Source organism: Schistocerca serialis, chromosome 1 (assembly GCF_023864345.2).
Source record: "Schistocerca serialis cubense isolate TAMUIC-IGC-003099 chromosome 1, iqSchSeri2.2, whole genome shotgun sequence".
Lineage (NCBI taxonomy): Eukaryota > Metazoa > Arthropoda > Insecta > Orthoptera > Acrididae > Schistocerca > Schistocerca serialis.
This window is the reverse complement of record NC_064638.1, coordinates 1,269,423,102-1,269,567,280: the sequence shown is the minus strand read 5'-3', so window position 1 is coordinate 1,269,567,280 and position 144,179 is coordinate 1,269,423,102. Positions and strand designations below refer to the sequence as shown.

The 144,179-nt window shown below is 40.9% G+C and overlaps 2 protein-coding genes across 2 annotated transcripts; one reads left to right on the top strand and one right to left on the bottom strand.

Annotated features, from left to right (window-relative positions):
- The first annotated feature begins 40,381 nt into the window (after positions 1 to 40,381).
- LOC126419437 (alpha-(1,3)-fucosyltransferase 10-like) lies at positions 40,382 to 98,140 on the top strand. The gene is made up of 7 exons (XM_050086628.1): positions 40,382 to 40,877; positions 40,956 to 41,034; positions 45,828 to 45,955; positions 53,138 to 53,360; positions 80,464 to 80,647; positions 86,007 to 86,181; positions 97,642 to 98,140. The coding sequence occupies exons 1-7, from the start codon at positions 40,794 to 40,796 to the stop codon at positions 98,131 to 98,133; spliced, it is 1,365 nt and encodes a 454-aa protein (XP_049942585.1). The 5' UTR covers positions 40,382 to 40,793; the 3' UTR covers positions 98,134 to 98,140.
- An 18,051-nt stretch (positions 98,141 to 116,191) lies between these two features.
- Positions 116,192 to 118,810, bottom strand: LOC126459890 (28S ribosomal protein S2, mitochondrial). The gene is made up of 2 exons (XM_050095889.1): positions 118,719 to 118,810; positions 116,192 to 117,474 (listed from the first exon to the last, which is right to left on the bottom strand). The coding sequence occupies exons 1-2, from the start codon at positions 118,750 to 118,752 to the stop codon at positions 116,762 to 116,764; spliced, it is 747 nt and encodes a 248-aa protein (XP_049951846.1). The 5' UTR covers positions 118,753 to 118,810; the 3' UTR covers positions 116,192 to 116,761.
- Between the last annotated feature and the right edge of the window lie 25,369 nt (positions 118,811 to 144,179).

Sequence of the window (144,179 nt, the reverse complement as noted above, 5' to 3'; positions counted from 1 at the left end):
ATTTCGGACAAGGATCATATCGGCTCCGAGATTAACCATCTGACGACGGTATTTATAAAAAATGGTTATTCTGTTCGTGATATCAGATCTACTCTGGCGAAGAAACCAAGAAAGGACGCTGTTCGAACAGATCAAGAGGACCAACACATCGCGCGGCTACCATTCTGCGGTGCAACGACCAGCAAGATCGGCAGAGTCCTGAGCCGGCAGGGAATCAGACCAGTCTTCCGGCCACCCAGGAAGATTAAGGAAATGCTGCGACCCGTGAAAGATAATCTTGGCCTGAGAGTACCGGGAATTTACAGCATTCCTTGCGAGTGTGGAAAAAGTTATGTGGGCCAGTCTATAAGAACTGTTGCCGATCGCTGTGTGGAACATCAGCGTCACCTGAAATACAGGTATCTAGAAAAATCAGCGGTGGCTGAGCACAGTTTGTTAAATAAACATAAGATTTTATTCGATGAAACAAGACTACTTGCTCACGCTTCAAACTATTGGGACTCTGTCATCAGGGAAGCAGTTGAAATTAGACTCTGTGAAAATAATTTCAACAGAGATTCCGGTTATGCACTCAGCAATGCATGAAAGCGCGCAATTGATATAGAGAGAGCACAGAGGGAGACTTCTTACATTCCTCGCAGTTCTCCGCCTGTTGCGATGGATGGCGCTGCAAGCAACGCTGGATAAAGCGCGCAAACAAAATCTATGGATATAGAGGCTGCCACCTCAGTAGGCATCGGTTTCACCGTGACGTCATCCAGCCAATGAGAAGCCGTCCACTGCTTATAAAAGCGGAAGCCTCACCGGTCCACGACAGTCAGTTTTACCCCTGACGAAGATGACGGAGGTAGTCATCGAAAGCTTGGGATTTTATCCAAATTTGACGCGGCAAGTAAACCGAGAACTTTTTATGCAAGGACTCCGCCGCGAAAGACTTCGTAGTCATATTAGTTTCCTCTACGGAGAGGATGTAGCGCGCAGCGTTCGTTGGCTGGAGAAGCTGCGCTTGAAACAGTCACAGCTGCTGAGTAATCTGGCTTTTCTACAACGGTGTCGTGACAAGGAGGTTGTACCAAATTTCGCAGTTGTCAAACATCACATCCGAACTGCTGCAGTGAATAGAATTTTGCGAAAGACAAGTCATGCGATCGTCAGGGAGAGGATACATCATACGAGGTATGAACTTGATGTCAACGCTCGGTCTTTATATAGTTGCCATCTGTTTTTGTCTGCAGTTTTGTCACCGTGGGACTGGGAATGGGTAGACACGACCTTGGCTGCACATCAGCGAGCGAATTTAAGCAAGACTACAGCAAAACAGGCTGATAAATTTGTGCGCCTAAGCCGGGGAAAAGGAACTTCTGGGTCCAGCGACGCACATCGCACTGTTATCAACATCTCCGACAAGGAAATTGACGACGCCACCATCTCGGTTCTCAGTAAGGGACTGAACTTTTCTCCAGCTCCACAAAAGCTACCAGTGGCCGAGATTATCAGTGGAGTAGAACAAGCGGTTCGGCACCTTCCCGAAGAGGCAGCAGATGAGGTAAGGCTTGCAACTAGTCGGATTTTAGCAACAGCCGAGCCTCCTAAGCCCAATGTGAGCAGAGTGGAGAAACTGGCATTGAAATCGTTGGGGAAGGATGAAGAGTTAGTTGTACTACCAGCCGACAAAGGGAATGCCACAGTTATCCTCAATGCTACCGATTATCATAAGAAAGTGGCCATATTATTGGAAGATGCCACGTACCGTATTCTTAAACGGGATCCCACAGCAGCACTTAGTAGGAAGACAGGGGAGCTACTGAAGAACTCTGGCCTCCCAGAAGAACTAGTCAAGAATCTACGACCAAGAGCACCAAGGCCACCCAGGTTATATGGTCTACCCAAAGTCCATAAGGATGGGGTTCCGTTGAGACCTATTGTTAGTGCTATTGGGTCTCCTACATATCGGTTGGCAAAATACTTAACCAAATTATTAGCACCTATAGTCGGCCACTGTAGCCATCATATTACTAACTCAAAAATGTTTGTTGACATTATAAAGCAGATGAGGATAGGTCCGAATGACATCATGATCAGCCTAGATGTGGTCTCTTTGTTTACAAAGGTTCCAGTGGAAGATACGTTAAAAATGTTGGCTGCTCATTTCTCTCCTGAAATACTGAAGTTATTTCGACACACTTTGACGACCACCTATTTTTTGTATGGTGGAAAATATTATGAAATGATTGACGGAACAGCCATGGGTTCGCCACTGTCACCAGCCATAGCTAACTTCTTCATGGAGGATTTCGAAGAACGAGCGTTGAACAGTGCTCCCTTACGTCCATCCTGCTTCTTCAGGTATGTTGATGATACATTTTTAATCTGGCCACATGGCAATGAGGCACTGCAGCAGTTTGTTGAACATTTGAATGGCATACATCAGAACATAAGATTTACAGTGGAGGTGGAGAAGGATGGAAAGTTACCCTTCTTAGATGTACTGGTGGAGCGAAAATCAGATGGACGTCTCGGACATTCTGTGCACAGAAAACCGACACATACAGATTTATATCTAAACGCGCGTAGTTTTCACCACCCAGCTCAGAAGAGAGCTATGCTGAACACCTTGGTACACAGAGCAAGGACTATTTCGGACAAGGATCATATCGGCTCCGAGATTAACCATCTGACGACGGTATTTATAAAAAATGGTTATTCTGTTCGTGATATCAGATCTACTCTGGCGAAGAAACCAAGAAAGGACGCTGTTCGAACAGATCAAGAGGACCAACACATCGCGCGGCTACCATTCTGCGGTGCAACGACCAGCAAGATCGGCAGAGTCCTGAGCCGGCAGGGAATCAGACCAGTCTTCCGGCCACCCAGGAAGATTAAGGAAATGCTGCGACCCGTGAAAGATAATCTTGGCCTGAGAGTACCGGGAATTTACAGCATTCCTTGCGAGTGTGGAAAAAGTTATGTGGGCCAGTCTATAAGAACTGTTGCCGATCGCTGTGTGGAACATCAGCGTCACCTGAAATACAGGTATCTAGAAAAATCAGCGGTGGCTGAGCACAGTTTGTTAAATAAACATAAGATTTTATTCGATGAAACAAGACTACTTGCTCACGCTTCAAACTATTGGGACTCTGTCATCAGGGAAGCAGTTGAAATTAGACTCTGTGAAAATAATTTCAACAGAGATTCCGGTTATGCACTCAGCAATGCATGAAAGCGCGCAATTGATATAGAGAGAGCACAGAGGGAGACTTCTTACATTCCTCGCAGTTCTCCGCCTGTTGCGATGGATGGCGCTGCAAGCAACGCTGGATAAAGCGCGCAAACAAAATCTATGGATATAGAGGCTGCCACCTCAGTAGGCATCGGTTTCACCGTGACGTCATCCAGCCAATGAGAAGCCGTCCACTGCTTATAAAAGCGGAAGCCTCACCGGTCCACGACAGTCAGTTTTACCCCTGACGAAGATGACGGAGGTAGTCATCGAAAGCTTGGGATTTTATCCAAATTTGACGCGGCAAGTAAACCGAGAACTTTTTATGCAAGGACTCCGCCGCGAAAGACTTCGTAGTCATATTAGTTTCCTCTACGGAGAGGATGTAGCGCGCAGCGTTCGTTGGCTGGAGAAGCTGCGCTTGAAACAGTCACAGCTGCTGAGTAATCTGGCTTTTCTACAACGGTGTCGTGACAAGGAGGTTGTACCAAATTTCGCAGTTGTCAAACATCACATCCGAACTGCTGCAGTGAATAGAATTTTGCGAAAGACAAGTCATGCGATCGTCAGGGAGAGGATACATCATACGAGGTATGAACTTGATGTCAACGCTCGGTCTTTATATAGTTGCCATCTGTTTTTGTCTGCAGTTTTGTCACCGTGGGACTGGGAATGGGTAGACACGACCTTGGCTGCACATCAGCGAGCGAATTTAAGCAAGACTACAGCAAAACAGGCTGATAAATTTGTGCGCCTAAGCCGGGGAAAAGGAACTTCTGGGTCCAGCGACGCACATCGCACTGTTATCAACATCTCCGACAAGGAAATTGACGACGCCACCATCTCGGTTCTCAGTAAGGGACTGAACTTTTCTCCAGCTCCACAAAAGCTACCAGTGGCCGAGATTATCAGTGGAGTAGAACAAGCGGTTCGGCACCTTCCCGAAGAGGCAGCAGATGAGGTAAGGCTTGCAACTAGTCGGATTTTAGCAACAGCCGAGCCTCCTAAGCCCAATGTGAGCAGAGTGGAGAAACTGGCATTGAAATCGTTGGGGAAGGATGAAGAGTTAGTTGTACTACCAGCCGACAAAGGGAATGCCACAGTTATCCTCAATGCTACCGATTATCATAAGAAAGTGGCCATATTATTGGAAGATGCCACGTACCGTATTCTTAAACGGGATCCCACAGCAGCACTTAGTAGGAAGACAGGGGAGCTACTGAAGAACTCTGGCCTCCCAGAAGAACTAGTCAAGAATCTACGACCAAGAGCACCAAGGCCACCCAGGTTATATGGTCTACCCAAAGTCCATAAGGATGGGGTTCCGTTGAGACCTATTGTTAGTGCTATTGGGTCTCCTACATATCGGTTGGCAAAATACTTAACCAAATTATTAGCACCTATAGTCGGCCACTGTAGCCATCATATTACTAACTCAAAAATGTTTGTTGACATTATAAAGCAGATGAGGATAGGTCCGAATGACATCATGATCAGCCTAGATGTGGTCTCTTTGTTTACAAAGGTTCCAGTGGAAGATACGTTAAAAATGTTGGCTGCTCATTTCTCTCCTGAAATACTGAAGTTATTTCGACACACTTTGACGACCACCTATTTTTTGTATGGTGGAAAATATTATGAAATGATTGACGGAACAGCCATGGGTTCGCCACTGTCACCAGCCATAGCTAACTTCTTCATGGAGGATTTCGAAGAACGAGCGTTGAACAGTGCTCCCTTACGTCCATCCTGCTTCTTCAGGTATGTTGATGATACATTTTTAATCTGGCCACATGGCAATGAGGCACTGCAGCAGTTTGTTGAACATTTGAATGGCATACATCAGAACATAAGATTTACAGTGGAGGTGGAGAAGGATGGAAAGTTACCCTTCTTAGATGTACTGGTGGAGCGAAAATCAGATGGACGTCTCGGACATTCTGTGCACAGAAAACCGACACATACAGATTTATATCTAAACGCGCGTAGTTTTCACCACCCAGCTCAGAAGAGAGCTATGCTGAACACCTTGGTACACAGAGCAAGGACTATTTCGGACAAGGATCATATCGGCTCCGAGATTAACCATCTGACGACGGTATTTATAAAAAATGGTTATTCTGTTCGTGATATCAGATCTACTCTGGCGAAGAAACCAAGAAAGGACGCTGTTCGAACAGATCAAGAGGACCAACACATCGCGCGGCTACCATTCTGCGGTGCAACGACCAGCAAGATCGGCAGAGTCCTGAGCCGGCAGGGAATCAGACCAGTCTTCCGGCCACCCAGGAAGATTAAGGAAATGCTGCGACCCGTGAAAGATAATCTTGGCCTGAGAGTACCGGGAATTTACAGCATTCCTTGCGAGTGTGGAAAAAGTTATGTGGGCCAGTCTATAAGAACTGTTGCCGATCGCTGTGTGGAACATCAGCGTCACCTGAAATACAGGTATCTAGAAAAATCAGCGGTGGCTGAGCACAGTTTGTTAAATAAACATAAGATTTTATTCGATGAAACAAGACTACTTGCTCACGCTTCAAACTATTGGGACTCTGTCATCAGGGAAGCAGTTGAAATTAGACTCTGTGAAAATAATTTCAACAGAGATTCCGGTTATGCACTCAGCAATGCATGGAAGCGCGCAATTGATATAGAAAGAGCACAGAGGGAGACTTCTTACATTCCTCGCAGTTCTCCGCCTGTTGCGATGGATGGCGCTGCAAGCAACGCTGGATAAAGCGCGCAAACAAAATCTATGGATATAGAGGCTGCCACCTCAGTAGGCATCGGTTTCACCGTGACGTCATCCAGCCAATGAGAAGCCGTCCACTGCTTATAAAAGCGGAAGCCTCACCGGTCCACGACAGTCAGTTTTACCCCTGACGAAGATGACGGAGGTAGTCATCGAAAGCTTGGGATTTTATCCAAATTTGACGCGGCAAGTAAACCGAGAACTTTTTATGCAAGTGTTGCTTGTTGTTAGCGCTGAAAACTCTATGCAAACGCCACTGCTATCGGTCATTAGGGGAAGGCCATGGGCCACTGCATTGTCTTTGACAAGAGATAATGCCTGAAATTTGGTATTGTCAGCACTCTCAATATTGTTGATCTTGGAATATTGAATTACCTAATTATTTCTGAAATGAAATGTCCCATGTATCTAGCTCTAACTACCATTCCACATTTAGAGCCTGTTAATATCTGTTGTGTGATTTGAACATTTCTCGGGTATCCAACCGGGTAGCGTCGTAATTTCTCCACAATATTTTGGCAGACGTACACGCTGCCATCTTCAGGTGGTTCCTGGCGAATGCTGTGGTGTTCCTCTTGGCGCCCTATGTATACTAGCCATTACCCCCTCCACCGTTCCTCTCCTGGTGTCTTTGGTGCGGGCGGTGCGGCGGCTACTGGAGGTGGTGGGGGAAGCAGTGCCTGGGTCTGAACTGGGGTCTGCAGTCTCCCTGCTGCCACCGTCGGGGGCGGTCCTCGATCTCTGGGACCCCATCTTTCTTTCCAGGCTGAGTGCAGGGTTCCAAGCCTGACTTAAGTTGAAGGCCACTGTCTTTATTAATTAGATCGTCCTGTAGTCAGATTTTGATGGCCTCTTTAGTAACGCAGTCCCAGAAGTAGGAGTATTGACGGAGTATTTTTGTTTTTTCATAGTCCATAGTATGGCCAATCTTTATAGAACAGTCAGCCATGGCTGATTTAGTGGCCTGGAGTAATTCGGTATGGCACTTATATTCTACAGTGCGGACTGTCTCCCCAATGTCTGATTTTCTGCACGGACAGGGAATTTGATTAACGCCTGGTTTTTGATGGCCTAGGTCATCTTTCACTGAACCCAGTAGAGTCAAGGTTTTTGCAGGGGGTTGGAATACACATTTCACATTGTGTTTCCCCAGGATTCTACCGATTTTTCTTAAGGTGTTTCTGACAAACAGAATGCACGCCAATGACTTGTGTTCTTCTGTTTCTTCTTCTTGTTCTTTTGGCACAGTCTGTCTGAGTGCGTGTCTTATTTACTTCTGGTTGTACCCATTTTTCCAAAATGTTGTCTCGAGGTGCTGCAGTTCTGCTGGAAGGCTCTCCTGATCACTGATCGATCGTGCCCTGTGAACAAATGTGCGCAAAACGCCTTCACGCTGGGAGTTGTGGTGGCAACTGAAGGCACAAATTTGGGTACAAATCAGTGCGTGTAGGTGTTCTGTATACACTGTGTCCCAGCTTGCCGTCAGGTTTCCGTTTCACCAGGACATCAAGAAATGGTAGGGCACCATCCTGCTCCACCTCCATCATGAACTGTATGTTGGGGTGCAGCGAGTTGAGGTGTTCAAGAAATTCATTTAAGCTGTCCCGTCCATGTGGCCAAACAACAAACATGTCATCCAAGTAGCAGAAGAAACAAGTTGGTTTTTGTTTGGCTTGTTCTAGTGCCTTCTCCTCGAAATTCTCCATAAAAAAGTTGGCTACAACCAGTGAAAGCGGGCATTCCATGGCGACACCATCTGTCTGTTCATAATAATTTCCATCGAACAGGAAGTATGTTGAGGTAAGCATGAACTCGAAGAGTCTTGTTAGGTTGTTGTCGAATTTCTTGCTTATCAGATCGATGGAGTCTTTCAGTGGTACCCTAGTGAAGTGGGATACTACATTGAAGCTCACTAACAAGTCACTATCCTGGAGCCGAACTTCTTGTATACATTGCACAAAGTGGATGAAATTGCGGATGTGGTGTTCGCATTTTCCCACAAATGGACTAAGGAGACCCATCAGGTGTTGGGCCAGTTCATAGGTTGCTGCTCCTATGTTGCTGACTATTGGACACATAGGTGTCCCTTCCTTGTGGACCTTTGATAGCCCATACAGTCATGGCGGTGCAGCCAGTCGCGGTCGAAGTTTCTTGACAGTTTTTCCATCAAAGGTACTGCGAAAAAGTTCAATGGTTCTTCTTTGAAGGCAACTTGTCGGGTCTCCTTCTATCCTTCTGTACGCTGCATCATCAAGAAGTTCATACATTTTTCTCTTATATTCTGAGTGCAAGAGCAGTACTGTAGCATTGCCTTTGTCAGCAGGCAAGACCACCAAGGATCGGTGTGTAACTCACGGATGGCCGCTCTCTCCTCCTTTGAGATGTTCTGTTTCAGTGGTGTGGCCCTGGTGAGTAGCACGGCATGTTTCACAACGTATTTCTTCTGCTTCATTGGCTGGCAGAGTGTAGGTGGCTTGCTCCACACTGCTTATAATGTCCACAATCGGCAGAGATGTCGGGGTCGGGGCAAAGTTGAGTTCTTTCTCAAGCACCAACATTGCTGTGTCATTGATTGTTCTTCCTGTAAGGTTGATGACAGTACGCTTAGGTAGTTCTTGTGTAGTCTTCTGTCATGCTACAAGGCATTCAGACTTCGATGTCTGGTTACTTGTAGCTTTTCTTCGTATGCCGTCTGCTTGTGTTCAGGTGGCAGTGTCAGCCCATTCCCATGATATGGGAGATGGAACTGAAGATATCCTGAGGAGTACATCTAGCAGTTTCTTTGAAGTGTCATGCGGGCAGTGTTGAGTATAGTGAATTCTCTTTCTTACCAGCGCTAAGCTGGCTCATCTCATGATGCGCCTGGCCGCTGCAGTCCTTATGTGGTGAGTTATCTTGGTGAAAGGCGGCATGACAGTGCCGTCTCAGCATCTAAGCAGAAACGCAAGTGAGCACAGCAGTCACTCCTTCTTGTTCCGCAACTTGTCCAGCATCTTCATCTGTTGAAGCATTTCCTACCCGTAGAGGTATTTGATATGCGATCTGAAGTTTTCCCGGCATATTTCCAATTTGAACAGTTCTCGGGGATCCGACTGGGTAGCGTCGTCATTTCTCCACAGTATTTTGGCAGACGTACACGCTGTCAACTTCAGGTGGTTTGTGACAAATGCTGTGCTGTTCCTCTCGGCGCCCTATATATAGTAGCCGTTACCCCCTCCACCATGCTGCGAACACAAGCGCCATACCGAATTACGCCAGGCCACTAAATCAGCCATGGCCGACCAATGTATAAAGATTGGCCATACTATGGACTATGAAAAAACAAAAATACCCTGTCAATCCTCCTACTTCTGGGACTGCGTTACTAAAGAGGCCATCAAAATCTGACTACAGGACGATTTAATTAATAAAGACAGCGGCCTTCAACTTAGTCAGGCTTGGAACCCTGCACTCAGCCTGGAGAGAAAGATGCAGTCCCAGAAATCAAGGACCACCCCTGACGTCGGCAGTAGAGAGACTGCAGTCCCCAGTTCAGACCCAGGCGCCACTTCCCCTACCACCTCCAGTACCAGCCGCGCCGGGCCGCACCGAAGACACCAGGAGAGGAATGGTGGAGGGGGTAATGCCTAGTATATATTGGGTGCCGAGAGGAATAGCACAGCATTCATCAGGAACCACCTGAAGATGGCAGTGTGTACGTCTGCCAAAATATTGTGGAGAAATTTCGACGCTACCTGGTCACATACCCTAGAACTGTTCAAATTGGAAATATGCCGCGAAAACTTCAGATCGCATATCTGTTGTGTGGCTGCAATGACGATGGAAAGCTTTTCACATGAATTGTCTGAGTACAAATGAGAGCTCAAACAAAGCACTGCCCTTTTATATCTTGAGTACACAATAGCACTGCCATCTGTTGATTTGCATATCACTGTCCCATGATTTTGTCACCTCAGTGTATTTGAAAAATACTATGGGGCAAGACAGTGCCCTGGCACTCATGAATGTGTATTTTATTTTGATGTAAATGTTGAAGTGCTGGATATATTTGCCCAAAAGAACTGCTGTGTCAGTACTTTTTTATATTTGTTAAATTCAGTTTTTGATGTCACTATTTAGCTGTACTGACACTGTAATTCACTGTAATAACCACTAATAAACATTTTGTACAGATTTCAACATCTACTTTTCAGTCTCTTTAAAATATCATTTAGATTTTTCCATGTACCCCAAGCACTTGTGATGACAGATGATGTCAGTGTGACTACCATGACCCTGCTATTGATGCCAGTATTGCCAAAGTGCCAATTTGCTAGTATGCTGTTTTATCTCATTTACTGTTTAAAATTTGATAAATGATGCGTATTGATACTAAAAATTTCAGTATGTGTGTACATCAGTAGTTATTGAATTTTGAGCATCACTTCAGTATAGTGTTGAAAATTAGTAATTCTGCTACTACATTTACGTGTGCTATCGTGCTGTGTAATATATGTTTACATGCTGTTATTTCACAGTTTCTGTATTGCGTCATTATTTAACATATATAATCTTTGTAATAACTAGTAATCAAATATTATGCAGAACAGTCTTGACCACATAAAAACACACTTTTATTTTTAAGTGGTCACTGGTTTTGACCCAAAGTGGATCATCTTCAGACCATACTCAGTAATTTAGAGTCCAACAGAGGGAAACATGTAATGTCATTAACATTATGTTAAATATAAATTATACAATGTTACACCCAGTAATGATGTATGGAGCCGATGGCACAGAGCAGGAACTGTTGACACCACCCACTGATGTTGACCACTATGTGATGCTGCCATGGAGTTACATAGCAGAAGCCCTGCCCCTTGCCTGTCACCATACATTATCTTTAGTCAATGATATACAACGTATGTGATACATGTCATACAGCATGAATATGACCTTAATACTACACTAGGCATTATTGTAAGTTATATCTAAGTAATAACCTATATGTTGTGCAGTTAAAATTTTACATAATGTAAATGAGCAGCCAATGCTTAGGCTACTACACTGCCCTCTGAAGGACTTTGTGTGCACCAAAGATATGCTGTAGGATGCTGCTGGTTACCTAGTGATGTGGACACTTTACTGATATTTATCAAGGATGCTACGCTGCTGCCATACTTCATATGGTTTAGCTACCTATGATCTTCTAGTTTGTGTTGGTTGCAAATCATTCTTCGGCACCGACTGCCAAGTCTTCAAACAGATCAAAAAAGTATCTTTCTGTGAAGTCTATTTTTTCACTGAGTAATACTTAATAATCTTTTTTGTGCTGTATGAAAATGTCAATTTCTTCTACTGTATTTAGCAGTAGACCTTTCGGGGCATTGTGTAAAACTTTGAAATTATCTTCAATAGCTCTGTAAGAATGTTTGTTCTGCATTACATGCTGTCCAAAAAAAGGTATTCTGCCATCTGTACCTAATGTGTGTTTGCAAAATTTGCTTGCTGCTTTTAAATTTTTCTACAGGCTGGTCCATTGATAGTGACCAGGCCAAATATCTCACAAAATAAGTGTCAAACGAAAAAACTACAAAGAACGAAACTTGTCTAGCTCGAAGGGGGAAACCAGATGGCACTATGGTTGGTTCGCTAGATGGCACTGCCATAGGTCAAACGGATATCAACTGCATTTTTTAAAATAGGAACCCCCATTTTTATTACATATTCGTGCAGTACATAAAGAAATATGAATGTTTTAGTTGGACCACTTTTTTTGCTTTGTGATAGATGGCACTGTCATAGTCACAAACATATGGCTCACAATTTTAGACAAACAGTTGGTAACAGGTAGGTTTTTTAAATTAAAATACAGAACGTAGGTACATTTGAACATTTTGTTTCGGTTGTTCCAATGTGATACATGTACATTTGTGAACATATCATTTCTGAGAATGCATGCTGTTACAGTGTGATTACCTGTAAATAACACATTAATGCAATAAATGCCTCAAAATGATGTCCGCCAACCTCAGTGCATTTGGCAATACTGCCCAGTAAGCAGGAGACCCAGGTTTGAATCCTGATCCAGCAAACAATTTTCAACTTTCCCCATTGATTTGAATCAATGCTACTCACAGCCAATGTCTGTAATTCCTTTGTGTCTTAACTCATGACTATTTACTTTTCTGCACTATAGCCTTGATTGTGAAAAGCAGGTCACTGAGCATTTTTCTTGCATATCACGGTTCTTCATATAGAGATAGTTTGCACTATGTTCTATTATTCAGACTTGTTTGGTCACACTAGAAGTGTCTGTGCCATCTAACCACTGTGGTTTATTGTGGTACATTGTTGTCATACACTTCTACTAAAATAACAGTGTTGATCCCATTCAAATGCAGAAATCAAATTACAATATGATACGACACTTTATCAATGGGCTGTTTCATTTTGTTTTGACTCCCCTAGCAGTATGCTATGGCATTGGGGCATAAGGATTCCAAAGCATACCACAACTGCAGAGGTGTACTTGCAAACAATAAAAAAATAAATTACATAACTTCATTTTTTTAAAGAGATTATTGAAACTTTGACAACACCTCTTATGTGCCAGATCTATATCTGCTCGCTCTATTAATCCCAAGTCTAACCCATACTTTTTATATGTGTAGCTATGAAGTAGAGATTAACTGAATTCTCTGTTAGAGCTTGGCAGAACATGACAATAACAACAACAATAATGTTCTGCAACTGTTACTTACTTATTCACTAACCAGTTTCCTGCATCATAAGTAAAATCTGATAATGGTATAAGCCAGAAATGGATAGTTAATAAATAAATAAATAACAGTCGCAAAACATTGAGGAAGTGTTTCTTTTTTCATTATTATCAAAATATGAAGGCTGTGGTACATTTTAAATGGCAAACTCTTGAAGTGACAATTTTTAGGGTAAAGTGGAGACAGTCTATATGTACATTAACTAACCAGCTTCTGTTATCCAGTATGGCAGGAAAGGTCATACAAACAAAGGGGTATGATGACAATTTCAGGGAGAGTTTAGCATCTGGAGCCTTTTTCTGGATCACCCAGGCTGAGAAAGGACAAGAAGTTGGAGAGGAACATACTGCACAGTTTTCTTCCAGATCCTGCTTCACAAAAGGGCTCAGTAGCCAAGTGTCTAGTACAAAGAGTCCTGAAATGCATGAGCACATTTGTGCTCTGGACAAGGTAAACATTTCTGACATTTTTTCATAATGAAACTTTCATCTGAATCTGCATGGCAGCAACTCAGTGACAGAATATGCTGATGGAGGTGCAAGAACCCACTCATTCGGAACTGCAGTAGTGTTAGAACTCTTTTTGGTATTTATTTACTTACATTACTTTTTGCATGTAATCACTTGAGGGGCAAGTTCGGGTTAGTTACACCAAACAACCCCCATTTAGCAGTAGTTCATTTATTCACCCAAACACAAGCTAGGCTCACAAAGAACTGACATGGCAGAACAAGCCAAAGATAATCTTAGCTTAGTTCAAAGATGGATGCATCGATGTTGGTGTCAATTTCATTCGTGCCACATAGCCCTGAGGTGGATGCATGGGTGAGATACACCAAACAACACCTTATAATCAGGAGTTAATTTATTTACCTCTTCACACAAGTAAGGCTTACAGAGAAGTGGATGGCGGATCTACACAAAGATAATGTTTTGTTAGGTTCAAAGATGATGCTCAGATCGATACTGGTGTCGATCTCATCGGCACCACATAGCCCCCCCCCCCTTGCACCTCCAGTACAGAGTACTCCTGAGAGGTTGGGGGGGGGGGGTGACTATGGCGTCGGCAGGGGTGGTCTGCGGGAGCTGAACCATGGTCAGCTTGACAGTGTCTTCGGGGAGCTGTGTTGGTAGATGACCTGAAGGAAGGTCCGGCCACCGAACCTGGAAGTCGTTGAAGCTCACCGGGCATCGTACTAGGTGTGCTGGTCGTGTGGCAGTTTGCGGGAGGAACAGAGTGACAACGACAATGTCTCTGGTGGGCGTGGCGAACAAACGAAGCATGTCCGGGTCGACGTCGGGCGAGAGGGAAACACATGGCGGAGGTTGTGTCATGAGCACCGTATGAAGGGAAACATACGACGAACAGTGTGTCATCGCGTAGTATTATAGACATGTCGTTGATTATGTCCGGGGGGACAGGCACAAACACCTCGAGCGCAGGCACGTTTAAGATTGGGGGGGGGGGGGAGGCGTGAGAAACCTCGACAGGGCTAGGCAGGCGATGGGGGGAGGTCGAAGGGACCGGAGAAGGTCCCGGCGGCGAGGGCATGATCATAGGTAAGCTCGACGTGGGGAGCATGTGATCACTCGACGGAGTGGGTGAGACTGGAGTAGGGGGCGAGGTAGGAGAAGAGCTTGATGATTGGAGCTGGAAGTCACTCGACTGAGTGAGTAAGTCCAATGTGGAGGGAGTGGTCGGAGTGTTGTGAGCCACGACAGTGAGTGGTATGGTCATGGCCTGAAGGGGGTTAGAAGCGGGCTCGACATGAGCAGGCTTAAGTCTGTTGAGAGAGACTGTAACAGCTGAATCTTTTATCTGGATGTCATAGATGTTGGCTGAGTGCCAGAGAACTCGGTATGGGCTGGTGTATGGGGGTTAGAGGGGAGCACGGACAGTGTCATCTCAGAGCATGACGTACTCGCAATTGTTCAGAGATTTCGGGATGTGAACCTTAGGGCGGGAATGGCTGGCGGGTGGAGGGATGTGGAGGTTGATTAAGTCTGACATGGTCCATGAAGGAAGGTAAGTCAGACTGAGGGAGAGAAGCGGAAGGGCTCACAAGTTCGCCAGGGAGAACAATGTTCTGGCCGTATACGAACTCGGCTATTGTGCCTTTGAGGTCTTCCTTATAGATCACACGAATGTTGAGTAGCACAAGGGGAAGGGCCTCCGTCCAAAGAGAGTTGTGGCATCGAAGAGCCGTCTTGAAAGTGCGGTGCCAGCCTTCAACTAGCCCATTACTTTGCGGGTGATATGCTGTGGTATGGATGTGCCGGATGCCGCAAATGTTACAAATCTCATTGAACAGGGCTGACTCAAATTGTCTGCCCTGGTCAGTCGTGATGATAGCTGGACATCCGAAATGCAATACCCATTACTCGACGAAAGCTAGAGCAACAGTTTCTACCATGATATTGGGGAGGGGGGACAGCCTCGACCCAGCGAGTTGTTCGGTCGATAGACGAGAGAACATAACGAAAGCCATTAGAGGGGGGGAGAGGGCCAACAATGTCTGTCAATGTGAATATGCTGGAAACGCCCAGGAGGGATCGAAGAAAAGGTGCTGGTTGGGGGGGGGGGGGTTGAAGTGTGCTTGTGTACTTTGCATCGTTGGCACGTGACGCAGGAGCGTGCCTATTGCTGGCAGTCCTTCTTGGCATTTCTCCACACAAAGCACTCCGCTACAAGGCGGGTGGATGCACGAACTCTGGGGTGGGCTAAATTATGCAATGCGGTGAAGACAGCTCGACGGAGCATTGTTGGGATGAGTGGGCGTAACGTGCCCGCGCTGTCGTCGCACTGGATGCCACCAGAAATGCCAGGGAAGGTGGTGCGGATGAAGTGCAGTGAAGAGGTAGAGTCTGAAATCAGGTTTTGTGTGTCCTCGTCAGCGGGTTGGAGGTTAGGAAGGTCAGAGAGGTCTAACAGTGAATGAACGGCGTCGACTCGTGAAAGGAAATTAGCGACTATATTGTCAGCACCCTTTGTGTGTCTGACATCGGTGGTGAACTGAGATGTGAAGTCCATGTATCTGAAACGGCGAGGAGGCGGGCCAGCTGGCGGGTTTGAAATGGCCGCAGCCAGGGGTTTGTGGCCCGTTAAAACATAGAAATGGCGTCCCCCAATGTCAGTCTTAAAATGCTTGATCGCTTCGTAGACCGTGAGCAACTCCCTATCAAACGCGGAATATTTCCGTTGTGCATTGGTGAGCTTGTGCGAGAAGAACTGCAGAGAAATGCCAGGGAAGGTGGTGCGGATGAAGTGTAGTGAAGAGGTAGAGTCTGAAATCAGGTTTTGTGTGTCCTCATCAGCGGGTTGGAGGTTAGGAAGGTCAGAGAGGTCTAACAGTGAATGAACGGCGTCGACTCGTGAAAGGAAATTAGCGACTATATTGTCAGCACCCTTTGTGTGTCTGACATCGGTGGTGAACTGAGATGTGAAGTCCATGTATCTGAAACGGCGAGGAGGCGGGCCAGCTGGCGGGTTTGAAATGGCCACAGCCAGGGGTTTGTGGCCCGTTAAAACATAGAAATGGCGTCCCCCAATGTCAGTCTTAAAATGCTTGATCGCTTCGTAGACCGTGAGCAACTCCCTATCAAACGCGGAATATTTCCGTTGTGCATTGGTGAGCTTGTGCGAGAAGAACTGCAGAGGCGAAGTTTGGCCGTCGACTGTCTGGCTAAGGACAGCGCCAATGGCGGTATCGCTCATGTCTGTGGTGATGAAAAGCTGCGCATTGGGATGAGGATGCGCGATGCTGCAGGCCTCGGCAAGAAGACTTTTGAGGACAGTGAAAAAGTCAGTCATAGCAGGGGTCCATGGAACGGGCTGAGATTCAGAAGTGTGGGTGCCTGCCAAGGCGTCCGTCAGTGGAGCCTGAATCTCCACAGTCTGAGGTAGATGACGGCGATAATAATTAACCGTCCCCAGAAAGCGCTGGAGCACATCGAAAGACACAGGTCTGGGTGGGTTTAGTATTGTTTGTACTTTGTCAGGGGGCGGTGAAATGCCGTTGGCAGAGACCCGAAAACCAAGAAAAGGGACAGCAGGTTGATGTAGCTGCAATTTGTCCTGGTTGGTCTCAATGTCTGCTGTCCATAACAGTTTGCACATGTCGAATGTTGTCCTCGACAGAGGAGCTGAACACAAGAATGTCATCAAGATATGCAAAGCAGAATTTTAGACCGAATAGCACTTCGTTGATGAAGCGTTGCCAGGTCTGGGTTGCGTTTTTTAGCCCGAAGGGCATGAATCTAAACTGAAATAACCCGACTGGGGTGGTGATTGCTGTCTTCTCGATGTCTTCAGGAGCCATGGGGATCTGGTGGTAGGCCCGTTTGCAATCAATGACAGAGAACGTGGTCGCAGCTGCGAGGGAACTGGTAAAATCGGCAATTTTGGGAATGGGGTAGGTGTCCGTAATTGTTCATGCGTTTAGTCGACGGTAGTCTCCGCACATTCGCCAGGACCCGTCTTTCTTGGGTGTCATATGAGTGGGCATAGATCAGCTGCTGGCAGAGGGTTTGATGACGCCAGAGCTTAGAAGTTCAGAAATCTGATTTTTAAGGTCAGAGAGGCGCTCAGGACAAAGTTGACGTGCTTTACTGGAGATTGGGGGACTTGGCGTGAGACGAAGCTTGTGAACCGTGCCGTTGGTGACGATGGAAATGCTGCCAGCGGCATGGGAGGCGGTTTGTTTATAATGTGAGGTGGGCCGGGGGGGGGGGGGGTTGCTTGACAGAGCACAGGGGAAGTGAGTCTTGGACGGATGGTGAAACACGGTGTTCTGCACTAGGTCCGGTGAAAGTTTGTGGTGTCACAAGAAGTCAACGCCTAGTATAGATTTGTCAATTTCGCATACTAAAAAGAGTGAGATGACGTGGGAAGTTGAACCCAAGCATTGTAGTTTAGTTGAATTCACGGCCTGCAGTGAAGTATGATGAGGGTGGATGTTCGATGACGCTAAGGACGTAGGCAGCAGCGAAACATCGGCGCCTGTGTCCACTAGGAAAAGGTATCCTGACGAAATGTCTTTAATGTAAAGTCGTCCGCAATTATCCGGCCGATCCTGGACAGAATGGGGCACTGGGAGGCGCCTGTCATGTTGTGCGCAGGAGGTGGCACCCGGACCTACCTGTGATTGGCGTTTGGGAAGCAGCAGGGTGGTCTGCAGTTCCGTGCCGCCTCACCAAACCGTGTGTGGAAGTAACAGTATGGCTAGTGCGGTTGCATTTCCTGTGGAAAGTTCGTTGCCAGTGGCGGTGGCCGAGGTTCGGGGCTGCAGCAGGTTCGGTTGCAGGAGGGGGTGTGACTGTGGGCAGAGCCGGTGACATCCCAGTTGCTTGTTTACTGCTTCCCGGAGTGAGCGGAAGTCGGTACAGTGCGGCCCCGGCTGCGGGACAAAGAACCTGAACCTGAGACTTGCCAGGTAGGCAGTGCCTGGCGAAATAAAGCAGTGATGCACCATGTAGCTTGTCAGCAATCGTCATTCTTTGCTCGACAGGTTCGGGAGACTTCTGAGCCACAGGAAAGCGGATGTGAGGAGATAGTTTATCTGACCAGATGGTGAGGAGAGCTGTGTCAGAGAGTAGATCGGCACTGACCAGGGCACATAGCTGTCTCCAGAGCTGGGAAGGTTTGTTGTTGCCAAGTTGCTCGACATTGAGCACTTGCCTCAGTTGAGCGTGCAAGCGGACATCGAACTGTCTTTTTTGCTAGAGTGTACCAGGTAGATGAGTCCGGGGCGTCGACCAGGTCAGCAATCAAGTCCTCCTGGTCGTGCAGGTGTGTGATGAGGCACAGAAACATGGTTGACTCGTTGAGTTTGTAATGGTCGAACACTTCGTCCACAATTTTGAACCAGGTTGTAGCTCTGTTAGGATGAAATGGTGGCAGCATCGGTAAGTGTTGTAGAATGTTTGGAAGTACAGACTGAGTTGAGTTCATTGGGGCACTGCCTGAAATGAGCTGTTGTTGCTGTAGTATTCCAGGAGAGTGTGCCTCCAGAGGATGTGGCTACGACAGCTGTTCGGGAGGCAGCGTGAAGGTGATGCGTTGTGGTTGAATGCGATCCGTCATGACGCGGAAGGCCGATGCGGGTGAGACACCGTAATGTGTCGATTGCAGTTGCGGAAGCTCAACATGTTGCGGGTGTGTTCAGATTGAGGTGTCGTGGAAGACCAACGTGGATGAGGCACCGAGATGTGCTGAGAACGGTAGCGGAAGCTCGACTGGAGCCGGCGTGGGGGCGATAGGTGGGAAAAAGTGCAAAGTTTGAGAACGCGTGTTATTCCATGGAAAGCTCGATGTATAATCAGAGACGGGGCCACCTGTGTTGCAGGGAGGCTGTGGAGATGCAGGCTGTCCAGAAGCACAGTGTGGGAAATGATGTCAAACGTGGGACGGAATGTGTGAATGTTCACAGTTCATAGTCACTCCACTCAAAACGGTGTGCGGATAAGGTGAATGTCGTGGCATAAAACACTGAGGCGTAGCAGTGGGACGGAGGTGGAGGTCAGGCACAGATAACAAGTTATTGTTCCTGTTGCAGGCCGAGGTATCGAAGTAGGAAGGCATTTGCTGATGCTGAACTGAGGCAGACACGGGCGTGGTCGGATGCTGAGGAGGTTGACTTGTGAACGAAGCAGTTCCGGCCACGTGGCAGGTATCCGCGCGGTACTGCATGGATTGCGGTGTGGCATATCGTTGTCCTGGCAGTGGTAGGTTGTCCAACGAAGCATTTGCAGAAATCGGCATTGATCCCGCACTGCACGGAGATCCGTAAGAGGTAACTGCACAGTCAATGAGGGCGGGCACATGTGGTGGGAAAAAAGCATTTGATAGCCGGAGTCATGCACACTCCTAACCTCACTTATTGTTGCAGGCTCAAAATATTCGGTGAAATTGGCATAATTGTCGAGTAGGAGGCATCATGTTGCAGTCCTGGTGAGTGTACACCGCCCTCAATATGATGCATGTCGATCACAAATTGCGGCGTTAGGCGTTGGGCCGAAGTCATTGTTCGAATGCTGTGTCGAAGTAATACACGCGAACATAACCAACAAGGAGGCCGCTGCACAGTAAAACGGCGAAAACGGAAGACATTGCAACTCGGGGTCACCAGTGAGGGGGAAGTTCGGGTCGGTTACACCAAACAATACTCCCATTTTACAATAGTTCATTTATTCACCTCCTTACACTAGCAAGGCTTACAGAGAACTAATATAGCGGTCTCGCCCAATAAAATTAGGTGCAACCAAAACAGAGGGGTATCTGTTGAGAGGCCAGACAAACGTGTGGTTCCTGAATAGAGGCAGCAGCCTCTTCAGTAGTTGCAGGGGCAACAGTCTGGATGATTGACTGATATGACCTTGTAACACTAACGAAAACTGCCTTGCTGTGCTGGTACTGCAAATGGCTGAAAGTAAGGGGAAACTACAGACGTAATGTTTCCCGAGGGCATGCAGCTTTTCTGTATGGTTAAATAATGATGGTGTCCTCTTGGGTAAAATATTCTGGAGGTAAAATAGTCCCCCATTTGGATCTCCGGGGTGGAGACTACTCAAAAGGACGTCGTTATCAGGAGAAAGAAAACTGGCATTCTACAGATCAGAGTGTGGAATGTCAGGTCCCTTAATCGAGCAGGTAGGTTAGAAAATTTAAAAATGGAAATGGATAGGTTAAAGTTAGACATAGTGGGAATTAGTGAAGTTCAGTGGCAGGAGGAACAAGATTTTTGGTCAGGTGAATACAGGGTTATAAATACAAAATCAAATAGGGGTAATGCAAGAGTAGGTTTAATAATGAATAAAAAAATAGGAGTGCGGGTAAGCTACTACAAACAGCATAGTGAACGCATTATTGTGGCCAAGATAGACACGAAGCCCATGCCTACTACAGTAGTACAAGATTATATACCAACTAGTTCTGCAGATGATGAAGAAATTGATGCAATTTATGATGAGATAAGAGAAATTATTCAGGTAGTGAAGGGAGATGAAAATTTAATAGTCATGGGGGACTGGAATTCGAGAGTAGGAAAAGGGAGAGAAGGAAACATAGTAGGTGAATATGGATTGGGGGTAAGAAATGAAAGAGGAAGCCGTCTGGTAGAATTTTGCACAGAGCGTAACTTAATCATAGCTAACACTTGGTTCAAGAATCATAAAAGAAGATTGTATACATGGAAGACTCCTGGAGATACTAGAAGGTAGCAGATAGATTATATAATGGTAAGACAGAGATTTAGAAACCAGGTTTTAAATTTTAAGACATTTCCATAGGCAGATGTGGACTCTGACCACAATCTATTGGTTATGAACTGTAGATTAAAACTGAAGAAACTGCAAAAAGGTGGGAATTTGAGGAGATGGGACTTGGATAAACTGACTAAACCAGATGTTGTACAGAGTTTCAGGGAGAGCATAAGGGAACAATTGACAGGAATGGGGGAAAGAAATACAGTGGAAGAAGAATGGGTAGCTTCGAGGGATGAAGTAGTGAAGGCAGCAGAGGATCAAGTAGATAAAAAGATGAGAGCTAGTAGAAATCCTTGGGTAACAGAAGAAATATTGAGTTTAATTGATGAAAGGAGAATATATAAAAATGCAGTAAATGAAGCAGGCAAAAAGGAATACAAACGTCTCAAAAATGAAATCGACAGGACTTGCCTACAGAAAAATTAAAGAGACATTTGGAGATAAGAGAACCACTTGTATGAATATCAAGAGCTCAGATGGAAACCCAGTTCTAAGCAAATAAGGGAAAGCAGAAAGGTGGAAGGAGTATATAGGTGGTCTATACAAGGGCAATGTACTTGAGGACAATACTATGGAAATGGAAGAGGATGTAGATGAAGATGAAATGGGAGATATGACACTGCGTAGAGTTTGATAGAGCACTGAAAGACCTGAGTCGAAACAAGTTCCCGGGAGTAGACAACATTCCATTAGAACTACTGACAGCCTTGGGAGAGCCAGTCCTGACAAAACTCTACCATCTGGTGAGACAGATGTATGAGACAGGCAAAATACCCTCAGACTTCAAGAAGAATATAATAATTCCAATCCCAAAGAAAGCAGGTGTTGACAGATGTGAAAATTACCGAACTATCAGTTTAATAAGTCACAGCTGCAAATACTAACGTGAATTCTTTACAGACGAATGGAAAAACTGATAGAAGCCGACCTCGGGGAAGATCAGTTTGGATTCCGAAGAAATAGAGGAACATGTGAGGCAATACTGACCTTACGACTTATCTTAGGAAAAAGATTAAGGAAAGGCAAACCTACATTTCTAGCATTTGTAGGCTTAGAGAAAGCTTTTGACAATGTTGACTGGAATACTCTCTTTCAAATTCTGAAATGGCAGTTGCCAAATACAAATTTACAATTTGTACAGACACCAGATGGCGGTTATAAGAGTCAAGGGGCATGAAAGGGATGCAGTGGTTGGGTTAGGTAGTGAGACAGGGTTGTAGCATATCCCCAATGTTATTCAACCTATAAATTGAGCAAGCGGTAGAGGAAACAAAGGAAATATTTGGAGTAGGAATTAAAATCCATGGAGAAGAAATAAAACCTCTGAGGTTTGCTGATGACATTGTAATTCTGTTAGAGAGAGCAAAGGACGTGGAAGAGCAGTTAAACAGAATGGACTGTGTCTTGAAAGGAGGACATATGATGAACATCAGCAAAAGCAAAACAAGGATAATGGAATGTAGTCGAATTCAATCAGGTGATGCTGAGGGAATTAGATTAGGAAATGAGACACTTAAAGTAGTAAATAAGTTTTACTATTGGGGAACAAAATAACTGATGATGGTCGAAGTAGAGAGGATATAAAATGTAGACTGGCACTGGCCAGGAAAGCATTTCTGAAGAAGAGAAGTTTGTTAACATCGAGTATAGATTTAAGTGTCAGAAAGTCTTTTCTGAAAGTATTTTTATGGAGTGTAGCCATGTATGGAAGTGAAACGTGGATGATAAATAGTTTGGACAAGAAGAGAATAGAAGCTTTCGAAATGTGGTGCTACAGAAGAATGCTGAAGATCAGATGGGTAGATCACATAACTAATGAGGAGGTATTGAATAGAATTGGGGAGAAGAGGAGTTTGTGCCACAACTTGACAAGAAGTAGGGACCAGATGGTAGGACGTGTTCTGAAGCATCAAGGGATCACAAATTTAGCATTGGAGGGCAGTGTGGAGGGTAAAAATCGTAGATGGAAACCGAGAGATGAATTCACTAAGCAGATTCAGAAGGATGTCGGTTACAGTAAGTACTAGGAGATGAAGAAGCTGGCACAGGATAGAATAGCATGGAGAGCTATATCAAACCAGTCTGAGAACAAAAGAGCACAACAACAACAACAACAATGTGCAATCAGTGTTTAGTAAACTGTCAGAAATAGATCTATCCATGAAAACAATATTATGAAAGGAAAGTTGCTACTCACCATATAGCAGAGATGTTGAGTCGCAGATAGGCAACAAAAGACTGTCGTGAATAAATAAAGCTTTCGGCCATTATGACCTTTGTCAACAATAGATGTACACACACACACACACACACACACACACACACAAGACCCCACTGCTGTCTCAGGCATCTGCCTGGCAGTGTGGTTTCAGTTGCCTGAGACTGCGGTCATGTGTGTGACTTGTGTTTGTGTGTGCGTGTTTCTGTCTGTTGTTGATGAAGGCCTTAATGGCGAAAGCTTTATTTATTTGTGACAGTCTTTTTGTTGTGCCTATCTGTGACTTGGCATTTCTGTTATATGGTGAATAGCAACTTTCCTTTCATATTATTGTTACATTCCATCCTTGATTTTCTATTCATGAAAACTAATTTACAATTAGATGTTGTCTGTTCACTGAGCGTTGGCTAATAAAAGATAAAATTAAAATAACACCAGTTGGAGAATATAACATAGCTAGTTATTCTTGTCAAAATGAAAGTAAAGGAGATAGTACATCTTTCTATGTAAAACGAATGTGAAGTACACATGCCTCACAAAGCACAATATTATGCTAATAGAAAAAAAAGAGTCTGAATTTTCTTTAATTGTCTTGACAGACCCTGACATACTGATACTGAATGTGCATAGATCTCCCACTGAATATATCCAGACTTTCAGTTACTCCCTTGAAGCACTACTAAATAGACCTTATGCACTCAATAAAATTTTGCTAATATATGGAGATTTTAATACTGACTTCATTAAACCTGGCAACAGCAAAACAAGAATTTCTAAATATTATTAATTCATTCCACTTATCCCCAACTGTTGAAACCCCAACCAGGATCAACGAAAACTCAAATCAGCACTCGACCAGGTCTTTATAAATGTAGATACACAATACTACTCAACTGGAATCATTAACATCGGTTACAGTGGCCATGAAGCCCAGATGCTAACAACGAATTTAAACTGCAATAAATAAAGTCCTATAAAAACTACAGCACAAAAGCAGTTTCATTATGAAAACATAAGGGTTTTTAATTATTTTCTAAGGACTATTACTGGTTGGAGACACATGAAAAAGAATGGTGGTAATATGTTTAATTCCTGTTATAAAATGTTATAAAACATTTCTTCACTATCTCTAGAAAAAAAAAAAAAAGCTTAGAACATACTACTCTAAGTCCTACTATACTTTCTACAGTAAAGTAATTCAGCAAGCAAAAAGTTATATAATGATAAATTAATAACAGAATCTAAAAATAAAATTTGAATGATGAGTTGACATCAGAACCAGAAAAAATTGTAAATGCTTCAGTACAATAGCTGAAAACCTAATAAAGAAGAACTGCCATAGAGCCAGTACTCAACACACAACACATGTGGAAAGAATAAAAGCATCAATGTTTCTCCACAAAGCCATAACCACGGAAGTGCTCGCAGTTATAAAAAGACTAAAAAATAAATATTCCAGAGGCAGTGACAACATATCTGATTTTACTGTAAAGAATTGTTGGGAATATATTGACTCCTGTAATTAATACATCCTTTAGTAATGGATTTTTCCCTGACCTCCTAAAGGTTGCTTAAGTTATCCCACTCCACAAAAAGGGACCAGAAAACGATGTACATAATTACAGGCCAGTAGCACAGCTCAGCACATTTTCAAAAATATTTGAGAAAATGTTTTACACCAGATTAAAGTTTTATTAACAGACTCTCCTTAATATCAGAGCACCAGCATGGATTTAGAAAAACTAAAACAACAACCACAGCAGTGTATGAATATCTTAATAAAACCTTAAAATCATTAGATAATAAATAAATTAGTGCTGGTAGCTTTATCTAAAGCTTTCAATGTTACTGACCATGCCACACTCATTAGAAAGTTAGTTATTAAAGGTGTGAGAGGAACTGCATATCAATGGTTAGAATTGTATCTGTCAAACAGAGTGCAAAAGGTTGAAATGAAATTTGAAAAAAAAAAAAAAAAGAATACTAATGTTATTATAGCTGCCAGAATGTACTCATTAGATATGAAAAAAATTAGTTGATTTTCTGTAAGCCAGTGTTCTGAGACAAACAACACACCACTTTTTTTATCTTAGAAAAATTTCCCAACTCTAATAATTTATTCCTAATACTGCAAATGTTAACTTGCATAAGGATAAGTGACCTGCATTTGTTTTGCTTTCTCTCCAAGCAATTAGGAACCTGTTCTTTACAGGAAGGATTTGTACTTTGTGATGACTCTGGAATTAAACTTTTACAATCTTCTGTAAAAAAAGAAGAGACTAGATCCTCCCTTATTGTGTGATTTGTTGAACTCACTGTTTTAACTGTTTCAAGTTTTTTCTCAAGTATTCTGTTAACTTGCTTGCACAAAAGAAAGGTTACCTTTGCAAATTAAACGTAGCCCATGTTTGGTATGCAAAGACTAATCAATATTGGCTGTATCTATAAAGTCACAATTATCATACTGTGAACAGAGGAGCATGATACAGTTGTTTCTTTTGTGTACTTCTCTGTTGACATGACATGCAGCAGGCATTTGTGATGAGGCCACGATAAAATGCACCGATATCACACATCTTGCCCATGTGAAGCTGGACTGTCTCTCTGATGACCAGTAATGAGATCTGACATCCCAGTGACAGTGTTCCATTTGTTGTGTATTAGGAGCTCTCACTCCCCAACACAGTAGCTACCTGTAACTCAGCTGCCCATAAAAGCATAAGGTCAATAGTACTGTTTCTGTCAAAGGTCTTTGTGCCTGTGGATGACACTTATTCCGGCTTAATTATTTATTTATTTTTTTTTTATTTTTTTTTTTTGGAAATTTGTGTTAAGTTCCTATGGGACTAAACTGCTGAGATCATCTGTCTCTAGGCTTACACGCGTGCCTGAGGGAGGACTTGAACCTTCGACGGGGGAGCTGCACGAACCGTGGCAAAGCGCCTCAGACCATGTGTCCAGCTTAATGTAACATACCCTGCAAGTCACAAAGTTCTTGATCCAGTAACAAATCTGGTTAGAAACTTCTTGCAGATTTTCTTTCAGAAGCAATCTGGAAACCAGGAAACGCAAAATCACACTGAACATTGCTGTGAAGTGCACCAGTTGGGTTTTGAATGATTAGCATTTTCTGAATCCACATTAGGTGCCATGTAGAAGGCCATTTTCATTAATATAAGATATTGTATTTGAATACAGGTACATTTCATAATCATGACTCATGTAGAGGTGAATAATACAGAGCATGTGACTGACTTATACTGTCTTTTATTTTAGTACCATCTGATAAAGAAATTTACTGTAAATCATCATTACTGCAGAGATTTCAAGTAGACAGAATGTGGCAACAATACTTTTCACCTTGAAGTAAGTTACGTGCTAAAATAAAGTTTCATGAATGATTAAAACTGAGAGACTGACCACTAATTGGTTGCTGACCTCTATCTTTCACAGTAGAAAGGCTATCAGTTGGACCACTCAGCCTCAGCACATGGCCCAAATCAGAGCTTCAGTTTCCAGTTTCTGGTGGGAGAGCTAACATTTTTGAATTAACACTTGAGTCAGGTCTTTCCGTGTACTTGGATTGCTCAGTATGTGAAGTATTTCCTGCGAAAGGCAAAGCCAAAGGAAATTGAAAAAGTACTGGTGTGGTACACAACTTTAATGTGTCAGGTAGGCTTTTGGGTCTTCTCTACCCTATCTGTTAAGCCCTGTACATAAGGATTCAAAATTGGGGAACATTACTTGCATGAGAATTTTCTTAGTGGTTACCTCATTAGATGTGTTACATTTTCTAAAAAGTCTTCCAAAGAATATCAGACCGGTATTTAACCACTTGTTCACGGTTGGTTCCTTCAGAGAATTGTCTCCGTAAACCTGTTTCAAACACTCAAAAATCTCACGGCCATTCTTGCCTAGCTTTTCAAGAAACTTGATGTTGACGCGCTGTTCCTCAATCAGAGAGAGCTCCATGCTGACGGCAGGTGAAAAGGGTAACTGTCAACAAGCTGCCACACACTCCCACCTTCACGCAGAGTGCTTTGACTCGAACTGAGCTTTGATGGGATTGATTACAGCAGTAGTCCCACCTGGCGGTGACTGCAACTTGTAACATAAAGACATTATTCAACTTTTATACGTATTTTCCGGACAAACCTCGTATGACGCCACAGCTACGGGCGGTGACTCCGTTGACCTGGACAAGCTGACCACGGCCACTGAGGACAAGGCTGTCGACGGTGACGGCGACGAAGAGGAGCAGGACAATGCTGTGGCAGGCACACAGCCACTGCCACAGTTCCCCAGGGAACACCTGTGTGTCATCGAGATGCTCAGCATCAACCACTTTAGGGACCTACACTTATGTGAAGTTAAGCAGTTTCCAGAAGTTCTCGACAAGAATCTCTGCACGTGCAAACCAGTGGCTGTGAAATTCCTGCATCCAAATGCTTTGGAAGTTGTAAGGCTTCGGCTGCAGGAAGAGGCACGTGTGCTGTGGCGACTGTGGCATCCCAACTTGTGCCAGCTGCTGGGTGCCAGTGCACCGCACGACTCGCCCGCCTTCCTGGTGGTGCAGTACTCGCAACTGGGAGACCTCAACCTGTTTCTGTAGGAGCACCTGGCCGACACTGTCACCTTGCCGCCACCCTCTTGTCACGGCCACACCCTCAGTTACGGATGCCTGATATACGTGGCTACTCAAATTGTAGCTGGGTTGAAGTATCTAGAATCTCACAATTTCCGTCACAGAGATTTGGTGGCAAGAAACTGCGTTGTCGGATTGTTCTATCAAATAAAAATTTCTGCCAGTGCGATGTGTAAAAGTATACACACCGGCGATTACTACAAGGTAGAAGAACGGGCACTATTGCCCATAAGATAGATGGCCTAGGAAAGTATTCTGATGGGTAACTTCACTACGAAGAGCGACGTTTGGTCCTTTGCTGTCACACTATGGGAAATACTAACATTTGCTAGAGAGCAAGTGCTGGAAGAGGAACAAATCCAATAGACCAAACTTCCTCTGTGGTGCGTCCTCCGAAGGCGCCTCCACTAGCAACGAGTTGCCTGCCACCACAGCTGAATCGAAAGAGAACTTGTTGAGGAGAATCCATGAGGCGGCAAAGTAGAGCAGCAGATGGAGGAAGAGGTCAACGTGGTGGTGCAGCTTGACCATAATATCATGTGGGTGCTCCATGAGCAGGTCAGCCACGTAAGAGAAGGCCACTGGCTCTGTGGACACATGCTGTTGTTCGGACAATGCCTTCGCATGTGAGAATACCTGCACATCCTTGCTGAAATGGTGTTGGCATGTAGGTGTACCACCGAGAAGTTTCTCATGTGGTCAAACTCGAACAGCATCTGCACTGGACTGCCCTCCATGCTGGGCATGTCACTTCAGACATGTATACCTCAATGTGGTCGGTCCACTGCCTCCACCCCCCCCCCCCCCCCTCCCCATCACAAAACTATAGATACATCTTGTCAGTTACTTCTACGACGGAAAAACCTTGGCTATGAACTGGAAATGAATTGTTAGCATTAAAGACTAATTTTAGAGCTGAAGTTAAAGAAATTATCAATATCTGCCTAGAAGGGCAGTAGTCTAGTTGACTGCATATATCCTCTTTTTGACAGATTAAATTTGAAGTTTTGCTGAAAGAACTATGAAGATTCTGCTCAAGAAATATGTGATGAAGCACTGGTGGAGGAATATGTTGATAGACAGCAATACTCATACCATATCATCAATTTTCTTTCATTTCAAAGGGAGTTTCTATATTGTATCATTAACAACATATCAGTTCAGGACTTAAAAGATCTTCTATCCACGAAACAGAACAATCTCACATATCTGACGTTTACAAGAGAAATAGTTATCAGTAGGGAGGGGGCATGCGTGGGGTCCCAGAAACGTGACCACATCTGGCAGAAAGTCACGTGTTGCAAGGGAACGTAGATGATGCCACAGTGTGGAGGGAGTGAGGTCACCTAAATATTCCTTGTGAATAATGTGGTGAATGATCTTGTCAGAAGATAGCAACCAACGTTAACAAATAATTCATTTGGGGGGGGGGTGGCGGATGTACCACTACGTAACTGATTAAGTCCAAATGGTTGTGTAAATGGCTAGTGAGTCACATGAATTTTGATTCCTCGAAGTGGACACCAGTAGCATGAAAAACAGAGTCCACCAGTGCAAACCAGGTGTACGGTGGTCCTTTACAAATGTAGGCAATTTTGGAAATTTGGCGTGCGTGACATCCAATGACACTGCATTACTTGGGGGTTGACTGCCAGTAACTATTTGTTTGGTAGTGGTAAAAACTGGGGAAGGGGGACGTGGGGCCTCAGAAACTTGACCAGGCAGGCGAGGTTCCTGTCACAGACAGGGTGTCAGGAAATGTTGTGGTGAGGTAGTAGCATCGGCCATATCAATAATTCACTGCTTGGAATTTGTGGTAGGCATGGGAGAGGGTTGCAATTTGGTTGGAAATGTGGCTGGCACTTGTGGCGCGACGGACTCGACCTTGGCCGAGGCAAGACGGCATAGGTCAGCGAACCCATGTTGTACGAAATCAGATGCAGTATATATCGGAGCACGAGGCAAGCTTCATGACACATCACTCTCTGGATCAAAATGTCCATACATGTACAAAAGCACAGTCTGAGGCAATATGGCAGTGGCCGCATGGATCCAATTAACTGTAGCACTAACAGGCACAGCAGAAAAATTATGAAAGTTCGTGTTCGGAAGTTCTGATTGTATGGCTGCAAGCTGTGATGGAATGTGGTTCACTGATAAGTAAGGTGCTTGAATTGCAGCGGGCAAAGGTATCTGGTGTTGGCTGTTGAAAGACCATATGGTGTAGCAAGAAAAAACACAAAAACAGTTTGTTGGCAGGGTCACCAATGTGGAAGTAGGTATGATGGCTTAAATGAATACGCTAAGATTCCACATGTAGAGATAAGTTTGGAAAAAAAAAAAAAAAAAAAAAAAAAAAATGCTATAAAGTGAGAAATCATTAACAAACTGTGACTACTGTGGAGAACTCCTGATTGTGACTGATGTACTGTTTTTAGGGAAAACAAGGTGACAAATGGTTCCACTGTTTGGCGGAAATGGATTTCACTAGCACCAGTAACAAAAATGTTTTGTTTGCAAGAAATTCACTTGAAAATAATAAAAGCAAAGTTATTAGAATTTATCCAAAAGTATTCCTTCCCATGCACATGGCATATAGTTTCACCCATGTGTCTCAATAGCAAGAACAACAAACTGTCATCAGGCATGATTTTATCTTCCATAAAGAGACAATTTCTGGTATGCTACCAGAAATTTGTTTGATTAAGGTTGCATCTTTGATGGTCTTCCGCCAAAACAATTTTTTCACTATATGCTGCAGCGATAAGACCATCTGCATACAGACTGGCTTTGGACAAGAAAGCCTCCCTTATCATCTCTATTTATGATGTAGAGCTATGATCGCCTGGAGTAATAAAGGTTCCTTTTCTACAGCTTCTGGTTTTAGAGACGATAATATTCATAAGGGGGCAGTCTGTGCAAGACGTTATGACAGCCATAATTTTTTATGACCATGTATACGCAGCATTTTTAGCAGTAACTTTTCAGCACTTGGCTTTTAATGTATGAGTGAATCAGAAAATCAGGCAACACCAGAGCCACTTTCAAACTGAAGTGTGGTTCAAATTCAAGTTTATTTAGGGTTCTTACCTCAATTGATAGAAGCAGAATCCTTAAACAGCCACTTTGATGTCCATCTGTCTGTCTTTTAAGATCCCTTTTTCTCAGGAATGGGTAGAGGTATCAAGTTGAAATGTATGTCAAATACTAACTTCTACAGTTCCTCAGCAGTGTAAAAAAAATTAAGCTTCTAAATCAATTCAGGCAAAAGGTACGGCCATTTGTGTCACTTGTGTTAATACTCACAAAATCAAAATTGTTGGTTTTTATGAAAGTATGGTCTGTAAGGCAGAGAAACTGACTTTCTCCTGTGTGTCTTTATTCTCTTCAGTATACTAATCAAACATTTTTCTTGACCTTGAATTATTTATGATGATAAAATTTTTTATCTATGTTGATACGCCTATAGATGGTATTATTTGTAGAGTGCACTTTTTATTGCATTATATGTGAAGATTTCTTCCTGTCCAATTAATTGGCTAGAAGCTATTATTACTCAAAGCTAACCTTCACTACTTAATAGACAACAGAACATGGCAAGTGAAGAAATACTTGATACTTGAGTGTTTACCATTAAGTATCAGTTGCTGAGTAGGTTAATTGACAGGTTAGGAGCTAATGTTTGTTTTGGATCCCATTTGAGGTAATTTTCTTTGAGTTGCTGCATTGTTTCATCCGCAGAAACTCCAAACTGACAGGGTACACAGCTGACAGTTCTTATTAAGATATTTTGGACCCTCATAAGAGCACCATATGTGAGTGTCACATATTACCTTCTCTTCAATAATCATCTGTGTCCTACAAGGAGGAGAGTGTGTGTAGCAGCCAATAAAGCACACATTTCTGACAGTTTTTCCTAGAGAGCAACAGTGAATTGGTGAAGTCCATTCCGTGTTCTCTTCCATCATCATTTACAGTGGGGTTGATATCTGGGTGAGAATGAAGCCAGTGGAAAGACCAATCTTATTCTGCACTGTGGAAACTACTCCTGTGAGAAACAGTTTGCTTCATCAGGATATGGTTTAGACACTACCAGGAACAAACTTTACACTACTTGTAATCGAAGTATACTGGACAGCCCCTGCTGCCACAGATATGCTGCTACAGAGCCATTTGACAAAACTGATACCGTGCAATCTATATATTTGTGGAAGACCACCAGTCACAGAGAAAAATGTTAAAGCCTAAATACAGTTGCCAATTCCTGCAGCCACGCAGCCAACCTGCCTTTGTACCAAGAAGTCCCTTTCACATAAGAACCTTTTAAGACTTGGGAACCAATTGGAAATATTATTTCAATACTAATGTGTTAATAATAATGTTAACTTTAGTTGAAGCATTTCCTGAGTTTAATTCTAGTAAACAGTAACTAAATATTTTCGCTAGCCACATGTAGGTACACAATATTATCAGCTGTTCTTCACCACAGAATAATAAAACTCTGTGCTGCTGCACAGATTCTTCACTAGGATGATGTGTTCCAGAGTTTGGAAAGACATCATTGCATCTACATCTACGTCCATTCTCTGCAGACTACTGTGGTGTGCATGGCAGTAGGTACCCACATTGTACTGTGTTATGATTTCTTTCCATTTCATTCGTATATGGAGTGTAGAAGGATTGTCTGCTTAAATTCCTCTGTGTATGTTGTACTTAATTTAATTTTACCTATACAGTCCCCACAGGACTGATAAATAGGAGGCTTTAGTATATTCCTCGATTCTTCACTTTATACTGGATCTTGAAAAATTGCAGGATAATTGACACTAAACTTTGAGTTTCTGCTACTTCAGGTTTTTCAACACTTCTGTGACACTCTCCTAGACATGAAACAAGCCTGTGAACATTTGCACTGGCCTTCTTTGTGGATGTTCAATATCCCCTGTTAGTCCTATGTGGTATTGGACCTACACATCTGAGCATTATTTTAGGGCAGAACACATGACATTTTTTAAGCTGTCTCCTTTGTAGGCTGACTGCACCTATTACTCATTCACTTTATGATGAGTTATAGGCATGGCTGAAAGGAGATGCTTCAATAGAAGGTGTATAGCTTTGAACCAATATTCACTTGTTTCCAATTGCTACTAACGAACTTAAACCATTTAAAATTCAGTTACATATAACACCTTTGTGACCTCTAATTCTCTGTGTTAGTGTCAGCTTTAGTTTACAAGTAAGTAGACATGATGAACACGTTGACATCCACTAACTACGGGTGACTAGATTGGGTCTGCTGAAAAGGCTGTTAGCACTGAGCTAGACAATTTGAAACAGCTACCAGGTCGTAACTCTACACGAAGTGAAAAGTAATATCCAAATTTACCCACTATCCTATCAATCCTCCCTCCATGAACCATGGACCTTGCCATTGGTGGGGAGGCTTGCGTGCCTCAGCGATACAGATGGCCGTCCCGTAGGTGCAACCACAACGGAGGGGTATCTGTTGAGAGGCTAGACAAATGTGTGGTTCCTGAAGAGGGGCAGCAGCCTTTTCAGTAGTTGCAGGGGCAACAGTCTGGATGATTGACTGATCTGGCCTTGTAACACTAACCAAAACGGCCTTGCTGTGCTGGTACTGGGAACGGCTGAAAGCAATGGGAAACTGCAGCCATAATTTTTCCCGAGGGCATGCAGCTTTACTGTATGGCTAAATGATAATGCCGTCCTCTTGGGTAAAATATTCCAAAGGTAAAATAGTCCCCCATTCGGATCTCCAGGCAGGGACTACTCCGGAAAACGTCGTTATCAGGAGAAACATAACTGGCGTTCTACGGATCGGAGCATGGAATGTCAGATCCCTTAATCAGGCAGGCAGGTTAGAAAATTTAAAAAGGGAAATGGATAGTTTAAAGTTAGATATAGTGGGAATTAGTGAAGTTCGGTGGCAGGAGGAACAAGACTTTTGGTCAGGTGAATACAGGGTTATAAATACAAAATCAAATAGGGGTAATGCAGGAGTAGGTTTAATAATGAATAAAAAATAGGAGTGTGGGTAAGCTACTACAAACAGCATAGTGAACGCATTATTGTGGCCAAGATAGACACGAAGCCCATGCCTACTACATTAGTACAAGTTTATATGCCAACTAGCTATGCAGATGATGAAGAAATTGATGGAATGTATGATGAGGTAAAAGAAATTATTCAGGTAGTGAAGGGAAATGAAAATTTAATAGTCATGGGTGACTGGAATTCGAGAGTAGGAAAAGGGAGAGAAGGAAACATAGTAGGTGAATATGGATTGGGGGGTAAGAAATAAAAGAGGAAGCCATCTGGTAGAATTTTGCACAGAGCATAACTTAATCATAGCTAACACTTGGTTCAAGAATCATAAAAGAAGGTTGTATGCATGGAAGAATCCTGGAGATACTGACAGCTATCAGATAGATTATATAATGGTAAGACAGAGATTTAGGGACCAGGTTTTAAATTGTAAGACATTTCCAGGGGCAGATGTGGACTCTGACCACAATCTATTGGTTATGACCTGTAGATTAAAACTGAAGAAACTGCAAAAAGGTGGGAATTTAAGGAGATGGGACCTGGATAAACTAACTAAACCAGAGGTTGTACAGAGTGTCAGGGAGAGCATAAGGGAACAATTGAAGGGAATGGGGGAATTAAATACAGTAGAAGAAGAATGGGTAGCTCTGAGGGATGAAATAGTGAAGGCAGCAGAGGATCAAGTAGGTAAAAAGACGAGGGCTAGTAGAAATCCTTGGGTAACAGAAGAAATATTGAGTTTAATTGATGAAAGGAGAAAATATAAAAATACAGTAAATGAAGCAGGCAAAAAGGAATACAAACGTCTCAAAAATGAGATCGACAGGAAGTGCAAAATGGCTAAGCAGGGATGGCTGGAGGACAAATGTAAGGATGTGGAGGCTTATCTCACTAGGGGTAAGATAGATACTGCCAACAGGAAAATTAAAGAGACATTTGGAGAAAAGAGAGCCACTTGTATGAATATCAAGAGTTCAGATGGAAACCCAGTTCTAAGCAAAGAAGGGAAAGCAGAAAGGTGGAAGGAGTATATAGAGAGTCTATACAAGGGCGATGTACTTGAGGACAATATTACGGAAATGGAAGAGGATGTAGATGAAGATGAAATGGGAGATACGATACTGCGTGAAGAGTTTGACAGAGCACTGAAAGACCTGAGTCGAAACAAGGCCCCAGGAGTAGACAACATTCCATTAGAACTACTGACGGCCTTGGGAGAGCCAGTCCTAGCAAAACTCTACCATCTGGTGAGCAAGATGTATGAGACAGGTGGAATACCCTCAGACTTCAAGAAGAATATAATAATTCCAATCCCAAAGAAAGCAGGTGTTGACAGATGTGAAAATTACCGAACTATCAGTTTAATAAGTCACAGCTGCAAAATACTAATATGAATTCTTTACAGACGAATGGAAAAACTGGTAGAAGCCGACCTCGGGGCAGATCAGTTTGGATTCCGTAGAAATGTTGGAACACGTGAGGCAATACTGACCTTACCACTTATCTTAGAAGAAAGTTTAAGGAAAGGCAAACCTACGTTCCCAGCATTTGTAGACTTAGAGACAATTTTTGACAATGTTGACTGGAATACTCTCTTTCAAATTCTAAAGGAGGCGGGGGTAAAATACAGGGAGCGAAAGGCTGTTTACAATTTGTACAGAAACCAGATGGCAGTTATAAGAGTCGAGGGGCATGAAACGGAAGCAGTAGTTGGGAAGGGAGTGAGACAGGGTTGTAGCATCTCCCCTATGTTATTCAATCTGTGTATTGAGCAAGCAGTGCAGGAAACAAAAGAAAAATTCGGAGTAGGTATTAAAATCCATGGAGAAGAAATAAAAACTTTAAGGTTTGCCGACGACATTGTAATTCTGTCAGAGACAGCAAAGGACTTGGAAGAGCAGTTGAACGGAATGGACAGGGTCTTGGAAGGGGGATATAAGATGAACATCAACAAAAGAAAAACGAGGATAATGGAATGTAGTCGAATTAAGTCGGGTGATGCTGAGGGAATTAGATTAGGAAATGAGACACTTAAAGTAGTAAAGGAGTTTTGCTATTTGGGGAGCAAAATAACTGATGATGGTCGAAGTAGAGAGGATATAAAATGTAGACTGGCGATGGCAAGGAAAGCGTTTCTGAAGAAGAGAAATTTTTTAACATCGAGTATAGATTTAAATGTCAGGAAGTCGTTTCTGAAAGTATTTGTATGGAGTGTAGCCATGTATGGGAGTGAAACATGGATGATAAATAGTTTAGACAAGAAGAGAATAGAAGCTTTGGAAATGTGGTGCTACAGAAGAATGCTGAAGATTAGATGGGTAGATCACATAATTAGTGAGGAGGTATTGAATAGAATTGGGGAGAAGAGGAGTTTGTGGCACAACTTGACAAGAAGAAGGGACCGGCTGGTAGGACATGTTCTGAGGCATCAAGGGATCACAAATTTAGCATTGGAGGGCAGCATGGAGGGTAAAAATCGTAGAGGGAGACCAAGAAATGAATACACTTAGCAGATTCAGAAGGATGTAGGTTGCAGTAAGTACTGGGAGATGAAGTAGCTTGCACAGGATAGAGTAGCATGGAAAGCTGCACCAAACCAGTCTCAGGAGTGAAGACCACAACAACAACAATCCTATCAATTAACTGAAGTCTACTATCTCCTTAACCTATGGCTGAGCCTTTGTGATCATTCCATTTCATATTGCCACTAATTGTTGCACCAAGTATTTGTATGATTATGTAGCTACAAACATACCTGAACTTACTTACAATGTCAGCATAGGAACAACATTTAGTGAGCTTGATGTCATCATAGTGATGATGGTTAAGAGGAAGAGGAAGATTCCATATTCCTAGATTTCTGGGAGGTGTTTGATACAGTGTTCCACAGTAGACCGTTGACGAAGGTCTGAGCATATGGAATAGCTTTCCGGATATGTGAGTGGCTCAAAGATTTCTTAAGTGATAGAACTCAGTACATTGCCCTCAATGGCAAGCATTCATCAGAGGCAAAGGTGCCCCAAGGAAATGTGACAGGACTGCTCTCGTTCTCTATATACTAAATGGTCTGCCAGAGAGGGTGAGCAGCAGTCTGCAGCTGTTTGGTGATGATGCTGTAGTATACAGGAAAGTACTGTTGTTGAGTGACTGTAGAAGGACACATGATGACTTAGACAGAATTTCTTTTTGGTATAATGAATGATAGCTTGCTCCAAATGTAGAGAAAATGTAAGTTATTGCAGATGAGTAGAAAAAAACAACCCAGTAACGTTAGAATATAATATTAGTTGTTTGGTGCTAGTCAGAGTCACATAGATTAAATGTCTAAGTGTAATAATGTGAAGTGATATGAAATGGAATGAACACACAAGTTTGATAGTAGTAAGGTGGATGGTTGACTTTGGTTAATTGGGAGAATTAACTCATTTATAAAGGGGGTCTGCTTACAACACTTGTATTAAGTACTGCCTGAGTGTTTGGGATCCCCGCCAGGTTGGATTAAAGAAAGACCGCAAAGTGATTCAGACGTGTGCTGCTATTTTTGTTACCAGTAGGTTTCATCAGTATGTATTACAGAAAAGTGTTGTGAACTGACATGGGAATCCCTGGAGAGAAGTGAAACACTATTAAGAAAGTTTAGAACTGGCATTTGTGACTGACTGCAGAATAATTCTACTGCCAACAATGTACATCTCGCATAAAAACCTTGAAGACAATATAAGAGAAATTAGAGCTTGAATGCTTCATTTGTGAGTAGAGCGGGTAAGGGAATAACTAGGACTGTTACAAGACACCCTCTGACATGCACTGTATGGCACCCTGCTGTGTGTGTATATAGATGTAGGTGTAGACTAATTCCAATTATGACTCACTGTTGCTGTAGCCATAGGTACTAAACTTTTGGGTTTTATGAAATGTGTAACTTTACATTTCAGAACTTAAAGCAAAGTGTCAGTCTTGGCACCACTTTGTAATCTTATCAAGATTTAGTTGGATATTTGTACAGCCTTTTCCAGCTAGTACTACATTACACAATCACCTTAAAAACACCTGAGGTTACTATTGTCTGCTAGCTAATTAATATCGACAGAAACAGCAAGGGCCCCAAGACACTTCCCTGAGGTGCACTTTATGTTACTTCTGCATCTGTTGCTTTTTCTCCATCCAAGATAACGTGCTGTGTCCTCCCTATCAAGAAATTTTCAAACAGGTCTCAAATTTCTTTCGATAGCCCACTTGACTGTAGTTTCTTTAATAAATGCTGGTGTAGTTCTGACTCAAATGCTTTTTTGTTAGTCAAGAAGTTCTGCATCCATCTTATTGTCTTGATTCATGGCTTTCGGGATGTCATGTGAGAAGAGTGTAAGATGGGTTTCACATGATCAATGTTTACAGAATGCACACTGTTGTGGAAGAACTAATTCTGTTTGGGGTAAGTCATTATATTTGAGATCAGGATATGTTATAAGATTCTATGACAGATAGACATCAATAATATTGCACATAAAGCAGTTTTGTGGATCAGTTCTGCTACTAATCAAATAGTTGTATGTGGCCTGTGCCTTCTTTACCCAACGAGCACTGTTTTTTATGTGAGGGATCGAGTGTATATTATGATTAACAAAGAGGCTAGTTCAGCCACAAATTGTGGGGGATTTCATTCAATGTTGGTGACTTATTTTGTTTCTTGATGCTTCTTCTTCTTATGTTGCATATCCATTAATGGATGTTTGTGATCACATTTGCCCAATCTTGATCACGTCCCTCACATTTCTTATTCCTGTCCACTGTCTGACATCGTGGAGCCATGGCATCTTCTTCCTACCAATTCCTCTCTTGCCTTCAGTCTTCCCCTCAATTATTAGTTGCACAAAGTGATACCTTTCGTTTCGTGTCACATGACCTAAGTAACCTGTTTCCTTATATGTGATTATTGTTAGCAGTTCTTAGTTTCTTTTTACTATTCTCAAGATCTCTTCATTTGTTTTCCTTGCTGTCCATGGAATTTAAAGGGTTCCTGTCCATGTAATTTAAAGGGTTCTTCAATATAACCACATCTCGAATGCTTCCAACTTGTTCATAGTGTTTACTTTCAGCATCCAGCTTTCCATGCCATACAAAAGCATTTTTCAGCATCCAGCTTTCTGTGCCATACAAAAGCAATGACCATATATAGCTCTTCATGGATCTAATTCTAAGATTAAGCTCAGTGTCAGTGCTTGTAAAAATTTTGTTAAATTTCATGAATGTTCTGTGGGCTTTCTCTGTTTTATATCTGATTTCCATGTTGGATGACCAATTTTCGCATAACCACATCTGTAAGTAGTTGAATCTATTCTCCCTTTCTGTGGGTTAACTCTTATGCATTGGTTCCACATTGTAATATTCGTTTGAATTGTGAGTGACTCATCAATTTTGTCTTTTTGGTGTTGATACTTAGGCCCATATTATTGATGCCACATACACTACTATCTAAATCATACATCTTTGCAGTAGTGTGAAAATGAAACTGTGTCATTACTCCTAGATCTTCTCTTGTAAATAAAGATTTGAAAATGGAGCCCAGCATTTCCACTCTTGCTTTGTTACCCTCAGTTTCGGGTTCCCGTGTCATGACACCAACTTTTGTGCAGCTGTCAGTCCTAATATATGACCAGAATTTCTTTAATTTTTGCGAGATCTTTCAGTTGACAAGTTTCTGTTAACATCTCTCTACAGCCCTGTGCTTTGTTCTGCATCTATTGTGAAGTAGTAGCTGTTTCATTACGCGATTCTTTACCACAGAGACTGTACACCATGTATGGTCTTCCTCCTCAACAACCGTTCCACTAGCTACAAGTCTTGCTATCCAGCGCTTATTCAACCATTCTTGTAAACATGAGTCTCATATAGCCCACAGCTAAATGATTAACGTTCCTCCTAGATACATGTCACTGCAGCCTCCTTATCTAGTTTACGGTACATGTAAATCTTGTTTTCGTTTCCCTTTGTATTTTGTTGATAATCATTGTTTCTGCAACTGTATCGTAGTCACAGGTACTTATTTCAATGTGGACATCTTCAAAGAGGTAAGTGTATTTGCCGCCAATACATCCAATATATTACCGTTATGAGTGGGCTTCCGAGCTATCTGTACAAAATAGTTTTCACAGAAAGTGTTTGCGTAAGTATAGTTTCGCGTGTTGTCTTGTCACACCTGCCACTTCCATCACTGTAATTATCCCAATCCTTTATTGGAAGACTGAAGTCTGTTTTACGTATCATTTCTGTATCTTTGTGCTTGGTTTACTGTTTTCTTCATATCTTTCTACTGATTTCATCGCTACGCTAATGTGTTTTAACAAGCGTCCCAATCCATAACGAACAAGCCAACTGTTCTCCGCAAACTATGCAGACGACAAATGTCACATGTCCTTGTTTTGCAGTGAAAGAGTGAAATGTCTGACGATCTATCCAGTGTAGCCAACAAGTGATCATGAGGATGGGCATTTTATTTTATTAGACAAGTTTTTAAAGAGTTATGTGCAGGAGAAACTACCTTCCTGTTGCTTCCTTGCTGTAGTCTCGTTGTTTGCAGTGGCAATACGCGTATTAAAGGAGAGGCTTGCGACAGCGAACTAGACTCTTTTTTAAGAGGGCGTTGTTTACCAACGTCGTAAACTCAGTTACGAGTCCTTAAGGAAGCAGAAGTTCGAAGCAAACGTGGATATGAATTGTCATATCCTGTTGATAACTTCTAATGGGTTTCTCAGAGAAGATTGTACGTCAGGCCAGTTTAATGTAGACGCACCCTGGAGCTGACAGAAGACATTTGTTAAGCAATGGGCAGTAAATGAAAATAAGGAGCGTTTATCGTTCCAGTAGTTAGTGATGATCCGGTTAAAATACGCTGTGATTTTCTATCTTTGTTGTACAGTACTAATATTTTTAACAGCTTTACAGTTATTCTTGGTGGTGCGTCACCCTACTTAATTCCATGTCGCATTCTGCGCGTAATTTCTTGCAGAGAGTGATCTTGTGGTTTTTGCCTAGGGTTTTCACGACGTGCGGAAGTCCACTGAGAAAGAACATGTTCAATTGGACAACAGCGTACCGAGCATCAGTCTGCATGGTAGGATGTGTTCATGAAATAATAGTATATTCTTTTCTAAACGTCATGCAACTTTCGAATTAAATCCGAGTGCTCCCAAGTCAAAGTCAGCAGCAGAAATAGATAGCAGTCCTGTATGTATTTCCTTTCATTCGCCTTCCAGATGACAGATGTTGCCTCATGACAGTCTTTAGCTCACAACCTAAACACTGTTGTATAATTAGTCAAGTTTCCATTTACATAGAATATGTTTATCTCTTTAATTATATTCTTTCATTGGACAGACAACTGTACATAGATCTGATTACTGAAACATGTTTTCAAATATATCTCGTGAAAATGAATTTTGGTGCAGTTCAAGGAAAAAGAACTGTTAACATCATGATCTGCCTTATCAGATGAGTAACATGAATTATGGATGTATTGATAACAGTTGCTTTTGCAATATAGTGAGGAAAGGTGATGGCAGTTTCACTTAGAATTGATTATTTTTAAGTAAGCTGTTCTTCAAGTCTGTACTAGAGGATTTCCTGCATCACAAACAAAATGGCCAATTCACATTGACAAAGACTTTTAAATTTGTTAAAGCACTACATGCACCATAGTAAATATTCTGCAAACTAGTCTGAAGTGGGTAGCAGAGACTACTTAGCATGGTACCATGTGTTGTTTACATGTAACACACTAAGTGTACTAAACATACAACTAAGCTCCTCGATAGACTTGTTTAATGTTTAGATCAGTTGACTGTATTGGTAATTGTCAAAGAAAAATCATTACCAATTTTATTATTTTATCCATAATGAGCTAAGAACACCATGGTTGTTTTCATAAATATCATTGAAGAGAAAAAAAACTGCAACCGGCCACACCTTTTGGTGGATATTGTAAAGCATAAAAAAACCCGTTTCTCAAGTAAGTAAAGTGTAAAGATCCTATATATAATGTAAAAGCTTTCCTAAACAAGAAAATTGTGGATATTCTGTTATAAGACCAACCAGAATAATGTGGAATTTGTAAAAATAAAGCATTCATCAAAAAGTGTGGCTGATTACTGATTTTTGCAGTTCAGTATTGCCAGTTTGCTGTAAGAATGGAGCATCTAATAAGACAGAGGCCTTTGTTCTTTTTTAATTTCTTGAGAGTTCCAATTCCTAGGTTTGGTAGTAGCTTGTTAAAGATCTTTGCAACAGAATGCCTAACAGTATGCTGAAACCTTCAGGAGGGATGTCCAGTTTCCCCATATAATAAAAGAGCTCTTGTTACAGACCGTTGCCAGTTTACAGTAGCCCATATCTATCTGTAGTAGCCCTATACAGTCTCTGTTGCACAATAGAATTTATTTCAATGACCAGATTCAGATGTTTGAAACTGGATGCTTGACAACTTTTATCAGTTGTTATATTAAAGAAATTCTACTCTGCAAGTGGGACTGTGTAGGCTCCTACTGCATACATTTCTTCTAACTTTCCTACCTCGAAAGAACATTTATTTTTCTTTATACGATTTACTTTAGTTGAAATGCTTGTATCTAGTTTTTTATTTTGTGAATACAAAATGTGTGGAATTTAAAAAATGCATTGAATGAATCAGAATCTTTATTTCCCTTTCAGTATTTTTTCACGCACTTCACTTTGTCGAAGTTAAGTATGAAGTTAAGTTTTATACAAGAATCAGTCACATACAGGGTCACATAAGGAAATAGTTTATTTAGAAACAGAAAGTTTTTTCTTTATCATTTAAGAATAACGTACACAGTAATGACAAGCTTATTGTGTGCTGCTTTGCTGTAAGGCCTGCTCAGACTTTTTTCTTTCTGTAATCAAATTTTTATATTATTCACAAATTGTAACACGTAAACTTTTCACGCTAATTAAGGCCATAGAAGCATGGACTTTTCGGAATGTACTTCCACTACTGCAAGTAGTTCCACCCATCACTTTTACTTCTTAAAAAGTCCACACTTCCATGATCATTGGCACCAGCGCAATGTAGGTTCTTGGGACAGGGTTTCATTCAGTGGTTGCCAACCTCGGTTACCTTCTCTCCATGTGGAGAGTATGTTGTTTACCCTGGGTGGCAGTGTGATGACTTACGGTTGAATGCCTTGTGAAATCTTCGTTGGTCTTCTTGGATATTGCGGCTGCAGTGTCGTCAAAGGTGTGCCAGATTGACTAACTCCTTATCGCTGCTTTGGGATAGAATATCCTTAATATCTGACATCCATTACCTGCTGCGTCTTCATAGTGTGCGGTCCCACAATGTGTGTTCTGGTGTGTCCATATTGTTATAACGTCAAGTTTAACACATATATTTCAGAACGACACAACACATATGTCACAGAGTAAGTTTACAAGCAAGACATGTGTACACGTTAGGATTCGAATGAGCACTGAGTCCCAGTCTAGCGGCCGCTGCTCGGCTGGCCGCTTAGGTGGTGCAGCTGCTGCATGACTGGCAGACAGCGCCACACGTAGAGGACGCGCGTAATTGCGTGGCGGCGCTTTGAATGATCGGCGAGTCACAACACATACTACTGCAGGCGCAGCTATAATTCATCTGGCTTCTGGTTTTGTACAGATATGTGGCATAAGAGCTGTGGTCAGTCAGGTAATGCATTAACCCACTCAAAGGGCTAAGAAATCTCATTTTAAATCTCTCCCTAATATTAGGGAGAAAAATATGCATCTCTCATTGCCTTTTTCAAATTGACCTCAGTTCCAAGCATCCTTCATACCTCCATTTGATTACCTTTCTTTAACCAGTAGAAGGCTCCCTTTTTCCTAACTTCCAAGTCCAATGGTCATATTCCTAGAATTACTAACAAATCAACTATTCTCACTACTGTGGCTGGCTTCACTAACTGCAGTCTGTGAGCCAAAATGCTTGCACCATATCCAAAGACTGTTGCTAATATAGACTGGTGGTATGGTTGTCTTCAAGGGAAGCCGAAATTACCTATTTACAATGGTTATAATTTTATTCATCAGATTTGTACCTTTCCTATCTGCTTCCTGTACATGATGTGCAAAGTTACAATTTTTGTCCAGAAATACCCCAGTATATCTCATTACTGCATTCCTCCTAATTGTTAAATCATTTAGTTTTATGTTAGGGTTTCTTATTAGGTTCTCATTCAGCAGGAGGTATCTGGTTTTGTGAGGTGCTAGTGAAAAGTTAACACTTAGACATCAGCCCTCAAGGTTGTGGAGGGCTGCATTACATTTGTCTTGTGTAATTCTTCTGGGGTTACCACTTCCAATGAACAGCACGTCATCTGCAAATGCCACCAGTCCCCATAGGTTTCCACTTCATATAACTTCTGTAATAAGGGCCCCAGTGCTACATCCCAAAACTTCAGACCACACCCTGACCCCTGCAGACAACATTTCATTATTGTCTTCATTATTTTCTTTCCTGGGCATGTTAAAGCAGCATGTGGTGTGTGGCAACAATCTTTCAGGCAGTTATACAGTGCTTCTGGTCACTCCAAATCCGTAAGGTGACCAAAGAAATACAGCCACCATAGGTTATCGAAAGTGTCAGCAATATCAGTCATCATTGCTGGAGTGTACGTAGAATGAATATCTGTCGCTAGCGAGATCACCTTATTAATTGTGCCTTCAGTTGGCTTGCCTTCTCTAAACCCATACTGGCGAGGGCTCACTGTGTGTAGCAGTCTTTGATCTTGTTGTTATTTGCACAATAGTTTTTCATATCTTGCTGAGAACGTTCAAAAGACAACTGGTCTGTAGGATTTGAGTATAATTTGATCCTTTTCTTGCCTTTTACTAATTATTACCACTTCAGTGTTTTTCCACGAAGCAGGGACCCTTCCTTGCAAGAGAGTAACTATCTAATTGATAATATAAGGTTTGTCTACTTGGGCAGGAATCCTGTCCGGTCCTGGAGATTTTTCTTTTTCAATCTTAAAATTATTTATGTAATTTCTTCTTGTGCAAAGGGGTACACAAGTTTATTGTTTGTACATTCTTCCCGTAACATTTCCCATAACCTACGCTGATCATCTGACTTGCCTTCTTTTCCATCATCGGCAAGTAGCATAGGAATAATAGAGGAAATAGAGAAAATGCAAAGAAAAACAGCACTATTTGTTACAGGTTAATTTAGCAAATGCAACAGCACCACAAAATGCTCGGCCAGTGAAAGTGGGAGGTGCTGCAAGAGAGTTGTGCTGCATCACATTTTGCTTTACGCCAAAGTTCCAATAGCATAAATTTGCAGAAAGGTCGAAAAGTGTATTGCTTCTTATTGTGTGTATCTCGTGGGAATATCATAAAGGTAAAATTAGAGAGATCAGAGCTCACTTAGAGACTTACCAGCAATCGTTCTTCCTGAAAATCGCTCATGACTGGAACAAGAAAAATCTGTTCCTAGTATTTGGAAGTGTTAAGTTTGTTTCTCAGGGTGGAAAGCGGGAGACATTGTGGAAGCTTGAAAGGGAGGAGGTGAGGTGGGGAGGGGTGAGGGGTGAGGGGTGAGGGGTGAGGGTAGGTCACTCAGACCTCCCAGGGTGATAGCGACAACATTTTGAAAATTGAATCACGTAACATCCTTAAGCTACTGCATTCACAGACATTACATGAAAGGGAAAAGAAAGCTTTTGTATGCTATTACCTTTTTTTTTTCCAGATTCATCGCTGTAATACATTAACGAATGAACATGAAGTCAGATTTATTTCTGTTAAGTGTCCTTTTTAATGCTTTTGTTTTTCTTACCTGATTCTAAGTTGACCCCACAGTATAGTGTATTCATACTGTCAATAACTGAGAAGTGCAAATATTAATTTCAGATGTTAAAGATCCGATTGTACTCTGGTGGACACCATTCACCGGAGATTTAGGATCTGTTAAACAGTGTGGAAACAAACGATGCTTCTTCACACAAGACAGGAGGTTTCAGCACCATCCATTAACAAAGGTATATGTTGTTTTGTTTTGACTCATTTATTGGGTTTGTCATCCTTGAAGTTTCTTCATGCTCCGTGTAGTAGTTTCATGTATGTACTGTCTTTGCATTTGTTCATAGCATATTCATACTGAGTATATAAGAACTTTTGTCAAAATTTATGAGTGTATTCATAAGTACTGTTGAACTTGTGTATACAAAGTTAGTTTCTTTATGTCTCACATAATTTTCAGCATAATAAAAGCTGCATCGTTTCTTTCCATGTCAGGTTTGTGTCTCACAATAAACATGCTATCCTATGTTGTAGTACACTATATTGTAGTTGTGCTCACACTTGTCTGCATGATAGAATATGCTGTAAGTTGTCCCTGCCGTATAAAAACACACAGGTTTACTCATTATCAGTAATAAATAATAAACTGAGACATCAGTAGATGAGATTCTTTTATTTTTTGTTCTGTTTCTACAATAAATGTTAGCTGTTCACTGTATTCGTAATTTATGTGTATTATTGAGTTATCTCTCTTATTTAAAAAAAAATTAACGGATGCAGATTAGAATATTAGTGGAGCTCCACCTCTCTCTCAGAATGGAATATGGCATTAAGAACTTCAGAAGGGATTTTGAAAGTTGGATCACATAACATCCCCATGTCATGCCATTCAAGGATACATACACACACACACACAAAAAGAAGAATTAGGTATTGTGCTTCTATTTATTTCATCACAGTAGTTTTTATAACACAGACAGTAGGGATGCTTTTTTAGAATACAGCATAGCAAATTGACCCGTGCAGGTGATTGTGAAACTCTAGGAAATGAAGTTAAAATAAATTACCAGAAAGTTCAGTATATAGCAAATAAAACAAGGCTCTTGGGCGTATACCTAAATGAAACTAAACCACATTTCCTCATAGTGAGTAAATTGGGTTGCAAGGAAAATGAAGCATATGGCTCCAGGCTGAGTAACTACAAACTCATAAATTTGTTCTGTAGAAAAATGCTGAAATTTGGTGCAGTAGGCATTTATAGCACAAATGATACAGCATGTGATAGAGTGAAATGGTTCAACAATCTTGAGTACTGAAATGGTAATTGTGGTTGCAGCTAAGGAAAAACAGCCCGACTATATCATCCCTCTAGAGGTCACCTTGAAGCACCAGTGAAGAATTTGTCGAGAGGACTTACTGGGGGGAAAAAATCAGTGTCTAAAGGAAGTTTTGTTTGTTGGATACATCAATGGAGTCTCATTAAAAACTAGCATTAGTTATTCACATTATGACAACTCACTAAGGTTATAACTATAACCATATAAACTCCAGACCTACAAGAATTAACAATAGATATGCAGACATGAACTGAGCACATTCTCACAGACCATAACAGAGGAGGACATACAGGTAACCACCTGAGAAAACTGCATATCTCATGTAGACCCATCCCCAACATGCCAAAATATGTTTTTCCATTGTTTTTATGACAATTATTATTCTGGTGCTTGCCTATAAAATACAAAATTGGCAAATGAACATGATAGTGTAAAAAATTTATGTAATTGAAACTACACCCATAATTTTGTGACAGTGGTAATTAATTTACCTCCATTAAAAATTGTTATTGTTGTGATCTTCAGTCCTGAGACTGGTTTCATGCAGCTCTCCATGCTACTCTATCCTGTGCAAGCTTCTTCATCTCCCAGTATCTACTGCAACCTACATCCTTCTGAATCTGCTTGGTGTATTCATCTCTTGGTCTCCCTCTACGATTTTTACCCTCCACACTGCCCTCCAATACTAAATTGGTGATCCCTTGATGCCTCAGAACATGTCCTACCAACCGATCCCTTTTTCTGGTCAAGTTGTGCCACAAACTTCTCTTCTCCCCAATCCTATTCAATACTTCCTCATTAGTTACGTGATCTACCCATCTAATCTTCAGCATTCTTCTGTAGCACCACATTTCGAAAGCTTCTATTCTCTTCTTGTCCAAACTATTTATCGTCCATGTTTCACTTCCATACATGGCTACACTCCATACAAATACTTTTAGAAATGACTTCCTGACACTTAAATCTATACTCAATGTTAAAAAATTTCTCTTCTTCAGAAATGCTTTCCTTGCCATTGCCAGTCTACGTTGTATATCTTCTCTACTTCAACCATCATCAGTTATTTTGCTCCCCAAATAGCAAAATTCCTTTACTACTTTAAGTGTCTCATTTCCTAATCTAATTCCCTCAGCATCACTTGACTTAATTCGACTACATTCCATTATCCTCGTTTTGCTTTTGTTGATGTTCATCTTATATCCTCCTTTCAAGACACTATCCATTCCATTCAACTGCTCTTCCAAGTCCTTTGCTGTCTCTGACAGAATTACAATGTCATCGGTGAACCTCAAAGTTTTTATTTCTTCTCCATGGATTTTAATACCTACTCCGAATTTTTCTTTTGTTTCCTTCACTGCTTGCTCAATATACAGATTGGATAACATCAGGGAGAGACTACAAACCTCTCTCACTTCCTTCAACCACTGCTTCCCTTTCATGTCCCTCGACTCTTATAACTGCCATCTGGTTTCTGTACAAATTGTAAATAGCCTTCGCTCCCTGTATTTTACCCCTGCCACCTTCAGAATTTGAAAGAGACTATTCCAGTCAACATTGTCAAAAGCTGTCTCTAAGTCTACAAATGCAAGATACATAGGTTTGCCCTTCCTTAATCTAGCTTCTAAGATAAGTCGTAGGGTCAGTATTGCCTCACGTGTTCCAACATTTCTACGGAATCCAAACTGATCTTACCCGAGGTCGGCTTCTACTAGTTTTTCCATTCGTCTGTAAAGAATTCGCGTTAGTATTTTGCAGCTGTGACTTATTAAACTGATAGTTCAGTAAATTTCACATCTGTCAACACCTGCTTTCTTTGGGATTGGAATTATTATATTCTTCTTGAAGTCTGAGGGTATTTCGCCTGTTTCATACATCTTGCTCACCAGGTGGTAGAGTTTTGTCAGGACTGGCTCTTCCAAGGCTGTCAGTAGTTCCAATGGAATGTTGTCTTTCAGTGCTCTGTCAAACTCTTCACGCAGTATCGTATCTCCCATTTCATCTTCATCTACATCCTCTTCCATTTCCGTAATATTGTCCTCAAGTACATCGCCCTTGTATAGACGCTCTATATACTCCTTCCACCTTTCTGCTTTCCCTTCTTTGCATAGAACTGGGTTTCTATCTGCGCTCTTGATGTTCATACAAGTGGTTCTCTTATCTCCAAATGTCTCTTTAATTTTCCTGTAGGTAGTATCTATCTTACCCCTAGTGATATGCACCTCTACATCCTTACATATGTCCTCTAGCCATCCCTGCTTAGCCATTTTGCACTTCCTATCGATCTAATTTTTGAGACTTTGTATTCCTTTTTGCCTGCTTCATTTACTGGATTTTTATATTTTCTCCTTTCATCAGTTAAATTCAATATTTCTTCTGTTACCCAAGTATTTCTACTAGCCCTTGTCTTTTTACCTACTTGATCCTCTGCTGCCTTCTCTACTTCATCCCTCAAAGCTACCCATTCTTCTTCTACTGTATTTCTTTCCCCCATTCCTGCCATTTGTTCCCTTACGCTCTCCCTGAAACTCTGTACAACCTCTGGTTCTTTCAGTTTATCCAGGTCCCATCTCCTTAAATTCCCACCTTTTTGCAGGATCTTCAGTTTTAATCTACAGGTCATAACCAATAGATTGTGGTCAGGGTCCACATCTGCCCCTGGAAATGTCTTACAATTTATAACCTGGTTCCTAAATCTTTGTCTTACCATTATATAATCTATCTGAAACCTGTCAGTATCTCCAGGCTTCTTCCATGTATACAGCCTTCAATTATGATTCTTGAACCAAGTGTTAGCTATGATTAGGTTATGCTCTGTGCAAAATTCTACCAGGCGGCTTCCTCTTTCATTTCTTAGCCCCAATCCATATTCACCTACTATGTTTCCTTCTCTCCCTTTTCCTACTACCTAATTCCAGTCACCCATGACTATTAAATTTTCGTCACCCTTCACTATCTGAATAATTTCTTTTATTTCATCATACATTTTTTCAATTTCTTCGTCATCTGCATAGCTAGTTGGCATATAAACTTGTACTACTGTAGTAGGTGTGGGCTTCGTATCTATCTTGGCCACAATAATGCATTTACTATGCTGTTTATAGTAGCTTACCCGTATTCCTATTTTCCTGTTCATTATTAAACCTACTCTTGCATTAAAAATACATTTGAAATTATTCAACTTTTTAAAAAGGAAATATTGATGGGTGTAAATCACTTTTTAAGTAGTTGTGACAGCCATTCATAAACAAAATAAAATTATTTATGATTTAATTGATAATACTTTAGGTCACAAACAACCATTGTTATAATTTTAAAACGGTTAAAACAAAATGAAACCTTATTGCGCGTAGGTAGGACTCCACAGACAACAGCTGCATGGCAATCCAGCACACTACTGGCTGGGCTACTTCACTTATCTGCTGCCTAACTATTTATGACCATATATGAGGTGTATATGAGTTATGTTTAAAACTTAAGAGACTTCCCCCCTCCCTCCCTGGATAGTACACTTTAAGATTTACATGAGTGGACACCCTTGAGGCATACTAGTAAACTGCAAAGCCTCATCGCGAACTGAATTTCTGAGATCAGAAGGTTCCCTAGTCAGTCCTTCTAATAATGTCAACACTTCTTTTGCTCTCCCAAATTGTAACTAACTATTGACATTGATGCATATTTCTTCCCGTGTCTCATTCTTTGCTATCCTTATTTCTTCCATTTAATTCTTGTTTTCCTTATAGACTACCCTGGTTTCTTATGATTTATCATTCAGCTACTGCATTCTGCTTTTCTGTCATTGCTGTCTTTATCTCTTTTTGATCACCATTCTGCTTTCCGATTGTGGTTATTTTCCTGTATGTCCAGCTGGCACTAAAACTCCTCTGTGCTTTAATATTGATCTTATATATTCGTAAATTTCTTCAGCACTTCATTCAAATGATTCATCCAATATCCTCCGTATTCTGGTAGCAAATAAAGTTCCTATACATTCATCTTGGAAGTTATTGTTATAATGTTTATTTACATCCTTCCAGTATGCTTCATTTTTATAGCAGCATTATTATTTTTCCTTAGTGTTTTCAACAGACAGAAAGTTTCATTTTTTGTTAAGTATTGGTCAGATTAACATTGGGCTCCTGTATAAGCCCTTCATCAGCCACACTGAAGGTACTTTTTTGTCTAATTACGATGTAGTCTTATTATAGATCTGTTATTTGGTTACCTGCCATTCTATTGCCAAGAATGTTTATGAATATTTTTGTGTTAATGTGTTTTTGGGTTTTAGATCAAATACCTGATAAATTTCAATCAGTTGTTCTCCATCATGATTAGTACTGCTTCTCTGCATTTTCCTGCTATCGTACGAGTCCCTGATTTCTACTCTTGCATTCATGTCTCTCATAATAATTATTTTCTTCCTTCCTGGAATTTTTCCAAATAACATATTTCTCCTGGTCATTTGTACTCTTCATGGATGCATATACTCCAATAATCACATTTTCCCTGGCAAACGGTTTCACTTCAGCAAGAATAGTATTTTTGCTGATAAATTCCCAGTTTGTGATTATTTTCTTCCGTATTTTCTTGTATCATAATGGGTACTCCTGCTCTGGCCTGTACAGCTTTGGATATTGGACTCAAAATGTGTTTGTAACTACCAAAGCATCCATTTTGAATGTGTCAAATTCTACGGGTAACACATTCAGTTTAGCAGAAATATCTTGCACATTTCAACATTCAGATGTCGGTTTCCTTTCTCCATTGTCAGTCTGTCACCCAAAAGTTCTCTTTCTCCAGTCATATTGTTAAGCTTTTTAGAATTTCATTATTTATGTCCTCCAAGCTGGAGGACTGGTTTAATTTATTCTCAAGGTTTTTTTCCTATCACATTTGACGAACCAATCTAAAACTTCAAGGTAACACTGCTAGTTTTGGTCCAGCTAGGGTATTTGTTATCCCTCATACCTACCACATTTGGCAGACATTATCCGTCTGCCACCTCCAGAGGCATCTGCTGGGAGGCTAGCAACTCCACACAGGATAATGTGTAATCAGTTTTTAATAAAAAAAAAAAAAAGAAACTGATAGTATATGATCTTTATTTTTATATAATGTATGCATTTGTTTTTTACTAATAAGTTAATTAGTACAGCCTTGTATCTCAATATATATCTGTGAACGAAAGCCATGACAATGTCTGAAATAAATGAATAAATAAATAAACAAACAAATAAATGCAACATGAATGCAGGTGAGAGTCTTGGCTAATAGTTCAAAAATAGATGGAAAGGTTTGACTCCTATTTTTTCTTTTATTAGTGTTAATATTTGCATTTGTTCCTCCTTAGTTTCTAGTTCAGTGAAGTTTATATTGCATTTAAAAAAAAGTACCCTATTGCTACCTCCAATCCTTAAACTGGATAATATTAGAATATTACTCATTCTTGAAACTGCCCTCTTCAAGCAAACAGCAACCACAGCCACTGGCTGAGGTTTCTGGTTTTCATGACAGAGAAAGTATGTACCATCTTCAAAAGCTCATAATATATATTTAAAAAAGTGAGTTCATTGGTATGCGTGGACACCTTATCTGTAAACATTACCTGCGTAAATTAGCTATGTATCACGCACATTTTTACAGTCTGATGACTCAGTGGTCAAGCCATGGGTCTCTCATTTAGGAGGAGTGAGGTTCAAATCTTTGTCCTGTCATCCAGATTAATGATTTTTTATTTTAATAAATTGTTAATGATCGTTCATTGTTGTATGTAATGCAAAACAGTAATGTCAGACTTTCGAATGCTCACTTGCATGAAGTGTGTCTTAATACAAAGATTGGAGGGCTTTTCCTTTCCCTTCAGGACCTGTACTTCCTGCCTTGGCTTACTGTGTTTCCTATCTTTCCATTTCTCTTAATGAAGCTATTTTTGAAAATTTTTAAACTGGGGGTCTGTCAGTCCTCACTTAGTGATCTCTCTTTCAGCAGCTTGCATCTAGAACATTCTTTTTCTATTCCTGCCATTCCTAGTATTCATTCTTTATTTACTTTAATTTTAATTACTATTTTTGTTGTTTTTTTCTCCAGGCATTTGTTTTCTACGGTTCCCGTTTTGATATGTTTGATCTTCCGTTACCACGTAATTGGGAGAAATACAGTTGGGCTTTATTTCACGAAGAATCTCCAAAAAATATTCCTGCTTTTTCACATTCAAAGGCACTTTCACTATTTAATATTACTGCCACATTTAGCAGGCACAGTCACTTTCCTTTGACTTTTCAGTACTTAAAAGATTTGGATGTCTTGACTGGTAAGTTATAAAGTCATAATTTTCTTGTAAGAATTTGTTATATCTGTAATTGATGTCAGTATTAGATTTTTTAGCTTTGATTGTAAGGAGAAGATAGTTACTGAATGACAAGAATGACTGTAAGGAAAATAAATAATGGAAGGAATAAAGGCAACAACTTACCAAGTAACTGACTGCTGAGCTTCATATATGCACATAAATGAGGCTCCCGTGACCACTTTCAGTTTGAATAAAAACCTTCCATTCTGTATATTATACCAAGGACTTTCCATTACCAAATTTATAAAGAAAATACATTATTGAAATGACATGTTTCTTTCATTAATGTATTGTGTTTCATAGATCCCATCATGAAGAAGAAACTTTAGGTACACTGAGAGAGTCAAGTTTCACATTAACTTAGTGAAGCAGTTTTGAGAAAATGTGTTAATATACATCTACATCAATACTCTGCAAACCACTGTGAGGTGCATGGCCGAGGGTACGTCCCATTGTACCAGTTACTAAGATTTCTTCCCGCCTGTGGGAAAAATGATTGTTTGAATACCTCTATGCATGCAGTAATCCTCATTATCTCGATGTGAACGATACATAGGGGACTGTAGTATATTCCTACAGTCGTCATTTAAAGCTGGTTTCTGACACTTCATTAATAGACTTTCTCGTGATAGTTTACATCTGCCGTGAAGAATCCTGCAGTTCAGCTCCTTCAGTATCTCTGTGACACTCTCCCATGGATTGAACAAACCAGTGACCATTCATGCTGTCCTTCTCTGCATGTGTTCAATATCCCCTGTTAGTCCTATTTGGTATGGGTTCCACACACTTGAGCAATATTCTAGAACCAGTTGAACAAGTGATTTGTAAGCTGATCCTTTGTTGATTGATTGCACTTCTCCAGTGTTCTACCAATAAGCTGGAGTGTACCACCTGCTTTATCCATGACTGAGCCTATGTGATCATTCCATTTTGTATTCCTGCAAAGTGCCACATACAGGCATTTGTATGAGTTGGCTGATACCAGCAGTGTCTCATTGATATTATAGTCATATAATATTATGTTTTTTCATTTTGCTAAGTGCACAATTTTACATTTCTGAACACTTAAAGAAAGTTCCCAATCCTTGCCCCACTTTGAAATGTTATTAGGATCGGGCTGAATATTTATACAGCCACTTTCATTAATGAGTGAATAATCATTAAATGTTTCTAAAATACCAGTGCTTACTCAAGCTAAATCCATAACAGTAAAGTGAACAGGGGTGTTGGTACTTCGAAAAAGGCTGTTGCTTCCTCGATTCTGTTAAGTAGCTGCTTTTTGTCCCCTATTGCTAGCTTAATACCCGCACGGCCACATTGGTTTTCATCATAGAACAACATAGAACAACATAGATCATAATAGAACAACTCTGTTCTATAAGCAGAAGACGCCCTTGTACACAAACAGTGTCACTCCCAGCAAAGCTAACAAAGATCACCAATCTTTGAATCTAGATAACAGTAATTTATAGAGGACATATGTTTTAATTTGTTTTGAATCTATAAAGATTCTCAGTTTTTTGCTTTGTGTCAGATGGGAGTTTGTTGAAGATTTTCAATCAGAATACGGAACAACAATCTCCACCCAGAACAAAGAGATGAAGCCTCCATGGAAATTTATGTGCTTTGTACTGTGGTTGTGTAAATTACAGTGAACTGAAACTGATTCTTTTTATCAGCAAGAAATTTTGACAGTGTTACTAAAACAATTGCACATGACTGGAACTGTCCCATAGGTAACTAAAAAGTTAGTAACAGTGTTTTGAGAAGGAAAGTTGCTACTCACCACATAGCGGAGCTGCTGAGTCACAGGTAGGCAGTTGTGCCTGTCTGCGACTCAGAATCTGCGCTATATGGCGAGCAGCAACTTTCCTTCTCATAACATTGTTACCTTCCATCCTGGATTTTCCATTGTTTGAAAAAAGTTAGTAGGCTTGAGACTTACCAAAATTCTGAGTTTTTGTAATGTATTTTCTCACTTATATGATTTTAGAACACTCAAAAGCTATTTGCTATTTTTGATGTCTCCGCTAATGCGTTCTTTGATTTGTTCCCCATCACTGATGATTATCAGTTCAAGGATTGGAAACTCCTGTGAGCTGCATGACAAGTAGCACTGTTCATGATAAAGCTGTGTGATGAGCAGTGTATTATAAACAGGCCTCTGTTGTTAAAGGTGTAGGTGACTATTTTCTTTGAAAAATATCAGTGTAAAAATAAATGTTAAGATGCCAATATGAGACAAGTAGAAGTTATTTAATATAACAGAGGAAACAGCAGCCTATTTCAAATTAGTGTCACTACCCCTAATTTAGTAAGATACATTTAGCTGAATTGTGCACAGATAGTATACCAGTCTGTACAGGAAATCTTATTGTTAACAGTGTGTATAGATTTAGTTTCTATGAGTTGTTTGCTTTTGTTTATGTGTACCTTGACTCATTCCATATCCCAGAAGGGTCTCTTCCGTGATAGAATGTACAGAACATGAGTGAGTGAATGAACAAATTAATCAGTTTATCTATCTATCTCATTACTACCATTATCTGCAGAATATAAGTCAGTGAGAGATTGTAGCCAGAAATTGATATATGCTGTTTGTAGTGAAGTACAGAACAATAATATCAATGCGAACTGTTTAGAGATGCTGAATCTGCAGTGTGATGTATATTTTGTGACAACTGAAACTTTGTGTGTGGCCAGGACTCAAACCTTGATGTCCTACATTCTACAAGCAGTCATGTTAACTATTAGGGTATCTGAGATCATATAACCTAATTGTTAAGGCAACTGCTTGTGAAAAACAGGCAATCTGAGTTTGAGTTTGTTTGGTGTACATTTTCAGTTGTGACAACATATTCAGTGTATCTGAATGTTTTACAATGATTAATTTCGGCATTACATCTTGTTTGATTTCATAACCATCAAACAGTTCATAAAATTTCAGTGCAATTTGTTTCACAAAATAAGATCCTTTTGAATTCTTAATCGTGTAACTGGATCATAAAATATAGCGGAAATGCTGAGTCACGATAGGCACACCAAAAAGATTCACACAATTTAAGCTTTCGGCCATTAAGGCCTTTGTCAGCAGTAGACAGAAACACACACACACACACACACACACACACACACACACACACACACTCACTCACTCACTCATGATGCAAGTGCAACTTGCACGCACATCTGCAGTGTCAGAGAGCTGAAACTACACTGCGAGCAGCAGCACCAGTGCATGATGGGAGTGGCGACTGGGCGGGGGGGGGGGGGGGGGGGGGGGGGGTAAGGAGGAGGCTGGGGCGGGGAGGAGGAGGGATAGTATGGTGGGAGTGGCGGATAGTGAAGTGTTGCAGTTTAGACAGAGGGTAGGAGAGAAGGTGTGGAGGGGGGAAGGGGTAAGTAGCGGAAAGGAGAGAAATAATAAATAAAAAAAAAAAAGAAATTAAAAGACTGGGTGTGGCGGTGAAATGACGGGTGTGTAGTGCTGGAATGGGAACTGAGAGGGGGCTGGTTGGGTGAGGACAGTGACTAATGAAGGCTGAGGCCAGGAGGGTTATGGGAACGTAGGATGTATTGCAGGGAAAGTTCCCACCTGCACAATTCAGAAAAGCTGGTGTTGGTGGGAAGGACCCACATGGCACAGGATGTGAAGCAGTCATTGAGATGAGGGGTATCGTGTTTGGCAGCGTGTTCAGCTACAGGGTGGTCCACTTGTTTTTTGTCCACAGTTTGTCGGTGGCCGTTCATGCAGACAGACAGCTTGTTGGTTGTCATGCCTACATAGAATGCAGCACAGTGGTTGCAGCTTAGCTTTTAGATCACATGACTGGTTTCACAGGTAGCACTGCCTTTGATGTAATAGGTAATGTTAGTGACCGGACTGGAGTAGGTGGTGGTAGGAGGATGTATGGGGCAGGTCTTGCATCTAGGTCTATTACAGGGGTATGAGCCGTGAGGTAAGGGATTGGGACCAGGGGTTGTGTAAGGATGGACGAGTATATTTTGTAGGTTTGGTGGACGGTGGAATACCACGGTAGGAGGGGTGGGACTGCGGTTCTTTCTGCGGATGTAAGGTTAGTATGTATGTTGAGGGATTTGGGGAATGATGATGAGGCAAGGTTCGAGGATAAGAAATTCTCGAAAGTTAACAGGGGGTGGTTTGGAGCCAATAGGGGTGGATCACGGTTTTATGGAGGAGTGAACTGAGTTAGGTAATGTTGGTCTTTGGTTGAGTCTGATTGGTCGGGTTGGTGGCGAAAAAGTGTTTCCACTAAAGGGCCCGGGAGAAGGAGAGAAGAACTGCTGTCCACCATCTAAAAACTGATTCCGATCTTATAATCCTACCTGCAGACAAAGGCCCCACCACTGTAGTTTTGAACCACAAGGATTACGTAGCAGAAGGACTCAGTCAGCTGTCAGATATTTCTACCTACAAACCATGCCACAGTGATCCCATTCCAGCAATCCAGCAGGATCTCCAGTCACTACTCAAATCCTTAGGTCCATCCTAGAACCTCTCCCCAGAGTCCATCTCTCTACTTACCCCTACCACTCCCCGACTCCCACCTTCTACATGCTTCCTAAAGTCCATAAACCCAACCACCCAGGACGTCCCATTGTGGCCGGTTACTGTGTGCCCCCACTGAGAGAATCTCTGCTCTCATAGACCAACACCTTCAACGTATTACCCGGAACCTATCCTCTTATATAAAAGATACCAAGCATTTCCTCGACTGACTCTCCACAGTTCCTCTCCCTTTACCAGTCGGTGCCCTGCTCGTCACTATTGATGCCACCTCCCTGTACACTGACATTCCTAATGCCCATGGCCTTACTGCTATCGAGCACTACCTTTCCAGACGCCCTATGGGTTCCAAACCAACAACCTCCTTCCTAGTCTCCATGACCAACTATATCCTCACCCACAATTACGTCTCCTTTGAAGGCATTACCTACAACCGTAGTACGGCTATGGGCACCCGCATGGCACCATCCTACGCTAACCTATTCATGGGCCATGTAGAGGAATGCTTCCTAAAACCCCAGAATCCTAAACCCCTCACCTGGTTCAGGTTCATTGGTGACATCTTTGCTATCTGGAGCCGGCCGGAGTGGCCGAGTGGTTAAAGGCGCTACAGTCTGGAACCGCACGACCACTACGGTCGCAGGTTCGAATCCTGCCTCGGGCATGGATGTGTGTGATGTCCTTAGGTTAGTTAGGTTTAAGTAGTTCTAAGTTCTAGGGGACTTATGACCACAGCAGTTGAGTCCCATAGTGCTCAGAGCCAATTGCTATCTGGATTGAAGGTGAGGAGACCTTATTCATATTCCTCCAGAACCTCAACTACTTCTCCTCCATTTGCTATACCTGGTCCTACTCAACCCAACAAGACACCTTCCTAGATGTTGACCTCCACCTCAGAGATGACTACATCAGTACCTCCGTCCAATTCAAACCTACTAACCACCAGCAATACCTCCACTTCGACAGCTGCCACCCGTTTCATACCAAGAAGTCCCTTCCGTACAGCCTAGCCACCTGAGGTCACTGCATCTGCAGTGACGTGCAGTCCCTCTCTAAATATACCGAGCATCTCACTGAAGCCTTCACTGGCCGTAATTATCCTCCCATCCTTGTACAAAAACAAATCTCCCGTGCTTTATCTTTCCAGTCTCCCACCACCTCCCAAAGTCCCACAGTCCGGCCGCAGAGGAGCATTCCCCTCGTAACTCAGTACCATCCGGGACTGGAGCAACTGAATTACATTCTCCGCCAGGGTTTCAATTACCTCTCATCGTGCCCTAAAATGAGAAATGTCCTACCCACTATCCTTCCCACCCCTCCTATCTTGGTACTCCGCCGTCCACCGAACCTACAAAATATACTCATACATCCTCACACAACCCCTGCTCCCAATCCCTTACCTCATGGCTCATACCCCTGTAATAGACCTAGATGCAAGACCTGTCCCATACATCCTCTTACCACCACCTACTCCAGTCCAGTCAAAGGCAGGGCTACCTCTGAAACCAGTCATGTGATCTACAAGCTAAAGTGCAACCAATGTGCTGCATTCTATGTACACATGACAACCAACAAGCTGAAGCTTCCTGGCAGATTAAAACTGTGTGCCCGACCGAGACCTGAACTCGGGACCTTTGCCTTTCGGGGGCAAGTGCTCTACCATCTGAGCTACCGAAGCACGACTCACGCCAGGTCCTCACAGCTTTACTTCTGCCAGTATCTCATCTCCAACTTTCCAAACTTTACAGAAGCTCTCCTGCGAAACTTGCAGAACTAGCACTCCTGAAAGAAAGGATATTGCGGAGACATGGCTTAGCCACAGCCTGGGGGATGTTTCCAGAATGAGATTTTCACTCTGCAGCAGAGTGTGCGCTGATATGAAACTTCCTGGCAGATTAAAACTGTGTGCCCGACCGAGACTCTAACTCTGGACCTTTGCCTTTCGCTGTGAGGACCGGGCGTGAGTCGTGCTTCGGTACCTCAGATAGTAGAGCACTTGCCCACGAAAGGCAAAGGTCCCGAGTTCGAGTCTCGGTCGGGCACACAGTTTTAATCTGCCAGGAAGTTTCATATCAGCGCATACTCCGCTGCAGAGTGAAAATTTCATTCTGGAACCAATAAGCTGTCTGTCCGCGTGAACGGCCACCTACAAACTGTAGACAAAAAACAAGTGGACCACCCTGTAACTGAACACACTGCCAAACATGATACCCCTCATCTCAATGACTGCTTCACAGCCTGTGCCATGTGGATCCTTCCCACCAACACCAGCTTTTATGAATTGCGCAGGTGGGAACTTTCCCTGCAATACATCCTACGTTCCCATAACCCTCCTGGCCTCAATCTTAATTAGTCACTGTCCTCACCCATCCAGCCCCCTACCTGTTTCCATTCCAGCACTACACAGCTGTCATTTCAATGCCACATCCAGTCTTTTAATTTCTTTTTTTTTTTTTTTTTTATTTCTCTCCTTTCCGCTACTTACTCTCTCCCCCTCCGCACCTTCTCTCCTACCTTCTGTCTAAACTGCAACACTTCACTATCCGCCACTCCCACCATACTATCCCTCCCCCTCCCCGCCCCAGCCTCCTCCTTACCCCCACCCTGTCACCACTCCCATCATGCACTGGTGCTGCTGCTCACAGTGTAGTTTCAGCTCTCTGAGACTGCAGATGTGTGTGCAATTTGCGCTCTTGCGTGTGTGCGTGCGTGCGTGTGTGTGTGTGTGTGTGTGTGTGTGTGTGTGTGTGTGTGTACTGCTGACAGAGGCCTTAATGACCAAAAGCTATGATTGTGCGAATTTGTTTTTATTTTATTGTGCCTATCACGACTCAGAATCTCCGCTATATGGTGAGTAGCAACTTTCCTTCTCTCGTATTGAGTGGCCACAAAATTATTTAGCAACCATACTGTTGTTGCTGCAAATGTTTCTGAACCACATTCTGTATCAGTTCGTTATTTATCTTCTCTACACATCTGGTCTTCAGCATTCTTTTGTGGCACCACATTTCTGTTTATTGTGCATGTTTTAGTTGTGTCAAAGCTTATAGCCGAGACAAATATTTTTAGAAAAGTCCTCTGAGCACTTAAATTTAAATTATATGATAAAATAATTCTCTTCTTCAAAATTACTTTTCTTGTCATTGCCCTTGTACATTTTCTATCATCTTTACTTCAGATAGTGTCAGTTCTTTTGCTGTTCAAGTAGAAAAACTCCCATATTACATTTAGGGTCTCATTTCCTAGCATAATTTTCTCAGTATCACCCAACTGAATTTGTCTACATTCCATTATCCTCATCTTTATTTTGTTGATATTTGTCTTTAGCCACTTTTCAAGACATTAACCATTCCATTTAACTGTTCTTCCAAGTCCTTTGCCATCTCTGACAGTATTACAGTGTCATTAGCAAAATGCCTATTATTTCATCTCCTTGAGCTTTAGTTCCCTTTACCAGTTCCTTTTCAGTTCCATTTTTCACTTCCTCAATGAACGGACTGAATAATGTGGAGGATACACTACAGCACTGTCTCACTCCTTTCTCATCTGGTGCTTCTCTTTTATGTCCTTAGTCTCTTATGACTGCAATCTAATTTTTTACAAATTGTAGACAATCTTTCAGTCCCAGAATTTTATTCCTGCTGCCTGCAGAATTTTAGAGAAATTTATTCCAGCCAACATTGTCAAATTTTTTTCTTGAAATCCACAAATTTGTTCCTTCATTCATTTATTTATTTTACAGTTTTAAACATGGCTGTTATTCAGCAACCAATTATTTGTTTCAACATAGCCATCTGGTTGTGAATTACCATTTGTTACACTGACCTAGGTTTAGACACCTACTAAGGGTGTATTCAGCAGTCATAGTTGAAAATTTATTTATTTATTTATATATTTTTTAAGATTAGTCATAGGGTCAATATTGCCTCATATACCCCTGTGTTTCTCTGGGACACAAACTGATCTTATCCAAGTCCAGGGATGACCAGTCTTTCCATTGTCCTGTAGCAATTTCTGATAATATTTTACATTAAACTGATGGTTCAGTAATATTCACACTTGTCAGTGCCTGACTTCATTGTAACTGGAACTGGATTATTACCCCCCCCCCCCCCCTCCCCCCAGAAGACATCACACCAATACCATTTAACACCAGCTCTGACTTTGATAATGTCCTCAGTTCACAATTCAGTGGAGAAGAGAGTTCATAAGTTTCTTCCTTTACACTGTATTCAGCTGAAGTCACTCATTGATGATCAGAACCCACAAGAATTACCAAATTGCAGGGATGTCAATTACTATGTTTCATCTGCTGTTCCAAATATTCCTGGACATTTTCTGTGGGATTAAGAATGGGTGTTTTAGTGGACATTTGAGGTACGATAAGGTGCCATAGTATTTGTCAAGCAAGGAACGTATGCACGCAGCCCTGTGAATGTGCTGTTATCATTGTGGAAGACAGGGCTGTCCTCGACATGCACGTGTGTAATATTTCCATAAGCATTGTATAGAAAGGTCTACACTATACAGCAGGTTTCATTTGAAGTAGGCTTCCAAATGATCTGAAAAAATTGAATGATAAACCCCATTTATTCATATCCAGGTTGAAATGCGTCCTTGTGGCACACTCCTCCTCTGTACAGAAGTTCCTCACAGCAGTTGAAAACTTTTCTCTGTAATGTGTTATTTATTCATGTACTTTCTCTCATTTCTTTTGTTTAGAGAATTTCTAGTCAGCATTCTGTAAACTGTGTAGTGACTCATTCCATTATCATGGTCCCGTGGAACCTGACAGATAAATAAACAAACAGCTTACTCATCATGGTGACTGAGAATGTTCAAATCCTCGTTCATGTTCATAGGAACCTGAATGAGTTGGCCCTAGTCATGCCACAATAAAAAAATCACAGAACCACCTCCAGCCTCATCTTAACTCTCCACATTGTCTTGGGTTGTCAGTGCACTTGATGCCTTGCAGCATTTGGAAAAAAGCAAAATCATGACTTGTGGGACCACACTACACACCTCCAGTCAGCTACTGCCCAGTTTCTGTATTGTTTGGCCCATTGTGTCGCTGTGAGCAGTGGCTTTTTGTGAGGTCCTCGGCTCAAAATAATCATAGACTCCAGTCCCCTCCTCAGTGTTTGCTCGGAAACTGATTGAGATGGGTATTTCTGAAGTTTACTGACTGCAGCAATTGCTATTGGGTTTGAAATCAGTTGTCATTGGCGAGGCATGACACTCACCTATGGTCTGGGTCAGATGGATCTTTTTACGACCACTGTTCTTGCACTGTGTTATGTTGTTGCGAGTGGTGTCCATAGCTTCTAGATTTGATAGGCTGTGTTAATATACCAACATACTGAGCAACTTTGTTCATGGTGTAGTTACGGGCATATCAGAACAAGGTAGCTCCTTTTTGTTATGTCTCAACTTTAACTCACCTCACTTCTGATTTTGTGCTACCGATACCCTTTTACTGCCATGACTTAACTCAGCAGTGGAGGGTCAAATCACTATCTGGTATTAGTTGTATACACCATCTACAGTGCTCCATGTCTATCCTCTTGCTATTGTTTCCCCTCCCTTGGGGAACATGTCTGGAATGTTTTTAGGAATGTGTTCTGCATTTTCAGTACCCAGCATCAGAACAGTCTCTCAACTTTTTTCGTTCCTTTTTTCTTTCTTTATTCCCCTTATCCTATTCTTCCTCCACTTTGGCCTTTGAGGTTCCTCTTCTTCTTCTTCTTCTTCTTCTTCTTCTTACTCCCTGTGTGCTCCTAAAGGCTGGCTCATGTGTATGACATGTAACATGAGCCTGGGTAACAAGTAATTCCCAGCCCCAGGTCAACTGATAGGATTCGCACGTACCCCCTGGTACAGGCCATGCCCAGGGAGGGGTGATTTCCTGAGCTGCTACCTTCCCAAATTGCCAATTTGTCCCTGTGTCAGGTGTTTAGGAGGTATAACCTGAGGTGCGAACAATCACCTAAGGCGTATGTGTCCCCTGTGAGGAGGGGGGGGGGGGGTGCTAGTTGGAAAGAGTGTGTCATCAGACACGCTGGCGATCATGGGGATTTTCTTGCAATGAGACAGTCGTCTTCTTCACAGGCAACACTTACTAAACGTAAACAGAATGAATCTCACAATTCGAAGACCTTCCCATCTGCACCAAGGTTTCTCGTGATTTCATGTAATGAAGGAGGTCAGTCCTTCGCTACAGTAAATCCATTTATTATTCAGAAAGGAGTGGATGCAGTTGCCGAGTTCCCGGCCCTGTGAATTCCTGCTATCGTTTAAGCAGTGGCAGTTTGCTTTTGGAGCCTACTTCTGATTCTTAAGCACAACTACTACTTACTGCTTTGCTCCTCCATAACTATCCTGATTGTGTTGACCCTGTTTGTGTTGAGGCCCATTGAACACTGAATTCTTGCCATGGTGTGACTTACACTAGGCCGCTCAATGGTCTGACCGAGGCAGAAATCCAAACGTACCTCTCTGATCAGGGTGTCATTGCAGCCCATTGGGTGATGAAATAGGTAGATGTGTCCGTAGTGTCCACATGCACTCCTTTTCTCACTTTCGAGAGAGTGGTACTTCTGTCAAAGAGCAAAGTAGGCTATGAAGTTATCACAGTCTGACTGTACATTTCAAACCCGATGTGCTGCTACCGGTGTCATCTTTACAAAATCACACTTGAATGTCCTGTCGACACGCAGCCAAATGTGTAACCTGTGGTAGGGATACTCATAAGGGCAATTGTCTGCCTTCTTCTCCCTGCTGTATCAATTGCAATGGTGACCATGCAGCCTCCTCCCAAGACTGTCCTGTGTACCTCGATGAGCAGGCCGTCCAGAAAAACTGGGTGAAGGAAGGTGCCTTACTGGTCGCTCGCAAGTTGTTGGCTGTGTTCTACCATCCACTTACAGTACTGTTCTTGCTACACCTCATTCCATGAAGGACTGGCCACACAGACATGCAACCTCAAATTCAGCACCGCAGTTGTAAAGTCACCCATTGTCACAGTAGCATCCCTGTCTCCCCCGCCAGCTGTGCAACAAACTACTAGAATTTCGCCTCATGGCATGAAGTCACCGTCACCTGCCACACAACAGGCAGGTCGGTAAGGACAGAAGGAATACTACTGCAAAGACTTCTTATGTCACTCCAGCCAACACACACATGAGTCTTCTTGTACCTCTCAGAGAGGCTCCAAGAAATGAAACAAAGTCAAACAGTCCTCACCTTGGCCGACTTGGAGATCCTCTTTGACAGTGTTCCCATGTGATACCCTCACCTGGTCGACTTCCATGTCCCTGGTGCGCACCGCCAAATGTTTTTCTGCCCTGGACACCGCAGACTGACAGAGGGAGAATACCAATGCCTCTGTAGATCTCACTGAGCAGGATCCTCCAGCCTCTGCACCGTGTAGCAGTGAGTCTTCAAATGCTAGCAGTCGGCAGCTGCTGAGGTGACACCCCTACATTTTTCCCTCCTCCCCTTTCCTTGTCATGATTCTCTTCCAATGGAAAGTTTGTGGCCTTAGATCCTACAAAGAGGACTTAACAGCTGCTCTTGAACTCGCAGCATCCTCTTGTTATCTTCCTCCAGGAAACAAAATTGCGTCTTCACACTCCCTCTGAGGTCTCACATTTCTTCCCAGTCCGCTTTGACCTTTCCCTTGAGGATGAGATTGCATATCATGGGGAGTCATGCTGCTCATCTGGGATGACGTTCATAGTCAGACCATCTCCCTGACTACCCAGCTTCAAGCTGTTGCATTCTGCATTTTCCTTCCCCACATCACCTTCTTCCTTTGTACCAGTTACATCCCTCCATCATTCAGTGTCACCAGGATGGACTACCTCCAGATTATTGGGCAACTCCCACAACCCTTTCTGCTGCTAGGTGAGTTCAATGTGTGCCATCCCCTTTGGGGCTCTCCCAGAATCTGTCAGAGAGGTGCCCTCTTGGCTGATCTTCTCCATCAACTTAACTTTGTCTGCCTTAACACAGGAGCGGCCACATTCCTTACAGATTCCATGCGCACCTATTCCCAATTGGACCTCTCCTTCTGCACTGCCCAGCTTGCCCATTGTCTTGAGTGTTCCATTCTCTCTGACTCATTCTCGAGCAACCATTTAATGTGTAGCTATCCATTTGCTGACTTCTACCTCACCCAAGTTTACACCCAAATGACAGCTTTCTAAGGCTGATGGAAGGTTTTACTCCTCCCTGACGACCTTTGATGAGCAACATTTCACCAGTTGTGACAACGAGGTAGAATATCTTACAAACATTATCTTTACCACCGCAGAATGTTCCATTCCTCAGACTTCCTCTTTACTGTGCCGTATCCTGGTCCCTTGGTGGACTGAGGCATGCTGCAATACAATTTGCATGCGAAGACATGCTCTCCATGTTTTTAACCATCGTCCTATGATAGCAGACTGCATTTGTTATAAACAGTTGCACACACAGTGTTGTCGTATTCTTTGTGGTAGCATAAAAGATAGCTGGATTTCACTTACTAGTTCTTTTAACAGTTCCAGTCACTCTTCTTTTGTGTGGGTCAACCTCCAACAGCCCTCTACGACCAAGGTCCATCCCTCAATTTCCATCCTGACAGTAGCAGATGATGTCATAAAGGACCCCATTGCTATCTCCTGCTATCTCCACCCACTGTCACCCTGCCTTCCTCCGTCGGAAACCAGTGGAGGCGGCTCGGGTGTTACCTTTCTCTTCTCAGAATCATAAGTGCTACTGATGTGTCGACAGAAGTGCCGACACAGTGTTATTTTGAGGGGGCCGATAGGCACGCTATCTAACGCAGACGGGCGTGAAGTCTGGAACAGGATAACTATTGAATGGTAGCAAGAAAAGTACGTAGCTGCTTTATACTTAACTTTAATGACTCCTTGTGATACATCTCTCTTGACTATACAAATGAGACTCGTAAGATACATGCACTGTTACAATTGGCGCCTTGCTAGGTCGTAGCCATGGACTTAGCAGAAGGCTATTCTAACTGACTCTCGGCAAATGAGAGGAAGGCTTCGTCCGTATTGTCGCTAGCAATGTCGTCCGTACAACTGGGGCGAGTGCTCTATCGTATATCGAGACCTGCCTTGTGGTGGCGCTAGGTCTGCAATCACACAGTGGCGACACGCGGGTCCGACATGTACTAAATGGACCGCGGCCGATTTAAGCTACCACCTAGCAAGTGTGGTGTCTGGCGGTGACACCACATTCCTCCCCCGCAAATCGGCGAACGGTCGTGTGATAAGGCTTCCGCCCGCCGTGGGGAGGACCCCATGTTGACGTATGCGATGAGGTGGGGAGCCTAACAACAGGCGAGGCTGTGCCACCCGCACCCGGCCATTCGGTCCGAGGGGATCTAGGAAACGCTTGAAAACCTAGTCCAGGGTGCACGTCAACATGCGGTGTATGCGCCCGTAATGAGACAGGAGGGGCCGAAGGGTCGACCTCCATCGGGTCGGGGCACCCGACGGGCGAAGACGCCATGTGGTCCGGAGCGGGCAAGAGTTCCATGCGGAGGACGGCTGGTCACGGGAAGCGATCGGCGGCGCGTGACCCAGGGAGGCGCTTGGCGGTTGCAGCGACGCATCCACGGCGGGCGTCGCCGGCGGGAGAACAGGTGGCGGCGCGTCGCCATGGGGCAAAATGGAAGGCATCGTCGGTAACACCTGGGGATGAGGCGAGCCAGTAGATGGGTCCCCAGGGTGCTGACCGGACGGCACCGTCACTGAAAGCAGACGGGGAGCGGCAGAACCCGTGCGACGACAGAGGCGCAGCTGATTGAGATGCCGACGCACCTCACCAGAGGCCCCCAAAACCAAATACATCGCGCGGCCGAGGCAGCGAAGAACGCGCCCTGCGAGCCAACGCCGTGAACCGCGATAGTTGCGATAGAATACAACGTCGCCTGGAGCAAAAGCAGGAGTCTGCCGCTGCACAGGAACCTGATGCGGCGGATGCAGCAAAGACATCAGGGTTCGATGAGGACGACCGTGGAGCAACTCAGCCGCGAGCGACCATCTCGGGGCTGAGAGCGATACGAAGACAAAAAGATCAACAACGCGTCCTCCCGAGAATGCGACTCTTTCAACTTCAACATCTGTGACTTGAAAGTCCGGACCAATCGTTCAGCGGCACCGTTTGACTGAGGCGAAAACGGCGCGGATGTCAGATGTTGAATACCATTGGCCTGGCAGAATGACTGAAATTCTGCGGACATGAATTGTGGGCCATTGTCGGAAACAATAGTCTGCGGAAGACCTTCAATGCAAAAGATAGCAGACAACGCTTGGATGGTGGCGGAGGACGTTGTGGACGACATCCGGACAACAAAAGGAAAATTACTGAAGGCATCGACCAGAACCAACCATCGAGCATTCCAGAATGGACCAGCAAAATCAATGTGCAAGTGTTGCCAAGGGGAAGTGGCGTTTGGCCATGCAAAGACTTTCCGCGGCGGTGCGGATTGTTGTTCGGCACACGCCATGCAAGAAGAACACATCGCAGCATCGATTCCGAACCAAGTACAGTGCTGACGAGCAAGTTGTTTCGTTCGCACTATACCCCAATGTCGGTGGTGAAGAAGCCGTAAAACAGAGGACTGTAACGAACGTGGGACCACGACTCTGGACTGATCATTATCAGAACGCAACAACAAAACTCCACGTCGAACAAAAAGTCTCTCCCTGTGAGCAAAAAATCTGCGAACCAACGGATCCTCGATCCGAGACTTTGACAAAGGCCATTGCGTAGCAACAAAACGCAAAACAGTAGCAAGGACAGGGTCAGCAGCTGTGGCTGTAGCTACACGACGAAAATCAATCGGAAACAATTCGACCACTTCATCGGTTTCCGAATCAATGAACATGCAAGCAAGTTCGGAAGAATCGAATGCGTTATCCTCAGCAACAGGCAAACGGGACAACGCATCGGCGTTTCCGTGCTTAGCAGTGGACCGATAAAAGATATCGTAGCGGTACTGCGAGAGGAAAATAGACCAGCGAATGAATTTCTGCGCTGTACGTGGAAGTACAGGCTTGTTCGGATGAAAAAGCGATGTCAAAGGTTTGTGGTCGGTGATGATGGTAAAGTGACGACCATACAAGAAATCATGGAACTTAGTAACACCAAACACGAGAGCCAAAGCTTCTTTCTCTATCTGTGAGTAATTTCTTTGCGCAGACGAGAGCAATTTTGACGCAAAGGCAATAGGGCGATCATGCGAGCCAACTTTGTGCGCAAGCACAGCACCGATCCCGAAATCCGATACATCTACCATCAACAAAAGGGGTTGCTGGGGATCAAAAGGCGTGAGGCAAGTATTAGAAAGCAATGCCGATTTCAACTGGCGAACAGCGCATTCGCATTCCGTCGTCCAGAGAAACGGAACACCTGTACGGCGTAAGCGAGGAAGTGGAGCTGAAATCGAAAAGGCATTGCGCACATTCACTCACACCGTGTGATACTAAATCGTTCAATGTTCTTGCGATCTCATCATGCAATGCGTGAGGAACATTGCGCGCTCTGAAAAATTTCGGTTGCGCGTTTACTTTCAGTTCCAAAGGTGCTTCATAGTTTTTAGCGCAACCTAAGCCCGGCGCAAAAATGTCTGCAAATTCTTCACATAACCTAGAAACACTGTCGGAAGGCACAGTCTGATTCACTGATAGGACCTGATTTACAATAGACATGTTAAACAACTGAAATAAGTCTAAACCAAACAAGTTCACTGCAGTAGAAGAACGAAGAACGTAAAATGACACAAGTTTCGTTTGTCCCTGGTATGTTGCAAGAAGGCTGCACTGTCCTAACACAGGAATTTTCTGTCCTGAATATGTGGTTAGCTTAACATTTGCGGAACGCAACGGAGGTTTGCCCAGTTGTTTGTACGTGTCGTGATTGAGCAATGAAACTGCAGCTCCGGCATCGAGCTGGAATGGTATGACCTTGCAATTAAAGTCCAAATCTACAAAAAGTTTATTGTCCTGCTGACGACAAGAGCGACTGGTTTGTGCAATTTGAACAGACACTTGTATAGAATCACTTGCTAATTGACGTGATTTCCGGCGACGTCGACGCACAGTTTTTGTGGGACAAACACAGTCACTATTAGAGAAAGTGGCACTGGACGAAGCGGAATTAACTACATGAATGTCCATGGGCGAAGGTCCACGAGCCTGAGTGTCCTTGGTTCGATTCCGGCGCGAAGCAAAGGGCCTGGAATGGTTGTGATCGTCTGATCGGAGCTTTTTCTGGCAAACACTTTGAACATGTCCTTTCCTATTGCAGAAAAAGCAAATAGCTTGGCGTGACGGGCAATGTTCACGCGAATGTCTAGTAGCACACCGCGGGCATGATTTCACTGCATTTGTGTGCTGGCGCGGCACACGTGGCTTAGAGCGCGGCGGCAGCTGCTTCGACGTGCGCGAGGGCAATTTACCGGGCCGCGTAGCGCGAGCGCGCCCGGCGGGCCGGTTAATGTTACACACAGCTGGCGAAGTGTCAAAAGATTCCTGAGCACAGTCTAGTGTGTCTTGTCTATCCAATATGTCTATCACTTGTTGAAGGGAGGGATTAACTAGTTTCAAAATTTGCTCCCGTATGCGAACATCAGAAACGTTCTGTGCAATTGCATCACGCACCATTGTATCTGAATAAGAAAGGCCACAGTCACATTCAAAGGCACAGTCCCTAGTAAGTCCTTGCAATGTTGCTACCCACTCCCTATTAGTTTGACCGGCCGTACGTTTTGTACGAAAAAACATATACCGTTTTGCAACCACATTAACTGTTTCTTTGAAATAGGCATCTAAAGCAGACAAAATTTCCTCGTAGGACAGAGTTGCGACGTCGCGTCGGGGAAACAATTTCACTATCACACGGTAGGTGGACACACGGACACAAGAAAGCAAAAACGGCTGCCGCTGATTACCTTGAATTCTGTAGGCGGCTAGATGGAAGGCGAACTGTCGGGACCATTCGGTCCACGACTCGTGCGCCGGGTCGTAGTTCCTAAAAGGCGGTGCAACTGCGAGTTGTGGCTGCGGTAGCGGTGAAGCGGCGGCTGCCGCATCGGTTTGCAGTGCACGTTGACCCTGGACGAGCTGTCCAAGGGCATCCAATAACGCCTGCGTCTGCTGATTCTGCAAGCGATAAAATTCGGACAGTACATCTGGAGATTGTGGCGAAGCCATGACACAAATAAATGTAAGCAATCAGAAAGAACACTTTTCCTTTAAGCCGCGTCGCCAAATGATGTGTCGACAGAAGTGCTGACACAGTGTTATTTTGAGGGGGCCGATAGGCACGCTATCTAACGCAGACGGGCGTGAAGTCTGGAACAGGATAACTATTGAATGGTAGCAAGAAAAGTACGTAGCTGCTTTATACTTAACTTTAATGACGCCTTGTGATACATCTCTCTTGACTATACAAATGAGACTCGTAAGATACATGCACTGTTACAATTGGCGCCTTGCTAGGTCGTAGCCATGGACTTAGCAGAAGGCTATTCTAACTGACTCTCGGCAAATGAGAGGAAGGCTTCGTCCGTATTGTCGCTAGCAATGTCGTCCGTACAACTGGGGCGAGTGCTCTATCGTATATCGAGACCTGCCTTGTGGTGGCGCTAGGTCTGCGATCACACAGTGGCGACACGCGGGTCCGACATGTACTAAATGGACTGCGGCCGATTTAAGCTACCACCTAGCAAGTGTGGTGTCTGGCGGTGACACCACAGCTACAATGCTGCCTGTACTAAGAGGCAGTTAGATTATGCTCTCACTTCATCCTGATACTCCACCACAGGGCCAGACGATGTTCACATTCAGATGTTGCAGAACCTTTCTCTTGTGGGCAAGCACTTTCTCCTTTATAAGTTCAATTGCATCTGGGTAGAGGGCCGTGTTTTCCAGGTGCCTTCAGGAAGCCACTGTCATACATAAGCCCAGTAAGGACAAACACCTTCCTTCTAGTTATCGCTCCATTTCTCTCACCAGCTGTTTTTGCAAGGTTGGGGAATGTATGATCCATGCCTGGCTGGCACAGTGGCTCGAGTCTTGTAATGTGGATTTTGAGCACGCTGTTCTGCAGTCTGTGGAGCGACGGGTGGAAAATTTAGTTATTATTTTGTTTATATTGCCATTCTCAACACAGGCTCTCTAACTACAATGTTGGCAACCAGAAAGTGATTAGCAAAAACGTGATGCCTGTAATTAGAGTTCACTGTGCCCGCTATGATGGAGAATAAAAGTTGTTGATTATTGAAGTTCGTTACTCTGAGGGTTTAGGATGATGTCTGGGATTAATAGAAAATGTAGTTTACTATAACAATTTTCACTATATTCTGAAAATGATAAAGTGTAAAATTCCAGACAAATGATTACCCATATCAGTTATTGTACTATCAGAGCTGTTCAGAGTCTATTGCACGGATCCTTTTATCCCTGGATAACGAAACTGTTCAATAACCTTTATCGATGTAGATGTTCAAAGTGAATGCTCGTCAAAATTTGTGTTACACATGGAGCATCGACAATGGCTTTCTCTTTTCCACTGACAAAACCGTTTGTTTGAATTTCTGCTGGCGGAATTGGTTTCTTCTGCTGTCTTTACATCCTGGGCCTCTTGCTCTTCCATTCATTGAAACTATGAAATTCGTAGGGCCCATGCTCAATGGGAAATTTTTTTGGTTCTCCCTTGTGTCTCACCTGACCACCTGCTGTATGCAATACCTCAATGTCATGTGTGTCCTCAGTGGTACTTCCTGGAGAGTGGATCAGACTACCCTCCTCTATTTGTACTGGTCCCTTATCAGTGTGAAACTAGACTATGGGTGCTCGTTTATGCATCTGCACGTCCATCCCTCTTACCCCGTCTTAATATTATTACCATTGTGGCTTCTGTTATGCCCCTGGCACCTTTTACGCTAGCCTGGTTGAGAGTCTTTATGCAGAAGCTGCTTAACTACCACTGTCATACTGCCATGATTTTCTCCTCATCAGATATGCATGCCATTTGCTTCCCATGTGTGGCCCCCCTTCCTATGCCTCTTTAGCCAATATGGGCGTGTCCCTCTTCTCTGTTACCTCCTGGAGTTTGCTTTCACCTATTGCTCCAACAGCTTAACTTCATTCTACCTGCCACTTTCCCAATGGCTGTGAATCCTTTACCACCTTGGCTTTATGCAGCGGCCGACGTTCACCTTGGACTTCATTCGTTTCTTAAGGACCGTACTCCAGCCTCGCTCTATCGCCATAAGTTTCTTGACCTCTGCACAGAACTTCATGATAGTACCTTTGTGTACACTGATGGCGCAAGCACTGATGTTTTTGTTGTATCGGCTTTTGGGACACTGCTCAGTATTTACAGTGGAGCTCTTCCCCCTTTATCAGGCCATGCAGTACATCTGGCGACACAGGCTTTTCAATTGTCATCTGCTCCGACTCTCTCGATGCCCTTCGGAGCCTCTGCATGCTGTACACTGTCCATCCCTTAGTGCAACGGGTCCAGGAAAGTTGTCATTTGCTCACTCTTGATGGAGCCACTGTGATGTTTTTGTGGGGCTCTGGTCACATTGGTCCGACAGGAAACAAGGCTGCTGGCACTGCTGCCAAGGCCGCAGTGCTTGTTCCTCGGCCCGCTAGTTCTTCCGTTCTCTTCAGTGATCTCTGTGTTGCCGTCTGTCAACAGGTGGTGTCACTTTGGCTTCACCACTGGTCCTCCCTTCATGGAACAAGCTCCAGGGAAATAAACCTCTCCCAGTAGTTTGGATGACCTCCTCTCGACTCTCTCACTTTGAAGAGACTGTTTTAGCTAGGTTGCGTATCGGGCACTGTCTTTTTAGCCATCACCATTTGTTAAGTGGTACTCCCCCACCACTTTGTGCTTACTGCCCTCAACCTTTGACTGTTTGCCATTTCCTGACGGATTGCCCCTTTTTTTAACAACTTATGTTCTCATTTACGTTTGTCATCTGAGTTATCGGCTGTTTTAGCAAATGACTCTCAAGCTGTTGACCAGGTTTGCTTTTTATCTGTCTTAGCACTATGGCAAAGGACAGTTAATCTTTAGTTCTGGACCTCCATATCTCTGTGGTGTGTTTTACGGACCTTTCACAAAGTCCCAGTTTTCAACTGTCTTTTCCTTCTGTCGATTGGGCTTAACATGTAGTCATTTTCAACTCCTTTTTTTCATGTTCATGTTCTATGGTTCTGACATGGATGTGTATGATATTAGTTGTTTTTGCACCCTAAAACAAACAGAACAAGCAAAACAATCACATACCATGTGGAGTAGTTTTGCCATGTTTCTCCCAAGGATACGTAGTGTACTTCTTGGAAAGCAAACATATTACAGTCTGATTGTGGCCAAAGGAAATGAAGATTTACTTGCACCTGCACCTACTTGTGCCACAGTACATACAACAGTTCAGTAGAAGTAATTTTAACAAGTGATGACTGTTTCAGCAGCTGTCACCCAAAAGACAAACTTTAATACCAAAATTGCAGTTCTGACTGTAAACAGATAAAAAATATGAACATAAATGAATACTGTTGGAGATCAATACCGCCATGCTAGTAAAAAACTGAAGAAAGGAATCTTGGTACGTGGTAGGTAAGGTAATTAGGTTCAACAACACACAGAACGTTTCCTAAAGCACAAAACCAGTACAGAAAGTGAGCTTCCATAAAAATGCACTCCTACGGTAAGGATGGTAGCGTTAAACAATGACAGTATTAACTCCACCCAAACAGGTCTCATAAGGCCCAACATTGCCGACTGACCGCCGTGTCATCCTCAGCTGATAGGTGTCACTGGATGTGGATATGGAGGGGCATTTGGTCAGCACATGGCTCTCCTGGCTAGCAGAGCCCAACAGCTCTTAACTTTGGTGATCAGACGGAAAACAGTGTTGCCACTGCAGCAAAGCTGTTGGCAAGCAATAAAACCAAGGAATTGAAAAAATGTGTAACACATAACACATAACATGCACTTTACAGACTAATTCAGATTTACGTAGACAAATCTACAAATATCAGTTTTGAAAGTTTAAGGTATTAGCCAAAAGGAAACGAAGTTCAGATCAAGTTTCCTGATATTATTGGCATGTTGTGGGCTAAAATATGACAGTATGTATGTAGTAGTGAAGAAAAATGAGTAGTATATTGGAAAGAAACCTTAATGTTGCTTAATATAAGCAGAATTGTGATATAAATGTGTTTTGTTTACAAAATAGCCTGTTGGGTTTATAATGTTGGTTTAAGACTAGTGTAAGTAGATACTTATTTGTTAATGAATAATGTTGATTCATTCTCCTAGCAGTATGCTTGTTCTAGACAGAGCAGGCAGGGTGAACACAAAAGAGATGAGGAGAGGAAGAGAGTGGCAAAGGGAAGAAAGATGGAGAGAAGCTGGAGAAGGATGTTGACTGTGGACTCAGAGGCACCTTGTCAAAGTACAGGCAGGGACAATTGCATGTATCTGTAGATCGTGAGATCCAGGCAGCAGCAGAACACACTCTAGATAGTGGACATTGGACTGTATGCATTGATACCCTGATTTGCCACATGGACAATAGGTGTCTGAAATACCATAGTGAGTGAAGCTGTAGAAATCAGAATACTCAGAGAACCCACCTGTTAAAGATGAAGGTCTGCAATTGAGTATTCTGCAGGATCCAACAGGCTCCAGATGTGGTGGTGGTGGTGGTGGTGGTGGGGGGGGGGGGGGGGGGGGGAGGAGAGACATGGCTTTATAGGCTATGACTATGGACTGGGTACCACTGATGTCAGAGATTGTAGCATGGTTGTAAACAGGGTGTCCCAAGAGGAATGGTCAATATTCAGGGACATGACAGGAACAATCATCTGAAGTAAAAAAGTATAGTAAACATGGGCTCAAAGGTGCATACTTCACAAGCTGTGAGCACTTCGTCATCTTCGCTGCTGTGAAACACAACTCTTCTACTGAAAAGCTGCTCGTATCTCTTAAGGTATGCAGCGTAGAATGGATGTTTACTAGACAATTTTTTCCTTGTTTTGGTACATAACTACCTCCTCTCAAAATATGGAAGCAAAGAGGTTGCAGCAAAAGATATTTGTTTCACAATAATGAAGATAAATTATTACTAAATTTTCTTGCTTCAAATTATGATTCCTGTCATCACTGAATATTGACCGTTCCTTCTAAGATACCCCGTATGTGACTATTGCTGTTAGCCACATGGCAGTCAGTACGTATCTCCTAACAGTGTCCACCAGCTGGAAGCCATTGGAGTTTGAAAAACTTGATGTGCCTTGGAGCCCAAGAAGACATTACTGCTGCTGTCTTCCAGGTACCAGTGCAGACTGGATTATAGAAATATTTTATCTGAAGGACTGGCCAGTTAGACCAAATGCTGCTGTTTCATATACCCTAAGTTGTCGGTGTAGAATATGTACCACTCATGTAATGAGTAAGCAAACAATCAGTGGACAGCATTTTTTGCTTAACAGAAAAGGAAGGTATTTGCCCATAATGTATGACTGTTTCTGTGGCAGTAAGATCTACCAGTGTGTTAAATAATGTGGTATGGCTGTCTTAGTATGTGCAGCATTCTTTTTAAAATGCAGTATGCTATGATTGCAATACCATGTCACAATTCAAATCCAGAGACTCCTACAAATACTTAGGTGTAGGGATATGAGACAGAATGATCATTTAGGCTCACTCATAGGTACAGCAGTTGACAGACTGGCTCATTTGATAGAATACTAGAGAAACGCAATCAGTCTATAAAAGAGATTGCTTACGAAACACTTGTGTGACCCATACCAAATAGGACTAATATTGGATAGTGAGTGTGTACAATAAAGGACAGTGTATATCTGCTTCTTCAACAACACAGGCTTTATTGCACACCAGTTAAGTACAAATAAATCACATGAAATTATAGATCCTGGCACTTCTTGAACCAAACAGAAACAGACTTCGAGATTGTTACCTCTTGGCAGTTAAAGTACTCTGGAGATTTAGACGATAGCTCAAACATTAGGGCTGGAAAACACAGTAACTGTGTCAGGCTGGGAAGCACTGTTATACAAACCACTCCTTTGTTGTATGCACATATTGTTAGTGCTCTGACAGTAGGTGCAACATGCAGTCAAATGGAGAAGAGAGACAGGTCCATGTTAAGAAAATGTGTCTGTCCATGTGCAAGACAAATGTTGACAGTAGGGAATAACAGAGTCCAAGTCAGTGTCCAGAAAATAGCCCAGCATCAGTCATGACCCTCTTGTAATCCCACCAGATTGTTGTCATTCACGGTACTGACAAACCATAAAATGTGATTTATTATGTTAAAGAGCTGTTTTACAGAACAAAAAGTCAAAAGACCCATTTGACAGTTCCAAAGACAATTCCACTACTAAAGATCGTATGTAAGTGTGTTGTATCTTAGTCCAGAATGTTTGGTTTGTAAGAACACAAGCTCCATGTAAACAATAGCCAGTAGTTATCTGAAGATGACCTAATAAGCTGAAACTAGTTCATACAAATAATAATAAAAAAAAGCCTAAGTGTTATTCAACCCTCAATAGAGACATAAAGTCTGTACTTGAGTACACAGACTGTCCAAAGTTTCTATGATCTGATAACTGAATAATACAGTTTTCTCCTTGATGGAAAGTTTCAAAAACAGAAATAAAAACACTTGTAAGGTTATGGTACATTGAAAACATTCTTCACTTGGAGAGAATGCTGTCATTTACAGATGACATTTACCTCCTGCACACAAAATGGTTGATTCTGAATGACTCTTACACAGATGGGGACCACAGCTTCCACATGTTAACTTGGTTTTCGTGATGTTTTCTCTGGCTCCGTGGTTACTTGCATTCTTCAGACATGTGTAGCATCTTGCTTTCCTAGTTGGTTCCTCATTTGCAGCAATTTTGGTTACTTTTAGTTTATTTCCAAGGACGTCTCCAATTGCACAAATAATAGGCAACTGGAGTCCTTTAAAGTCCTTGGATTGCTCTTCTATATATTGTTTCAAAAGTTCAAGGCTTAATTCAGGGAGATAGTTCTCTGGTGTTCAATATCCATTTGTTCCGCTTAGGTGCATTTTTCTTGAACAGTGTGTGTGAGTTAACTGAAGCTATATCAAGTAGGCTGTAGAACATTGACAGTGGCTGTCTTCTCGTACCCCTTCTTGTAGAGTATGCCCTAGCCATTTGATCTATGACATCTGCTCCTCCCTTAGTGGAATTATGGTATAGGTTTATTCAGGGTTTTCTTTTTGGTACATCAACTTCTGCTCCTGCATCATGATGTTGTGTTGGCAATGTCAACAAGATGTTACTGGAGGTTTCTTAGTAGTTGTATCTGTGAATCCAAATTTGTAGTAGTACAGCTCTCTGCCAGCTGCCATCTTAAGTTCTTGTGGTATATGTTTTCTGTTGGATTTGAGTGTCCCAACCAGTGTAAGATTATAATCTTCATACAGAATGTCTGCCAATTCTACAGGAGTGTAGAAACAGTCAGTTTTGATATTGTACCCTTTATTCTTTATTGGTTCCACCAGCCTCTTCACAATATCAAGAGGGCCTTGTTCACAGGTAGCTCTACTGTCTTTTCCAGCATACGCTTCCATTTTTATTTTATATTGTTCACTTGCACTACTAATAATTCTAACAAGTATACCATATTTTCCAGATCTGTCTTTGAGGAAAACTTTTAAGGACAAAACCCCCTCTGAAAAGACGTAGCATTTCATCAATTGTATTGTGACGTTCATTTCTGAAGTACCTTGGAATATTCCATTTAATTCTTCAAATGCTTCACGCAGTGGTGCAAATTTGTCCTTGCATGTTTTGTGCCCTGGTGCCTGTGTCATAAAAGCAAAGAATTTTCAGTAGCTGATATGCTCATGTTTTACTCAGTTCTTATAAATTGCTCTTCCCAATAAATTTGACCATAAATCAGATAACAAAATATTGGTGTTCGTTTAAATGCCCATTAGAATAAAATTCCCATCAAAGCATATATTTCAGAAATGCTAGCAGGAGATGTTTTTTTCTTTCAGCTTCTTCATTTGTATGGTCAACAATTCTCTGTACTATAACGGTAGTTAAAAACTTCTTGGATGACTCACATACACTTATTACTTTCCCAGCAGTAGTTATTCCCTGATGTTCACGATCTATGTCGGCAGAATCCCTTTTACAATGCCTTGGAGCTTTTGGAAGGTACACTCTACCAGAAATGGAAACATATTTGTGTGAAGCGTTACCTGCACTGTTTGTTTCTTCACTGTCCTCCGCTTCGCCATTTGAATTTTCTTCTACTTGTGTGATCTAACTCAAAATCGCCAAAATCTGATAATTCATCATGTACTAAAAGTGCAGCAAGAATTTCTGCGTTCCTCAAGCCTCTAAAACTCATTTTAGAAAATCTATTTCACAAGAAAGGTGTTTGCCCTACTGTGACAAACTGCTAATAATAATGGTTAGTAATCAACAATGAAAATGAAACTCAACAATTAGATTTTCAACAAGGCACTGTAAAACTTGCATTCGATGTTACCAAATGAAATTTATTAAAAGAAAAATGTACAAGCAATTTTTGTCCATGCTTGGTGGTTGTAGGATTATATGCCACCTCTCTGTAACTGAGTGGTTGGTATGGCTGACTGCCATGCTAAGGACCCAGGTTCAATTCCTGGTACTGTCAGGGATGATTCCTTGGTGAGAGGAATCTAACGCTGTTCACTCTGCCTTGTGATTCCAACTGAGTGAGGAGCTAGCTGAATGAGAAGTAAGCTCAAGGCTTGGATAACCGGTAATGGCCGAGACAACAGTATGCTGGCCCCATGGCCCTCAGTACCACAACCACATGATGCCATATGATATAAGATGATACAGTGGCCAGTCACTGTCACATGGTCCTCTGGAGTTAGTTACTTTTTTATTAATTTTAATAATGAGCACTTGTAATAATGTTTAAGTTCATAAAATAAAATTTATGTACACTAACTATAATGTGGAACTGAAAACTGAGCACAAATACTATAGTCTTTAAACAGTGGGTTTTGTCTGATGGAATATCACCTCCACTAAAAAAAAGAAAAAAAAAAAGAAAAAGAAGGTGCTGTTAAAAGTGGCATGCTGTTGTCTTCCTCCAAATTTTGAACTTACTTACCCAGCCAGTTATAGTGGGACCTACAACTGAATGTGGACCACGAACCATGGTGCTGCTCAGCATTTTTCACATCAACAAACATTTCCAGAGGTGAAAAAAAAAAAAAAAAAAAAAAAAAAAAGTGACAAGAGACAAATCCTAGTGCCAACTGGGGATTGAACCCAAGGCCTCTGAATCCATAGTCTAGCACATTACCACCAACTATATTGTTAAAAATTAATCATTTAAACTTTTGATTTTGTTTAGCAGTAATCACCATTTTGTTCAGCAGTAGAATTGGGTTTCAAGTTTCTTCTACAGTTTTTTTTCTCTTTACAGGTACAAAATACTACTTGCCTGTAGAACTCAAAGATGTGCTACTAGATAATCTCGCCCCAGTTGTGTATGTCCATTCAGACTGCAGCACACCACTTGAACGTGACACATATGTTGCAGAACTGATGAAATACATTAAAGTAGATTCGTATGGTGCCTGCTTACAGAACAAAAAGCTGCCAGAATAGTAAGTACTTTCTTTCGTAAAAGAATACATGCTTCGTAACAGATTAATGGAATATGTTTTACTGTATTTTGATGACCACTGTGAAGTGTGCGACAGATGTGTCTATTGTAAAAAATCATTAATATATCTGTTTTGACAAACATATGATTGTACATTGCTTCATATCATTATCTAGTTTGGAGTGAATACTGAATGAAATTTGTGAAAAGGATAGTTGGTACTCACAGTATAGCAGAGATGCTAAGTCGCAGATAGGCGTAACAAAAAGACTGTCAGCAAATGAGCTTTCAGACAACAAGGCCTTCATCACACACGCACACAAAATCATGAATCACGATCACAGTCTCTGGCTGCTGAGGCCAGACTGGGAGCAGCAGCGCATCATGGGAGTAGCAACTGGTTGGTGGGGTTTAAGGAGGAGGCTGGGGGGCAGGGGGAGGGATAGCAGGGTAAGAGGGAGGTGGTAAAGTGTGGGAGCATATGGGGACAAGGTGGATGGAGGCGTAGTGCTAGTCGGGTACAGACAATGACTAATGAAGGTTGAGGCCAAGAGGGTTACGGGAATGTGCGACGTATTGCACGGAGATTTCCTGCGTAGGCAGCTCAGAAAAGTTGGTGCTGCTGGGAAGGATCCATATGGCACAGGCTGTGAAGCAGTCATTAAAATAAAGAACATTGTGTGGGAATGCATGCTCAGCAATGGGGTGGTCCAGCTCTTTCTTGCTGCAGTTTTTCAGTCGCCATTCATGTGGACAGACAGCTTGTTGGTTGTCATGCTCACGCAGAATGCAGCACAGTGGTTACAGCTTAGCTTGTAGACAACATGACTGGTTTCACAGGTAGCCCTGCCTTTGATAAGATAGGTGATGCTAGTGACTGGACTGGAGTAGGTGGTGATGGTGGTGGTGGTGGTAGAAGATGTATGGGACAGGTCTATTACAGGGATATGAGCCGTGAGGCAAGGGGTTGGGAGCAAGGGTTCTGTAGGGATGGACGAAGATATTGCATAGGTTCAGTGAGTGGCAGAATACGACTATGGGAGGGGTGGGAAGGATAGTGGGTAGGACATTCCTCATTTCGGGGCAGGATGAGAGATGGTTGAAACCCTGGTGGAGAATGTGGTTCAGATTGTGCAGTCCTAGATGGTACTGAGTCACGAGGAGATTGTGTCTCTGTGGCCAGTCACTGGGTCTGAGGGAAGGGGCGGATGATTGGAGAGAAAAGCCATGGGAGATCTGTTTGTGTACAAGGTTGGGGGAGTAAGTATGGTCTCTGAAGGCCTCATTGAGAATATTGGTATGTTTTGAGAGGGACTGCTTGTCACTGGAGGGGGGATCAGATAGTGGTACAATAAGTACCCTCCGCCACACACCGTAAGGTGGCTCGCGGAGTATAGATGTAGATGTAGATGTAGATGTCCCATGCTTCATATCTCCAGTTACCTCCCAAAGTCCCACTATCTGACCACACAGGAGCATTCCCCTTGTGACTCAGTACTACTCAGGACTGGAGAAACTGAATCACATTCTCTGTCAGGGTTCTGACTACCTCTTGTCACGGCCTGAAATCAGGAATGCCCTACCCACTATTCTTCCCTCCCCTCCAACTGTGGAAATCTGCCACCCACCGAAAATACACAGTATCCTTGTCCATCCCAATACAATCACTCCTCTCAACCCCTTGCCTCATGGCTCATTCCCTATAATAAACGTAGATGCAAGATCTGTATGTCCATACCTCTTCCGACCACTACGTACTCCAGTCCTGTCACCAGCATCACCTATCTCATCAAAGGCAGGGCTACCTATGAAACTAGTCGTGTGATCTACAAGTTCAGATGCAACTACTATGCTGTGTTCTACATGGGCTTTACAGCCAACAAGTGTCTGTCCATGTGAATGGCCACCAATTAACTGTGACCAAGAAACAACTGGAGCACCCCATTGCTGAGCATGTTGCCCAACATGATGGTCTTCATTTCAGTGACTGCTTCACAGACTGTACCATCTGGACCCTTCCCATTAACACCAGCATTTCTGAGTTGTGCACGTGGGAACTCTCCCTGCAATATGTTCCACATTCTCATAACCCTCCTGGCCTCAGCCTTTGTTAATTATTCTATTTACTCCACCTAGCCCTCTACCTGTGCCCATCTACTGTTCTTCCCCCCACCCCCGTGCCCATTTGCCACTCCCACCTCCACTCCTGTGCCTGTCCACCGCTTCTACCCTACCTGGGGCCATCAGCCACTCCTCCACTGACTCCCACGTGCCAGTCTGCCTCTCCTCGCCCCCCCCCCCCCCCTCCCCATCAATTTTGGTTGCCGCTACCCCTCCCCCCCCTTTGTCCATCTGCCATTCCCCTCCCCCACACCCACCCATATGTCCGTCTGTCATTCCACCACCACCACCACCCATGTGTGCGTCTGCCTTCCCCCACCCACATGCCCGTCTGCCACTCCCCCTCCCCCACCCATGTGCCCGTCTGCCACTCCCCCTCCCCCACCCACATGTCCGTCTACCACTCCCCCTCCCCCACCTGCATGTCCGTATGCCATTCGCCCTCCCCCACCTGCAAGTCCATCTGCCACTCCTCTGCTGCCCCCCCCCCTCTCCCTGTCCATGTGACCCTCTCACTCAACACCGCCCTCGTGCCCACTTCCTGCATACTCCTCCACCTCTTCGCTCTCCGTGGTATCACCCCCACCAGAATAGTAGGCTGCTGGTTCTTAACACCACAGTATTTCCTTCTAGGTAGCAAGTAATGTGTGTACCATGTTTGGTGTGGTGTAGGAGAAGATTTGGAACATTCATACATACATCCATTCATACAATTTTATAATATAAAAAGATTTTTGTCTATGTACAATTAGTAAGATCACACAGAGGCCTCAGTATTAAAATTCATTTGATATTCTGACATTTCAGTTTTATCTGAGTTGTTTTGATTGAGTAGTAATCCCAGACAGAGGATCAAAAATAGCCCAGACAGTATATTATTCATGCTCAGCTCTATGCCACTTCCACTCTCATACCCCAAGGCTTGTCTAGTGTGCTTACCCAACTATTGCCTTTCAAGTACTTCCATTGGCAGATCCAATCCTATTAGAAGAAAGGTGGCATTTACAGAATTTTTGGCATCTACTACACAGTTTTCTACAGGGTGTACAGTGAAAGAATCCCTGTTTCCAAAATTAAATATCTCGAAAACCAAGATCAATACTAATAAATTTATACAAAAGTTTTGAAATAGTTCGGAATGTTGCTAGCAGATGGTGATGTAATCAAAGTATATAGCATTTGTAAACAGTGCACTGCAGCTCAGAGCGATCAGTTCCACTGTTCTGGTACTGGAATACCACAGGTGAGAACATGGCCATACAGAAACAATTCACAGTTTTCTAACACAAGTTAATATTGTAAAAGGACAGCATATGAAAAATATTTGCAGGATCTTTTCCAAATTCCAACAGACACAAAGCATAGCTGATGATCTGTCACCATGAGTTCTGGAATTATTCAGCAAAATCCAATGAAATCCATGTGAAGAATTGCCACAGAACTGGTTTGAAGCATTCCAGCATGCAGAAAATGATGAGACAGAGCCTACACATTTCCATGCAAAATCCAAAGCACAAGGCCATACTTCTGTGTGACAGAAGGCTGTCTTTGCAACAATCCATATTCCCACAGCAATTGATAATGAGAGCTTTTATGTTGGCTGCATCTGGTTCACAGATGAAGCATGCTTTCAGGTGAATGGAGTCGTAAAGAAACAAAACTAGTGTTTTTGGGGTTCTGAAAATCACTGTCTGTGTGAAGCGAAGTCAATTTATTCTTCCAAAGCTACTGTTTGCTCTGTGGTATGCAGCAGAGAGGTTATGGCCCTTTTTCTGTGTGACAGACAGTTAGTAGTGAATGTTTCATTAAAATTTTGGAAAAAATTGTAACCATACAACTAGCATTGCAGGATTGATTATTACAAATTTACTGCTGCAGGGATGGATTTGTCTCCATATTCACCCAACCTGATTCCTATTTCTTATGCCATTTTTGAATCGATTACTGTTGAAACCCCACAGTCTGTGATGGCAAATTTCCTTGTTTGTTTGCACCACCTCTATATTGCAAGTGGTGAACATTTCAAAAAGATTGTGATGTGATTGCAAATACTGCTTGCAGAGGATGAGTGTAATTGCACATGATGATATCCAGTTTTGAAATCGGGGATTACTTCGCTGGACACCCTGTATATAGGTGTGGGGGCAGATCACTAACATAATATAGCCATCCAGATGGTGTTGGAGGGACACTTACTGATTGCCTGCCTACTGAGTGCTGAGCATATAGTGGTCAGCTTAAACAATTGCCTCACATCTACTGAGCAGCTGCTGGTCTCGTGTTTGGGAGAGGCAGAACTCAGATCCCCAGCTGCCATGGTTTCCCTGTGTGACATGGCAAATGACGAGTGTGCTTATGAAACGAAGTTGTGGTCAGTTTTTTCCCTCTACTGCAGCTAAATGATCTAGTGCTCCATCTCTGATGAAACTTTAAACTGTAGCCTCATCCCAAATTTTGCAAGTCATTAAACATGGATCTTTCAAAAGAACTCTCTTTTCCGAATTTTGTTAGTGAGAAATTTTTGTTCACACACATACTGTGACCATTCAACTTTTTATCAATCCCCCCCCCCTCCCCCCACTTGTCTCTGTAGCCTTTCTTGTCCCCTACTTTTTTTCTGTGGAAGCATCCCCTTCCTCTCCTTCCCTAATTTTATTTCTTAGTTTTCCCAGCTCAGTTTATTTTATGTGGTATTGTTCTCTCTTTCCATACCACTTTTCACACAGTTTCCTGAGTGGTCTAACTCTGTACTATCTCCCCCCCCCCCTCCCTCCCCCTCCGTCCCTTCCTACAACTACTGCTCCCTTACTCTCAATCTTCGTGGTTACCATCTCAATTCTCAGATAACCATTCTGAAAGCTTCCTTTTGTTGTTTCAGAACTAAGGGAACCAAACACTTTTTCCCATCTCATATTTCATCCGTGAGTTGCAAAGTAGAACAGTTACATCCTTGTGTAACATACTGTTACCTTCATTTTGAATTTTTCTAAATAAAAAATTGTATTAAGTTCATTTACGAACTGCACTTTGAAGCAACCAGATATCAATCTTGCATGTATATTTATATTTTACAAAAATCTGAAGCTTACACAGAGTCTTCACCTCCCTTTAAAAAATTAAAATTTCAGTGACACTAATTTTTAAAAGATTTTTTTGCATCATTATGTTGTTCCCTGCTGTTTCTTGCCATTTTTATATCAGGAGATGGTATTACTGAAAGTAACAAATTGTTTCACCAGTCTTTCAGAGCCTATCACTGGGATGGATGCAGAAGATTTTTTTCACATATTGGCTCAGTACAAATTTACCTTAGCATTTGAAAATGCAGTTTGTGAAGATTACATAACAGAAAAGTTGTGGAGAACGCTTATAGTTGGCTCTGTACCTGTGTATATGGGATCACCTTCTGTAATGGTAAGATATTGACACATGTGAAGTAATTATAATTAAATGTAATAGCAATATATGAGGCCCTTAAAAACTTGGCGAGGGCAAAGATCTGTATTCCAGTATTAAGACAACACTGGTGTAGGAAAAATGTTGTGATTTTTGCAGTTACAAACTCCAATGATGGACAAAATAAAAGAAGTAGTAATGCCACTTATCTCTTCTCCTTGAAAATAGTTACTCCATTACCACACAAAACTGTTCCACTTTACTCAACTTCTCTGGGATGTCAATGATGTTCTCAGCAGGAAAATCTGGGGCACCCTGTTTACAAAATGCATTTTTCTTCAAGAGAAAAAGATTGATCCTGGTGCATATAGCAACAGATTTTTAAGTCTTGTTGATCATGCTGTTTGAATGACTCATACCTTGTGCTATAAATCTGTAAAGCATATATTTAGAACTACATAAAGATAGATAGTATGAAATATTTGTGCTAATAAAAATTTTTGCATGGTATTTTAGGCAGTAAATATGTTTTGCAGTCCAAAAATGAAGATTTATAAGCAAACATTCCCTTCATTCCTTCTTCCATAGTAGATGAGAAAAAAAGTGCTAATGTAATGAAGAGGTAAAACTGTGGAACAAGGCTCTGAATCACTAAATTTTCACCAGTAGATACAAAGTTGAGTTGATTAATAATACTCAAAAAATATTTTTCTTACCCAAAATTTCTGACATCATCAAAAAAGTACACATTATTTTTTAACCTTCAAATGTTTACAATAGTTTGGTTATTTTGAATTATAAGTCAGTAAGGTCTTAGTCAGTTTGGAACATCTTTTACTTACATCAGATAACCTTATTTTTCATGACTGAAATATTATTGTTGCATGCAGACTGCTCAAGTGATATCAGAGCAGAAGACTTGCATCAGGCAGCTGATAAATCACAAAAGAATGTTATAAGCACAGCTCAAAAAATCATGTTCATAACTTTCATCTGTTGTATACTGACTGCCCACAAAAATGGTCTTTATTTATTTTATACACATTATCTCCAAGTAATTTATTATTGTACTTTTTTCCATTGTTTAACTAGGCTATGCATGTCCCCATGGTATGACCTCTTCCTGACACAGTTTTCATTGTATTATCATTCCAAAAACTGTGTACCTGGAGACTCCTTTAACAGTTCAAGGCGTTGAAGTTAGCTTTTGGCCGTATGACAAATGTGGTTAAAGCTGCCATCGGTACTCTATGTACTATGTTCTAGGAAATTTTATCTCTCTTGCATTGCTGTACAAAAGAATGACATCAAACGGTAGTTTAAATAAGAATGACAATTGATGTTCTGTCTGTATCTCAGAAGACAAGTCACTGTCCTTCATACAGATGACACGCTTCTTAGTTTAATATTTATTCATGAATCTGAATGGCAGGCTTCCACTGACTGTCTTTTGGCTACTTTAGAGATGTGAGTCCAAGTCACATCATCTGCCAAAGTGGGTAATAAAAATTCCTCCCCTTCCATCGTGTAGCAGTGTGAAACACTGGCAGATGTTGTTTCTCTTGAACCTATATCATGGATCCACCATGTTCAAATTTTTCAGTAACTTTGAGTACTTAATGCAGTGTACACGATTAATCAGCTTTCACCTGGCTATCGTGAAAGCGTCTTCCAGAGTCCCTGTCAGTCTGAATAGCAATCTGTCACTTAGGTGCCCCAATTAGCATTTTGCAAGTAAATTATTTATGGTGCCTACAGCCAGGCACTGTATGAATACAGAACATGGGATGGGCTACAAAAATGTCAACACCCTCACTACTGGTTCTTTTTTCTATGACAGGTTTTTCAAAGAGGCTGTCCGTATCAGCACAGCTGATAATTTCATGAACAGGGACATTTCTAAATGTACATGATTACTCTGCAGTTCACAGTCAAGTTCCTGGCATAGTGTTGAATATAGCACTTGAAGTGACAAAATCGTGCCAACGGCAGATACAAGGGAAGTAATCAGTCTATTACTATCTGCCTTCCCCTTTTATGGTCCATGCTGTGGCCAGTTTTCACTGTCCATGTCACATCAACATGAACAGAGTGCACTTTCATCAGGAAATGGAATTACAGACCAGTACTCAGCACTTGTGCTCTCTGGCTTTTCGTGACAATTAACTCCGTATTGCAGTTTTATGCTGACACTAATTGCCACCCCCTGCAGATGAAGAGCAGGTGCTCAATCACATTATTGCAAAGGTTCAGCAGTACCACACAATTCAACACCCAACAGCCTCTCAATGTTTACAAAACGAGGAAATTGTTAAAACATATAATATATTGACTCTAGACACATAGCTCCAGAAGATTATCCCTAAAAAAGAACAGGAGATTGGATTGGATGAGATTAGATGTCCTTTTCATTTCAATGGATCCATAGTGAGGAGATTCCTCAGGATGTACAACATGTCAGAAAAAACAAGAATATGCAATAAATATTTATGACAATGAAAATAATTATTGACAATATAACATAAATGGAGAGATAAAAAAATCTACTCACCAACGGCGGCAGGGGAACACGCATACAAAAGGGTTTAACTTTTACAAGTTTTTGGAGCCAGTGGCTCCTTCTGGAGAGTTTTAGGGAAAGGGGTACAGTTCAGAAAACTCACCTCTCCAGTTCTTTCCTTTACCTTCCCTTCACTCCACTTCCTTCCCCTTCAACTCTTCTGCAAGAAGGAGCCACTGGCTCAGAAAGCTTGTGAAAGTTAAACTGTTTCATGTGCATTTTCTGCTGTCGTTGCTTGGTGAGTAGATTTTTTATCTATACATTTCCATTTTGTTGACAATAAATATTTAGAATGAAAAACAAATATGCTAATGTACCTTCCACAGATCGTCAAGTAAAAAGATCATCACAGATGTGGAATGAATCAATAAATGTTAAAAATATTTTCATTTAAAGTATAAAAAATACTAAACTGGAAAATAATTTTACAATAAATCATTTACAGTGAATGTTGGGCTCCATAAGGCTCCCTTTCTGTGCAGCAACTGTGAAATATAAAATTATGAAAAATGTAGCAACCAGTCACGGAAACATAATTTATTTATTTTGTTGCAAATCGATTTCGACTGATCGGTGCATTTCTCTTACCGATACATGCCAGAAGTAGAAGTAGTGTCCTTGGCAGATTTCTATAAAGAAATCTGACTTCTATTTCAGATTCTATCAAGAAATCTGCCAAGGTCAGTACTTCTACTTATGGCATGTATCGGTTAGAAAAATGCGCCGATGATGACTGATATCAGTCGAAATCAATTTGCAACAAGATAAATAAATTATGTTTCCATGACTGGTTGCTACATTCTTCATAATTTTGATTTCATTTACAGTGATCGCATTACAGCACTGAATTTGTTTAGAAGTCAGAGTGTACTAATATGTTATTTGATATTATTATTAATATATATCCATCAGTTGGTTCAACACGGAAATTCATGTGTAGTAGGAGGAATTGGCTACCAGTACATACTTTAGACTTCTCTTAAAGTGACCTTTAATGGTAGTGAAACTTTTTATGGTTGTTGGCAAGTTATTGAAAATGTGTGTTCCTGAATAGCGGACACCTGTTTGGAACAAAGTAGATGACTTTAAATCTTTGTGAAGAATGTTCTTATTTGTACAATATTATGAAAAGGATAGATTGCTACTCACCATACCATATAGAGGATATGTTGACTCACAGAGGGGCACAACAAAAAAAACTGCTACGTATGTGAGCTTTTGGCCAAAAGGCCGCCTCCTAACATAGGAGACACACACACACACACACACACACACACACACACACACACACACAGAGACACAAGCAGACATATGTAAAGGCAAAGAGTTTGGGCCATATATATATAATAGAGGCAAACATTCCACGTGGGAAAAATGTATCTAAAAAATAAATATGCTGTAACCTACCAAACGAAAGCGTTGGTATGTTGATCAACATACCAACGCTTTTGTTTGGTAAGTTACAGCATCTTTGTAAACGACCACTGTCTCTGGCTACTGAGGCCAGACTGCGAGCAACTGTGCCTGATGGCAGAAGCAATCTGGGTGGTGGGGGAAAGGAGCAGACTGGGGTGGTGAGGGGAGGGTGTGGTGCTGCTTGTGGGAGCATGCAGGTGTGTGATGACAGGGTAGTGTTGCTAGATGCACTTGGGAGATTCACAGGGGTAAGGGGAGCAGAAAAGGAGAAAAGTAGAGGAGGGAAAAAACAAGAGAGGCTGGTGGTTGCATTGTTCGAATAGAAGCCTGTGTAGTGGGAGCAGGAAGAGAGAGAGGTGGGTGAAGGACTGGGACTATGATAGCAAAGGTTGAGGCCAGGGGAATTATGGGAACATAGAATATATTGCAGGAAGAGTTCACACCTCTGCAGTTCAGAATATCTGGTGTTGATAGGAAGGATCCAGATGGCACAGGCTGTGAATCAGTCATTGAAGTGGGGCAACTGGCTGGTCCAGCTGTCTCTTGGTCACAGTTTGTCGCTCTATTCATGCAGATAGATAGCTTGTTGGTTGTCATGCCCACGTACAACGTAGCACAGTGGTTGCAGCTTGGTTTGTAGTTCAAATGATTGCTGTCACTTGTCCTGCCTTTGATGGGATGGGAGTTACTTGTGACGATACTGGAGTAGGTGGTGGTGGGAGAATGTATGGGATAGGTCTTGCATTTAAGTCAATTACAGGGATAGGAGCCAGGAAGCAAGAGGTTGGGAGCTGGGAGGGATGGACAACAATACTGTGTAGGTTTGGCAGGTAGTGGAATACTACTAAGGGAGGGACAGGAATGATAGTAAGTAGGATATTCCACATTTCAGGACATGACAACAGGTAGTCTAAGCCCTGGTGAAGAATGTCATTTAGTTGCAGCCTGTGGTGGTACCGAGTCATGAGGAAAGGGCTCCTTTGTGACCAGATTGTGGGAGGTGGTATGTGACTGGAGATACAAGGTATGGGAGATCAGTTTCCGTACGAGGTTGGGAAGGTAATTTTGGAAGACCTGAGTGAGACCTTTGGTATATTTGGAGGAGGACTGCTCATCACAACAGTTGTGATTGCCAAAGGTGGCTACACTGTATGGAAGGAGCTTCGTGGTATGGAATGGGTGACAACTGTCAAAGTGGAGGTATTGCTGGTGATTGGTAAGTTTGATATGGCCAGAGGTCCTGATGTAACCACCTTTGAGTTGCATGTCAACATTAAGGGAGGTGGCTTATTGGATTGAGGAGATTCGAGTGAAGCAAATAGGGGAGCAGGTGTTGAGGTTTTGGAGGGATGTGGGTAGGGTGTCCTCACCCAGTCAAGATCACGAAGATGTCATCAGTGAGTCTGAACCAAGTGAGGGGTTTGGGATCAGGGTACACAGCCTTCTATTCCACCAACTCAGCCTCTAACCTCTTTTATTTCCTCCTCTATTTCTCTCCTTTTGTCCTCCCCTTCACCCACACCCCTTTCTCTCAGTCCTCCTGGCTGCCTTACCCTCTCTCCATCTCGTCCCTGTATGCTCCCACAAGCAGTAGTGCATCCTCCTATCCCTCCTCACCCCAGTCTCCTCCTTACCCTCACCACCTAGACTGCTTCTCCCTTAAGGCACAGTTGCTCTCACTCTATCCTTGGTGGCCAGAGACAGTGGACATGTGTGTGAGATGTGCTCACGTGAAAGTGTGTGTTTTTTGTGTCAGAGGAAGGTCTTTTGGTGGAAAGTTCACATGTACAGCAGTCTTTTTGTTGTGCCTGTCTGTGACTCAACATCTCCTCTACATGGTGAGTAGCAGTCTGTCATTTTCATAATGTTGTCATTACTCCATCTTGTATTTTCCACTGTTGTATTATTATTTCTAATACTGAGCGATTGGTTTGAAACAAAGATATATTTTAATCAAAAAATTCATTAGGGAATAAATATATTGGGGAAGCAATAGTTACTGTCCCTAGTTCCCTGAAGAAGTCTCAATATGATGTTCTGGAATTCACACCGCAGGTAACTCTTACTTCACATTTTTGGACTTGGAACACTTTAGCTTGCCTTGAGAAGTCACCCCAAAAAATAGTCCCATGTGGGATTGTAGAATAACTGTAAGCACAGTATGCCAGATTTTTCATTTTTATATTGCCTATGTCTGACTACATTCATATTGCAAATAAAGATTTGTTTGGATGCTTGAGCAGTTCTGTGGTGTGCTCCTTCCAGTTGAATTTATCATCAAGCTCTAATCCCAAGAATTTAACACTGTCCACTTCTTCTGTTTGTCACCATATTTTAGGCATGTACTGGTGAGAAGCCTCCTTAAAGTTTTGAACTGCATCATGTCGTCCCCCCTCCCCCCCCCCCCCCCCCCCCCAAGTTTTAGTGACAAAGAATTGGTGAAGAACCATGAAAATTTTATTACCGTAACTGATCTGTCTCAGATCACACTTGATTTGCTATTTATTGCAATGATTGAATTATTTGCAAACAAAACAAACTTGGAGTCTGGTAATTAGCATTGATATAAACAAGAAAAAGTGAGAGCCCTAAGATGGAACCTTGTAGGGTACTACATGTAAGTAGTTTGCAGCTGGATGATGCCTGATAGCTTAAATGAGCTTAAATGTCTCTTTCTGAATGACAACCTTTGTTTCCTGTATCTCTGACAGAATTTGAATCATTTTGTGGGATTTCCTGATACACCGTAATGTTCTAATTTATGTAAAAGTATATTGTGATTTACATAGTCAGATGCCTTTGATTGATCATAAAATACACCAGTAGCTTGCTATTTATTGTCTAATGAATTAAGTACATTTTCACTAGCCTTCTAATATCAGAACCCATTAGAAATCTGAAATGTGACTTTAACAATATATTATTTACAGTCAATTGTTATTACTGTTTCTAAAATTTTTGAGAATGCTGGCAAAAGTGAAATTCTATGGAAATTTGATGGCATTTCTGTATCTTCTTTCTTAAACAAAGGCTTAACTTCAGCAAGGAAATGTTTCAGTGATCAATGACTGGTAACACAGATAGTTTAATATTTTATTAGACTTGTAAGCACACTTTTTAATGAACTTTGTTGAAATTTTATCATAACTACTAGATTTTTTATTTTAAAGATTTTATGGTGTTTATTACTTCTTCTGGGATAATGGTCATATTCATATTGCTGAAATTATAAGTTATGTGTAATGACTGGTCTGAGGTTCTCCATAAAAGCATCTATTGAACCTGACAACCCCATCGTATCAGTAACAGTTATGAAATGCTTGTTACAAAGTTTTACAACACTGAACATGTTACCAATGTATCATTTACTCTTCTTTTTTGTGTACAAGATATCTTTATTCCTTGAGTAATTGTGGCTTCTTTGTAGACCAATCTGGGTTAGTTTTGAGAGAAAACAGTATTCAAATAATGTAGGCACTTTATTAACAAAAATGTATTTTTCATTCATGCCATGAGCACAAAATTATCAACTTTTGACTTACTGACTACCTTATGAATTCAGATTTAATAGTTTTTATATCCAATTCAGTATTAACTTTTAACAAAAGAAACTGCATGTCCTTATCTGAGACGCCATTGCTATTGGTTTTGTGATGTATCGTTGTTCTTTAGACCTTTCTGTAAAGATAACATCAGTGGCTGTTTATGGGCAGTTAGCTACCCTAGTTGGAGGTATGGATTTTCAAAGTTCAGTATTGATAACTGAAGTGGTCATGACATGCAGGAGGGATGACACTCTCTTTGTATTTCATTATAGTCGCCTTTGCAGGGCATGTCTGATCTGCTCTTATGGCTGCCTGATTGCTCATACATTACAGACAAATCCCAGATACAAAAATCCTACAGGCTTACATAAATTACAGGCTGCCCAATTACACACACACAAAAATGTTAATGTTGCACTTCTCTTTATTTTTTTGACCTGGATATGTTGACATCCTCTGATGTGCTCTACCTTGCACCTCCCACTGTGTGCCTGTTAGCTTCTCAGATATTCTTGAAATTTTCAGTCTTTGTTGATGCTTTCAGATTAGATTAGATTAGATTAATACTAGTTCCATGGATCATGAATACGATATTTCGTAATGATGTGGAACGAGTCGAATTTTCCAATACATGACATAATTAGGTTAATTTAACAACATACTTAAGTTAATATAACTACTTTTTTTTTTTTTTTTTAATTTATATCTAAAAATTCCTCTATGGAGTAGAAGGAGTTGTCATTCAGAAATTCTTTTAATTTCTTCTTCAATACTTGTTGGTTATCTGTCAGACTTTTGATACTATTTGGTAAGTGACCAAAGACTTTAGTGCCAGTATAATTCACCCCTTTCTGTGCCAAAGTTAGATTTAATCTTGAATAGTGAAGATCGTCCTTTCTCCTAGTATTGTAGTTATGCACACTGCTATTACTTTTGAATTGGGTTTGGTTGTTAATAACAAATTTCATAAGAGAGTATATATACTGAGAAGCTACTGTGAATATCCCTAGATCCTTAAATAAATGTCTGCAGGATGATCTTGGGTGCACTCCAGCTATTATTCTGATTACACGCTTCTGTGCAATAAATACTTTATTCCTCAGTGATGAATTACCCCAAAATATGATGCCATATGAAAGCAATGAGTGAAAATATGCGTAGTAAGCTAATTTACTAAGATGTTTATCACCAAAATTTGCAATGACCCTTATTGCATAAGTAGCTGAACTCAAACGTTTCAGCAGATCATCAATGTGTTTCTTCCAATTTAATCTCTCATCAATGGACATACCTAAAAATTTGGAATATTCTACCTTAGCTATATGCTTCTGATTAAGGTCTATATTTATTAATGGTGTCATACCATTCACTGTACGGAACTGTATGTACTGTGTCTTATCAAAATTCAGTGAGAGTCCGTTTACAAGGAACCACTTAGTAATTTTCTGAAAGACAGTATTGACAATTTCATCAGTTAATTCTTGTTTCTCAGGTGTGATTACTATACTTGTATCATCAGCAAAGAGAACTAACTTTGCCTCTTCATGAATATAGAATGGCAAGTCATTAATATATAATAAGAACAACAAAGGACCCAAGACTGACCCTTGTGGAACCCCATTCTTGATAGTTCCCCAGTTTGAGGAATGTGCTGATCTTTGCATGTTACGAGAACTACTTATTTCAACTTTCTGCACTCTTCCAGTTAGGTACGAATTAAACCATTTGTGCACTGTCCCACTCATGCCACAATACTTGAGCTTGTCTAGCAGAATTTCATGATTTACACAATCAAAAGCCGTTGAGAGATCACAAAAAATCCCAATGGGAGGTGTTCGGTTATTCAGATCATTCAAAATTTGACTGGTGAAAGCATATATGGCATTTTCTGTTGAAAAACCTTTCTGGAAACCAAACTGACATTTTGTTAGTATTTCATTTTTACAGATATGTGAAGCTACTCTTGAATACATTACTTTCTCAAAAATTTTGGATAAAGCTGTTAGAAGGGAGATTGGACGGTAATTGTTGACATCAGATCGATCCCCCTTTTTATGCAAAGGTATAACAATAGCATATTTCAGTCTATCAGGGAAAATGCCCTGTTCCAGAGAGCTATTACACAGGTGGCTGAGAATCTTACTTATCTGTTGAGAACAAGCTTTTAGTATTTTGCTGGAAATGCCATCAATTCCATGTGAGTTTTTGCTTTTAAGCAAGTTTATTATTTTCCTAATTTCAGAGGGAGAAGTGGGTGAGATTTCAATTGTATCAAATTGCATAGGTATGGCCTCTTCCATTAACAGCCTAGCATCTTCTAATGAACACCTGGATCCTACTATAACCACAACATTTAGAAAATGATTATTAAAAATATTTTCAACTTTTGACTTTTTGTTCGTAAAGTTTTCATTCAATTTGATGGTAATACTGTCTTCCTCTGCTCTTGGTTGACCTGTTTCTCTTTTAATAATATTCCAAATTGTTTTAATTTTATTATCAGAGTTGCTGATTTCAGACATGATACACATACTCCTGGATTTTTTAATAACTTTTCTTAATATAACACAGTAGTTTTTATAATTTTTGATAGTTTCTGGGTCACTACTCTTTCTTGCTGTCAGATACATTTCCCTTTTCCGGTTACAAGATATTTTTATACCCTTAGTAAGCCATGGTTTGTTACAAGGTTTCTTACGAGTATATTTAACTATTTTCTTGGGGAAGCAGTTTTCAAATGCATTTACAAAAATGTCATGAAGTAAATTATATTTTAAATTGGCATCAGGTTCACGGTACACCTCATCCCAGTCTAACTGCTGTAGGCTTTCCCTGAAATTTGCAATTGTTAAATCATCATAGCTGCGATAGTTGATCAAAATGCAGCTCCTTTCTTCACCTTCCACTTAATGAATGTGTACATAAGACTCAAAGGCCACTGTTGACAGTGCGTTTCCTGCCTAAATCATGGAAGGACATCCAGTGCAACTTCGTCAGTTGTCAGATAACAATACTAGGTGAAATTGTAAAGATACTGATGCAAACAACATTCCACTTGACACTTGAAGCTGGAATAAAGTACAGAAACACTAATTTACAAAATCAACACACGCACCCGAATTAACTTGGGTGCAGTACTTTTTGAAGAAATCGATAAATGAGTAACTTATATGTATCGGTTAAGACATTACACTGTAGCCCATTTGGACACATAGGAAGTTTACACATGATGTTTCATGTAGCAACCAGAAACAATATTTATTTTTGGGATATGTGAATTTCACATATTACTGCATACTGAGCTGGCTTTGTTAGATTAATTCTTAATCTTGTTGATGACACACATTTCTAAACCTTTTAGGATATGGTAAGATAGAGTGCAGACTAACAACAGTGAAATATATCCTTTCTCTCTCTCTCTTTCTGCACAGAACTGGCTAATCATGCATACCATTGTAGCAAACATGAGGTTCTGAAGTAACATGTGATTCTCAAAGCCAGTTAAGTTGTTAAATTTATTTTGATGTAATTCATTTGTTGTGTAGTTACATGTGTAAATCTTTGAGAAGCTAGTAATACTTTTGTTGTTGTTGTTGTTCTTGTTGTAATATACAGCTGAGTTGAGTGAAATGAACTTTGGGCTGTACGTAATTTCAATATATGTTACTTTTCTTGTGCTCCGGTAAAAATAAAATTCATACTTACGAAAAACCAGAAAATTTGTCAGTAATACGTGCCATTTTTTGTTTTCCTGTATAACTGTCTGTTGATGTAATGTACATATCTTTCACAAATTCGTTGGGTGTCAACTTTGGGCATGCATCATCATGATTTTGTGGCTGTACTTATAGTGAGACTTTCTAAGTAACTCTCAAACTATATTTATATCCTCTCATGCAAAATTGTATACATCCTTAATGACATACTAGTAAACTGTTGTACAACTCTTCTTTCCAGGATTGGTTGCCAAACAACAATTCTGCCATACTAGTAGAAAACTTCAGTTCTCCAAAAGAACTAGCGGATTACTTGAAAGAAGTAAACAGAGACAGAAAGAAGTATGAAGAATTTCTCCAACATAAAATAGGCCCTAAAGGACAGAGAATTACTAACAAAAAACTTCAAGAAGCAATGACGGAGCGGGAATGGGGTATCGATGGCGATTTTGAGAAAACGAATATGGTGGATGGATTTGAATGTTTTGTATGTGAAAATATGGATAAAGAACCACCACTGCCACCAGTAGACATACATCACTACTACTGTCCACGTCCTATTTCTCCTCTTACAAAACAAGAAAATAAGAGCAACTTCTGGCTGGAGCAGTGGTACAGTGGCAGATGTGAAGCTGAAATACTGCGCAATTATATAGACAGCGGTGTAATTCACTTTACAAACAATGAGTTTAATGACAAAATGGATCAAATGTTTTTTGATAAAATTTGTTGAACAAAAATCTTTGTGGTGTAATACTCTATCATTTTAATGTCAATTTTTATCACCATTGTGCCACCAGCTGTGGCCTCCCGTTCTCAGATTAATCTGCCATTTCTACAATAATTAATTTGCAATATAGTGAGGGTGGGGAAGACACACCAGCAGTTGGCTAACAAACATTGAGGATTAAGGAGGGTTATTAAGTACTCAGGTTTTTAATGACAGGGCATAGAAAAAGGTGTTTCATGCAGTTCATATAAAGAAGACAATGTGTGGGCTGCTGTTTACTTCAGTTCTAAAGTGAATGCCACCACAATTGAAAATCATGAATAAGACTTTTTTTTTTTACATTCAATTCCTGACAACATTGATATCCACTTATCAAACCTCACAGGAAATTGCATCATTCATTTAACAACAAAAGCTTCAGAATGTTGACATGATAACTGTGTCAACTGCTTAACTATTTCCTACATGCTTCCAAATAAACATCTGCTTTGGGGTTTCTACAATTTATTTGTATGTTTGTTTGATTCCCAGTATTATATATATATTAGAGGGAAACATTCCACGTAGGAAAAATATATCTAAAAACAAAGATGATGTGACTCACCAAATGAAAGTGCTGGCAGGTCGACAGACACACGAACATACACACAAAATTCAAGCTTTCGCAACAAACTGTTGCCTCATCAGGAAAGAGGGAAGGAGAGGGACAAGACGAAAGAATGTGGGTTTTAAGGGAGAGGGTAAGGAGTCATTCCAATCCCGGGAGCGGAAAACTTACCTTAGGGGGAAAAAAGGACGGGTATACACTCGCGCGCACACACACACATATCCATCCACACATATACAGACACAAGCAGACATCTTTAAATATGTCTGCTTGTGTCTGGATATGTGTGCGAGTGTATACCGGTCCTTTTTTCCCCCTAAGGTAAGTCTTTCCGCTCCCGGGATTGGAATGACTCCTTACCCTCTCCCTTAAAACCCACATCCTTTCGTCTTTCCCTCTCCTTCTCTCCTTCCCTCTTTCCTGATGAAGCAACCTTTGGTTGCGAAAGCTTGAATTTTGTGTGTATGTTTGTGTGTCTATCAACATGCCAGCACTTTCGTTTGGTAAGTCACAACACCCTAATTCAGTAATTAACCTTTCCTCCAAACCTCTCTCCCAATCCGAAACCTCTGTCCTGTCCAAAGGCCTCACCTTCAGCCCTACTCCCAGATTCAACCAAACAGCCCTTGTCAAAGATTTACTGTCCTACACTCGTACTCTCTGCTGGAAATATCACTTTGCCATGAAGAAAAATGATCCTAATCCTGCTCCTAATGATCCAACTCCCCAAGACACTATACAAATTGAACCCTGCCTGGAACAGTTCTGTCCTCCGTCACAGCGGGACCCACCTCCTCTTCCTCAAAATCACCCTCTCCAAACCTTCCAGGAATTTCTCACTTCCAGCCTTGCCTCTCAATCCTTCTTGAAAAACCTTAATCCTACTCCCAACATCACCACTGCTGAAGCCCAGACTATCCATGATCTGAAGGCTGACCGATCCATCGTCATTCTTCCGGCGGACAAGGGTTCCACGACCGTGGTACTTGATCGTCGGGAGTATGTGGCTGAGGGACTGCGTCAGCTTTCAGACAACACTACATACAAAGTTTGCCAAGGTAATCCAATTCCTGATGTCCAGGCGGAGCTTCAAGGAATCCCCGGAACCTTAGGCCCCCTACAAAACCTTTCACCTGAATCCATCAACCTCATGACCCCACCGACACCCCGCATCCCTACCTTCTTCCTAAAATATACAAACCCAATCATCCCGGCCGCCCCATTGTAGCTGGTTACCAAGCCCCCACAGAACGTATCTCTGCCTACATAGATCAACACCTTCAACCCATTACATGCAGTCTCCCATCCTTCATCAAAGACACCAACCACTTTCTCGAACGCCTGGAATCCTTACCCAATCTGTTACCCCCGGAAACCATTCTTGCAACCATTGATGCCACTTCCTTATACACAAATATTCCGCACGTCCAGGGCCTCGCTGCGATGGAGCACTTCCTTTCACGCTGATCACCTGCCACCCTACCTAAAACCTCTTTCCTCATTACCTTAGCCAGCTTCATCCTGACCCACAACATCTTCACTTTCGAAGGCCACACATACCAACAATTAAAGGGAACAGCCATGGGTACCAGGATGGCCCCCTCGTACGCCAACCTATTCATGGGTCGCTTAGAGGAAGCCTTCTTGGTTACCCAGGCCTGCCAACCCAAAGTTTGGTACAGATTTATTGATGACATCTTCATGATCTGGACTCACAGTGAAGAACAACTCCAGAATTTCCTCTCCAACCTCAACTCCTTTGGTTCCATCAGATTCACCTGGTCCTACTCCAAATCCCATGCCACTTTCCTTGACGTTGACCTCCATCTGTCCAATGACCAGCTTCACACGTCCATCCACATCAAACCCACCAACAAGCAACAGTACCTCCATTATGACAGCTGCCACCCATTCCACATCAAACGGTCACTTCCCTACAGCCTAGGTCTTTGTGGCAAACGAATCTGCTCCAGTCCGGAATCCCTGAACCATTACACCAACAACCTGAAAACAGCTTTCGCATCCCGCAACTACCCTCCCAACCTGGTACAGAAGCAAATAACCAGAGCCACTTCCTCATCCCCTCAAACCCAGAACCTCTGACAGAAGAACCCCAAAAGTGCCCCACTTGTGACGGGATACTTTCTGGGACTGGATCAGACTCTGAATGTGGCTCTCCAGCAGGGATACGACTTCCTCAAATCCTGCCCTGAAATGAGATCCATCCTTCATGAAATCCTCCCCACTCCACCAAGAGTGTCTTTCCGCCGTCCACCTAACCTTCGTAACCTCTTAGTTCATCCCTATGAAATCCCCAAACCACCTTCCCTACTCTCTGGCTCCTATCCCTGTAACTGCCCCTGGTGTAAAACCTGTCCCATGCACCATCCCACCACCACCTACTCCAGTCCTGTAACCTGGAAGGTGTACACGATCAAAGGCAGAGCCTCCTGTGAAAGCACCCACGTGATTTACCAACTGACCTGCCTACACTGTGATGCATTCTATGTGGGAATGACCAGCAACAAACTGTCCATTCGCATGAATGGACACAGGCAGACAGTGTTTGTTGGTAATGAGGATCACCCTGTGGCCAAACATGCCTTGGTGCACAGCCAGCACATCTTGGCACAGTGTTACACCGTCCGGGTTATCTGGATACTTCCCACCAACACCAACCTATCCGAACTCTGGAGATGGGAACTTGCCCTTCAGTATATCCTCTCTTCTCGTCATCCGCCAGGCCTCAATCTCCGCTAATTTCAAGTTGCCGCCACTCATACCTCACCTGTCTTTCAACAACTTCTTTGCCTTTACACTTCTGCCTCGACTGACATCTCTGCCCAAACTCTTTGTCTTTAAATATGTCTGCTTGTGTCTGTATGTGTGGATGGATATGTGCGTGTGTGCGAGTGTATACCTGTCCTTTTTTCCCCCTAAGGTAAGTCTTTCCGCTCCCGGGATTGGAATGACTCCTTACCCTCTCCCTTAAAACCCACTTCCTTTCGTCTTCCCCTCTCCTTCCCTCTTTCCTGATGAGGCAACAGTTTGTTGCGAAAGCTTGAATTTTGTGTGTATGTTTGTGTGTCTATCGACCTGCCAGCGCTTTTGTTCGGTAAGTCACCTCATCTTTGTTTTTTTATATATATATTATTACGTTTTTAAAGTGTACTACTCATTTTTATCAAGTATGCCAATTCAGAAGCACACATTCTAAAGATTAACATGCAAGTTACAGTCAATCAAGGTGCCATGATATCATTAGGCAGAGTGGATCTTAAGTCACATGCTAATGTATATATTCTGACCACATCTTAAGCTTCCGAAGCAATTTATTTGAGAATTTTGCATGCTCTTCTTGTCAGCTTCCACAAATTATTAGTGATTCTAGAGCTCTGAAAAACAGTTTTTTATATATATATATATATATATATATATATATATATATATATATATATATATATATAAAAAACTGTTTTTCAGAGCTCTAGAATTTGTGGAAGCTGACAAGAAGAGCATGCAAAATTCTCAAATAAATTGCTTCGGAAGCTTAAGATGTGGTCAGAATATATACATTAGCATGTGACTTAAGATCCACTCTGCCTAATGATATCATGGCACCTTGATTGACTGTAACTTGCATGTTAATCTTTAGAATGTGTGCTTCTGAATTGGCATACTTGATAAAAATGGGTAGTACACTTTAAAAAAGTAAAGTACAATGAAGAGGTGACCAGTGACACCAAACAGCTTACTTCTTGGTTTGTGGTGCTATGAGTGGTCAAATGAAGAGGCTTGAAATGCTGTAACATCCAAACTGTTTGAAATTTGAATATGCAACTTTTGGATACCATAAAGACATCCCAGGTACGTGAATGTAGTGCTGTGACCTCCTCCTAAAAAGTTCAAAACTGTGCCATCAGCAGACAAGGTGTTCCTCCCTGCCTTTTTCTACATCTGATATTAAATGAATTCCTCAAACACAGAAAAACCATCAATAGTGACATTTTCATTGTGACACACTCTGTAGCCTATAAAGATTAAATGGCCTGGGCTGTTCACAGACGGAGTGATTCTACTCCACGATAACATGCGTCAACACATCTCAAAGAGGAAAAAGTGTTATGGTAAAATTCAAGTGGGAGCAACTTGAGTGTCTTCCCTACAGCTGGGACATGTTGCCCTGTGGCTTCCACGCGTTTGGTCAACTAAGAAAAAACATCTCAAAGAGAAGTGTTTCAACTTGGACAGTGACCTGATAGACACAGTGGACGACTGGCTTGTGTCCCAGCCACAGGAATTCAGAGAACAGGGAATTCCTTGGCCCGTGAAACAGTGGGATAGTTGTGATCAGGCCTTTGGTGATTACGTTAAAATAAAGACTTCAATGACACCCACAGTGGTTTTCATACCTTTTCTTGTGAACAACCCTCATATATCTGGAGAACACCTTTTTGTGTTGTGTCACAGGCATACAAATCTGAAACACTTCAAAATGGAGCTTGACCACCTGTACTTTCCAAAAGGTATCAAGAATATCTGTAATGCCTATTTACTGATAATTTGCAATTTAACTCTTGTATAAGGTCGTGCAGTATAATCTGCCAGGATTTCAGCTATATTTGGCATCATTTTTAAGCTTCCCTAATATAATTTATACCCTAAAGTGTAAATTTCCTTTGCGGGACAATTTAGTACTATCGTTTATAGCACCTTTTCAGTTAGCTCCTCAAATGGCACCAGAATATAGTTAACTTTTCAGTTTTGCATACATGGGAAAAGACTGAAGGAGAAATTGTGGGGAAAATTTAACACTTGAGTCAGTCCCTTCATACCACTCAGTGTTTATAATCAGGAGAGTTAATACAAAGGGATATATGTAAATAATTGGACTTTATGTGGGATAATTTGTTGTCATGTGGAGCACTTTAACATAACAGAATTTTACTCAAACATGTGGGCCCTGCACCAGATACAACCAACTGGCAGTTCTGAATGTATAAAAAGGACAGCACAAATAGTTAAAAGGTTGACTCATAGAAGAGCTTCAAGGAAATGATAGGCAAATGCTTAAAGATATACACTAACTGAAGCATCAAATCCATTGTACAAAGTACAGAAATCTTGGAGTATACTACAATGTGTACGTTTTTCTGTGATCGGGACCGCAAAGAGGCTATGTACTGCTTGTTTAAATAATCTTTCTTCCTGTGTGTCTTAGACAAATGGAATGGAAAAAAAACCTCAATACCTTGTACAATGTGACATACCCTTGACCATGCAATTTACATATATTTTTTTAAATACTCAGAAAAATTCAGTTTTCAGAAGTAGTCGTACACATTCAATATGTTATGCCAACCAACCCATCAGTTATTATTTGCAATAAATAACAACACAACAGCAAGGAAGACCAGTGTAGTTAGGCATTGTGTAAGTTAGACTGTTTGGGTTTTTTATTTCAGGCCATTCGTTTGTATTACCATTTTTTATTTAAATGCTGTTAAGTTGTGGACTCTTTTTACTGTGAACATAAATTTTGTTGTTGCAAAAAGCAGCAATGCTCAAATGTTTTGTGGAATGATTTAGATAAAAGTTAGAAATAAGCAGATATGAGAAACATTTGATGCACCCTGAATGATGTAATACTGACTGCCAAAACATCCAAACACACCAAAAATAAACGAAAAGAACAACTATTTTAAAAAGCAGATAAAATTCACTTGACACATTTCTAAGAGACAGTTCCCACTCCTTCTGATCTGACCGTGTAAGTGCAGAGCAGATGTGGTTTGATTCAAAGAAATAGTATTGGCAACAGATGAGAGGTATATAACAAATAAATTAATAAAAGTGTGGTTTCAGCTCTCTGAAACTGCAGATGTGTGTGCAAGTTGTGTGTGTGTGTGTGTGTGTGTGTGTGTGTGTGTCTACTGCTGACAAAGGCCTTAATGGCCAAAAGCTTTAATTGTGTGAATCTTTTTGTTGTGCCAGAGGTGTAGGTCAACTTCTGCAGGAGGAATTAGGACCAGAATACCAGGTCACAAATTTTTTCAAACCAAGTGCTAGTCTGGATCAGGTGACAAAGGATTTAGGTTCACTCTGTAAAGGATTTACCAGGGAAGACACCGTGGTTATTGTGGGAGGGCCAGGCAACAGTATCGACAGAGATCCTGGGTACAGTATAGAGTGTGATCTGGTAAAGATTGCGTCGGCATCGAGACACACCAATGTTGAATTTGTATCTGTCCTGAGACGCCATGACCGGCCTCATTTGAACTCTTCTGTTGGGAGAGTTAATTTGGAGTTGGAACAGCTGCTTGGGTCGGGTGCGGGGGCTCATATTGATGTGGTTCCTGTTGATTATCTTAGTAGGTGGGACTATACCAAACACGGCCTACATCTCAACAGGAAAGGGAAGGGGAAACTGGCTGGGGTAATAGCAGGAAATTTAAGGGGGGGAGGCACTGCCATGAATGGTAAAATACCAGTGGTTACAGGTGTTGGAGCAGCACCTTTTTTAGGATAGGTAAGACAGAAAGATGTCAAGTTCTACGAGAGGTCAGGATTGAAACAAATCTTCAGTTTAGGAAAGAAATTAAACAGCACAATTCTAGCACATTTGATCACCAATCACAGCTATCAATTATAAATTTTCACCAATCACCAGAAATTTTATCTCCACCAAATTGTATCTCAGTCCTAGGTAATTGCATTGATGAATTAAAGTCACCCAACCCAGTCGACATAATCTGCCTCTCTGAACACCATGTGACCACTGGTATAGGAACTAGGCCTAAGCACAATGAGAAACTCAGACAGGAGAGTACTGCAAATGTTAGAATAAGGAAAGGTTCTCATAAAAGTATAATTAAAAATAATGTAAGTATATTTCATCAAAATATTGGGAGTTTAAAGAATAAAGTAGATGAGCTTCTGGTTTGTTTAGAAGATTTAGAAGCTGAGAATGAAATAGATATACTATGCCTGTCAGAGCATCACATTGTTACTGATATGGATAAGGTAAATGTAAATGGATATAAGCTCTCTGCACATGTAATGAGAGAAAATATGGAGAAAGGAGTTGCCATATATGTCAAAAGTTATCATTGTGCAAAAAGTATAGAAACAAAACAGTTTTGTGTAGAGAAACATATAGAAGCATGTGCCTGTGAGCTTAAATTAAATAAAGGCACATTTATAATTGTAACTGTATATAGGTCCCCATCAGGAAATTTTCATCTATTTCTGAAAAATTTGGACTCCTTGTTGTGCTATCTGTCAGACAGGGGGAAGCAAATTATTATTTGTGGGGACTTCAATGTAGATTCTCTGAAAGAGGGTAATAGGAAAAATGACCTTGAAGTATTACTCGGTTCTTTCAATTTGACACCTGTTATTGATTTTCCTACTCGGGTGGTAAAGGATAGCAGCTCACTGATAGATAACTTCTTTATAGACCAAGATAAGTTTAACCAGATAAATGCTCAGCCTGTTGAGAATGGTCTTTCTGATCATGGTGCTCAGCTAGTTACAATATATGACATAGCTCCATTCAGCAATACTAAACAGTCCTCCAAAGTAGTACGTTCAGTCAACGATTTAACAATTGCAAATTTCAGGGAAAGCGTACAGCAGTTAGACTGGGATGAGGTGTACCGTGAACCTGATGCCAATTTAAAATATAATTTATTTCATGACATTTTTGTAAATGCATTTGAAAACTGCTTCCCCAAGAAAATAGTTAAATATACTCGTAAGAAACCTTGTAACAAACCATGGCTTACTAAGGGTATAAAAATATCTTGTAACCGGAAAAGGGAAATGTATCTGACAGCAAGAAAGAGTAGTGACCCAGAAACTATCAAAAATTATAAAAACTACTGTGTTATATTAAGAAAAGTTATTAAAAAATCCAGGAGTATGTGTATCATGTCTGAAATCAGCAACTCTGATAATAAAATTAAAACAATTTGGAATATTATTAAAAGAGAAACAGGTCAACCAAGAGCAGAGGAAGACAGTATTACCATCAAATTGAATGAAAACTTTACGAACAAAAAGTCAAAAGTTGAAAATATTTTTAATAATCATTTTCTAAATGTTGTGGTTATAGTAGGATCCAGGTGTTCATTAGAAGATGCTAGGCTGTTAATGGAAGAGGCCATACCTATGCAATTTGATACAATTGAAATCTCACCCACTTCTCCCTCTGAAATTAGGAAAATAATAAACTTGCTTAAAAGCAAAAACTCACATGGAATTGATGGCATTTCCAGCAAAATATTAAAAGCTTGTTCTCAACAGATAAGTAAGATTCTCAGCCACCTGTGTAATAGCTCTCTGGAACAGGGCATTTTCCCTGATAGACTGAAATATGCTATTGTTATACCTTTGCATAAAAAGGGGGATAGATCTGATGTCAACAATTACCGTCCAATCTCCCTTCTAACAGCTTTATCCAAAATTTTTGAGAAAGTAATGTATTCAAGAGTAGCTTCACATATCTGTAAAAATGAAGTACAAACAAAATGTCAGTTTGGTTTCCAGAAAGGTTTTTCAACAGAAAATGCCATATACGCTTTCACCAGTCAAAGTTTGAATGATCTGAATAACCGAACACCACCCATTGGGATTTTTTGTGATCTCTCAAAGGCTTTTGATTGTGTAAATCATGAAATTCTGCTAGACAAGCTCAAGTATTGTGGCATGAGTGGGACAGTGCACAAATGGTTTAATTCGTACCTAACTGGAAGAGTGCAGAAAGTTGAAATAAGTAGTTCTCGTAACATGCAAAGATCAGCACATTCCTCAAACTGGGAAACTATCAAGAATGGGGTTCCACAAGGGTCAGTCTTGGGTCCTTTGTTGTTCTTATTATATATTAATGACTTGCCATTCTATATTCATGAAGAGGCACAGTTAGTTCTCTTTGCTGATGATACAAGTATAGTAATCACACCTGACGAACAAGAATTAACTGATGGAATTGTCAATACTGTCTTTCAGAAAATTACTAAGTGGTTCCTTGTAAACGGACTCTCACTGAATTTTGATAAGACACAGTACATACAGTTCCGTACAGGGAATGGTATGACGCCATTAATAAATATAGACCGTAATCAGAAGCATATAGCTAAGGTAGAATATTCCAAATTTTTAGGTGTGTCCATTGATGAGAGATTAAATTGGAAGAAACACATTGATGATCTGCTGAAACGTTTGAGTTCAGCTACTTATGCAATAAGGGTCATTGCAAATTTTGGTGATAAACATCTTAGTAAATTAGCTTACTACGCCTATTTTCACTCATTGCTTTCATATGGCATCATATTTTGGGGGAATTCATCACTGAGGAATAAAGTATTTATTGCACAAAAGCTGGAGTCCACCCAAGATCATCCTGCAGACATTTATTTAAGGATCTAGGGATATTCACAGTGGCTACTCAGTATATATACTCTCTTACGAAATCTGTTATTAACATTCAAAAGTAATAGCAGTGTGCATAACTACAATACTAGGAGAAAGGATGATCTTCACTATTCAAGATTAAATCTAACTTTGGCACAGAAAGGGTGAATTATACTGGCACTTAAGTCTTTGGTCACTTACCAAATAGTATCAAAAGTCTGACAGATAACCAACAAGTATTTAAGAAGAAATTAAAAGAATTTCTGAATGACAACTCCTTCTACTCCATAGAGGAATTTTTAGATATAAATTAAGAAACAAAAAAAAAAAAAAATTTAAAAAAAAATAAAAATAAAGAAAAACAAAAAACACAAAAATAAAGTTGTTATATTAACTTAAATATGTTGTTAAATTAACCTAATTATGTCATGTATTGGAAAATTCGACTCGTTCCACATCATTACGAAATATCGTATTCATGATCCATGGAACTAGTATTAATCTAATCTAATCTAATTTAATCTAATCTGTGCCTATCGCGGCTCAGCATCTCCGATATATGGTGAGTAGCAATTTTCCTTCTCTGGTATTGTTAAATTAATAAAGTGGATAGATAAAAACAATCTACTCACCAAGCAGTGGCAGGAGACTGCACATACAAGAGGTATTTAAGTTTGCAAGCAGTGTCTCCTCTTCCTGACAATAAGGTTGAAGGTGAAGAAAGAGGAGTCAAGGAAAAGGACTCGTGAGCTTTAAGGAAAAGGGTATAGCTCGGAGAAGTTACCAGAACGCCGCCTCAGAGGAGACTTACCAGACAGAATAGGGATGAAACACCGATTGTGGGGACTGCACAGGATGAGATTTGACAACCTGACAGCTTAAAGGAAAATAGGGTTATACACAAGAGATTACTGCCAAAATGTCAGGCATGAGTTAATAAGTGTGAGGGCGCAAGGGGATGGAGGCGGTGAAAAATAGACAGGCCCGGAAATGAAAGATGTAGAAAACAAAGAGAGCGAAGAAAGGAATAGTACTGTGAAGAAATGCTGACACTCAGTAAATTAACATATATTAAGGGCAGGTGGGTGGCGAGAACCATGGACGTGTTGTAGTGCCAGTTCCCACCTGCAGAGTTCTGAGAAGCTGGTGTCGGGGGGATGATTCCCGATGGCACATGTGGTGCAACAGGCACCGAGGTCATGACTGTCATGTTGTAAAGTATGCTCTCGCAAGAGGATATTGTGTGTTGCCAGTACACTCCCTCTATGTATGCCCATTCATCCTAACTGATAACTTTGTGGTGGTCATCGTACTAAAAAAGTGTACATAACAGCTGGTATACAACAGGCTGTTTCACAGGCAAAACATATACTGTCTCTCTTTGACAGTGTATGTTTTGTCAATTACTGTGCTAGTATATGAGAGATGGTACTGATCCTCCACAGTACACAAAATGGCTCAGAACATTGCTGCAGAGGCAATGAAAAAAGCATGCCAAATTTAAAAGAATGTAAAATCCCCAAGATTGGAAAAGTTTTACAGAAACTGAAAATTTAGCATGAACTTCAATGTGAGACGCTTTTAATAGTTTCCACAATGAAACTGTCTCTCAAAATCTGGCAGAAAACCCAGAGAGATCCTGGTCATATGTAAAGTACACCAGCGACAAGATGCAATCAATATTTGTTCTGTGTGATAACAGTGGTGATGTTACTAACAACAGTTCACTGAAGCAGGATTACTAAACACGGTTTTCTGAAACTCCTTCACAAAAGACAATATAATAAATATTCCAGAATTCAGATCTAGAACAACTTCCAACATGAGTAACTTAGAAGCAGATATCCTTGGTTTAGTGAAGCAGCTTAAATCTCTTAATAAAGGTGAGCCCTCTGGTCCACATTGTATACCAGTCAGGATCTTTCAGAATACACAGATACAATAGCTTGTCAAAAGATCCGTTATAGGCTAGAAAGTTGTCAAAGTCACACCAGTAGTGAAGAAAAGAAATAAGAGTACTCCACTGAATTACAGACCTAGGTCACTAACGTCAATTTGCAGTAGGATTTTGGTACGGACACTGTGTTTGAACAGAGTTACCTTGAAGAAAATGATTTATTGACAAATAGTCTGCACAGATTCAGAAAATATTGTTCTTGTGAAACACACAGCTCTTTCTTCTCACGAAGTAATGAGTGCTATCGACATGGGGTGTCAAATAGATTCCATAGTTTTTGATATCCAGAAGGCTTTTGACACCCTTCTTCACAAAAGACTTCAAATCAAATTGCGTGTCTGTGGAGTACCATATCAGTTACACGACTGGATTTGTGAGTTTCTGTTAGAAAGGTCACAGTTCACAGTAACAGATGGAAAGTCCTTGATTAAAACAGAAGTAGCATCTGGTGTTCCCCAAGGAAGTGTTACAGGCCCTCTGCTGTTCCTGATTTACATAAATGACATAGGAGACAATCTGAGCAGCCCTCTTAGACTGTTTGTAGATGATGCTGTTATTTACCATCTTGTAAAGTCATCAGATGATCAAAACAATACACACAAGATATACTCAAGAAAAGAGAGAGAAGTGTGAAGTCACCCGTGCAAGTACTAAAAGAAATATGCTAAATTTTGGATACACAATAAATCGCCAAATCTAAAGGCTATAAATTCAACTAAATACTTAGGGATTACAACTACAAATAACTTAAACTGGAATCATCACAACAATAATGTTGTTTGGAAAGCAAAACAGACTGTGATTTATTGGCTGAACACTTAAAAAGTGGAACAGGTCTACTGACGAGACAGCTTATACCATGCTTGCATGTCCTTTTCAGGAGAATTAATTACCCTGATTACTTTCAAACTATTATTATTATTATTATTATTATTACCACCCCAAAACAAACTCACATGATTTGATGCCCAATTTGTTCCCTTCCTACCCTTCATTTGGCTATGAAAATTTGGAGAAAACTCCATTGTGCAATTAAATGGAGTCATATTTTTGCTCCACTCATAAAATTTGACAAACAAACCATTCAAAAACTGAGGGTATGACTAAGTAAATTTAGTATGAGATACAGGGAAAGTAATAAAATGGATCAAGGAACAGACATGATCTAAGACATTACTGTAACTGTAATGAAAATGGAACAGAGAAGTGTAAGACACAGTTAGATGAATAGATTGAACAAGAAAGTTTTTTGGCGAACTCCAAGACATAAGAAAGGATTGACAAAAGGTGATAATGAAGGGTGGCTAGATGATATTGGAGAACATGCAGAAATACAATGGACACACAATACTGGAGACCATAAAGCATAAAAAATTTCACATGACGCCTTTGTCCAGCAGTGTATATAAAAGGACTGAGGCTTCATTTTTATTTATTTACTTTTGTATTCACTTGCTAGGCAGTTCTATAATCCACTGAACAGTCCACATTTTGAGGTAACAAGGCAGGCATCAAGAGAGTGCTTGAACTGTCACATATCAAAATTCTGCCTTTACTTTTGGATTTTTTCCTTTGAAGGTAAGTACTATTATTTTTTGCAAAATTTACACCATGACAAATTGATCTGAATGAATTCACTTATTTTAGCTTTAGGTCACTTGAATATTTGAGGTGGTTCTGTTCATTTGCAAATTGTTGCAAACATCTGAACCTAGATGTGCAAAGTCAATGAAGACCTTATTGAGGATGTGTGTACTTTCCACAGCAAATATAAATAAAAAAGGGCTTTGATTGAGAAGTAATTTTAACCAAACATAAATATGAGCAGGCTCAAGAATGCTGAAGTTATTAATGTCATGATCAGAGTTACGTTAATTGTTAAAATTATGGCCATAAATATCAGAATATTTTAAGTGCCAAATATCAGACTAACATGGCCGTGTAGGCTTAGATCACTGAAGATTTTCACAGGTTACTGATTCCCAAAAATGAGAAAACTTGTTACACCACAAGACTGCTGGGAAACAGACAGCTGTGGTTTCTTTCAAAGCTTACAGTGCATCTTGTCAAATAAATGGTCAAACTGCAGATCAACAGTATCCAAGCCTCATGATCAACTGTTTTAGCAAATATTCTGAAGCAACTGAGAAACAATTTACTCCACCGTAGTGCAAGCAGCTACTAGAGTATATCTCATGTATACAGAGGGATCTTTAAATTACATAATCACATAGCAGGACATTCATCTTTCCAGATCAGAAAGAGAGAACATAAGTGTGATATTAGTCAAGGGCAGCAGCACCAGTCGTAAGGTTCTAGAATTAGTTTTGTTTACCAACACTAATATGCCCACACAATACTGCAAATAAATGTGTGGTCAAAGTAAGAAGTTAGTAGCAGCAAAATCTTCAAGTCCAATTCAAAAACACATCACAAGTTTAGACAAGATGGCAATAGTGGCAGCAGATTTGTTGTTGTACAGAAATTGATAATATCTAGTCAGATTATTATAGACTCTCAATGTGAAATAGTCTGGATGAAAAGTGTCACAGATGGCTTGAACATCGTATTCAACACCTGCCTTGTGAGCTGTAGTGGTGTAGACTTTCAAGCAAAGTTTGAGCATTTTCTGGTCATTTATGGTAATAGGATTGATTTCAACTTGCCAGAAAGGAAATGTCATGTAATCGAAAAGAGGTATGAGGGACAGGAAGTTATGTCAGATTGTTTCAAATTACTTTGTGTTCTTAGAAAACTGACATGTTCAGGTCTCCTAGTAACTTAAGGCCCAGACTGCTTGTACTAGGTAAGACAGAGGAGGGGTCAACTTGAACATTTGATACCACCCATCAGCTTCAAGCTGCAATGTGACAATTGATAATGAGCTGAGGCTCCTGAAACTTCAGAGATTAAACGTTACCTCTGGTTGTCCTAATAAAGACTGGGTACAGAGCTAACAATTTATGTGGGCTTATAATTACATGATAAACAAATTTCCCTTTTGATAATAAAATTTTTGCCCAGCATGTTAAATCCTTTGAGAGACAGCCACATTTTCTGCATTATACTTATGTAACAAATTTTTCTTTGTTTAATTATTTTGTTTTACTGGTTTCCAATACCATACTGTAATTTTTGCAAAATGGATCCTTCATTAATATTTAATAGTCGTATGTTGTGGCATGAGACCACGAGTTTATTAAATTTTTACAATAGTTAGATGTAATGGGGAGAATATTGTAGATGCTGTGTATGTAGTCTTTGTATGGATTTGACGGTTTCTTTTCAGCGGTCAGAATAGCATTCATCTGTGTTTCTGTGGCATTGAGTGCTTATTTTGATTCTTTTTAGTTGGGGATGGGGAGGTTTCGGTTAAGTTTGGCAGTGGGGTTTTTATTTTCGTTTACTTTCTCTTTCATGCCAAAATTTGTCTGGCAAGTTGGATGACTTTTTGTTCTGTTAAAGTTGTTTTTGATATGTCAGTTATGATTTTCAAATTTTGGTTGATTGGTTAATTTGAGGTGAGGGTACCAAACAGTGAGGTCATTGGTCCCATTCGATTAGGGAAGGATGGGAGAGGAAGTCAGCCATGCCCTTTCAAAAGAACCATCCCTGCATTTACCTGAAGCAATTTAGGGAAATCACAGAAAACCTAAATCGGGATGGTCGGATGTGGGTTTAAAATGACGTCCTCCTGAATGTGAGTCAAGTGCTAACCACTGTGTTACCTTACTCGGTTTTAAATTTTGTATTTGGAGTTGATAATGTTGATTAACTGTCTTAACACTGTGGTTCATCTTTTTGTGTTGTTTAGCCACTTTGTTACAGTGCTGCCAAAGTGCTATCAAGTGCAACTACTTTCATAGATTTTGGTTCTCTGCATTGATATGGTCTTTTCAGTTAAGTGATGTAGGTCAAGTAATGTTTTCATTAGTCATAGTTATTTTTTGCTTTCTGTATTGGTATCAGCAGTTGAAGTTGAGCTATATAGCCCAACTGATATTCTTGATACCGCTTTTTAATTTCTGTGATTTTTTGTTGTTGTTGTTATATGTACTGACACTGCCTTTAGGCTTTTATGTATTGGTATCGGCCCTTTAAGTAATGTGTTTGTTGCCAGTTACAGTCAGTTTGCACTAATGTTGTGTTAAAATAAAGGAAAATTACAGGTTAATGACATGCTGACAACATGGTGGAACACAAGCTCAGATTATGAAAGGATAGGGAAGGAAACTGGCTGTTTCCCTTTGAATGGAACATGGCGTCTGCCTGGCTGTTTCATTTAATATATTTTACTGTTATCATGAATTTGCAATTGCTATTTTAGATTTTCATTTGTCTCCAACCAGAATCCCTGATTAACCATGGTTGACCCTTAAGCATCAACATTTATTATTAAGAATTTGTATGAGTCTGTATCTGATGTTTATATTTACATGCCATGGAAATAGGTACTGTTACTTGTCACTATTTTGAAATTGTGTTTGTGTAGCATCTTGGAGCTTTATATAATGTCACTGGTCAAAGCTGACAGGTGCAACTGAAATGGTTCAAATGGCTCTAAGCACTATGGGACTTAACATCTGAGGTCATCAGTCCCCTAGACTTAAATCTAACTAACTTAAGGACATCACACACATCCATGCCCAAGGCAGGATTTGAACCTGCGACCTTAGCAGCAGCGTGGTTCCAAACTGAAGCGCCTAGAACCGCTCGTCCACAGCGGCTGGCACAGGTGGAACTGAACGCTGTGGTTTATCCTATGAGGGTATCAGTGACCAGAAGGGTATTATAAAATCGTTGACCACAGATGGTAAAATGTACATCAAGAAAAATATTTTTGGCTTAGCAAGTGTGATGGTAAACTTGAATATTCACCATCCAACATTCATCTACTGGGGATGAAGATATGAGATATCAAGAACAAAGTTCAACACAACTTAGATGGTAATGTGTCAATCAAGGTAGTGAGGAATCAGATGGATTCACTATGGTTCAGCAGTCATTTTACAAGATTGCTACAAAAGTAAAAAACATTTCACGACAAAGTTACATGAAGCCAAAGTATAACTGACAAATAAAAGGTGAAAGCAGCTGAAATGGTGCTTCAGATCCCACAGAGTGGAGTTCAATGACACTGAAGTAAAATTTTGATAACTAGTAAAATCAGTGAATGGATCAAACTCAACTATATAGTCTCGCAGCATATTGGCATGAAAATAGTATACTGAATTTGGCCTTCCAAAACAGTTTTACTGAGGAAGACTAAAATAACTCCATCCTTCAAACATCACATTAATGCGCAAATGGCGGCTACTGAAATAAGTGATTGTGAAATAGAAAACAACACACAAAACAGAGGGCAGCAAATGGGCGAAATTAAATACCTTTGTGATCCTGTACAGATTTTGCAAAAGAACTTGGTCCACATCTAGTTGTACTTTGTTGTAGATATCTGGAGCAGTGAAGCATTCCTGTTTTTACTATTATGACCTTATGGATAATGTAAATCTACCCTGTAGAAATCAACATGGATTTCTTAAAAAATAATCGTGTGAAAACCAACTTGTTCTATCTGGGTAAGCCATAAGCAACAAGTAAGTCCCCAGCCTGATACCATGTTCCTGGACTTCTGAAAGACATTTGATACCATTTCACACTGTCACATTCTGAGCAAACTATGAGCTTATGGAATATTAGGCCAACTTTGTGGTCACAATGAGGACTCCCTGAGAAAACTCTACAGATGAATGCGAAAGTTGCAGTGAAGACTTACATAAAACGTAGAAGATCAGCTGAGTGTCAACACATTGCACAGGACCTTTACTCTTGTCAGTTCATTTTGAGAAATATTCTTCAAGAATTGTTGTGATTTAAAAAGACTGACTGATCCACATTTAAAATACTTATTATTTACAACAGAGGTTCTCAAATGTTTCAGACCTGCACAATCCTTTGATCTAATGGAGCATAATCGAGCCCTACCTTGTTCCCTTCTTCCACAAACTTTTATTATCTTTAGATGTTTGCAAAGGTGTGTAAGTCAGTACCCCTAAATGGTAAAAAATTAAAAAAAAAATTCATCCAATTTTACCTAATATTATTTTGACACGTATTTACAGTATGACCTACTACTGATAAGCCTAATAACAATCTTCTGTCGAAGAATAAAGTTTATTTTAAAAGTAATAATGGACAATTTCTTGTAGTACATCTGACTAAATGTATAACAAAAAATATTTGACATATTGAGTGGTGGAATACTGCAGTGACAATTATGACATCATAATCAAATTCAGAAGTCGAGGGAACTGAGCTATAGCTAAGATGTGTGTCAAAGTTCTATTCTTCCTCTACACCTTCTGATGCTCAAAAGGACTATTTAAGCATCTTTATGTTTATTGGCTCCCCTGAAAGACTAGGTAGTTTCGTGTGACACTACTATTTACAAGAGAATTTATGTCACTAAACTTTTTAATTTTCTAATGTTTTTCACAGGATAGACATGCTGCTACTATAAATGGTTCATGGTATAACCACAAGGTGTAAGTAGGTACTTCCTTACAAGAAAACGATACAGCAAAAAGAGGTTTTGACAAATACAGTACAAATAAAGTTTAAGGCAACGATATACAGAAAATTTATAGCTTGTTTCAGACTGTCCCTTTTAGGTGGTCCTCCCTTGCCTTTTTTCCTCTTAAAATCGCTTCTTTAAATAATTTGCAGTATAATTTCATTGCACAGGGGGTGTCATCATTTCCTGGCACTGGATATGTAATCAAATTTGGGTTACAATTTGTGTCCACAATACCAATCGTCGGGATAGTCATTTTGGCGCAATCTCTAACTGCTGTGTGCTCGGTGAGAATATTGTTCAGTGTGTTCAGGAAAATACACAAATCAGGTAAACGAGTAACAGCACCAAACTGAAAGGTTGAATTTGTTAGAACACCACCTCTCCAAAATCGCGTATGAGCGAACTCTTTGCACTCCTTTGCTGTTCGTTCCACTAGATGAGCATTCTGTGCCCCACGACAAATGAATAAAATGATGCCATCTCTGTAGGCCACATGAGCTGCGAAGTTCAGTGCTTGACGTAGATGGTAGGCAGTAATGTCCAGGTCAAAAATAAGATGCCCAAGTCGTGATCCGAAAATGAATGGCTTCATTCTTTCGTCCAAGGATCCTTCTTTGTGGCCGAGATGCACCCTAGCATTAAATAAATCGCGCACGGTAAACAAATCATGTACATGAAAGTAATCTGGATGTTCCAGTGGTGAAAGTTGAGGTTTATTCTCCTCTACACTAACACTAACCAATGTCTTCGGCAAAGCTTGGGAAGTAAAACTGCGTCGATTGTTGGCCACTGAAACAACAACAACAACAACAATAATAATAATAATAATAATAATCACTCAATACACTTACACGAGCACAATGCCACAAATATAGAATACATCACATACATTCAGCAACAGAAAGATTCACATTAAGCAGAAAGGAAGGAGGAAGGGGATTTATCGACATAAAAAAAACCTACATTATGGACAGGTAGAAAAGTTAAGAAAATTTTTTATAGCACGAGCAGATACTAGCAAAATACACAAAGCTATCACTCATATAAATACATCGGCTACTCCATTGCAATTTCATAACCATCAACAGATATGAAGAAAGTAAATTGGGAAAAGAATACACTACATGGCAAGCACCGGTATCATCTAACATAGCCACACATCGATCAAGACGCATCCAACACAGGGAAAAGGCAATATATACAGTGAGACGGAAGGATTCATGATTGCAATACAGGAACAAACAATAAACACCAGATATTACAGCAAGCATATTATTAAAGATCCCAATACCACAACAGATAAATGCAGATTTTGCAAACAACAAATAGAAACAGTAGATCACATCACAAGCAGATGTACAATACTAGCAAATACAGAATACACCAGAAGACATGACAATGTAGCAAAAATAATACAACAACTTGCTATACAACATAAACTAATAAAACAACACGTTCCCACATACAAGTATGCACTACAAAATGTACAGGAGAATGATGAATACAAATTATACTGGAACAGAACCATTATAACAGATAAAACAACACCACATAACAAATCTGACATAATACTCACCAATAAAAAGAAGAAATTAACACAACTAATCGAAATATCCATACCCAATACAACAAATATACAGAAAATAACAGGAGAAGAAACTGAAAAATACATCCAACTGGCTGAGGAAGTCAAGGGCATGTGGCATCAGGATAAAGTTGACATCATACCAATTATACCATCAACAACAGGAGTCATACCACACAATATCCACCAGTACATCAACGCAATATAGCTACATGCAAACGTATATATACAACTACAGAAATCTGTAATTATTGATACATGTCGAATTACCCGAAAGTTCCTACATGCAATGTAACATATACCGGACAGTTAAAAGGAAGTCACGCTTGATCAAGGTCCACGTCACTTTCCATTTTTTAACCAGACATAACGTCTGAGAAAGGAAATAAATAATAATAATATGTTGGCCACAACAGGTTTGGATTGGGCGCAAAAAAAAAAATCTTACCCACAAATGCCCATAACCTCCTCATCGGTACCATGTTTGTTTACAAACTTCACAGATGTCAAAGAGCTTCAAATACACAATGCAACGTGCGGTCATTAAGTATGAATAATCGAAGCACGATTTTGCAGAGAATCGATTTACTTACTTTTGGTTGCGCAGTCACAATTAAGGCCTACGCAATTACCTGCCTGCACACATCACAACTGCACAGACAAATCATTGCAAGTGAACGGCAGATTTGCGTGGACAAAGGCCAGCTCAAACTCTTCGTTACGTGAAGGTGTATTCACACTCAACCCATTTACATGGGGCTTCCGAAACTGGATCTCGCAAACCGATTTCCCAGTACTGCTTCTTGGGTTGGTCATGCAAATATATCAAAATCTATTTTTCAAATCTGTTTCTGGTTGCCGGTTTTCCAATCCCGCAATCGAGTTACGCTCCCATTTAAACGCAAGCGGTTTTGAAACGTGATAGGATGTCAGATTTCGTCTTGCTATTTGAAATTTTCGGCTAATATGAACGGACTGGCTATTTGTACAGTGAAGGATACGCAGAAATATTAGCCTGAAGCTATTTATACCTCCCCTAATTGAAGAGAAATAGAGATTGTGCTGACTAAGTCATAAACTGTAACAGCCGTTTTTCAGGTGCCGTATCTGACTGGGCTTGCAAATCCCTTCTGACATTAACATGTATTAAGAACGGTTACCGAAATTTGGTTTTCATCTCCAGAACGAGATTTTCACTCTGCAGCGGAGTGTGCGCTGATATGAAACTTCCTGGCAGATTAAAACTGTGTGCCCGACCGAGACTCGAACTCGGGACCTTTGCCTTTCGCGGGTAAGTGCTCTACCATCTGAGCTACCGAAGCACGACTCACGCCCAGTACTCACAGCTTTACTTCTGCCAGTACCTCGTCTCCTACCTTCTAAACTTTACAGAAGCTCTCCTGCGAACCTTGCAGAACTAGCACTCCTGAAAGAAAGGATATTGCGGAGACATGGCTTAGCCACAGCCTGGGGGATGTTTCCAGAATGAGATTTTCACTCTGCAGCGGAGTGTGCGCTGATATGAAACTGCCTGGCAGATTAAAACTGTGTGCCCAACCGAGACTCGAACTCGGTAGTCGGAAGTCATGCTTCGGCAGCTCAGATGGTAGAGCACTTGCCCGCGAAAGGCAAAGGTCCCGAGTTCAAGTCTCGGTCGGGCACACAGTTTTAATCTGCCAGGAAGTTTCATATCAGCGCACACCCCGCTGCAGAGTGAAAATCTCATTCTGGAAACATCCCCCAGGCTGTGGCTAAGCCATGTCTCCGCAATATCCTTTCTTTCAGGAGTGCTAGTTCTGCAAGGTTCGCAGGAGAGCTTCTGTAAAGTTTGGAAGGTAGGAGACGAGGTACTGGCAGAAGTAAAGCTGTGAGTACCGGGCGTGAGTCATGCTTCGGTAGCTCAGATGGTAGAGCACTTGCCCGCGAAAGGCAAAGGTCCCGAGTTCGAGTCTCGGTCGGGCACACAGTTTTAATCTGCCAGGAAGTTTGGTTTTCATCTTTTCGGAAGATGCAAGCAATAAATGGTATGTTATATAAATGGATGCTCTAATCAATGGACATGCACCAAATAACATCACTAACAAAAACAAAGTAGACTAATTCTGGAACAAATTAGATAATATTCTCCAAAAAATCCCAAATAAGCATGTCAAAATCCTTATGGGTGATTTCAATGCACAAATTGGTAAAGAAAAGAAATATCGATATTTGGTAGGTAAATGGTCAGGGCATACACAGACCAACTGGAATGGCATGTGACTCATTGCAATCTGCAAAAATCACGACCTATGTTTCAAATCAACATTTTTCAAGAAAAGAGCCTCTAAACCAAAACTAGGATCTCACCTAATCCATTACTAGGTGAATATCAGTTGGATCATGTAATGATCTCCCGCATAAATACAGTAGAAATAATGATACTTAATGTCCTTAACGGACTAGACCTAGATTCCGACCATTACCCATTAAAATTCTCCCTAGATGTCATTCCAGAAAAAAGACAATTCACTAACAAATCTCCACACCGTAAATATGATGTACAAAAGATAAATGGTAATGAACAATTTACAAAAGAAACACTAAATTTAAAACCACAAAATTGGCAACAACTGCAAGCGGGACTTTTAAAAGCAGCTGAAACTGTAGCATCGCAAACAAGAACACGTGAACACCCAAGGTGGACAGATGAGTGTGACCAACTGATAAATCTCAGACAACAGGCACGGCAAAATTGGTTGTGCAACAAAAAACAAAATACCCTGGAAGATCTCAAAGATACCAGGAAAACAGTCAGAAAAACAATACGAAAAGTCCGTAAACAACACGAGACAAAAAACTGTAAAACATGGAAAATGATTTCAAGATAAACAATTCCGGAAATTTCTACAGAGTATTCAAACAAAAATTAACAAAGTACTCTCCTCCATAGCTCCAATTCAAAAATTAACATGGAAAAATTGCCCTTACCAACACCAAAAACTGTGAAATTCTTGCAAAATACTTTTCTAAATTACTGAATTGTGGAAAGGCTGCAGAAAAATTTGAGTTCCGTCATACACAACAAAACCCAGACTCAAAGCCACCAAGTATACAGTAGATTAAAGAGATAATTCAGTCACTGAAAAATACCAAAGCATCAGGAGAAGACCAAATCATCGCAGAATTATGGCAAAATGCAGGAGGAAATCTTATTGCAAAACTCAAAGAAATTACAGGTGAAATCTGGAAATCTGAAAAAATCACCACAGATTGGAAGACAGCAATCATACATCCTCTGTACAAAAAAGGAAGTAAAACAAACCCCAACAACTATCGTGAAATCTCTTTGTTGTCAATAACATACAAAATTCTGTCTAAAGCCCTACTAAACTGAGCAGAACCTCAGCTGGATTCAAACCTAGTCGAACACCAAGGTGGATTCAGAAAAGGTTGATCATGTGTAGAACTAATCTTTAGCTTGAAAAACTCGATGAAATATTTGCATAGTACTTCAAACAAAAGTTATGTCATCACGTTTGTTGACTTAAAAAAAAGCATATAACAGTATAGACCGAGGATCCCTTTTTGAAGTGTTAGCAGATTTTGGACTATATCAAAAGACAACAAACATCATAAAAGAAACACTCACGGAGACCAAATCCAAAGTAAAATTTATGGGAGAATTGAACACAGAGTGGTTCATGGTGTGGGTTCCTGTAGTCATGTCCTAGTTCATGAACCACGGGCAATGTATGAGTGGCCAAGTAAGTGGTCCCGACAGTCGGGATACCAGTTACTTTGGAATAAGGCTGGGCATCTCGGACATATGCTGAGTTGTGGTCACCTTTGTGCCCATACGGCAAAGACTACCAAATCTACCGGTTAGTCCCTCAACCGTTAGGGGTAAAAATCAATGGGACTCAGGGCAAGTAAGGCTAGCAACCTGCTTCCCTGGTACTTTAAATATGATGCTGGCAACAATCAGAGCAAAAGCACTGAATAGGGGATCATGGAGGAATTTTATACGGGGGAACATGCTCCAGACTGAACGCTGAAAGGCATAATCAGTCTTAAATGATGAACACAGAATTTGAAATAGACACAGGAGTATGACAAGGGGATGGACTGTACCCAGTGCTCTTCAACTGTGCTCTTGAAAAAGTTGTTCAAGAATGGAGAAAAGCAGGTGCACCAGCACACAGACTGGGACCAAAACGTAAGGACATAGAATTAGGTTGTTAACCATTTGCTGACAACATGGCACTGGTCGCCCAAGACATTACCGATGCACAGAAACAGTTAGAATTATTACATGAGCAGGCAGCAAACATAGGATCACAAATTTCATTTTAAAAAACAAAATTTATGACTGGCATCAGAGATGCACCTTCTGATCTCAAAATTGGTAATAACTACATCTCTTGAGTAAAAGATTTTAAATATTTAGGGGAATAGATTGCAGAAAATTGTAATGAAAAGAAACCTGTCAGATCCACAGTCCAGAAAATGGAGACAGCGTTTCAGTTAACAAAAAACGTTTACAACAAAAAGAGTTTCCTGTGGAACTGCAAAATACGACACTACACAACAGTAATTAAACACGAAGCTCTCTATGCATCCAAGACGCTAAATCTTCAACACAGAACACTAAAAGGGGAATCATAAGTGAAAGAATGTAAAATAATGAGGAAAATCCTAGGACCAAGAACCAAAGATGGTGTGCATTATCCAAAACCCAATGTACAAATATATAAAAATGTCTCCAAAACAACAAACACAATGCGCATTAGAAGAATCCAATTCATGGGGCATTTAGAAAGAATGGACTCAAACAAGTTAACGCAAAAAATCCATACATTTTTAAAGAACAAAACTACAAAGATCTGAGAGAATAGGGTTTCCAAATCCACATGACAGGAATGAAATCAGAAAATTCACAAATACACGGGGTTTTGAGGAAGAAGAGAGAAAAACTAACTGACATACGTGGTCTATGCAATGAAGGCTAGCCCGTTCGTTGCTTATGAAGGAATACTGGGCGAAAGGGAAGGCCAACAAATGTTGATTACGCATGGTCCTAAGTGATCCATCTGCAAAGAAGAAAAAGAAGGATGCTGGAGTCCACATTTGTATGAAAATGACATTTATTGGAATCAAATGGTTTGCATTGTGCAGGGATAGGTTGTATATTAGAGAAGGGAGACAGAAGTGCAAAACAACATAAAGAAAATGCTTGGGTCCGAAAAAAAATGTCATTACGTGGTACAGAAGGGGAATTTAAAGCACTAAGGATCTTGAGGAAGAGGAATCTGCATTTTATACTTTGTAAAGTCAAAGCATTAATTTTTTCTTTTGTTATTTATTTAGCGCACGTATTCTCACATCATGAGACTGTACTTGTCAAAGTACAGAACAGTATAAAATATTATATATTTACATCATGTACAAAATCTCATCATTTATATCAACACATCTTCATAACAAAAAAAATTATTCTGCTTTATTAGATTATAAAAGAAGTTTTATCTAGAAATGGCTTGATAATTATGAATTTTTGTTTAGAGAGCTATGAATCAGACCTACAGAGTTGAGCAAAATTCCAGGTACTCATTAATGCTTTAGAAGCTACTGGTTTTTAGTAGATTTGTTTTAGTTCTTTTTAAATGTATTAGTGTTTGGTATTTTTTTATGTTATCTGGAAACTCACTGCAAAGTATTTTTGGTTGGTGAGCAGCACTGCCCTTATATATTGATTTTCTGAGTACATCCCTGTGATAGTCATCTGTGTCCCTTGTCTGATAATTGTGGATCTCACTGTTCAAAGCTCAAACTTCATGGTTTTTAATGAAGCAAATACTTTCAAATATAAATAAAGATGGTAAGGTCATGATATTTTTAATTCTTTAAAGATACCTCTTCATGATGCTCTGCAAGCAACATCACTTATTAATCTTACAGCTTTCTTTTGGAGCTTAAAAGACTACTTTGCAAAAGAGGTATTTTCCCAGAATACTATACCATACCTCAGTAGACTATGCATGTATGCGTAATAAGCATTTAACACTATTTCAGTATTGCAGCAATCTTTAAGCATTCTTAATATGTAACAGTACTTGCTTAATTTTTTTGTTAAGCATTTCCACATGTTTTTCCCATCTTAGATGCTCATCGTCCCAAATGTGATGCTTTTGCTGAATTTGGCTATTTGATAATGTGAATTTTACTTTGGTCCTATTTTTGTTCCTTATATGGCTGAGGTTCATCCTACTGTTTTCTTGTCATAGACAACTAGACAGTTATCTTTAAACAATTTTTCTGCCACTTCTGCTCTTTTGTTGATTTTTTGCTGTAAATCATAATCATTCTTTTCTTTTATAATGAAGCTGGTATCATCAGCAAATAATATAGTATCAGCTTTTGAAAACCGTTACGATAGGTCGTTAATAAAAACCAAGAATAACATTGGTTCCAATACTGAGCACTGGTGCACTCCATAATTAATTCATTTATATTCAGACTGGTGCACGTTTCCATCCTGAGAAATTTCCTCTCTTTGTTTCCTATCAGTTAAATATGACTTGAACCACTCGCAGGAAACACCACAAACACCATAATTTTATAGTTTTAACTGTAGGAGTTTATGATTTACAAGCTTGAATGCTTTGGGAAGGTCCAAAAACAACCCACACTTCAGTTCTTTGACCTCAATAGCTTTGTAAACAAGTTTTTGGAAACTGAAGACAACTGTTTGTGTAGATTTGTTTTTTTGTGAAACCATTCTGAGCATTTACAAGACTTTTATTGTTTTAGGAAGTGTAGCAATCTGTCGTTCATTATTCATTCAATTATTTTCAAAAATAGCGATAATAATGATAGTGGTCTGAAATTTTTAATGTCAAACTTGTCACCACTGGTATTACTGTTGACTGTTTAAATTTACTTGGAAACACACCAGTTTCAAAGGAGTCATTGATTATGCCCACAAGTTGAGAGACATCATTATCAGTACTAAATTTCATAATTTTGCCAGGGATACCATCAAATCCGCAGGTCATTTTACTCTTTAGTTTACTGATAGCCGTATGTACTTCTTTGGGTGTTAAGAGATACAGGTACATTATCCTTTCATTTGTTTTATTACCTTTGTCTTTAGATTACGTCAAACTGCACCCAGAACTACTGAAAGGAACACAGTGTTATGAGCTGTCGCCACATCCCATGTACATTTTTTTTAAAGGTTAGCTTTAGTTGCCGGCAATTTTTTTTTGTGACAGTCATATTTCCCTTAATACCTTTCCCTTGAAGATATACAGGTTTTCTTTACATGCTGTGTTTGGCCTTTCATAGGTCAAGTGCTTTATTTGTACTGGAGTTACATTAGTCAGACCACATAAATATTGCCCACTGTTGCTTGCAAAACTTTCCATACACAGTTCAGAGATCTACTTAACAACATACACATATTTAAACAAACACTTTGCAGTGTCTGAAGGTTTCCAGTGCATTTGTTCATGTAACACTAAAAATGCCTGACAACATAAAAATAAATTCCACCTACTAATAAATCTGATCCAACCACAGTACTTTTTTCACTTGAAGTTGCAGCCAAGTTGCAGTCCATTTCATTGTAAAATATTAAGTCTGGCAGCAGAATCTATAAAAATCAACTTTATGAATGTAGTAGAGAGCAAGTAATTTAGTACACTCGTGTCATGAAATTTGGACTGCTGTCTCACAACTTCAATTAAACTGTCATCATTTATTGCCAATTTTAACAAAAGAAATAACAAAACAAAACAATTTATAGCAAATAATGCACAACAAATATATGATATCAACTATGAAAAATGGGATTAAACGAAATATGGAGATCCACACATGACCGTGTATTGCGAGGAAATGAGCTTGTGGATCACATGTTCAGCAACAAACGGATGATGTCAGCCATTAAAACGTTTCTCCAGAGAAACTTTGACGGTTCTGTAATGTGACGAGACTTGAAGTGATGGGATGGCCAGGGTGGATGCACTGCAGAATGTTTTGATAGGACGGAATGTGTCTTGATAGCCTTTTAACACAGGCTGTCATCTCACATCACATCCCACCCCGTCAAAACATTCTGCAATTCATATCAAATGGTGGCATCCACATTGGCCATTCTGCCCCGTCACTTGACGTCTTGTAGTGGTCAAGGTTTCTCTGGAGGAAAAGGTTTTGACAGCTAACGTCATCCATCTGTTGCTGAACACATGATCCACAAGCTCATTTCCTCCCAATACATGGTGTAACGAAACATATTAAAGGTTTTACTTTACCAAAGTATGCGATACCCTCCAAATTCAACCAAAGTTATTGTGTATGTTAACAATGATTGCATAACATGTCTCCATAAACAGTCAACCCATTGAATTATACTGAATAACTGACCCACACAAAAGTTAATATCACTTGATCACTGATACAGCAAATGTCATAATGTAAAAACACTAAGTTCATCTTAAATAGTTAATATGAAGTACGAAAAATAGTGGCCAACTTAGGTATTTTGGATCTCCTTAAATAAAAATCACCCAGTGAAACCTATTTGTTCACTAGGAGCGTTTTCACTCAGTATTCACGTAATCAATCCTATTTTAGACGAAAAACAATGTAATTCTTAATAATTCATGTTATTTACTTATTTATGCAAATTGGAGAAATCAATTGACAAACTTCTAAAAAAGGCCTTTTTGTAACAAAGAATTATTCTGTCAAGTCAACAAATCTGTCTGTCATTTTAATAACATGTTAAATTATGTCACTCGATGCAAATTAATAACTTTTCTGCACAAATTATGATAACAGATGTACATGTGACTTATAAACTATATCTCTTTTTAGTAGTTCTTTGACAAGGTTATAAATACAAGCAGCAAGAAGGGTCGGGGCGCAGTCGGAATGTCACTTTGGTAAAGTGTGTTTGTGTGTTATTGTTTGAGGTGGATAAACAATGCAAAGAACATGTAAAGGAAGTACTACTTTGTGTTGTGTCACGGTCTTTGGTGGACAGTGGAATTAAGATGGCCACCAGAGTAATAAATATTTGAAGTTTACATATTTGTTGGTTTCGCTCGTTCTTTATCATCAAAAGCACATAAAAAACACGGGACCTCATCTTTTTACCCCTAGAAACCAGATTTAGAGCCAGCATCAACATCGAGACACAGCAGCGATCCAGCAAGCAGCAGCGATTACTACAATGCATTTTAATGGCACCAACCTAACATCAAGTGCTAACAAGCTCCGTAAATGGGAGTGAAATAGTGCGATCACAGCAATCAGCAATATCTACGACTAGGCGACCATTACAACGGTCATGTGTGGATCTCCATATTTCGTTTCGTCCTAGTTTTCGTGGTTGATATCGGTAATTGTTGCTCGTTATTTGCTATAAATTGTTTCGTTTTTTTATTTCTTTTGTTAAAATCGGCAATAAATGATGGCAGATTAACTGAAGCAGTGAGACAGTTGTACGATATGAGCATAGTAAATTGCTTGCCCTCTACTACATTTACATGAACAATGTTTTCAGAATCCTTGCTGGTTGTCATTGAGGAGGCTATTCTGTTCAAAATACCTCAGTATGTTTCAGCTCAGAGTATGATACATGCCAGTACTGTATGTAATATTTTACAGTGAAATTGATTGCAACTTCAAGTGACAAAAGTGCTGCGTAGAATCAGATAGATTAGTCTGTGGAATTTATTTTTATATCATCAGGCATTTTCATTGTTACATGAACAAATGCACTGAAAACCTTCAGACACTGCAAATTGTTTATTTTAAATATGTATTTGTGGCAGGCCTGTTTATTGTTAAGTAGCTATCTGAAGTATGTATGGAACAGTTTTTCAAGCGCCAGTGGTCAATATTTATGTGATCTAGCCCCAGTACAAACATGGCAATTGAACTATTAAATGGCAAATACTGTGTGTAAAGAAAACCTATATATCTTGGAAGGGAAATGTATTTAGGGGGATATGACTATTGAAAAAAATTGCACTGGATTAACAACTATTAACCTTAAAACAAATTTTCATGGTATGTGACAGCAGCTCGTAAGCCTGTGTTCCTTGTAGTAGTTCTGGATGCAGTTTGACATAAAAAAATGAGAAAAAGACTGATGCTTTGACTTTCCAAAGTATAGAATGCAGATTCCTCTTCTGCAAGCTCCTTGTTTGGTGTATGAAATTCCCCTTCTGTACCACTTAACGAAATTTTTTCGGACCCAAGCATTTTTCTCATGTTGTTTTCCACTTGTATCTTCTTTCTCTAATATACAAACTATCCCTGCAAGCTGCAAACCATTTAATTTCCAATTAATGTCATTTTCGTAGAAATATGGATGCCAGCATCCCCGTATATTACACACCACATTGTGTATGCACATTTCACGTGTAAAAACAGTTGAGAATCATCTTGCAAAGATAGCAATTCCCATGGAAAGAACAGCTGAGGATAGCACTGTGAATTGAGATCATGTGACTTGGATTGACTTGACTTGCCAGGCAGTGGGAATTGGCCTGTGTGATATGTGTGCAAACCTTGGAGTTGAAGGTTTCATTGAAACTGCAGGTTTCATTGGAACTTCTCAAATTTGTGTGTTCAAATCACATCTGTGCAGACAAGTAGAAACGTGTGTACAGATAACTACTAATCTGTCTTCAAATGTTACAGGATTGGCTTTTTCTGGGGACTCTGATGACTTCATTTTCCAATATGGTGCAACTCCACAATACTGGCACAAAAATATATCACAGTTTTTAAAAAACACTTTCTACACCCTGGATAGAGCACACGGAACCTTGAGACACTGTGTGATGAAGCCAGCTAGGATAATTTTACTTCCTCTCTCGTTTTGCCATCTGCCTCCTTAAATTCGTTTTGTTACTGTTAGCTATTTACTAGTAGCATAAGTGAGAAAGTTTGACCCTCAGTTTTAAAGAATTCAACACCAGATCTACTTTTGTTTTTAATTTTATGTATGTAATTGACTATTCCTAGTTAGTATCTTTTGTTACAGCTGAAATTAATAATTGTTTCATAACTTAAATTCTATTGTTGACTTATAAACAAATATAAATTCTGTACAGTATAAACATTTGGAAGACAAAATACTAGTAATCTTAAAGTATATATTTGGCTCAAGTCGGAAACACGTTAGCAAAGCCACCCTTAATTAATTTCAAAGTAATTAACAGTTTTGTCCAAAATTTTGATTGCATACTTACATTTATTAATTTCATGATTTAAACAAATAATTTGGCCTAACCCTTGTAGTAGAAGAAACTGTTAAAAGGAACCAATTTTTCGATGTATTCAATTAATTAAATGAGTTAAGTTTTAATTGTAATTTCTGTAAATTTAGCTTTGAACACGGTGTAGTTTCTGCACCTATTATTGTGAGGATATTTAAGGGCCCGATTTTTGGTCAAGAGACAGTCAGTCCATGGCTGAGTTTCAGATTCTATTCTTCAAGAACTGTGAACTTTGTGGTTAGGCTTTTACTGCTCATAGGTATTCAACAGGAAACTATTATGGCAGTATGTGGATGTTTGCTTGCTAACTATTAATGAGGCTTATGGGAAGCTAGAACAATAATGCATTGGCCGTATACATGTATAACTATATGCTATTGGGCGGTTGTGAAAAGTGAAAGCAAAACACTGTGAAACGCAACTGTGCATCTGTTGGGTAAATCATTTACAGTAGTTGCACATCTAACCCCTATATTTTTCAGCCAGTATGTCGACACCAAGGACAACAAACGAATTTAGCTTTGTCTAGAAGTTGATCAAGCTGCTAGAGAAAACACAGAACATTTGCAATAGCATATCTAAAACTTCAGGTATTTTGCAATGTATCACGTATTTGTACTATGATTTTATCAATAGATACGAAGTTTTGAAATCAGGTCATTCATTTTGAAACATCTCTTATAGCTTCTAAGAATATACTGTATCTCAAACACCCTAAAACTGTAAAAATATTGTCTGAAATTTGGCAGAATATTGAGATACAGTACGTTACTTACTTTGATGAAATCATCTTTCAGCACATTGTAAGCTTTCCATGTGATAGGTACGGTTTCACTCAGTGCTTGTTCCAAAATTGCAGTAGCGAATTCTAGATCCTTGTACTCCTATTGTAAGGAATCCTAACACAACCCTCAGTGGACAAGGAGAGATTGGAACTTGAGTTGTGTGAATTCTCCACATTTTCAACGATTTACAGTAAGCATGGATATCTGTGCAAACCAATCATTGCATGTGGATGGGTCTTTATAGCTATAGTTCCACCAGTAATGTAAGCTTTCAAAAAAAATTATAATTTATTTGTACACCTTGGATTCCTCCAAAGTACTAAACATCCCTATTAGAGAGAAAAACTGACCAACCATTATTACTGGAGAACTTCGACTATCTTGGATAAAATAATTGTGGGTAATGGGCTGTGTCACTGTAAACTAGTGAAACTACTGACGTTTCGACCGACTTGCTGCGGTCCTCTTCAGGGTGATCGAAATGTTGGTAAGTTAGTAGTTTGCAATGATGTGACCCAGTACCCAAAATTATTTTATCCAAAATGATACTGATCATGAAAGTCTACAAACATATATCTGGACAATCTTGTTACTGACACTAGTAGTATAAATTATGCCAAAAATTGCGTGTTCCTTAGCAAGAAGAATTTAAATATGCTTAGACCCATTACAGAACCATTTGGTTGTCAAAATCAAGTGGACTGTCAGAAGCAATTAGAGATGGGGCGGCCAGCAATGTTAAAGAAGAATGTGTGTGGATCATTTAATTATTGTCCATGTAGCAATTTCTCCAACTTCGTCACTACAAGACATAATGTTAAGGCAAATCTCCTTTTCTCCTACATGAATATGACAGTTAACAGCAAGAGGAATATTGGGAAAAATCAGTATTAGTAAGGAGACACCGGAAATCATTTTGAAGAAATATAAAAATTCTGTGGCTATACCATATGAAGGAGAAATGGCCAACATAAGAACAGGTATTCTGACACAAGAGATGCCTGGAATATTGCAACAGCTTAATGTCGACAACTATTACCTTTCAGACTTGGACATAACGCAGAACTCTGCCAATAGACTGCCAGGAGAGCTGCTTTGTGACTGGGGACAATGGTAGGATGGTTGCAAGTGACTGTTCAAACTGGATGCGCTCCAGTTGTAGAATAAGAGGACTTTGAAGTCAAGAAACAAAAACTGGAGTATATGGAAGAGACGAATGTCATAAAGAGAGCGTAGGTAGTGGAGAGCAGGCATTGTAATTACAATGATAAGTAATAACTTGCACTCCCATTGCTTACTATGAATATTTTCATTCTCTCAATGTTTGCACAATGTGTGTAGCATAGAGTGCGTACTACAGAGGAATGATCTGGCAAAGATATAGTTGTTCTCGCTGCAGCAGGGCAGCGATATTATTGGGAGGTAGAGCCAGTGGTTCTCCATTCCCACAGAGCTGCACCTCTCCCCCACAAGTGAGGAGCATGGTGACTGGTTTATGTCGTGATGTGCCTGGGTTGCTGTAAAGGGTGGCTGGCCTGTGAGAAGTGAAGAGTAGTGAATCCTGCAGTGTTACAGAAACGTCTTCTGGGAGGTAGTCTCACAGGTCTAGGCCGACTGTAAATTGGCCTGAGGGACCTGGAGCTGGGGACGATGGAGGGTAAACATTGGGTGTGTCTGCTGAAGTCCACACCGGTTTTAGGTGGTTCAGTGACACTTCTCGTTTTTCCAGCTTGCAAGATATCAAAAGTGTTTGGCTCTTGTTTCAACAAATTGTATGGGCCCCTGTACACAGGATGGAGGGTGGGTTTGACAGTGTCAGTCCTCAGCAAGATGTGTGTACATGATTGAAGGTCCTTGTGCACAATGATGGTCAGTTTGGCGTGGTGGGATGGCAGTGGGATGTGGACGTGGGAGATGTGGTCCCTGACACATTTTACTAGGTCCGGCAGGTTGACGTCAATGGGGCCAGTGGTTTCTGATACAAACACTGTTAGGAGGGTGATCGGTTCCTCTTGGAGCACATCTGCCAGTGAGGGGTCCAGATCTTCTTTGTAGGCAGCATGTATGCCCAGTAGCACCCAGGGGAGGGCCTACATCCACTCCTGGTCGTGGCATACTGTCTTGAGGGTGCGGTGCCACCGTTCCACAAGTGCATTGTATTGAGGATGGTAGGCTGTCGCATAGAACCGCTGGCACCCGTTGAGGTGGCATAGCTCAGTGAACAGGCGCGACTAGAACTGCCGGCCATGGTCCGTCGTCAGGGATTTGGGGCAGCTGAAGCATGCAATCCATAGTGTGATGAAAGCTGGTATTGACTGAGATATCAGTCACAGGCATGGCCTACACCCATCAAGTTGTTGTGTCTATGGCTGACAAGATGTACTTGTATCTGTTTGAGAATCTGGGAGTGGCCCCCCAAGGTCTATGTGGACATATTGGAAATGGCCCTTCAAGATGGAGAATTCGGGGTCACCACTGTAGGTTATGGAGAGCGGGCATGGTAATTGTGACAATAAATAATAAATCGCACTCCCATCAATTGATATGAATACTTTTATTGACGCAGTGCATACACAATGGGTGTAGTGTAGAGTGCGTACTATAGGGGACTGAGGACTCATTTGATCTGGCAAAGATACAGTTGTTCTTGCTGTGGTTGGGCAGCGACATTACGGGGAGGGATGATAAAACTAGTGGTTCTATGTCCCTGCAGGAGGGTAAATTTCAAAAAAGAAGTAGCTATTGCAGATTTGCAAGCAAAGTTTATGTATTGCTTTAAACACAGTAGTGCCAGTGTTAGGATGCAAATCACGGCTTTTAGTGGCACTAAAGTTAGTGCCCAGTTCCTAGTGAATGAGACCAGAACTGAAAATGCAGGTACTCCATTTCCAAGTGTTCTTTTACAATGGAAAGCCCAGGTGAATTGACCCAATTTAATCTTCATATCACTGAAAGATGAGTGAAATCAGTATAAGTGTCAGCTGTATTGAGAAACAGCTGAAATCATTAAAATTGAACAAAGCTCCAGGGCCCAATGGAATCTCTGTCAGATTCTGTACTGAATTTGCAGCTAATGTAGCCCTTTTTCTAACTATATTCTGTTGTAGATCTCTGAAACAAAAGGCATGGCCAGTTCCTTAAAAAGAGCACAGGTCACACCTGTCTATGAGAAGGACAGTAGAAGTGATCCACACAACTACTGTCCAATATCCTTGACACAGATTTGTTGTAGAATCTTAGAACATATTCTGATCTCAAACATACTGAGGTATTTTGAACAGAATAACCTCCTCAATGCCAACCAGCATGGATTCTGGAAATACTGATCATGTGAAACCCAACTTGCACATACCTGGAAACACACTGAAAGCTTTGGATCAAGGCAAAGAGGTAGATGTTGTATTTCTTGATTTCCGAAAAGCATTTGACTGAGTAATGCATCATGATTTACTGTCAAAAGTATGATCATATGGGGTATCAAGTGAAATTTTTGATGTGATTCTGGGATTTTTCATAGGGAGGACACAGCATGTTATCTTGGATGAACTGCCATTGTCTCATGTAGAAATAACTTCGGGTGTGCCCCAGGGAAGTGTGTTGGGACCCATGGTTTTCATGTTGTAGGTTAACGACTTCGCAGACAATATTAATGGTAACATAAGGCTTTTTGCAGGTGATGCAGTTATCTATAATGAAGCACTATCTGATAGAAGCTGCATAAATATTCAGTCAGATCTTGTTAAGATTTCAAAGCTGTGCAAGGATTGGCAACTAGTTTTAAATGTTCAAAAATGTAGAACTGTGCACTCCATAAAATGAAAAAACATAGTATCCTATGACTGTAATATTAATGAGTCACTGTTAGAATCAGATAAATCGTACAAATACTTGGTGTAACACTTTGTAGAGGTATGAAGTGGAAGGATCACATAACTTCAAATGGTTCAAATGGCTCTAAGCACTATGAGACTTAACATCTGAGGTCATCAGTCCCCTAGACTTAGAACTACTTAAACCTAACTAACCTCATTCAGTTTGAACGTGGTCATGTGACAGACCTATGAGAAGCTGGATGTTCCTTCTGTGATATTGTTGAAAGACATGGCAGGTATGTAGCCACTGTACATGATTTCTGGTGGTGATGGTATGTGTGGTCACAAGATGACTGGGCTAAGAGGACCATGTGGCATCATCGAGAGAGAAGGCCATCATGTCTGGTATCTGACTCTAGTGCATCTTATTGCATCTGCAGCACCAATATGAGCAACAGTTGGCATGACATTGACACAATGAACTGTTACAAATCAGATACTTTAGGGACACCTCCGAGCCATATGCTGTACAGTATGTGTTCCAATGACACCAATTATGACTTCAGTGGGGTCAAGAGGGAGCTCATAAGAAGGTAGGGTAGAGGTCTGTCGTGTTTTGTGATGAAAGCTGGTGCTGGCTCGGTGTCAGTGATTGTCATGTTTGGTTACAAGGCGGCTAGACACATTGGACCTACGCACTGGACCTACACCTGGAGTTATGGCCTGGGGTGCAGCTTCGTATGACAGCAGGAGCACTCTTGTGGTTACCCCACGCACTCTGACTGCAAATTTGTTCGTCAGTCTAGTGATTTAAACTGTTGTGCTACCATTCATGACCAGCAGACCAGGAGGTGTTCTCCAGCAGGACAATGCTCGCCCACGTACCACTGTTGTAACCCAACATGCTCTAGAGGGTTTCGACACGTTGCCTTGGGCTGCTCGATCTTCATATCTGTCTCCAACTGAGCACATATGGGTCCTCATCGGATGACAATTCCAGGCTGACCAAAAAGCAGCGTTAACTGTGCTTAGGATATTGGTCGACGGAGCATGAGTCATATCGGGTTCTCACAGCTTGTCTGATGAACTATGCCATCCCCATACCATATTTTTAGAGAATGGATATTCTGAACAGGAGATTCGCTGTGCCTTACGTCCAGTGCATGATGGAGAAAGTGAGGAGCTGGAAGAAAGTGATGAACAGAACGGAATGGTTGTTTTGCCATTGTCGGTGGTGTTTCTTAAAAAACTAAGAAGATTTCCGGAGAAACACAAAGTTAAATGTGTCTTTTGTCTGCCAACAAAACTCAGAGCTCTTTTAGCCTCAATGAAAGATGATCTTAGTTTAAAAAGGCCTGGTGGTCATGATATTTCCTGTAGCAGTGTGATGTCATACACTGGACAAACTTGCCACACCGTAGTGGACATAAGTGTCAAACGTCAACAAGACACATGTCTACACCAGCTGGAGAAATCTGCAGAGGCCAAGCATTGGTTGGTTGGTTGGTTGGTTTGGGGAAGGAGACCAGACAGCGTGGTCATCGGTCTCATCGGATTAGGGAAGGATGGGGAAGGAAGTCGGCCGTGCCCTTTCAGAGGAACCATCTCGGCATTTGCCTGGATTGATTTAGGGAAATCACGGAAAACCCAAATCAGGATGGCCGGACGCGGGATTGAACCGTCGTCCTTCCGAAGCCAAGCATTGCATATAGGATGTTGTGTGGAATACAAAACACCGAAATTCTTTTGTGGATGTTTTCGAACCACGACACCATTATTAAAGAAGCAGTGGAAATCTGCAGCTCAACATTAAAATCGCAGCAAACAAAAAAAAGAACTTGGTCATACAATGGACGACTCTGCGGTGGTGACATAGATATTTGGTTGACAATGGCAAGGACAGGCACATGCCAGCGTGGACACACATTTCGCCAGGCGGCTCCCAACAGAGGGTGCTGGGGCAGTCATCAGCAATGCACACTATGAGTGGCAGCCTGTGCCCTTGCATTCATTGTACTTGTCTCTCTCGCTAGCAACCTTCATATCTACACTATTCGTCACCGAAATTTGGCGCATTCACGCCTACACAGTTTCTTCTCTGATTGCCATAAATATGAGGCTTCAGTCACGGCCCAAGTAGTGTGTTCGCCACACCTGAAGATGTCAGCCAGTAATACCAACGAAATATTGTGGAGCTTTCACAATGACATCCGATGTATCATGCGAGAACCATATTTACAACTTGTCTGTTGGGAAATGCTTGATGTCATCCTGCTCAGCTGAATGATGAACTGATCTCCCACTTTCAGCAGCCAAGCAGGATTGTTTGTCACGATATCTGCTCCATCAGGATTGCTCTCCTGTGCTCTCCTTACTAAACAAGTAGCAGTGTCGACAATGGTAATATACCCCCACTATTTTTCATTTCAGTACTAGGAAGACTGCATAAAACCAACAATCAGACAATTAAGATGATTACTATCTTTGTAAAGACTTATTTGAATATGTTTGGAAGTGTGTTTGACAAAAACTTCCACTACATTCATGGAAACTGAAATGATCTGAATAATATCAAAATCATCCATTAATACTTTTTGGTATGGGTCCCAAACACTTCAACAATATCGTTAGATGGGTCGCACAAATATTTTTCAAACTGTCTCCTATGCAGACTGACTGTATTTTCCTACTTCCCATTGCTGTTAATGTGTTGGAAACGTCATGGATATTGCCATTTCCAGTAATTTATAGGAACATTAAACATACGGGCTGTGTGCTGTAATAGCTGATTACTCTGAAACCTAATGACTTCAAATAATCTGTTAGCCACAATAGATGACAACATTAATAAATTTACTGTTAATATCACAGCTTTCTATGAAAAACAGGCCCTATCTATTTAGAATGAGTAAGAAAAACCCCTGCTCCTTGATGATCAACGGATTTATGTTGAGTGATGAGTGATAGGGATACTGCTCACAGATATTTCAAGGCAAATCTGAAACCAGATTTTATGAAGAATATAGAAAACTGCGAAATAGGCTAAAGAAATATGTATGTGATATGTGTGTGTGATATATGATGTATTCATCTCATTTGATTTAATGTACAGGAGACACGTCAAAGTTTACAAAATGAAAATTTTTCTTTTTTTTTTAAGAGAAATACCGAAGTTTACATTATATTTTACATTTCTAAGTTACAGCAACACAAGTACATAAAGGAATACATGTAATACAATCCCTGTGTTCAGGCAGTGAAACTGCCCTCAATGAATTCTTCAACTGAACAATAACACTCTTCCACCAGAAGAGTAAAGAGCAATCTTTTCAGTGAACCAAGCTCCATCTTAAATATATTACTGCCTTTTATTTTATTGAAAAATTTTAACCCCATATACAGGGTGATCAAAAAGTCAGTATAAATGTGAAAACAATAAATCATGGAATAATGTAGATACAGAGCTACGAATTGACACACGTGCTTGGAATGGCATGGGATTTTATTAGAACCAAAAAAAATACAAAAGTTCAAAAAATGTCCGACAGATGGCGCTTCATCTGATCAGAATAGCAATAATTAGCATAACAAAGTATGACAAAGCAAAGATGATGTTCTTTACAGGAAATGATCAATATGTCCACCATCGTTCCTCAACAATAGCTGTATTCGAGGAATAATGTTGTGAACAGCATTGTAAAGCACATCCGGAGTTATGGTGAGGCATTGGCGTCAGATGTTGTCTGTCAGCATTCCTAGAGATGTCGGTTGATCACAATATACTTGCGACTTAAAGTAACCCCAAGCCAATAATCGTACGGACTGAGGTCTGGGGACTTGTGAGACCAAGCATGACGAAAGTGGCGGCTGAGCACACAATCATCACCAAGCGCCGCACACAAGAGATCTTTCATGTGTCTAGCAATATGAGGTGGAGCACCATCCTGCATAAACATCGTATGTTCCAGCAGGTGTTTATCAGCCAGGCTGGGGGTGATGCGATTCTGTAACATATCGGCGTACCTCTCATCCATCACGGTAGCGGTTACGAAACCAGACTCACACATTTCCTCGAAGAAAAAAGGCCTGATAACGGTAGATGTGGTAAATCCATCCCATACCGTGACTTTCTCGTCGTGCAATGGAGTTTCCACGACAGTTCTAGGATTTTCGGTAGCCCAAATTCTGCATTTGTGGGCGTTGACAGACACTCGGAGCTTGAAATGAGCTTCGTCGGTCCACAACATGTTACTCAACCAATCGTCATCTTCCGCCATCTTTTGAAACGCCCACACCGCAAATGCCCTCTGCTTCACTAAATCGCCAGTTAACAGATTATGATGCCGATGGATTTTGTACGGATAGCATCGGAGGGTAAGTCTAAGTACCAACCAAACAGTAGTGTATGGAATGCCGGTGCGACGTGCGACTGCACGAGCACTGACTTCCCCGTGCATAGACGAACCCACTACAGTCTCCATTTCTTCCTGAACTCTCTCAGCAGCATTACGCATTGTGCTCGGTCAGCCACTACGGGGTCTATCATCTAAACAACCCGTGGCTTCGAACTTCGAAATCATTCTCGCCACAGCTTATTTGTCAACAGACCTTTACCCGTTCGAATCCCATTCCTATGGCGATAGGATCGTAATGCTGAACTAGCACATTTCCCATTCTGATAATACAGCTTCACTAAAAGCGCCTTTTCAGGTAGCGTCAACATGCTGCGACTGCTGGCGCATCTGATTCTCTCTCTCATTACAGCTCCTTTTATACACGATTGTCATGCTCAGTCACTGACGTTTTTCTGTCCAGCGCCATCTGTCGGACATTTTGTGAACTTTGTTTTTTTGGTTCTAATAAAACCCCATGTCATTCAAAGCATGTGTGTCAATTTTTACTTTTCTATCTACATTATTCCATGGTTTATTACGTTTTCAAATTTATACCGACTTTTTGATCTCCTGGTACAGGTTCACAAGATGGCCGCCGAGTAAGTGACGCCAGAAACCATTTCCAGAAAGTTAAGTGATTTAGACAGGAATATAATTTAGTTTAACGCCGACAACAAATTAAATACGTGCATTAGTGTATCGTTTAGTTTTGCCGTTAAAGGTTTGACTTTTCTTTGCGTATTTTGCAGAAAACACGAAAAGATCGTAACTTCGCGAAGTCGCGCTTAGGCCTAAATTTTGTAAACGTGTTTGTTTCTTGTTTCACGGTAATTTAACTAGTTTCTCGGTAACAAATAAGTAAACTACCGTTAATAGCGCATAACTTCATTGTTTTAATACAGATTTCAGAAAAACAGTGAAACTTTATGTCAGAAACTTGCCCATATACATTTGTTTATAGGCCTAATTCTCGTAACGTTTTTGGAGAATCAAAGTTAAAGTATCTCATTTAATTGTCCTTTTTTTCATTCCATCGAGTGAAATATATAATAAATAGCGTATACCTTCATTGTTTTAATACAGATCTCAGAAAAACAGCGGAATTTTAAATCAGAAACTTGCTTATAAACATTTGTGAATTGGCGTAATTCTTGTAACGTCTTTTTTTGATTTTCGGTAATTTAATTGATTTATTCTAGCTAAAGTATTATTTTTGCCATGAGTGAGAAGTGCCTGACTTGCCGTAGAATTGTTAGTTCCGGGGTTTGGTGTGATGGATGCAGTAGTTTTTTTCACTGGGGGGACTGCAGTGGCGTGGGTGTTGGGAAAGTGGATCAGGCTCATCAGTGGTTATGTAGGATTTGCAGCAGAGATAGGAAGATAGTGGAACAGGAGGGGAAAATTGCTGCCCTTCAGGCTGAGCTAGATCAGGCTAGGGAAGTTCTGGACAGGTTAAGGAGGGAGAAGGGCAAAGAGAGCTGGGAAGTGGCAACAGGTAGCAGAAGGAACAGGCCTAGAACAAAGTCTGACAGTTATAAGTTTGACCTGTTGCTTCAGTTAGAAACTGATGAGCCTCAAGCAGAGGTAGGTGTAGACAGGACACAACAAAATTTCAATAGAAATTGAAAAAGAAAGTAGGAAAGTCATCGAAAAGGAAGAAAGTTTTGTTGTTAGGCAGTTCTCATGCCAGAGGTGTAGGCCAACTTCTGCAGAAGAAATTAGGACCAGAATGCCGGGTCACAATTTTTTTCAAACCAAGTGCTAGTCTGGATCAGGTGACAGAGGATTTAGGTTCACTCTGTAAAGGATTTACCAGGGAAGACACCGTGGTTATTGTGGGAGGGCCAGGAAACAGCATCGACAGAGATCCTGGGTACAGTATAGAGTGTGACCTGGTAAAGATTGCGTCGTCATTGAGACACACCAATGTTGAATTTGTATCTGTCCTGAGACGCCATGACCGGCCTCATTTGAACTCTTCTGTTGGGAGAGTTGATTTGGAGTTGGAACGGCTGCTTGGGTCGGGTGCGGGGGCTCATATTGGTGTGGTTCCTGTTGATTCTCTCAGTAGGTGGGACTATACCAGCCACGGCCTACATCTCAACAGGAAAGGGAAGGGGAAACTGGCTGGGGTAATAGCAGGAAATTTAAGGGGGGGAGGCACTGCCATGAATGGTAAAATACCAGTGGTTACAGGTGTTGGAGCAGCACCTTTTTAGGATAGGTAAGACAGAAAGATGTCATGTTCTACGAGAGGTCAGGATTGAAACAAATCTTCAGTTTAGGAAGGAAATTAAACAGCACAATTCTAGCGCATTGGATCACCAATCACAGCTATCAATTATAAATTTTCACCAATCACCAGAAATTTTATCTCCACCAAGTTGTATCTCAGTCCTAGGTAATTGCATTGATGAATTAAAGTCACCCAACCCAGTTGAGATAATCTGCCTCTCCGAACACCATGTGACCACTGGTATAGGAACTAGGCCTAAGCACAATGAGAAACTCAGACAGGAGAGTACTGCAAATGTTAGAATAAGGAAAGGTTCTCATAAAAGTATAATTAAAAATAATGTAAGTATATTTCATCAAAATATTGGAAGTTTAAAGAATAAAATAGATGAGCTTCTGGTTTGCTTAGAAGATTTAGAAGCTGGGGATGAAATAGATATACTATGCCTGTCTGAGCATCACATTGTTACTGATATGGATAAGGTAAATGTAAGTGGATATAAGCTCTCTGCACATGTAATTAGAGAAAATATGGAGAAAGGAGGAGTTGCCATATATGTCAAAAGTTATCATTGTGCAAAAAGTATTGAAACAAAAAAGTTTTGTGTAGAGAAACATATAGAAGCATGTGCCTGTGAGCTTAAATTAAATAAGGGCACATTTATAATTGTAACTGTATATAGGTCCCCATCAGGAAATTTTAATCTATTTCTGAAAAATTTGGACTCCTTGTTGTGCTATCTGTCAGACAGGAGGAACCAAATTATTATTTGTGGGGACTTCAATGTAGATTCTCTGAAAGAGGGTAATAAGAAAAATGACCTTGAAGTATTACTCGGTTCTTTCAATTTGACACCAGTTATTGATTTTCCTACTCGGGTGGTAAAAGATAGCAGCTCACTGATAGATAACTTCTTTATAGACCAAGATAAGTTTAACCAGATAAATGCTCAACCTGTTGAGAATGATGTTTCTGATCATGGTGCACAGCTAGTTACAATATATGACATAGCTCCATTCAGCAATACTAAACAGTCCTCCAAAGTGGTACGTTCAGTCAAAGATTTAACAATTACAAAATTCAGGGAAAGCCTACAGCAGTTAGACTGGGATGAGGTGTACCGTGAACCTGATGCCAATTTAAAATATAATTTATTTCATGACATTTTTGTAAATGCATTTGAAAACTGCTTCCCCAAGAAAATAGTTAAATATACTCGTAAGAAACCTTGTAACAAACCATGGCTTACTAAGGGTATAAAAATATCTTGTAACCGGAAAAGGGAAATGTATCTGACAGCAAGAAAGAGTAGTGACCCAGAAACTATCAAAAATTATAAAAACTACTGTGTTATATTAAGAAAAGTTATTAAAAAATCCAGGAGTATGTGTATCATGTCTGAAATCAGCAACTCTGATAATAAAATTAACACAATTTGGAATATTATTAAAAGAGAAACAGGTCAACCAAGAGCAGAGGAAGATAGTATTACCATCAAATTGAATGAAAACTTTACGAACAAAAAGTCAGAAGTTGAAAATATTTTTAATAATCATTTTCTAAATGTTGTGGATATAGTAGGATCCAGGTGTTCATTAGAAGATGATAGGCTGTTAATGGAAGAGGCCATACCTATGCAATTTGATACAATTGAAATCTCACCCACTTCTCCCTCTGAAATTAGGAAAATAATAAACTTGCTTAAAAGCAAAAACTCACATGGAATTGATGGCATTTCCAGAAAAATATTAAAAGCTTGTTCTCAACAGATAAGTAAGATTCTCAGCCACCTGTGTAATAGCTCTCTGGAACAGGGCATTTTCCCTGACAGACTGAAATATGCTATTGTTATACCTTTGCATACAAAGGGGGATAGATCTGATGTCATCAATTACCATCCAATCTCCCTTCTAACAGCTTTATCCAAAATTTTTGAGAAAGTAATGTATTCAAGAGTAGCTTCACATATCTGTAAAAATGAAGTACAAACAAAATGTCAGTTTGGTTTCCAGAAAGGTTTTTCAACAGAAAATGCCATATATGCTTTCACCAGTCAAATTTTGAATGATCTGAATAACCGAACACCACCCATTGGGATTTTTTGTGATCTCTCAAAGGCTTTTGATTGTGTAAATCATGAAATTCTGCTAGACAAGCTCAAGTATTGTGGCATGAGTGGGACAGTGCACAAATGGTTTAATTCGTACCTAACTGGAAGAGTGCAGAAAGTTGAAATAAGTAGTTCTCGTAACATGCAAAGATCAGCACATTCCTCAAACTGGGGAACTATCAAGAATGGGGTTTCACAAGGGTCAGTCTTGGGTCCTTTGTTGTTCTTAATATATATTAACGACTTGCCATTCTATATTCATGAAGAGGCAAAGTTAGTTCTCTTTGCTGATGATACAAGTATAGTAATCACACCTGGCAAACAAGAATTAACTGATGAAATTGTCAATACTGTCTTTCAGAAAATTACTAAGTGGTTCCTTGTAAACAGACTCTCACTGAATTTTGATAAGACACAGGACATACAGTTCCGTATAGTGAATGGTATGACGCCATTAATAAATATAGACCTTAATCAGAAGCATATAGCTAAGGTAGAATATTCCAAATTTTTAGGTGTGTCCATTGATGAGAGATTAAATTGGAAGAAACACATTGATGATCTGCTTAAATGTTTGAGTTCAGCTACTTATGCAATAAGGGTCATTGCAAATTTTGGTGATAAACATCCTAGTAAATTAGCTTACTACGCCTATTTTCACTCATTGCTTTCACATGGCATCATATTTTGGGGTAATTCATCATTGAGGAATAAAGTATTTATTGCACTAAAGGGTGTAATCAGAATAATAGCTGGAGTCCACCCAAGATCATCCTGCAGACATTTATTTAAGGATCTAGGGATATTCACAGTAGCTTCTCAGTATATATACTCTCTTATGAAATTTGTTATTAACAACCAAACCCAATTCAAAAGTAATAGCAGTGTGCATAACTACAATACTAGGAGAAAGGATGATCTTCACTATTCAAGATTAAATCTAACTTTGGCACAGAAAGGGGTGAATTATACTGGCACTAAAGTCTTTGTCACTTACCAAATAATATCAAAAGTCTGACAGATAACCAACAAGTGTTAAAGAAGAAATTAAAAGGATTTCTGAATGACAACTCCTTCTACTCCATAGAGGAATTTTTAGATATAAATTAAGAAAAAAAACAAAAAATATTAAAAAAATAAAAAAACACAAAAAGTTGCTATATTAACTTAAGTATGTTGTTAAATTAACTTAATTATGTCATGTATTGGAAAATTTGACTCATTCCACATCATTATGAAATATCGTATTCATGATCCATGGAACTAGTATTAATCTAATCTAATCTAATCTAATCT

Excerpts from the sequence above, each read along its gene's own strand:
- LOC126419437 (XM_050086628.1), top strand. The coding sequence starts at position 40,794 with ATGATCCGGTTAAAATACGCTGTGATTTTCTATCTTTGTTGTACAGTA. Across the intron at positions 41,035-45,827 it reads ACCGAGCATCAGTCTGCATG|ATGTTAAAGATCCGATTGTA; the intron begins GTAGGATGTGTT and ends TATTAATTTCAG. Across the intron at positions 53,361-80,463 it reads AGATTTGGATGTCTTGACTG|GTACAAAATACTACTTGCCT; the intron begins GTAAGTTATAAA and ends TTCTCTTTACAG.
- LOC126459890 (XM_050095889.1), bottom strand. The coding sequence starts at position 118,752 with ATGGTACCGATGAGGAGGTTATGGGCATTTGTGG. Across the intron at positions 117,475-118,718 it reads GAGGTTATGGGCATTTGTGG|TGGCCAACAATCGACGCAGT; the intron begins GTAAGATTTTTT and ends TTGTTGTTTCAG.